Source organism: Oncorhynchus keta, chromosome 27 (assembly GCF_023373465.1).
Source record: "Oncorhynchus keta strain PuntledgeMale-10-30-2019 chromosome 27, Oket_V2, whole genome shotgun sequence".
Taxonomy (NCBI): Eukaryota; Metazoa; Chordata; class Actinopteri; order Salmoniformes; family Salmonidae; genus Oncorhynchus; species Oncorhynchus keta.
In genome coordinates this window covers 43917319-44039214 of record NC_068447.1, presented here as the reverse complement: position 1 = coordinate 44039214, position 121896 = coordinate 43917319, and the positions used below count along the sequence as shown (strand labels likewise).

General features: G+C 43.1%; 1 protein-coding gene and 1 long non-coding RNA gene across 9 annotated transcripts; one reads left to right on the top strand and one right to left on the bottom strand.

The window, feature by feature from the left end:
* Nucleotides 1-929: 929 nt before the first annotated feature.
* On the top strand, nucleotides 930-91820 carry LOC118360150 (sodium channel protein type 8 subunit alpha-like). 8 transcript variants are annotated; one of them, XM_035739353.2, is made up of 26 exons: nucleotides 930-1088; nucleotides 6304-6636; nucleotides 28518-28636; nucleotides 31647-31736; nucleotides 32116-32244; nucleotides 33287-33378; nucleotides 44936-45157; nucleotides 45325-45388; nucleotides 47155-47296; nucleotides 52069-52275; nucleotides 53105-53392; nucleotides 56002-56292; nucleotides 58408-58543; nucleotides 60351-60589; nucleotides 62925-63098; nucleotides 63500-63856; nucleotides 64116-64589; nucleotides 66138-66258; nucleotides 66487-66641; nucleotides 69442-69615; nucleotides 78449-78571; nucleotides 83926-84210; nucleotides 84581-84772; nucleotides 85079-85183; nucleotides 85848-86118; nucleotides 86492-91820. In XM_035739353.2, exons 2-26 carry the CDS (start codon nucleotides 6361-6363, stop codon nucleotides 87640-87642), a joined length of 5877 nt encoding a protein of 1958 aa, XP_035595246.2. In that variant the 5' UTR covers nucleotides 930-1088; nucleotides 6304-6360; the 3' UTR covers nucleotides 87643-91820. The 8 variants fall into 8 exon arrangements, with proteins under 8 accessions (XP_035595246.2, XP_052338481.1, XP_035595247.2 ...); XM_052482521.1 differs by having other exon boundaries at nucleotides 56002-56325; XM_035739354.2 differs by lacking the exon at nucleotides 33287-33378 and adding an exon at nucleotides 32958-33049.
* A 16590-nt stretch (nucleotides 91821-108410) lies between these two features.
* LOC127912592 (uncharacterized) lies at nucleotides 108411-110496 on the bottom strand. Its single transcript, XR_008083335.1, has 3 exons — nucleotides 109143-110496; nucleotides 108811-108941; nucleotides 108411-108544 (listed from the first exon to the last, which is right to left on the bottom strand). It is a non-coding gene; the product is annotated as an uncharacterized LOC127912592 (long non-coding RNA).
* Between the last annotated feature and the right edge of the window lie 11400 nt (nucleotides 110497-121896).

The window sequence follows — 121896 nt, the reverse complement described above, 5'->3', positions numbered from 1 at the left end:
TGATTTATATTAGAAATGTGGAAGATCTCCCATATGTCAGTTAAATAGAATCAGCGTTCGCGTCATCGCCTCGGAATGTATCGGCAACTTTGAGACACATTCAGGCCACGTTCAAGCATCATTTAGCGCCGGCGTCAAGTGCAAACCCTAGCCTACTCGTTGCGAACAAGTCTACGACTTACTTCCCGGTGCTGAAACTTCAGACAACAATACACGTATATACAGGGCACATATAAAGATTCCAAATGCCCTAAAGTCCATTATTTGAGTGAGGAAATGTAGGCCAGATGGACTAAACTGACCGGTGGATCCAATCGGGGGTTCATTCATTGATTCCTTCATTGATTGTTTCAAAGTGTCGACATTGTGACGTAATACCACGTTTGGTCACTCTTCAATTAGTACTACAGGCAGAGGTCACTTGAGTCAATAACCTACAAAGACTTGTAAACAAACGGGGATAATGTTGATACCCTTGAACAATGTTATAGGTTTATCCTACCATAGCCTACAATCTAATTTCTGATTTTGCATATCCTTATTTGCAACGAATTTTAGGCCCAATTTCAAGTTTCTCATGTAATCATTTTAGTAAAATATTCCTGTAGGTCTATACCAACAACTCATTACTTTGCCCACCATGTAACATGTCAGCCGTGTATCATCCACCAGAAATCTTACAAGACTGTAAAAAGTGGTCCACACCATGTTCACCATGTTCAGCTGATATGGCTTGGCTCATTCAGTTGCCGTGCCTATGTTGAACGTCTTATAGGCTAGTCTTTTTTAACGATTTCACATCTCGTGGAGGTATTTGAGCAAATGTTTAACAATTCACCTGTTTATCATAGGCCTATTTTTAAGCGAAGATGAATGGTGGTGGTGGTCACTGATTTCTTCAGTGAAAGGCACTTGGCGACACTCCCTTACATTTCTGCTGAGAGTCATCAATTATGCAGCCAGGGTAGCTGCAAGTACTGAGAGGGAAGATAGCAGCAACAATATGGCGACAACCGCAGTTTCTCCCGAATCTTTTCGACATCTGCAGTCCAACAACGCCTTTCTGGGTTCCTTGTAACGCTTATAAAGTAGGTGAATTCTTAGCTTTTTCTAAAACGGTTGCATGTTTGGACGAATCGGTTGGTTATAGTCTGTCAATAGCCTTGTAAAAATGTCGCAGAGCCGCTCTCTGACCAGCATTTTTTTTGTTGCTTGAATAGGCTGCCTGCCAGAGCCTAAACCAGATTCCCGTTATATTTAAGCGTAATCGATATATTGCTAATTTCCTTCACAGAGCTAACCATAATATTGTTCAGATAAATAGGAAAAATTATGAGGTGACGATGTCCCCGATTTTGACTGCTTAAAAAACTAAACGATTACATTTTTAAAAAAAAATCTAAATGTATGATTATCAAACGAAAATGAATGATTTCGTGCTTAAATTTGTATTTATTTTCGTGATAGTTATGCCACGCAGCAAATATGGGCCAATGTATGGCGATTAGAACCAGTAGCCTAATTCTCTCCTCCACCATGCATTTAAAAAAAATCATCCATCTATTCTAGCCTATTCTAACATGTAGGGGGGGTGTTGGTACCAAAGCCTTTCAAACGGTGCCGCTATCCTTCACACCTCTTTTTCATCCACCTTTCATCTAAAAAAATATATAATCAAAGCAAGAATCTTATTACCATTGTAATTTCGTTGCATACACATACCCTGGTATCGACCTGGTGGTCGACATGGCTTTACGGGTGTGGTAGCCTACATACTGTATCTCCTTCCTTCAGGGAGCCTATTTTAGGACTAGGCAGCGTGTTAAACGCTCCGAATATCCTAGAAACACTGAATTATTGGAGAAAATGATGGAGAACAATGTTTTTTTCTGGAGTCTATGATGTTAATGGCGACAAGGTAGGACTATGTGTTCGAGATGGGACTTTTGCTCCGTGGAAAAACCTGAGCATAACATAGAAACCACCCACTGCAGCATTTCGCAGTGTTTCCTAGGCTCTGATGGGCCGCACTTTTGGGTAGGCTGCTGCTAAACGTGTGCATCGCAATATCTCTGCACGATGCTTATCATGCCTTATTATGTAAAGCCTACAAACCGACTTTGTAATTCGATTGGCAACGATAAAATGATCGATATTAATGTTTATACATCAGAACAAACACACCATTCAGCAATAGCTCGCCTATTGCGCCTGTGAAAATGAGATTAGATAACAACGATACAGTGGCCTAGTGTGCATGTCTTTGCCAGGGAGATTGGTGTCATTGAGTTTATAATATAGTAAACAATAGTATAAACTGAAATTGATAGGGCCATCGACTACCAGGAATAATGGCAGGTGGTGCAACAACCCACAGAGACCTGCCTGCTTCTTTACAGAATATAGATTGCCATCATACCATGACGCCGAATGTGTAGCCTAGGGTATGTTTGGAAAATGAAAGGGGTGGTCATTATGTAAGGGCTTTTTAGGTAGCCTAAGGACATTTGTCCACCGGTTTACCTGTGAGACACGGTCGTTAACGGGAAAAGCTGCATGGTGCTCTCTGCCTGAAATGGTTACTTAAAACATGCTGGGGCACCGCTACTGGATGAAACAAAATGACTGAAAAACGGTTCATTTCGTATGTCCCATTGGGTCCAAGTAAGAATAGAATGAGGGATGGTTGCTATCACATTATGCTGATGCATAGCCTTATTTTACACCAGCCAGTGTGTAACATTTAAGTCGGTAAGTAAACGCTGTAGCCTAAACAACCATCATGTGCTTTTTGGATTATACCACACCTGCAGCCCATATCCTTGTTAGTAAGCCATTACCCTGTAGCCTATGTCTATAGGCTCATGGCCTGCATGCATCCCAAAATCTTGTTGTCTTGTTTGTCCTGTCATCTATATCCCTTTTGAGTGTAAAGCAATAACATAAAAACGAGTGACGAAGTTGATATCGCATTAAAACGGCTATTTTGTAACCTGATATTTCAGCGGCTAGTCCCTTTCCTTGCTCGATCTTGTGGTGCTGAAATGGACAGCGCCCGTGAGAAGCGTGAGATGAGGGATTGGAATGCAGTTTTCCTTCTCTTATCTCCGATTTTCGGCTGCAGTATGAGATTTTAGCATTTTCTAAGTGTTTCACGAGCTGTACGGTTAGTTATGTTGTCAATCCCTGTAGTTAGTTATATTGTGTGAATGCAAACAACACAATTATACAATCTCTACAGTGGACGAGTATTCAGCATGAGAACAAACCCTGACATTTTTGTCGTTTGTTGAATCGAATCTTTCAATTTGAAGTCGTGAGATTTATACAACGTTATTCATTGCAATATGTTAGCAGAAAGTTTCGATATTTACAGGTTTCTAAATGATGAATGATAGGCCCATTTTGGATGTAGGCCTGGGCCTCATCCTCCTTCGACCTTCTGGGTCTGATGAGAGATCTGATTCAGAGGTTAGATATAAACCTATACAGAATGTGTAGGCTATAGACTGTACCATTTGTAAAATGTGCGATTTGTTCTGATATGTGTTTAACATACCTGTAATCTGGACAGCATTATTTTTCTATATGGACAGAAGTACCCCGCTAGAGACACTTTGAAATGGTCTTTTGACAGATGTGATGCCCCGACGTGATTCTGTACTAATGTCATGTACGGTACAGTATCCTATTATGTGAGGTATGATGTGGGAAATACATCTACTGAATTGCAACTGAATTGGGGCTGTTTTGATACTTTCTTAAGGAAATTCAAAGCAAAGGTATAGTTATACTGTTTTGGGAACCCATAAGCAAGCTACTGTAAGACAGTGCCAATGTAAGTGAAAGTTCCGGTATTTTATTAGTGGGATTAAACTGTGTAGTGACAGTGTGTCAGAGTTTTGCTCTGATTAGGCTCTCTCTCTCTCTCTCTGTGTGTGTGTGTGTGTGTGTGTGTGTGTGTGTAGGCTCTCAATGTGTGCTCTCAGGCAAGGGAGGGACTGCTGCTGCTGGCTCATTCATCCCCCTGACCGCTGTCTTAGTATCTTCATCCTTTTCTCTTAAGAGTCACGTGTCCCAAATGGTACCCTATTCTCTGCACTACTTTTGACCAGATTCCTATAAGCATTGGACTACTTTTGACCAGATTCCATTAAGCGCTGGACTACTTTTGACCAGATTCCTATAGGCACTGGACTGCTTTTGACCAGATTCCATTAAGCACTGGACTACTTTTGACTAGATTCCATTAAGCGCTGGACTACTTTTGACCAGATTCCTAAAGGCACTGGACCACTTTTGACCAGATTCCTAAAGGCACTGAACTAATTTTGACCAGATTCCTATAACACTGGATTACCTTTGACCAGATTCCTATAACACTGGACTACTTTTGACCAGATTCTTATAGGCACTGGACTACTTTTGAAAAGAGCCCTATGGGTACTAGTCAAAAAGTAGGGCACTATGTAAAGGGAATAGGGTGAAATTTTGGCTGCAGGCAAAACTACAAATACAGTATAGCCCTAAAAGCATGATGTCATCCCATGATCATGTAGCATCTCATGTAGCCATCTCATGTAGCATCTCATGTAGAATCTCATGCAGCATCTTTAGCTCTGTCAAGTAAGTGTCTATATTGTCAAACTAGGAAACATGACCCTATGAATGCACTTATGAGGCAAAACATTGTAAAACATTTTGAACCTTTAATCAAACCGGGAAAGACCCCAAAGGTAAGAAACCTCTTTTATGAGGGGAAGCCTATGAATGATAGGCTATGCATTGTGCTGCTGTTGTAAAACAGATTGTTGTACTATAGTGTGTCTGTGTATTCTCTGAATCAGCAGGAAATACAGGTCCGTGGAAGGTATTTCCTTACAGTTACACATCCCATTAGTCTGTTGTGGTCTGCTGGGTCTGTTGCCAGACGGGTCTCTTATTTCCTGTATTGGCACAGAGATTCATGACATGACACATTTCTATACTACTACTATACTATTACCATAATATTATTGCGTTTTCTACATTGGGCCAAGCATGGATTGTGACAGTGAGAAACGTAAAAATGTCATAAAATGAAATGGCAAGTATTCTAATTCTATGCTTGCTATATGTAGACAATTGTAGTGTTTTATACTGGGTTGGTAGTCAGGATGAAGCTCCTCCTCCAAGACGCTACCCATCAAATCCTTTCATCATCGTAATAATATCCTTTGAATATTCATAATCCTTTCAGTAAGTTGACACATCTCTGATTTCAACACGCCTGAATCAACCACACCTTTTAAAATTATGTAATTAGTATCTTCAATTGATAATGAGCACAAATAATATATCAATCTGAGTAAAGCGCTATTGAGTAGTTTCTCCCCCCAAAATACTTATCTTTTAATAAATATATATTTTAATAAAACACAGGGTGACACCTACAGCACTTAATGGCTTCCTCACAAATGGCACCCTGCTTCCTGTATAGTGGACATCTTTTGACCAGGGTCCATTGGGCTATGTAAACTATGTAGTGACTAGGGTGCCATTTGAGATGCAACCAATGATCAAGCCTACTTGTCATATCTATCATAGATGAATGCCATTGACTCATATTTGTTCCTTCTTTCTACATCTGTAGTGTGTTTCGAAAATAGCAGCATCATTATTTGATGTTTTCGTTGGTATTTTTAGTTTGATGATCTCACATTAAAACCCTTATCTCTCATTAAGTGTTAGTGTCTGGGGGCCCGTACCAAATAACACCCTATTCCCTACATAGTGCAATACTTTGGACTAAGGCCCATAGAATTCTGGTCAAAAGTAGTGCACTATATAGGTAATAGGGACACATTTAGGACACACATTCCATTCTTTTCTTCTTCTGTCAAGACTAGACTGTACTGGTCCATTTCTGTGATGGCTCTGCTGTGACAGAACTAGAAATACCTTCTCATGCTCTGAGGCTCTTCCTTACTGTAGACAAACAGGGAGAGAGTATCTGCACCCAAAATGGCACTCTATCCCCTATATAGTGCACTACTTTTCACCAGGGCACATAGTGCATGCACAAAAAGAGTTACAATCAGTAATAATAATGATAATACTTCCAGTTCATACAGATACATCTTGCTGTTATGATAAATCATGTATTACATTTACAGAAAATGCCAAAAATTATTCAAACCATTTAATATTTTATTCCTTTTATTTTCAAGATCAATACATCAAAAACTCAAGGGGCTCAACTCCTCTCTTGGCTCAATTGTTCTTCTTTCTCCTCCTCTCTACTCTCTCTCTTTGGCCCCCCAGAGCTGGTTACAGTGGATGGTACAATACTTGACGACCAAGTAGGTGCAGGATGAAAACATGGCTGCACCCCTTATGGCACCACCAGGACCTGACAGCTTCAAGTATTTTACCGCGGAATCATTGGCTAACATCGAGCTCCGGATCAACGAGGAGAAGAACAAACCGCCGCCCAAGCAGGACAGCAGTCACCGTGACGACGACGATGACAACAAACCCAAGCCCAACAGTGACCTGGAGGCTGGGCGGAATCTGCCCTTCATCTATGGCGACATCCCTAGTGGAATGGTGGCGACACCACTGGAGGATTTGGACCCCTTTTACCAGGCTCAGAAAGTAAGTGAGAAACACACCTCCTCCGTATCCCCTTCTCCATATCACACGCACACACACACACATACACACACACATCCCTTCTTGCCCTTGCTTTTTCTCAACACCTTACATCAAAGATACAGTGCCTTCTGAAAGTATTCAGACCCCTTGACTTTTTCCACAGTTTACGTTACGTTACAGCCTTATTCTAAAATTAATTTAAAAAAAAATTCTCTCATCAATCTACACACAACACCCCATAATGAACAAAAAAAGGTTTTTAGAAATTTTAGCAAATGTATAAAAAACATACCTTATTTACATAAGTATTCAGACCTTTTGCTATCAATCAATCACATTTATTTATAAAGCCCTTCTTACATCAGCTGATGTCACAAAGTGCTGTACAGAAATACAGCAATGCAGGTGTAGAAGCACGGTGGTTAGGAAAAACTCCCTAGAAAAGGCCGGAATCTAGTAAGAAACATAGAGAGGAACCAGGCTATGAGGCGTGGCCAGTCCTCTTCTGGCTGTGCCGGGTGGAGATTATAACAGTACATGGCCAAGTATGACCAGCACGGTCAGATAATAATAATCACAGTGGTTGTAGAGGGTGCAACAGGTCAGCACCTCAGGAGTAAATGTCAGTTGGCTTTTCATAGCCGATCATTCAGAATATCTCTACCGTATCTGCTGTCTCTAGAGAGTTTAAAACGGCAAGTCTGGGACAAGGTAGCACGTCCGGTGAACAGGTCAGGGTTCCACAGCCGCAGGCAGAACAGTTGGAACTGGAGCAGCAGCACGACCAGGTGGACTGGAGATAGCAAGGAGTCATCAGGCCAGGTTGTCCTGAGGCATGTTCCTAGGGCTCAGGTCCTCCGAGCGAGAGAGAGCGAGAGAAAGAAAGAGAATTAGAGAGAAAAAGAGAGAGAGAGAATTAGAAAGAGCATACTTAAATTCACACAGGACACCGGATAAGACAGGAGAAATTCTCCAGATATAACAGACTGACCCTAGCCTCCCTACACAAATGTTGTAGTATAAATACAGGAGGCTGAGACAGGAGGGGTCGGGAGACACTATTGCCCAGTCCGATGATACCCCCGGACAGGGCCAAACAGGCAGGATATAACTCCACCCACTTTGCCAAAGCACAGCCTCCAAACCACTAGAGGGATTACTTCAACCACCAACTTACTATCCTGAGACAAGGCAGAGTATAGCCCACGAAGATCTCCCCCACGGCACGAACCACATTATGCCCTGAATCTATTCTACCATGCCCAGAAATCTGCTACTTTTATTCTTTGTCTCCAACGGTCTAGGCGACCAGTTTTGATATTCTTTAGCCGTACCCTCATCCTACTCCTACTCTGTTGCTCGGGTAATGTGGAGGTAAACCCAGGCCCTGCATGTCCCCAGGCACCCTCATTTGTTGACTTCTGTGATCGAAAAAACCTTGGTTTCATGCATGTCAACATCAGAAGCCTCCTCCCTAAATTTGTTTTACTTACTGCTTTAGCACACTCCGCCGTGTCTGAATCCTGGCTTAGGAAGGCCACCAACAATTCTGAGATTTCCATACCCAGCTACAACATTTTCCGTCAAGATAAAACTGCCAAAGGAGGAGGAGTTGTAATCGACTGCAGAGATAGCCAGCAAAGTTCTGTCATACTTTCCAGGTCTATAGAAACAGATTGAACTTCTAACTTTAAAAATGAACCTCTCCAGAAATAAGTCTCTCACTGTTGCCGCCTGCTCCCAGCTGTGCCCTGGACACCATTTGTGAATTGATCGTCCCCCATCTAGCTTCATAGTTCGTTCTGTTAGGTGACCTAAACTGGGATATGCTTAACACCCCGGCAGTCCTACAATCTAAGCTAGATGCCCTCAATCTCACAAAATCATCAAGGAACCCACCAGGTACAACCCTAAATCCGTAAACATAGGCACCCTCATAGACATTATCTGATCAACTTGCCCTCCAAATACACCTGTTTTCAATCAGGATCTCAGCGATCACTGCCTCATTGCCTTTACAAAATGGCTTCCAACCCTACGGTCAAAGTGACCACCCCTCATCACTGTCAAACTCTCCTAAAACACTTATACCACCCAGGCCTTTATGACCTGGCCCGGGTATCCTGGAAGGATATTGCCCTCATCCCGTCAGTCGAGGATGCCTGGTCATTCTTTAAAAGTCCATTTAAAGCTCACCATCTTAGATAAGCATGGTTCAAAAAATGCAGAACCAAGAACAGCTATAGCCCTTGACCAGCACAAAAACATCCCCTTGGTTCACTCCAGATATCTCACTGACCAGCACAAAAACATCCTGTGGTGGACTGCAGTAGCATCTGAATAGTCCCCACGATATGCAACTGTTCAGGAAGTCAGGAACCATTATCGAAGCTAGCTTTTTCAAACAGAAATTCGCATCTTGTAGCTCTAACTCCAAAAAGTTTTGGGACACTGTAAAGTCCATGGAGAACAAGAGCTCCTCCTCCCAGCTGCCCACTGCACTGAGGCTGTTTTTAACATGGTCACCACTGATAAATCCATGATTTCTGAACATTTCAGAAGCATTTCTCAACGGCTGGCCATGCCCTTCCTGATCATTTATCACTCCAACCCCAGCCAACAGCTCCACCTTGCAGCTATTCGCCCAAGCCTCCCATGCTTCTCCTTCACCCAAATCCAGACAGCAGATGTTCTGAAAGAGCTGCAAGACCTGGACCCGTACAAATCAGCTGGGCTTGACAATCTGCACCCTCTATTCTGTTGAAACTATCCTCTGCCATTCTTGGCCAGGTTGCAACCCAAATGAGAACCTGTTTCAACCTAGCTCTACCTGGTTAAATAAAGGTGAAAAAAAAAAAAAAAAACATTATCCTGATCAACTTCAAAATACACTCCAAATACACCTCCACTGTTTTCAATCAGATCTATATCCATCCTGCCCTGCCTCTAAAGTCCGAAAGCCAAGTTAATAAACAGATCACTGACCATTCAAATCCCCTAAAACCTTCTCCGCTGTGCAATCCGGCCCGGGTATCCTGGAAGGTGCCCTCAGCCACGTTCAAGGTACTAAGGATGCCATAACCACCATCAATAAAAGATAGTACTGTCACCATCTTAGATAAGGCTTTCAACTCTGTCAATCACTGTATTCTTAACCAGACTCAATAGCCTTGGTTTTCTAATGACTGCCTCGCCTGATTCACCAAAAACTACTTTGCAGACAGAGTTCAGTGCATCAAATCGGAGGGCATGTTGCAACTGTTCTGGAAGTCTCAGGAACAGGGTTCCATTATCGAAGCTAGCTTTTTCAAGCAGACTCTTTTCATCTGTATCTAACTCAAAAAGTTTTTGGGACACTGTAAAGTCCATGGAGAACAAGAGCACCATTCCTCCCAGCTGGCCCACTGCACTGAGGCTAACTAACCTCACCACTGATAAATGCCATACAACGAACATTTCAAGAAGCCTCAACGGCTGGCCATCTCCTAAACGCTGTAAAACCAAATGCATGCTTTTCAACTGTTCGCTGCCTCCCCCGCAGCCCGCCCGACTAGCATCCCCACCCTCCTTCCACCTAAAATCCATGTGGACAACTATAAATACCTAGGTGTCTGTCTAGACTGTAAACTTTCCTTCAGACTCATTGAAACATCTGCACCCAAAATCAAACTATCCTCTGCCATTTTGCAACAAAGCCTCCTTCACCAGCCTGTTCAATCTTACCCTTGTAAAACTGACTATCCCTAAAGATCTTGACTTTGCCGCATGTCATCTTCAAAGGGGGTGACAACCTCTACTCAGCAAACTGGTTACAGTCTATCATCCATGCCACCCTGCCTTTTGTCTTCAAATCACCTTATACCACCCACCACTGACCATTTAGTCCAGGCCCCGCTACATATTCTCGCCAGACCCACTGGCTCCGGGTTATCTATAAGTCTATGCTAGGTAAAGCTCCGCCTTATCTTAGTTCACTGGTCACGATAACAACACCCACCCGTAGCACACGTTCCAGCAGGTATATCTCACTGATCATCCCCAAAGCCAACACCTTATTTGGCCGCCTTTCCTTCCAGTTCTCTGCTGCCAGTGACTGGAACGAATTGCAAAAATCTCTGAAGTTGGAGACTTTTTATTTCCCACACCAACTTTAAACATCAACTTTCTGAGCAGCTAACCGATCGCTGCAGCTGTACATAGTCCATCTGTAAATAGCCCAACCAATCTACCCACCTCATCCCCATACGGTTTTTGTTTTATTTACTTTTCTGCTCTTTTGCACACCAGTATCTCTACTTGCACATCATCATCTGCTCATTTATCACTCCAGTGTTCATCTGCTAAATTGTAATTATTTGCTCCTGTGGCCTATTTATTGCCTACCTCCTCATGCCTTTTGCACACACTGTATATAGATTTTCTTTTTTCTACTGTGTCATTGACTTGTTTTTGTGTTATTGGCTTGTTTGTTTTTTACTCCATATGTAAATGTGTTGTTGTCTGTGTCACACTGCTTTGCTTGATCTTGGCCAGGTCGCAGTTGCAAATGAGAACTTGTTCTCAACTCGCCTACCTGGTTAAATAAAGGTGAAATATATATATATATATTTTAAACACTCCTGGGCCAGACTACACTCAATCATAGGACCTACTGAAGATATGAGTTTTAAAGGTCGAGACCGAGTCTTCGTCGCTCACATGGATAGGCAGACCATTCCATAAAAATTGAGCTCTATCGGAGAAAGCCCTGCCTCCAGCTGTCTGCTTAGAAATTCTAGGGACAGTAAGGAGGCCTGCGTCTTGTGACCGTAGTGTACGTGTAGGTATGTACGGCAGGACAAAAATCGGAAAGATAGGTAGGAGCAAGCCCATGTAATGCTTTGTAGATTAGCAGTAAAACCTTGAAATCAGCCCTAGCCTTAACAGGAAGCCAGTGTAGAGAGGCTAGCACTGGAGTACATTGGAGTACTGGAGTACACTGGAGCAATATGATCACATTTTTTGGTTCTAGTCAAGATTCTAGCAGCCGTGAGACTCGAAATTGAGCTTAAGTGCATCCTGTTTCCATTGATCATCCCTGTGGTAAATTCAATTGATTGGACATGATTTGGAACACACCTGTCTATATAAGGTCGCACAGTTGACAGTGCATGTCAGAGCAAAAACCAAGCCATGAGGTCGAAGGAATTGTCCGTAGAGCTCCGAGACAGGATTGTGTTGAGGCACAGATCTGGGGAAGGGTACCAAAGCATTTCAGCAGCATTGAAGGTCCCCAAGGACACAGTGGCATCCATCATTCTTAAATGGAAGAAGTTTGGAACCACCAAGACTCTTTCTAGAGCTGGCCGCCCGGCCAAACTGAGCAATCAGGGGAGAAGGGCCTTGGTCAGGAAGGTGACCAAGAACCCGATGGTCACTCTGACAGAGTTCCAAAGTTCCTCTGTGGAGATGGGAGAACCATTTCTGCAACACTCCACCAATCAGGCCTTTATGGTAGAGTGGCCAGACGGAAGCCACTCCTCAGTAAAAGGCACCTGAATGCCCATTTGGAGTTTGCCAAAAGGCACCTAAAGACTCTCAGACCATGAGAAACAAGATTCTCTGATCAGGCAAAACAGTTTAATCTTGGTTTCATCAGAATGCCAAGTGTTTAGTCTGGAGGAAACCTGGTACCATCTCTACAGTGAAGCATGGTGGCGGCAGCATCAGGCTGTGGGAATGTTTCTCAGTGACAGGAAGACTAGTCAGGATTGAGGAAAGTGTGAACGGAGCAAAGTACATAAAGATCCTTGATGAAAACCTGCTCCAGAGTTCTCAGGACCTCAGACTGGGCAAATGTACACCTTCCAACAGGATGATGACCCTAAGCACATAGCCAAGACAACGCAGGAGTGATTTAAGGACAAGTCTCTGAATGTCCTTGAGTGCACCAGCCAGAGCCCGGACTTGAATCTGATCGAACATCTCTGAAGAGACCTGAAAATAGCTGTGCAGCAACGCTCCCCATCCATCCTGACAGAGCTCGACAGGATCTGCAGAGAAGAATGGAAGAAACTCACCAAATACAGATGTGCCAAGATTATAGCATTACACCAAAGACTCAAGTCTGTAATCGCTGCCAAAAGGTGCTTCAACAAAGTACTGAGTAAACGGTCTGAATACTTATGTCTATTTCCATTTTTTTTAGCAAAAATGTCTAATAACCTGTTTTTGCTTTGTCATTATGGGGTATTGTGTGTAGATTGAGGGGGAAATAACTATTGAATAAATTTTAGAATAAGGCTGTAATGTAACAAAATGTGGAAGAAGTCAAGGGGTCTGAATATTTTCCCGAAGGTAAGCAACATAGTAAGCAACAGAACTCAGGTCCTGTCCTGTGTAGAATGAGTCAGCTTCTGTGCAGGTTCGGCATTGTCAATGAGTTTTAATCTTATTCAGTTGGTTTAGAGGACAGGATTCCTGTCATCGATGGCTTTGGTGGTTTTGACAGTTTGATGTCAGTATAGATATTTTAATGCATATTTAAGAAATTATTTTTATATCAAAATACTGACACGTTGTCCTGTTGAGATATTTAATTAAACCACATAAAGGGGTTGTTCAGTCACATGATATACTGTAGCCGACACATTTACTGTAAGGCCCACTTTGTATATATTATTATTCAATTCCAGATATTATAAACCCATGACACAAATGATCATGGCATCGTGTAAACTGGTGGTACAGGAGTTGCTTTTTGGCTCGTGATTGGTCTGTGCACAGTAGCTACTAGGGGTGTAACGGTACACGCATTCGTATCGAACTGTTCGGTACACGGTTCTTGGTTCGGTCCGCACTGAAGCCGAATAAATACAGAAAAACTCAAGGGCCTCAACAATAGGTCAGCCTAGAAAATAATATATACAGTTGAAGTCGGAAGTTTACATACGCTTAGGTTGGAGTCATTAAAACTAGTTTTTTCAACCACTACACTATTTTCTTGTTAACAAACTATACTTTTGGCAAGTGGGTTCGGACATCTACTTTGTGCATGGTAGTACCCAGCAAACAGGTAGTACCCACGAACCAAAGCATAGGTTTTCAATGAATTGGCCAAAGCACCCTGTGCGTACTTAACAGTGACAGCCATTCCCATTACCCCAGAGTGGGAGATGTACCGTTCTACAGACACGATCATGGTGCATTCGAAACCAAGTGAGAAGTGGGAATTTACCATAAATGATTGGTAAAAATCCACTTGAACGGCTCTAAAACTGGTAATTACTAGTGGGAAACTCGTCTATCATCCCGAGCACCCACTTCTCCCACAGTGACCTCTGACGTCACCTACTAAGGAAATGGTTTCTATAACAGCATTTTTGGCAGTTAAATGCAATTATGTATAAAAAGCAATCTATGAATGTGGTTTTTGAACTCTATCATTTGTTTACAAGCATGATAGCTGTGCTTATAGTTTATGGGTGACACAGCTTCTTGGGCGTTAGCCAATTGACGTTTCTCAACGAGTTCAAATCACATGAATGTATCCAACCCGTATTTACAACTTCACAACTGGCATCTCCCACATGGTTATTAACGCAGAATCAGAGTGGCAACTTGAAAGGCCCAACATAACAACCTGGTCACAACAGTAAATGTCATGGAAATTGTGAATGCTGAACATTGTGAATTGCATTTCATTTCCCTGCTGTACCGAAATGGGACCTCAAAACCACATTACCTACTGAATCGTGGGTTTGGTGAACAGGTACACCCCTGAAAGCTACATACAGTATACGTTTTATTATTATTATTCTGTACAATGCCCTGTCCCCCGCTGTCCCCAAGGCATTAAAGTTTTAGTGTGCTTGAGTGCAGATTACTCTAAAATACTCTAGTTGTTGTACCTGCTTGTCTCCCCCATCTCTCCTCTTCCCTCTTCTCTGTGTCCACCTCACTCTCCCTCCCCCCAATGGCTTAGAGGGCTACTGGGAAAAGGTTAATGGCAGTCACTGTTTGTTGAAACACTGACGTTCCGGATGACAGACTTTTCTAATTGTTCAAAAATGTATTCCTGCAGAAGAAATAAGGCAACGCAAACCAGCAGAACTGCATTAGCTAGCTGACTTAAACAAGCAGTGTGGACAGTGTGTTTTTTGTGAAGAGTGATGCATTTTATTTTACCTTTATTTAACTAGGCAAGTCAGTTAAGAATACATTCTTAATTTCAATGGCGGCCTGAACAACTGCCTTGTTCAGGGGCAGAACGACAGATTTTTACCTTGTCAGCTCGGGGATTCGATCTTGCAACCTTCTGGTTACTAGTCCAACACTCTAACCACTAGGCTACCTGCCGCTTCCAAGTGTAAGCGTGGCCTTGAAAATGGTTTTTGTCATCATGCATGTTGATATAGGCTAGATATTTCTAAGAGTGTAGCTGTAAAAGAGACAAGGGGGTCCCATCCTCCTCTCTCATCATAGATATCTTCTACACTACCTAAATGAAAATGGAGAAAAACTGTACGAATCAATGGAGGCGAGGTCACAAGAACGAGAGTCGCACCTTCTGATGTTATGATTTTTGTCTGCACCTCGTCTCATGTTGGTTGAAGTGCTGTCCACTTCCCTCCTTCGTCAGTCTTAACTATGTCGATGTAAATGTAAAATGGCTCCTGACTATTATAGATCATAATGAATGATATTACATTGACGGGGGCCCTGATCTTGGGTCTTTAGCCAAGTAATTGGTAGCGCTGGTGCTCCCAACATAAAAAAAGTTAGGAGCATAACATACAATTTAGGAGCACCAGATAAGCAGAGTTTGTAAATGGACTGAGATAAGGCTTATATTGGGCCTATATGAATTCTGTCAACTTTTAAAGCACATCCTGCACCATACAAAGGAATCACCCTTTAAATGCATGGTTTATTATAAAGAGCTCAAACGTTAATAGAAATACCTGTCATTGAAATTACAAAGTCACTGGTGGAATAGGTTTCTACTATTTTCCTAATGAGGTACATTTTCAATGTCATGCAACACTGTCTCTATAAGAACATCACTGTTGTGAGTGACAACATGCAAGAGATCAGTCATTCATTCTTTAAATACTATGAGTGGGGTAACATCTCACTGCAAGAACTGGCAAATCTGGTGCAGTCATTGATCTCCTGATGAAGCTATCCCTTTTCCTTTCTTTCTGTGCTCCCAAATGATCGGAAACACTAGTGAAGTTACCATGTTATTAGCTTGATAACTGAATAAGATGTTAATAAATGGTTAGCCCGCAAGTAGTTTTAGAACGGTCCGAGACTTGGTTTATGAATGTAAAAGTCGCCAATGCGTTACAGTAATAAAAAAACATAGCGCCGGTAATATGGGTCATATATTTTGAACAGTGTGGGCTAGAAACCATCCGTTTTCTCTCTACTAATTAGGGCTGGGAATTTCCAGGGACATCATGGTACAAATTATTATCTTCATACTTATGTGCCAATATGATATATGTTGCAATTCTCACGATTCTATACATATTGCTAGACGATACTGTCATTTTATTGTGATTCGATGTTCCAAACAAATTGCTCACTAAATTGCTCGAATCGATTATCTGCTGCAGAAGGACAATAGAGAACCATGAGAAAACGCGTTTTGATCAATCATGGTAACAAAAGTGCTGACATGTTGGCTCACCATTTAAAAAAAAGATTATCGCGAAGGAGAAATACCAGATTTTTGGCGCATGGACAGCCGACTAGCGCTAGCTAACGCCAACTACCCAGCAAAACGTTTGTTTAAAGAAAAAGTAATAAATCGTTCTCCCAAATAAATATTCTAGGTCTTACAGCTAAATCTTTAGGAGCGTTTGCGACCAAAATGGTCACACTTTAGAGCCCATCTATAGCTAATCTCTAAAGAAGTTATTGTATTGGATTATGTAAAATTATGTTAAATTATATTCTAAAGAGCCCGCGTGCTCTAGTATATGTGTGTTTCACTTACCTCCCTCTCTCTATCTAGTACTGCTGACAGTTATGTAACAGACAAGTTCAGTGCACAAGACGGAAATTGTGTTCTCCTGATGAAATGTGAAAAACAGACACAGGGCCAGTAGAGGGAAGGCGAGCCAGTTTATAATCCACCGCCCAGCCACTCTGTTCTTGCCTCTGACATGAATGCAGGGAGGAACGAGATCTATGTTTTTTGTCTCTGTTTTAGGTTATGTCTGAAATGCTACCTTTTCCTTACAAAGTGCACTACTTTTGACCAGATCCCTATGGGCCCTGGTCAAACGTAGTGTAATATATACGGGATAGTGTGCTATTTTAGACATAACCTCTGTTTTACAACCACTCTCCCTCCCAGCCTTTTATCAACACCCCTCTCAGCGTTCAGCTAACAGGGGAATCTGATTATGGCCAGCATCAAGTCTTGTGCTACTGCCAAAGGGAATGGATCCTCCTTGGCTAAGATTATAGCATCCCTGTACAGCCATGATGTGAAAACAGTTACTGCTTGAAGGGGCAAAAGCTAATGAAAGGGAAGTCATCCTCCTTGGGCTAAGATTCTTCCATCTCTGTAGCCTACAGTTTCCTCAGCTGGAGAGTCGCGTATGGCTCGCGAGAATACTACAGCCATGATGGGAGAACACCATGTTATTGCTAGTAGTCATGAGAGACCATGTTACTGCTTTGGGGAATAATAAGCAAATTAAGGAAACACACCAACAGCCTGTGTACGGAGGATGGATGGACGGATGTGAGGAGAATATAATGTGGAGAAAGCTGGTCTGTCTCCCCTTCCATGACACAGTACTGGCTCTGTTAGAGTGTGTCAAGACTGAGACTGGGAGAGAGAGGGAAGGGCCCGGCCAACGAACAGTCTGGCTGGCTGATGGTTGATGATGCAGCACTCTAACTCAGCCTCAGTCTGCTGTGTGGGGGGCTGGGGCTGGGCTATACTGGGAAGCTGTTCTGACTCTCTGAGAATACTGATGCATGTGTTCCCACTCCCAAATGGCACCCTATCCCCTTTATAGTGCACTACTTTTACCAGGGCACATATAGGGAATAGGATGCCATTTGGGGCGCAGATGAGAATCTTCATTCAAGGGTATCGCACCCTCTGTGTGTAGGTCAGTTTGTCAGAACAGCAGGTCAGCCAACCTGGATGCGGGCTGGGTTGTGTTGGGCTGGGGCTAGGGCTAGGGCTGGCCCATGCTATACTGTCCTGGGTTGAGATGGGGATTGGCCAGGCTGTGCTAGCTAGATTGTGTTTAGCCTCGATTTCCCCACGTCTGTTCTCAACAGCCGAGTGATGAACGAGACAATGCAGTGTGGTAATGAGAGACAAGCTTGTGCCCGGGTGTGGAATTTTGTCACTACCAGCCCAGTTTAATGGGAGGGAGGCTGGAAAGGAAGGAGGGGGGAAATGGAAGACGTGTGCAAGGATGCGTGAAAGAGTGGCATCACTCTCTCTTAGATGCAGCCAAGCCCATGTTATTGAAATGTATTTCGCTGTGAGGAACCTTTGAGGTACACTTAGACTCAATCCCAATAACTCTCCCCTCACCCCTCCCCCTCATTTTTTTTTGTGTCCATCGAAAACGGAGCAACTAGTGGTAGGGAGAGATAAATAACGCTATGGAATAGGACATCGCTACAATACTCACTCGCGAACAGCCGAAGCGGCTAGGATAGCCTACCACGCAATTCATTGTCGACGTGCCTTGTGTTTTTCACAATGCCTATACTGGCGGCAGTAACAGCTTTCCTTATATTTGTCATGCAAAATGCATACTAACCATATGGGCAACATATACTATATATACAAATGTATGTGGACACCCCTTCAAATTTGTGGATTCGGCTATTTCAGCCACACCCTGTCTGACAGGTGTATAATATCGAGCACACAGCCATGCAATCTCCATAGGAAACATTTGCAGTAAAATGGACTAACTATAGAGCTCAGTGAGTTTCAACTTGGCACCGTCATATAATGCCACCTTTCCAACAAGTAAGTTTATCAAATTTCTGCCCTGCTAGAGCTGATCGAATCAACTGTAAGTGCTCTTATTGTGAAGTGGAAACCTCTAGGACCAACAATGGCAAGGCCACACAAGCTCACAGAACAGGACTGTTGAGTCCTGAAGCGCGTAGCATGTCAAAATCATCTGTTCTCAATTGCAACAATCACTACCGAGTTCCAAACTGCCTCTGGAAGCAACGTCAGTACATTAACTGTTCGTCGGGAGCTTCATGAAATTGGTATCCATGGCCGAACAGCTGCACACAAGATCACTATGCGCAATGCCAAGCGTCGGCTAGAATGGTGTAAAGTTCGCCGCCATTGAACTCTGGAACAGTGGAAACGTGTTCTCTGAAGTGATGAATCACGCTTCACCATCTGGCAGTCCAACGAACGAATCTGGGTTTGGCCGATGCCAGGAGAAAGGTACCTGCCTCAATGCATAGTGCGAACTGTAAAGTTTGATGGTTGGAGGAGGAATAATGGTCTGGGGCTATTTTTCATGGTTCGGGCTAGGTCCTTTAGTTCCAGTGAAGGGAAATCTTAACGCTACAGCATACAATGACATTCTAGAATCTTCTGTGCTTTGAACTTTGTGGCAACAGTTTGGGAAGACCCGTTCCTGTTTCATCATCACAATGGCCCTGTGCACAAAGGTCCATACAGAAATGGTTTGTTGAGATCGGTGTGGAAGAACTTGACTGGCCTGCACAGAGCCCTGACCTCAACTCTATTGAACACCTTTGGGAGGAATTGGAATGTAGACTGCGAGCCAATATCAATCAGTGCCCGACCTCACTAATATTCCAACATTTCATGGAAAGCCTCCCCAGAAGAGTGGAGGCTGCTTGTTCAAAGTAGAGTAGTACTGAATCAGGACATTCCATAATAGCAGTTTGACATGTAACAGTCGCATTCCTTTCACTCATTTTCTGCCATTTCTTGGGAATTAATGATTAACCAGTGGAACCAATAAAAAATCAAAACCACTGTTCTGAACTAATAAACTCATAAAAAAATAAATGTTCCCTCACTGTCAACTGCGTTTATTTTCAGCAAACTTAACATGTGTAAATATTTATATGAACATAACAAGATTCAACAACTGAGACATAAACTGAACAAGTTCCACAGACATGTGACTAACAGAAATGGAATAATGTGTCCGTGAGGGGGGTCAAAATCAAAACAGTCACTATCTGGTGTGGCCATCAGCTGCATTAAGTACTGCAGTGCATCTCCTCCTCATGGACTGCACCAGATTTACCAGTTCTTGCTGTGAGATGTTACCCCACTCTTCCACCAAGGCACCTGCAAGTTCCCGGACATTTCTGGGGGGAATGGCCCTAGAACTCACCCTCCGATCCAACAGGTCCCAGACATGCTCAATGGGATTGAGATCCGGGCTCGTCGCTGGCCATGGCAGAACACTGACATTCCTGTCTTGCAGGAAATCACGCACAGAATGAGCAGTATGGCTGGTGGCATTGTCATGCTGGAGGGTCATGTCAGGATGAGCCTGCAGGAAGGGTACCACATGAGGGAGGAGGATGTCTTCCCTGTAACGCAGAGCATTGAGATTGCCTGCAATGACAACAAGCTGAGTCCGATGATGCTGTGACACACCGCCCCAGACCATAACGGACCCTCCACCTCCAAATTGATCTCGCTCCATTGTACAGGCCTCGGTGTAACGCTCATTCCTTTGAGGATAAACGTGAATCCAACCATCACTCCAGTGAAGACCAATTTTTGTCAGTCCTGTCTGGTCCAGTAACGATGGGTTTGTGCCCATAGGTGACATTGTTGAGGTTGACGTCTGGTGAGGACCTGCATTACAACAGGCCTACACGCCTTCAGTGCAGCCTCTCTCAGCCTATTGTGGACAGTCTGGGCACTCATGGAGGGATTATTCATTCCTGGTGTAACTCGGGCAGTTGTTGTTGCCATCCTGTACCTGTCCCGCAGGTGTGGTGTTCGGATGCACCGATCCTGTGCAAGTGTTACACGTGGTCTGCCACTTTGAGGACGATCAACTGTCCATCCTGTCTCCTTGTAGCGCTGTCTTAGGCATCTCACAATATGGACATTTTAATTTACTGCCCTGGCCACATCTGCAGTCCTCATGCCTCCTTGCAGCATGCCTAAGGCACGTTCACGCAGGTGAGCAGGGACCCTGGGCATCTTTCTTTTGGTGTTTTTCAGAGTCAGTAGAAAGGCCTCTTTAGTGTCCTAAGTTTTCATAACTGTGACCTTAATTGCCTACCATCTGTAAGCTGTTAGTGTCTTAGCGATCGTTCCCACAGGTGCATGTTTTTGGTTCATTGAACAAGCATGGGAAACAGTGTTTAAACCCTTTACAATGAAGATCTGTGTATTTGGATTTTTTTATGAATTATCTTTGAAAGGCAGCGTCCTGAAGTTGCCTCGTTTATTTATACCAAACATTTTAGGGTCTCTACACATATTGGCTACATTGCTATGCATCCATTGGCATATTTTTATCCTCCACTTCACAATAAGCAAAAATAGTTAGCTAGTTGACATTACTTCAGCTGCATTGCTTGACAGATATCTTCAATCTCTAATGTTAGCGATAGAAATTCAGACTTTTTATGAATAGCAAGGCAAGCTTACAAAATTGTTTTATTCAATTTGCAGTAACATTAAATGCTTTAGCTACATTCTTTACATCCACTGTGTTTCACAAGATGGTTTGCTGGTTTGCTCAGGAGTACCTAAAAAATGAATTTCAATTCATACAAATGTCAAACACCCATATAGCAAACTAAATGTATACGTAGCTGGCTAATGTTAGCTGGCAAGATAGCTTGTAAAATAGTGATTTTCGTAAATAAACGTCATGACGAAAAAATATGCAGAATTGTTTGTCTTCTTTAGCTAATATATACAGTGCCTTGCGAAAGTATTCGGCCCCCTTGAACTTTGCGACCTTTTGCCACATTTCAGGCTTCAAACATAAAGATATAAAACTGTATTTTTGTGAAGAATCAACAACAAGTGGGACACAATCATGAAGTGGAACAACATTTATTGGATATTTCAAACCTTTTTAACAAATCAAAAACTGAAAAATTGGGCGTGCAAAATTAATCAGCCCCCTTAAGTTAATACTTTGTAGCGCCACCTTTTGCTGCGATTACAGCTGTAAGTCGCTTGGGGTATGTCTCTATCGGTTTTGCACATCGAGAGACTGACATTTTTCCCATTCCTCCTTGGAAAACAGCTCGAGCTCAGTGAGGTTGGATGGAGAGCATTTGTGAACAGCAGTTTTCAGTTCTTTCCACAGATTCTCGATTGGATTCAGGTCTGGACTTTGACTTGGCCATTCTAACACCTGGATATGTTTATTTTTGAACCATTCCATTGTAGATTTTGCTTTATGTTTTGGATCATTGTCTTGTTGGAAGACAAATCTCCGTCCCAGTCTCAGGTCTTTTGCAGACTCCATCAGGTTTTCTTCCAGAATGGTCCTGTATTTGGCTCCATCCATCTTCCCATCAATTTTAACCATCTTCCCTGTCCCTGCTGAAGAAAAGCAGGCCCAAACCATGATGCGGCCACCACCATGTTTGACAGCGGGGATGGTGTGTTCAGGGTGATGAGCTGTGTTGCTTTTACGCCAAACATAACGTTTTGCATTGTTGCCAAAAAGTTCAATTTTGGTTTCATCTGACCAGAGCACCTTCTTCCACATGTTTGGTGTGTCTCCCAGGTTGCTTGTGGCAAACTTTAAACAACACTTTTATGGATATCTTTAAGAAATTGCTTTCTTCTTGCCACTCTTCCATAAAGGCCAGATTTGTGCAATATACGACTGATTGTTGTCCTATGGACAGAGTCTCCCACCTCAGCTGTAGATCTCTGTAGTTCATCCAGAGTGATCATGGGCCTCTTGGCTGCATCTCTGATCAGTCTTCTCCTTGTATGAGCTGAAAGTTTAGAGGGACGGCCAGGTCTTGGTAGATTTGCAGTGGTCTGATACTCCTTCCATTTCAATATTATCGCTTGCACAGTGCTCCTTGGGATGTTTAAAGCTTGGGAAATCTTTTTGTATCCAAATCCGGCTTTAAACTTCTTCACAACAGTATCTCGGACCTGCCTGGTGTGTTCCTTGTTTTTCATGATGCTCTCTGCTCTTTTAACGGACCTCTGAGACTATCACAGTGCAGGTGCATTTATACGGAGACTTGATTACACACAGGTGGATTGTATTTATCATCATTAGTCATTTAGGTCAACATTGGATCATTCAGAGATCCTCACTGAACTTCTGGAGAGAGTTTGCTGCACTGAAAGTAAAGGGGCTGAATAATTTTGCACGCCCAATTTTTCAGTTTTTGATTTGTTAAAAAAGTTTGAAATATCCAATAAATGTCGTTCCACTTCATGATTGTGTCCCACTTGTTGTTGATTCTTCACAAAAATACAGTTTTATATCTTTATGTTAGAAGCCTGAAATGTGGCAAAAGGTCGCAAACTTCAAGGGGGCCGAATACTTTCGCAAGGCACTGTACCTCTTAACTGTCATTTTTTCATGATTCCTCATGAAGTTATAATGACTTAAAATCATCTATTTTCTGTGACAAATGTTTTTTTTTATAGATTAATAGATTTATTTAAACTATTTTCATAACTCCTTATTCATTGTGATAATGTGTGAGTAACCCTTTTAGAGCGTCCGCGAATCCATGCTAGAATTTGTTTTTATAGCTCAGGTAAAATAGGTCATTCATTTTTAATGGTTTCAGCTAGAGACAAGTGGTTTTCTGCATTGTAAAGGTGCAACCACTGACACAAAGCCATGCTCCGTTTGTTTCTATCGATGGCAGAGGCTGTGGTACAGCTAAGCCTAATCAGACTTGCCTGTGCTAATGGTTCTCATAGGCAAAATACAATTCTACAAATAACTTTGCTTGTTATGCGCTCCCCTCAAATTATACAAATGTAACAACATTTCTGAGCGCATCGGACTTGAAACAACAACGATACAGATGTAACCATGTGCTATTCAATCAGTGTTTCCCCTATGTTCATTTATCAGCGGCGGATGGTAAAACATTTAAGTGTTACTTTATATCTGGTTTTAAGTTATGTAGAAAAGCTATATTTTGTAAAAGAACATCATCTTTGAAAATTAACAATCACCAAAATAGAAACTAGATAGTCAGGGAGAATCTAAAATTATAAAAGATATCATGGCATATCGCCCCCAATTGATTTAGTTATTATGTTTGAGTCACTCAGATAGCATATGAACATGGCATAAGCCATGACAGAATTGCAGGAATTTAGCTTTAAAACTGCACTTTTTCTTTATAGCCCCATGGCAGTTGCTGGAAATTACTGTAGCTTTAAAGTAACTGTCCATTGTTTCCAAATTTCTATGAAATACCACAGCTTTTCTGCGTTTGGATGGTGTGGGCGTATCCCAAAAACAGAATGGTGTGGGTGTATACCAGTCATTTAAAATATGAATGTGTGTAGACTGCTGATTGATGATATCATGATATCATGATATCATATCATTCTCTGAGGCAATAGCATTTTTGAAGCTGTCTGTTTTGGCCACACAGGCAGCCCAATTCAGATTTTTTTCTCACACTAATTGGTCTTTTGACCAATCAGATCAGCTCCGTAAAAGATTTGATGTGATTGGTCAGAAGACCAATTCGTTTTTTTGTCCAATTTATGCTTTGGCCACAAATACGAATATAAGATGAATCAATAAAATGTATTTGGGTATGAGTCAACAAAATATTAAATTTGAAATGGACTGCACCAGATTTACCAGTTCTTGCTGTGAGATGTTACCCCACTCTTCCACCAAGGCACTTGCAAGTTCCCGGACATTTCTGGGGGAATGGCCCTAGAACTCACCCTCCTATCCAACAGGTCCCAGACATGCTCAATGGGATTGAGATCCGGGCTCGTCGCTGGCCATGGCAGAACACTGACATTCCTGTCTTGCAGGAAATCACGCACAGAATGAGCAGTATGGCTGGTGGCATTGTCATGCTGGAGGGTCATGTCAGGATGAGCCTGCAGGAAGGGTACCACATGAGGGAGGAGGATGTCTTCCCTGTAACGCAGAGCATTGAGATTGCCTGCAATGACAACAAGCTGAGTCCGATGATGCTGTGACACACCGCCCCAGACCATAACGGACCCTCCACCTCCAAATTGATCTCGCTCCATTGTACAGGCCTCGGTGTAACGCTCATTCCTTTGAGGATAAACGTGAATCCAACCATCACTCCAGTGAAGACCAATTTTTGTCAGTCCTGTCTGGTCCAGTAACGATGGGTTTGTGCCCATAGGTGACATTGTTGAGTTTGACGTCTGGTGAGGACCTGCATTACAACAGGCCTACAAGCCTTCAGTGCAGCCTCTCTCAGCCAAAATGTTGTCAACGTAAAATTATGTATTTTCTCAACTTGTCTCATATATTCCTTCAACTAGAAATTATTATTTGGGCGTCTTCACTAAAAAAGGCTGCGGAGCTAGTTACACACACAGTGCATCACAAACAACTTTAGCATTTTAGCTAATTATCAACGTTGCAACTTTTTACTACTTTTTAACTACTTTGCAACTACTTAACATATTAATTAACTAACACTTCCCCTAACCCTTTAACCTTAACCCTAACCTTAACCCATAACCCTAACCCCTAGCCTAGCAAACATTTGCCACCTAGCTAATGTTAGCCGCAACAAATTGCCATTTGTAACATATCAGCTGTTCTGCAAATGTGTAACATATTGTAAGAATTTGGAAGTTGTAATATATCATATGAAATGTAATTCGTAACATATCATACGAAATGGATGATGCACATCCACAAATTAATACATACCATATGAAACGTAACATATCATACTAATTAGAGAGTCCCAAATGTATGTTTACTATGTTACGTCTACCTCTGAGTCCATGTTGCATAGAGAGGACCACAATGGAATTAGGTGAATTAAAAAAACAGAGAGAGGATGCTTGACATATGGAAACTGAGAGAGTGAATGACATAGGGGTGTGGTGGCTGGGTAGCGGATGGATGGATTGATTGATTGAAGAAGAGTTGAATTGAGGATGTAAGCACTAAGCAACTAGCCCGGCTAGTTTAAGAGGTTAAATGGCCACTGCTGTCCTTCGGATGCATATCCTGCTGCTGCTGCTACTACTACTCTTCTGCTCTGCCTAGTGCCTGGTGACTGGAGCTACGGTCAATGCTATCAGGAATCCTTGGGACGTCCCAATTCTGACGTTAGCCCATTAAAGTTGACATTTAAAACGATAAGGGTCGAGGATATTAGGGTTAGCTAAGAGTTATGCTTAAGGTTAGGGTAGGGGTTAAGGTTTAGGGTAGGGACATCGCAAAGGATTCCAGATAGCACTAACCCTGGAGCTACATCGTTTGAGCTACTGCTTTCTCTCTCTCTCTCTCTCTCTCTCTCTCTCTCTCTCTCTCTCTCTCTCTCTCTCTCTCTCTCTCTCTCTCTCTCTCTCTCTCTCTCTCTCTCACCTCCCCTCCTCACTCTGACTTTCCTTACCGCTCCTTCACCACTCTCCTTCTTCCCTCTGTCCTGCCACCCCCCACCCCACCCTCTCTACCAAGTCTACTGCTACTACTGCTACTGCAGTTGCTTTTAGCCTGCCCAGAGCCTTTTGGTCTGCCTGTCTCTCTCCCTGTTCCTCTGGATTATAAAATTTTCAGTAGCTTTGCAGCAGTTTAGTCATGCATTACAAAAAGGTCTCTTGCATGCGGGTGTGTCTGTGTGAGACTGTGTGTTGGTGGTGTGATGTCTGTGTGTGTGTTTGTGTGCATATGTGTATTGTGTTTGTTCATAAATGTGTCTCTCCTTACATGTAAGTGCATATGTAGCACAACTTTTGTGTGTGTGTGCCCAAGCAACTGCTTCTTTCCAATGTAATGTCATATTGGTATTCTTGGCATATCTAAATGGCAATTGGTACATGTCCAAGTGTATCACACTACAGCTGGACCTGTGTGGTTGGCCTGTAATGTTCAGAATATATGACAGCATTAATGCCGCTGGCCCGCTATCCTGACCCATATATATATATATATATATATATATATATATATATATATATATATATATATATATATATATATACATACACACACAGTACCAGTCAAAAGTATATATACACAAAAGTTTGGACACACCTCATTCAAGGTTTTCACCCAACCTCAACCCAATTGAGATGGTTTGGGATGAGTTGAACTGCAGAGTGAAGGAAAAGCAGCCAACAAGTGCTCAGCATATGTGGGAACTCCTTCAAGACTGTTGGAAAAGCATTCCAGGTGAAGCTGGTTGAGAGAATGCCAAGAGTGTGCAAAGCTGTCATCAAGGCAAAGTGAGGCTACTTTGAAGAATCTAAAATCTATTTTGATTTAATGAACACTTTTTTGGTTACTACATGATTCCATATGTGTTATTTCATAGTTTTGATGTCTTCACTATTATTCTACAATGTAGAAAAAATAGTAAAAATAAAGAAAAACCCTTGAATGAGTAGGTGTGTCCAAACTTTTGACTGATACTGTACATACAGTACAGCTCCAGGAGTTAGCACTGTACTGTAGTTAGCACTGTACTGTACTTAATGACTTACTCAACATCACTCAACCCTGCCTTACTTACACCAGGCTCTGATTTGAATTGCAATCAAATTAAGGTATGCTAGCCATGTGACTGAAACAAGTCAAGTCTTATGATTTCCATCCTGTGTCTTGTACAGTATTATTCCCCATAGCACTTATCTATACTAACTGTACAATATTTCATACATAACTGTACAGGATGTATACAATATTGCATGTTAGAGCATGTCAGCTGAGGATGATATAGTGTGCTCGCGGTATATGGCCTCTCTCTCTTTCTTTCTCTCCTCTCCTCTCGTCTCCTCTCTGTGAAAGACTAGATGGGGAGCCCAGTTTGAGGTCTCCCAATGGGGCTGGGACACTCTCTCCTCTCATCTCCTCTCTTCTGTCTTTGGGATAAAACACTGGTCCGTGGTCTATGCTCTGCAAGGCGTAATGTAGGGAAGCCTTGTCTTGTTAAAAGCACAAGGGTACATATCACTTTTGCAAATGCACACAGGGTCTCATTAAAGTTTCATGCAAATTGTCATGTTTTATTGAAACAATTATGAGGTTATCTGCTGAAAGAGGTTGGCCAGCCCCTTCCTCCTCCTTCGGTCCCTCTGCTTGCTTCCACTCCTTTCAAAACCACTACAGCCATCAACGGCAGGCAGGGCAGGACACAATGTAGAGGCAGGAGCTGAAACATTACGACAGGACATTTCTCTACACACTGCACATTTCACGTTATGATTGGGTGAGAGGGGCTGATGTGTAAAACTCAGAGATTAGAGGCTGCCTCTGTCCTGCATCGAGTTTGCTTGGTGGCCATTTTCAGGATGTTGCATAGTGCAGTATTTCAAATCTGTAGTTTACCTATGTTGATCTGATGTAGGATAAAATGGAGAATTAGAAAATTATAGATTTATGCTTTTTGTTCGTGAAAGGTGATTTTTTTTTTTTTTTTACACAAAACCAACAGTATATATTCTGGTAGAATAGAATACCGGTATTGGGAATTTTCTGTTGAAATAATAGATGAATGTCTATATTATACATAAAAGTTTGGTATGATGTATGTTGTAGACTTATGTTTTATCTGACATTTTTGTGAGCACATATGGATGGATGAACCACCTCTAGCTATTTTGGGTGTGCATGCCTTAAATGATTACTTCAATATTTCACTTCTCTGTTTCTCTTGATCCCTTTCTCGTTGTTTCTTTCTCTCCACAGACATTCATAGTGCTAAACAGAGGGAAGACAATCTTCCGCTTTAGTGCCAACCCTGCCTTGTACATCATAAGTCCTTTTAATCTTTTCAGGCGAATAGCTATAAAAATTTTGATACATTCATATCCTTTCAAATGGTGTCCTACCAGGAGAGACAACAGTCTTTCCTGTTCGTTTAGAGTATTCACGTTGATGTTGCTCCTTCTGTTTCTGCTGCATGCTGCTATTACTGTTCATATGGCTGCTGCTTCAGTGTTGGTAGTATAGACTGTATCATGTCATGGGTTGATGTTCAAAATGGCACCCGATTCGCTTTATAGTGCACTATATGGAATAAGCCAGGGCGAAGTTTTTGGATGTACAGTCAGCGCTATAGAGTCTGAAAGCTGCAGATATCAGCAAGGGCAAGACTGTTAAACCACAGTGGGGAAAAATACATGGATATGCTCGTTAAATTGAAGATTAAACCACCAATGAGAATGGGTAAATGCCAAAGTAGATGATCCTTAATCTTGGAAAGAGTACATGTATGGTTTTACATTTAATCAATCCTTAACCTGACAACCATAAACCCTCTTACTAAGCCCCCTTGTAGAGGGGCTTCTAAAGTCTTCTAAAAAAGAGGGATTACTTTTTCTTCTTTCCCTTTTTTTGGGAGACTTCTGGTACCTATTAACCCAGGCTAGCACCCAATGATTTCCACAGAAACCTTAGGTAACGTAGACATACCTATGTTTACGCTTACGGAACTGATCAGAGCAGATTGTTAAATTGGGAGAGGGGAGGAGTGGAGGGCTAGTGTAAGAGTGACTTCCATAAGAATGCAGGTATTAATCCAGTATTATTCAGTTATAGTGTATTAAGACTTGTTATGATAAATTACCCCCTTATAATGTATTATTTCCTCAGGATGACTCAGCCATGGAGAAGGGGAGGGAACTCTGACTAATAATGATGTCACATCCCGTCTTTAGATGTTTATAGAAGGGATAGCTATTGTCTACCAATATAAGAGTAGGTCAGATGGCTTAGTCCATACATCCTACATCCATCGATCTATTAAGATGATGAAAATAGCACTGAAACTGATCCTCATTCGTGATCCTGACCTGGACACTGACTTATAGACATTATATATCGCTACAGACTCGACAGGTAGATGTATAGACATATCCAGTTACAAAATGTGTATTTGACCCACAGTCCATCCATGCACCCACAAGAGATTGTGCTCGAATACCACAGACAACCTGTTTTGAAGTATTACTTTGAGATTTGAGAGTGAAATTAATATGGGGGTTGCTGCTATTTTAACAGTCACACAAATCCAGGCCTCAAAGTCATAAAGCTTCTCAGACTAGGAGTGCTGATCTCGAATCAGTTTTAAGTTATAATGAATACAAAATATATGGACAGGGAGGACCTGATCTTAGATCAGCACTCATACTGTGAGACATTTTGAGAATACAGGCCTGATGAGTCTTAGTTATTGAAATCCTTGAAATTGTTGGTACTATAAGGCCTACTACTTCAAGGTTAATCCTGTCTTGAAAAGTTTGATCATGTCAATCACTTCCGAGATTGGACTTCCCACTCAGCACCAATCACAGCCTGCCATGTGGGTCTGCTGACACATCAGGGTTGCATCTCAATAGTCTAAAGATGTGTCCTCTCCTTGTCTCCTACTGGTCGCTTCTCTTCTCTTTGTCATTAAACCACTAGACAGGTGAGATGTAATTCATTGCTAGATAGACTCGGTTTTGATTTTCACATGGTCTGTTTTGAGATCAGTGTAGATAAAGGAAATGAGACGTAGAGGAGAGGAAGTCACTTTAGAATATTGAAATACATCCCTGATTGCTCTACTGCTGACATTGGGAGTTTCCTTCACACTACCGCGTTTTTTTCCTGTGGTGAAGCCTTGTTAGTCTTGAAATGTAGAGTGCAGTATGGTTCATGGTTACATCCCAAATGGCACCATTATAGTGCACTATGTTTGACAAGGGCCCACAGGGGTCTATAAAGGGAATAGGGGGCTGTCCACTCCCACCACCTATACATTAGATCAATATTTAATGGGAAATAATGGTTTTAGGGGGAACCTATATGTGACCTGTGGACACACTTAACCCATTGTACTAGTATTTCAGTTAGTGTTGAGTTAATCTACTATGAAAAGTCCATTAGGATATACTTTTAGCTAGATTTGATGTGTTCATTCTTGCCTTTTGCAGATGTATGAATAGTTCTACAAATGTAGGATCTCAATTTGAGCCAGTTTGATACAGCAGGAACATTATCCTGCAGCAACAGGAAATTATAATTAATGGAGAAAAAAAATTGTAGGGGGCGATACATTTTTCATCAGGAAAAATCAAGTCTGAATTTTCAAAATGGAAATGACAAACGTCAGAAGCCTTTTTAATCGTCACATACACGTTTTAAATATCCTGCATTGCAGGAAAGTTCTCCTGCAACAGGGTGATCAGATTAAGATCCTAAATCTGTATTTATAGTATGCAGTAGCATGGTTCAGTAGTACTACAGTAGTAGGATATGGGTCATTCTACAGAAGGGGTGCAAAAAAGAATACCATTTGGATCCTATTTTTCCCAAACTTTCAGAAATATATAATTTATACTACTCACACACTTTGCTTGTATTGCATATTTGAAATATTTACCCAAATTCCTTACCGCTCCACTAAATTTGTCGCTACCGAAACATAGTGAAGAAGTAATAGAGAGCCATGCACAGCCACCGCTCAATATAAATAGGTGTATAAACAATGACTTTGTTCTATTTTAATTTAACAATATGTTTGTAATAGCCTTTGGTTGAATTAGAACATACAGTACTTGTATCATGATGTAAATAAATGTCCTAAGTTTGGAGACACCTGTTTTTTTTACATGTTTTTTTGGGGGGTTGGGACTGCAATTTGCACCACTTCTGTCGAGTCATCCATATCTCCTATGAGAGAGAGTGAAAAGACTGTACATAATCTGCATGAACTGAATGGAAAAGGACCATCAAACGTAATGTGATAGATAGTAAACTGTTTTGGATGACATTTTGGGGGTTTGTCTCCCACTGTGAATCTCTGGACGTTTCCTTAATTCATTTCCTCACTCTTTTCAGCATGATCATTATGTGTACTATTTTGACCAACTGTATATTCATGACTTTTAGTGATCCTCCTGAGTGGTCCAAACAAGTAGAGTAAGTACATGTTTATTATATTTATCTACACAAGTATATAGTAAAATACTAGAACAAGTTTATTATGCATGTCTCAACCAACATCAGATCCATTTTTATCATTGGTGTATTACTAACCGTGCTCAAAAGTCGTATGTTGTGTCTGAAATCTTTCTCGCCTACTACTTACTAAAACTACATACCGTGTAATAAAATTAAATCCTGCCAATTAGGCCATACTCATTTCCAACATACTATAAAACGGTCTATTTAGAACGCAAGTTTGGGTATTCGGACGACGCCTTAGTGTTTTACCAGTGCATCATTTCAACAAATAAAAACTCTTTGTTGTTCATGGATTTGATAAATTGCTAATTCTGATCATGCTTCTGTCTTCCAGGTACACGTTCACAGGGATTTATACGTTTGAATCTCTTGTAAAAATTGTCGCTCGAGGATTCTGTATAGATGGGTTTACATTCCTAAGGGATCCATGGAACTGGCTGGATTTCATGGTCATTTCTATGGCGTAAGTATCAGACTCATACCTACCTGTTCCTTCTTATAAGAAATACTTAGCATTATTACTGTGTGAGATCATTGAGTAGAGCATAAATACATCTCAAGTTATTTTGACTGTCCAGTCTTTCTCTCTTTCTCTTTACATTGGGAAAGAGTGGTTCAATCAGGTGTTTACAGAAAGGTTCCTGACTGTTCCTGTATACTTCCTTATCTCTCTCTCTCTCTCTCTCTCTCTCTCTCTCTCTCTCTCTCTCTCTCTCTCTCTCTCTCTCTCTCTCTCTCTCTCTCTCTCTCTCTCTCTCTCTCTCTCTCTCTCTCTTCTCTCTTCTCTCTTCTCTCTCTCTCTCTCTCTCTCTCTCTCTCTCTCTCTCTCCTCTCTCTCTCCTCTCTCTCTCTCTCTCTCTCTCTCTCTCTCCTCTCTCTCTCTCTCTCTCTCTCTCTCTCTCTCTCTCTCTCTCTCTCAATTTGCTCTCAACCATGTTGAATTTGACATGATATAGATGTATAGTTACTAATACATGACATTTTTTTACAAACTAACTATAACGCTAACTATTTATAACTATATACTACCATGTTTTTGATGATACGTAGAACTAGTTCAGCGACTTGGGCTTTGAATATCTTAAACATCAAGAAGTGCTTCTGTTGAACCACTACATTTGTGATTGTATCTGTGTGTAAATAACAAGAGTTTGTAACTTTGATTTGATTCTGCAGGTATATAACAGAGTTTGTAAACCTAGGCAATGTCTCAGCTCTGCGCACGTTCAGAGTGTTGAGGGCATTGAAAACTATTTCTGTAATTCCAGGTAAGACAGGATGGGGGAATGGGGGTTTGGTCCATGGGGTCAGTGTTAGGTGTATTGTGGGTTGTGTTTTTTCTTTCCTTTTTCCTTTCCTCCCCTTCAGTGGACAGGCTCTGTGAGTGGCGTCGTGGTTACTTCCTGGTTCGGTGCGTGCGTAGCGTGCGTGGTGGTGTTGTGGTGCTCTTGCGTGTGGTTTTGTCATTGGTGTTTGTTTGTGTGTGATCCTTCCCCTGTTTACAGATATATAACAGAGTTTGTGGACCTGGGCAATGTCTCTGCGCTGAGAACATTCAGAGTTCTCCGAGCATTGAAAACTATCTCTGTCATACCAGGTGAGATTCAGTTTAAACACTAAGGCTGATACTTATATCTCACCCTTTTACTTTTCTTATACTCACTATTATTATAATTTGTAAGCAACAAAAAAAAGATTTGGAAATAATAATCATTTTTATTTATTTTTTTCCAAAATTATCAAAAATGGTACTAATACATTTTTGATAGGCTTTGCAGTCTACTCCAGGGCCCTCCAACGTGTCTGCACTCTCTTCTACTAAAACTCTCATCCTAAATAAGGCTCTAATTTCCAAGGCAGCTGTGGTTCTCCTCAGAAATTGCTGTAGGCCGCTGCAAATGGCTATTATAAAGAAAAGTACACTGACAGTACCAGTCCGATAGCATATCACCAGAATACAACCAGAGACAAAGTCAAATATATATGTTGATTATATATGGGATACATTTTTCTTTAGCTTAACATAAGGAATAGCTTATAGTTAACTAACCTTTACTAATTCGCTGTACTATACACTTTGTCGAAGACAGTTGAGCTCATCAGCTACAGTAAAGCTCATCCATAGTACTTTCACCATTGGATAAAGCCTCCAGGTTTTTTCGGAAGATGAAGATAATTATTCATATAATATAAAAATAACTTGATAATTGGCTTGGAAGAAAATATTCAATTAACAAAAATCCATTTACATGATTTATTACAAAGGATGGAAATTTCCGAATTTTACTCTATGTATCCGACTTGAAGAAGAAAGCTAGAGTATGTTGACGTCAAGTTGAGAGCTGACATAGCTCTTAGCGACAGCCCACAGAATATATCCAGAAACATATATATAGAGAGTTAGACCAGGTTTTAGAACGGCTGCCATGTTAGCATCCATTTAGAACTTTACTCTTGAATTTGTTGGTGTTGATGTAACAATACGAGAGCACCTCCGACAAATGACCTATGAAATGACCCACTGTAAACAAGCAAAACAGAGCAGCGAATTGAACAGACTTTCTTAGTGATTAGCATTCTGGATAACGTGTTGTATCTTCAACAAATTGCATATCTGCTTTCACGCCTTGCTTTCAGCCTCCCATGTGGCGCAGTGGTCTAAGGCGTCACTACACCTGCATTGCTTGCTGTTTGGGGTTTTAGGCTGGGTTTCTGTACAGCACTTTGAGATATCAGCTGATGTACGAAGGGCTATATAAATACATTTGATTTGATTTGATACCAGCTGTAACCGGGAGTCCGGTAGGGCGGCGCACAATTGGCCCAGCGTTGCCCGGGTTAGGGGAGGGCTTTACTTGGCTCATCGCGGTCTAGCGACTCCTTGTGACGGGCAGGGTGCCTGCAGGCTGACTTCGGTCGTCAGTTGAACGGTGTTTCCTCCGACATATTGGTGCGGCTGACTTCCGGGTTGGGCGGGCATTAAGAAGTGCGGTTTGGCAGGTCATGTTTCGGAGGACGCATGACTCGACCTTTGCCTCTCCCCAGCCCGTTTGGGGAGTTGCAAGATAAGATTGCAATTGGATATCACGAAATTGTGAGAAAAAAGGGCAAAACACAAACAAAAAGAAGAGAAATTTAAAAAATAAACAGCACAAATGGAAGCATTAATATTCACTTAATAATCGCTATGGAGGAAAAGGTGGCTTCTCGGAACGTATGGCTGTGAACTCTCTATATATATGGCTGTGAATATATCTATTATTGATGAAGACTGCCAAGCCTAGTTTGTGGACATATTTTATGCTGCATGATGCTTTTTAGTCACTTGCTTTACAGTATTAGCCTACCAAGAAGCTTGGCTGATATCAAAATGGCAGTGAAATCGTTTGTTTTTCCAGTTTTCGGTTGCTGTTTTGTTTATTTTGATGATACCTTTTTAGAAATAATACTTGACAAGAAAGTAGAACACAAGCATATTTTCTGCTGATATTCTAAAGCGTTGTAGAATGCTGATGGGGGGACTGAATGACCCACTAACCTTTAATTGAGTCAACTCATACGGTACCTACAGTACATACAGTACCAGTCAAAAGTTTGGACACACACACTCATTCAAGGGTTTTTCTTTATTTTTACTATTTTCCCGTTTGTAGAATAATAGTGAAGACACCAAAACTATGAAATAGCACAAATGGAATCATGTAGTAACCAAAAAAGTGTTAAACAAATCCAAATATATTTTAGATTTGAGGTTCTTTTAAGTAGCCACCCTTTGCCTTGATGACAGCTTTGCACACTCTTGGCATTCTCTCAACCAGCTTCATGAGGTAGTCACCTGGAATGCATTGCAATTAACAGCTGTGCCTTGTTAAAAGTTAATTTGTGGGATTTCTTTCCTTCTTAAGGAAAAGTTGTGTTGTGACAAGGTAGGGGAGATATACAGAAGATAGCCCTATTTGGTAAAAGACCAAGTCCATATTATGGCAAGAACAGCTCAAATATGCAAAGAGAAATGACATTCCATCATTACTTTAAGACATGAAGGTCAGTCAATCTTGAAAATGTCAAGAACTTTGAAAGTTTGTTCAAGTGCAAAAACCATCAAGCGCTATGATGAATCTGCCTCTCATGAGGACCGACATAGGAAAGGAAGACACAGAGTTACCTCTGCTGCAGAGGATAAGTTCATTAGAGTTAACTGCACCTCAGATTGCAGCCCAAATAAATTATTCACGGAGTTCAAGTAACAGACACATCTCAACAGCAACCGTTTAGGGGAGACTGTGTGAATCAGGCCTTCATGGTTGAATTGCTGCAAAGAAACCACTACTAAAGTACACCAATAATAACAAGAGACTTACTTGGGCCAAGAAACACGAGCAATTAGACTGGTGGAAATCTGTCATTTGGTCTGGAGTTCAAATTTGAGATTTTTGGTTCCAACTGCCGTGTTTTAGTGAGATGCAGAGTAGGTGAACGGATGAGCTCTGCATGTGTGGTTCCCACAGTGAAGCATGGAGGAGGAGGTGTGGGGGTGCTTTGCTGGTGACACTGTCAGTGATTTATTTAGAATTCAAGGCACACTTAACCAGCATGGCTAGCACAGCGTTCTGCACCGATAAGGCATCACATCTGGTTTGCGCTTAGTGGGACTATCATTTGTTTTTCAACAGGACAATGACCCAACACACCTCCAGGCTGTGTAAAGGCTATTTGACAAAGAAGGCGGGTGATGGAGTGCTGCATCAGATGACCTGGCCTCCACAATCACCCGACCTCAACCCAATTGAGATGGTTTGGGATGAGTTGGACCGCAGAGTGAAGGAAAAGCAGCCAACAAGTGCTAAGCATATGTGGGAACTCCTTCAAGACTGTTGGAAAAGCATTCCAGGTGAAGCTGGTTGAGAGAATGCCAAGAGTGTGCAAAGCTGTCATCAAAGCAAAGCGTGGCTACTTTGAAGAATCTAAAATATATTTGGATTTGTTTAACACTTTTTTGGTTACTACATGATTCCAAATGTGTTGTTTCATAGTTGTGATGTCTTCGCTATTATTCTACAATGTAGAAAATAGTAAAAATAAAGAAAAACCCTTGAATGAGTGCGTGTGTCTGAACCTTTGACTGGTAAAGTACATGATATGATATATGAAGGATGGTCAAATGTGGTTCTTTATCCTCAGCACACAAAGCTGGGCAAAACTGGTTGAAATGACCTAATGATAACTTCATGCTGAAATTACATCATGATGACCTGTTTCTAGTTGTAATGATGTCATTTTAACCTGTTTACTCACTGGGTTATTGTTCTTCTCACAGAACAGAGTAACTGCTGTTTTCTCTTATTTTGATGGAACATTTTTGGGGAAATCTGTTGTATTGACAACTCAGGTGATGTCAAAGCAGTGAGGTGACAAAAATAAACAAATACTTATCTCAGATTAATTTAAAGAAAACGCTGATTGGATAATAGTCAATGGCCGTGTCCGAAGTCTCGCCTACCACTTACTAAAAATACTTAATGTGGGCTAATCATACTACATACTTTTTTAGAAAGTACTGTGTAGTAAAAATGTATACAGTAAAAATAAATATCAACATACTATTAAGTATGTGATGATGGGTATGCTTAGGCAAACAAACTGTGAAGGGAAATAAGTGGCCACTCTTTACACATTTTTTGTTGCTTAATAAAATATATATTTTTAGAAAAGCAGTGTTTTCCCCCTCTGTTGAGTTAAAATTAGTGTATTGAATTATATTTTATTTCTATATTTTTTTGTAGTTAACTCTACACTGTAATGGAAAACTGTAAATTATACGGTAATGTTTTGTATTATCAACAGTAAAATACGTTTTATTGCAGCATACTGTAAATTATGGTGAATTGTGGGAAAATGTTGTGGCCTGGGAAATAATTGCTGTATTTTGAATGGTTCTGTAATTTCACCCCACAGAATACAGTGCCGTACCGTATTTTTGCAGTGCCAAAAACCTTTTGACCGCTAGTGAGTGCATGGTATTGTTGTTACTGATGCATTAACATATTTTGTGTCGTGCCTTGTGAGAGGCTATATTTGTTGCACCCTTAAGTTAGAATGCTGTACCAATTTAATTCGTATGTGGTTACAGTGCCCCATCAATTAAACATTTACAGGGGACAGATTGGAGTGGCAGCGTCTTAAACCTTAAATGGTTGAGCATTTTGCCATGTCCTTTTGGTTTGTTTTCCCTGTAGTCGCTGCAAGTTTGGAAGCCTTTGTTAAGGCCTCTAGAAGTGCAGTTGATATAAAACACCAAATATTCATTAATATGCTGTAAAGTTTGTAAACACTTGATTTAGCAGCCAACCTGCTTGCACCAATCCCTTGTAATTACAGTAAAATACTGTCATTACACAGTACTTGCTTTGATACCATGTAATATGAAATACCAATTTACTGCCAAATTCATGGTAACTTCTGTACAGTGTTGGTATCTTATTTTAATCAAAAATTGAAACTAAATGGCATCACACGTTACTTTACAGTGCTTTTGGGAAAGTATTCAGACCTCTTGACTTTTTTCCACATTTTGTTAGGCTACTGCCTTATTCTAAAATGTATTACATATTTTTTTCCTCTCATCAGTCTACACACAATACCCCATAATGACAAAGCAAAAACAGTTTTTTAGACATTTTTGCTCATTTATAAAAAACATGACATTTACATAAGTGTTCAGTCCCTTTACTCAGTACTTTGTTGAAGCACCTTTGGCAGTGACTACAGCCCCAAGTCTTCTTGGGTATGACACGACAAACTTGGCACACCTGTATTTGGGGAGTTTCTCCCATTCTTTGCAGATCCTCTCAAGCTCTGTCTTCTTGGATGGGGAGCGCTGCTGCACAGCTATTTTCAGGTCTCTCCAGAGATCGGGTTCAAGTCTGGGTTCTGACTGGGCCACTCAAGGACATTCAGAGACTTGTCCCGAAGCCACTCCTGCGTTGTCTTGGCTGTGTGCTTCGGGTTGTTGTCCTGTTGGAAGGTGAACCTTCGCCCCAGTCTGAGGTCCTGAGCACTCTGGAGCAGGTATTCATCAAGGATCTCTCTGTACTTACCTCCGTTCAACTTTGCCTCGATCCTGACTAGTCTCCCAGTCCCTGCCGCTGAAAAACATCCCCACAGCTGCCACCACCATGCTTCACCGTACGGATGGTGCCAGGTATCCTCCAGACCTGACGCTTGGCATTCAGGCCAAAGAGTTCAATCTTGATTTCATCAGACCAGAGAATCTTGTTTCTCATTGTCTGAGAGTCTTTAGGTGCCTTTTGGCAAACTCTAAGCAGGCTGTCATGTGCCTTTTGCTGAGGAGTGGCTTTCGTCTGGTCGCTCTACCATAAAGGCACCATAAAGGCCTGATTGATGGAGTGCTGCAGAGATGGTTGTCCTTCTGAAAGGTTCTCCCATCTCCACAACTCTGGAGCTCTGTCAGAGTGACCATCAAGTTCTTGGTCACCTCCCGGACCAATGCCCTTCTCCCCCGTGTGCTCAGTTTGACTGGCCGGACAGCTCTAGAAAGAGTGTTGGTGGTTCCAAACTTCTTCCATTTAAGAATGATGGAGGCCCATGTGTTCTTGGGGATCTTCAATGCTGCAGACATTTTTTGGTACCCTTCCCCAGATTTGTGCCTCGACACAATCCTGTCTCGGCGCTCTACGGACAATTCCTTTGACCTCATGGCTTGGTTTTCGCTCTGGCATGCAATGTCAACTGTATAGATATAGACAGGTGTGTGCCTTTCCAAATCATGTCCAATCAATTTAATTTACCATAGGTGGACAACAATCAAGTTGTAGAAACATCTCAAGGATGATCAATGTTAACAGGAAGCACCTGAGCTCAATTTCGAGTCTCATAGCAAAGGATCTGAATACTTATGTAAATGAAATCAAAATTTTAATTTTTTTTTTCGCTTTGTCATTATGAGGTTTTGTGTGTAGATTGCTGAGGATCTTTTTTTTTCATCCATTTTAGAATAAGGCTGTAACGTAACAAAATGTTGGAAAAGTCAATGGGTCTGAACACTTTCCGAAGGCACTGTATATATTCTCACTATGATGAGGCTTTGGGTGTAGGTGCCTCCTTTCATTTCTGCACCAAATCATCTCCCAAAAAATGTATGTACCATAGACTTGCATTGGATTGCTCCAATCATACTCACCTTAAATTGTACTGCTTTATTAAATCAGTAAATTATGAATGTTTAGGCTCCCCTAATGGTATATACAGTATATAACTTAATTAGATTATACATTACTTTTTCTTAAATTATTAAATATTAAATATATTTACCTCAAAATTGTTTTGCTGGAATGACTTAGTTTTTGTTTCGAGGAAAAATATTAGATTATTAGTTGAGCAAGAGGTTTGGCAGCCAGGGAAAGTGTCCCAAGTAAAATTGGTGACATAAAGTGGTTTCTGTGAGAAATATAGGCAGGGGGTTAGATAGCCCACGTTCGTCCTTAGAATGCATAATCTAATGTTGTTTCCCACCATTCCATAATTTTGGTATAGCGTGTCCTCTTACCTGATTATCAGATGATTATCAGCTGTTGTCAAATACACGTGGGTATGAAAAGACAATTCTCTTCCTCAATAGCATGAAAAGCCGAAAATATTATGACCTGGCATTTAAAGCATAGCATTTTCTTTTAAACTTTATATACTAAAAAACATTATATTAGCATACCCAAAATGCTTACTATTTAGACCGCAAGTATGGGTATTCGGGCAAGTCCATTAAGAATAAATGGATTGGATTATGTATGAAGTAAATTCACGCAGGAGCGTCACTGAGAATATAGCAAAAATGGTTTCTTATTATGTCAACGATATATTGATTAGGTGCATGACGCCTTATTAGTGGTCCATTTTTGCCACTAGTCGGCATCGTAATGGTTTCGTTTTTTGGTGCATTCAAGACAACTGGGGAATCTGGTAAAAACTGAAAAATTGTGTCGTCATTGATCTCTTCATGTCGGAGAGATCGTGACTCTAGGAAGATGCCAGAGTTTCCGATTTGTAATTCCAAGTTGAATGACAGTTTAAAAAAAATCACAGTCTGAGCTCGTTTTTTTCAGAGTTCCCAGTTCTATTGAATGCACTGATGTCAGAGTTCTGCGATTTGCTTGTTCCGAGTTCTGAGTTCCGAGCTGTCTTGAACACACCATAAGATGGGAGCATATTATAGAATGAGAGGCAAAGCCTGTTGTACCACTAGTGCAGGCTTGGTCTAAACCAAAAATGGGCCCTGGGTATGTGAGAGGTGAGTCGCGAGTTATGAGAATACATCTATAATCACACACTATTTTGTTCTTAATTTGGGTTGTTGGATGACAATTTGGGTCACCGATGTTCAATTTCACATTTGCGTCTCGAGCTGAAAAGGTTTAAGTACCCCTAAAGTAAAGAGTCAACAGAAGCCCCTCAGGGGTTTCGGTTCCATGTTTGAGGGGACTTTCTGGTTTCAAGAGTAAGAGACATTCCGTTTCCAGAAATGTTTGGAATCCTCCTGCACTTTATGGACCCATTGCTTCAGCCACTGTGAGTTCTGCCTGAGGATGATGCCTGTCCTGAAGGTAAAATAATATGATTCTGTCTTCAGTAATGCTCTGTAGGTTTGGAGAAAGAGTCTGACTGTAGTAGGGTTGGGCTAAGAAGGGGTAAGAGTCTGGCTGTAGTAGGGTTGGGCTAAGAAGGGGTAAGAGTCTGTGCTTCAACCTAACGACAATAAAATACAAGAAAAGAAGAAAGGAAAGGCCACAGAGTGGCAATGGCATTGAATTGTTTCTGTTCAGCCTTGGAGTTTAAATGACCTGCATGTGGTTGGTTTCGATTCCTGCCTGCTTGTGCCTCTGTCCTCTTATCATGGCCCCCTTGTTGTGCTGCTGTGCTTCCTTTCTTTCTGTTCCTTTCTTTCTTATGGATTTTCACTGTTCTGTTTCGTCCTCCCCCTCTAGTTCAGGTGTAATCCACCATTGGCCCTGCTGGCTAGAAGTGCAAATCTTTTGAAAGGCAAGATACTATAGGTCTCTTCCTGGTTCAATAGTGATATCTCTTCCTGGTTCAATAGTGACATATTATCTCTGTCATATTTTTCTCTGACTAACTGTATAAAGCCATTGAGTGTCTCAATACAGTGTCTCAGAACAGAGGGGGATGGCTCTTTAATATTTCTTGTTCGTTTTGTATTTAAAAATGTGTTGTATGTGTTCAGTTGTTGAAATTTGTCTAAAGTTTGACTGTCTTTAACGAATGAAATGTAAATTTAAGTAACATTTCTGTGATTATGTTAATGAAACTACTTTCAGTATTCTATTTGCCAAGATTTAATCAAATGTCCGTTTTTCAGCCCACCTTCTTAAAGACAATTTTACCTTTCTGATATACACTGAGTATAACAAATATTAGGAACACCTTCCTAATATTGAGTTGACCCCCCCAACAAAACCTTTGTCCCTCAGAACAGCCTAAATTTGTTGGGGGTATAGACTCTACAGAGTGTCAAAAGCATTCCACAGGGATGTTGGCCCATGTTCTCTCCAATGCTTCCTACATTAGTGTCAAGTTGGCTGAATGGTGGAGCATTCTTGATACATAGGGGAAACTTGAGCGTGAAGAACCCAGCAACGTTGCAATTAGTATGGGGTATGGGCCTGGCACCTACTACCATACCCCGTTGAAAAGCACTTATATTTTTTGTCTTGCCCATCCACCCTCTGAATGGCACACATACGCAATGCATGTGTCAGTTGTCTCAGGGCTTAAACATAATTATTTAACCCGTCTCCTCCCCTTCATCTACACTGATTTGAAGTGGGTTAAACAAGTGACATCAATAAGGGATCATAGCTTTCAGCTGGATTCACCTGGTCAGTCTATGACATGGAAAGAACAGGTGTTCTTAATGTTTTGTATAATCAGTTTACAATGTGCATTCGGGAAAGTATTCAGACCCCTTGACTTTTTCCACATTTTACTTTACAGCCTTATTCTAAAATGGATTAAATTGTTTTTTGTTTGTTACCCTCATCAATCTACAAACAATACCCCATAATGATAAAGCAAAAAACTGTTTTTTTAGACATTTTTTCAAATGTAAAATTAAAAACTGAGTGCACATTTACATAAGTATTCTGCTCCTTTACTCACTAATATGTTGAAGCACCTCGAGTCTTCTTGGGTATGACGCTACAGGCTTGACACAGCTGTATTTGGGGAGTTTCTCCCAGTCTTTTCTGCAGATCCTCTCAAGCTCTGTCAGGTTGGATGGGGAATGTCGCTTCACATTTATTTTCAGGTCTCTCCAGAGATGTTCGATCGTGTTCAAGTCCAGGCTCTGGCTGGGCCACTCAAGGACATTCAGAGACTTGTCCCGAAGCCAGTACTGCGTTGTCTTAGCTATGTGCTTAGGGTCGTTGTCCTGTTGGAAAGTGAACCTTCGCCCCAGAGCAGATTTTCATCAAGGATCTCTGTACTTTCCTCCGTTCATCTTTCCCTCGATCCTGACTCCCAGTCCGTGCAGCTGAAAAATAGCAGCATGATGCTGCCACCACCATGCTTCACCGTAAGGATGTGGCCAGGTTTCCTCCAGACGTGACACTTGGCATTAAGGCCAAATAGTTAAATCTTGGTTTCATCAGACCAGAGAATCTTGTTTCTCATGGTCTGAGAGTCTTTTAGGTGCCTTTTGGCAAACTCCAAGCAGGGTGTCGAGACTTTTACTGAGGAGTGGCTTCTGTCTGGTCACTCTACCATAAAGGCCTGATTGATGGAGTGCTGCATAGATGGATGTCCTTCTGGAAGGTTCTCCCATCTCCACAGAGGAACTCTGGAGCTCTGTCAGAGCATTTGTGTGTTGGTCACCTCCCTGACCAATGCCCTTCTCCCCCTGATTGCTCAGTTTGGCCAGGCAGCCAGCTCTAGGATGAGTATTGACGGTTCCAAACTTCTTCCATTTAAGAATGATGGAGGCCACTGTGTTCTTGGGGACCTTCAATGCTGCAGACATTTTTTAGTACCCTTCCCTAGATCTGTGCCTCGACACAATCCTTTCTCGGAGCTCTACAGACAATTCCTTCAACCTCATAGCTTGGTTTTTGCTCTGACATGCACGGTCAACTGTGGGACCTTATATAGACAGGTGTGTGCCTTTCCAAATCATGTCCAATCAACTGAATTTACCACAGGTGGACTCCAATCAAGTTGTAGAAACATCTCAAGGAAGATCAATGGAAACAGGATGTACCTGAGCTCAATTTTGAGTCTCATAACAAAGGGTCTGAATATTTATGTAAATAAGATATTTCTGATTTTTATTTTTAATACATTTGCAAAACTTCCTAAAAACCCTTTTTCGCTTTGTCATTATAGGCTATTGTGTGTAGATTATTTTATTGAATCCATTTTAGAATAAGGCTGTAACGTAACAAAATGTGGAAAAAGGGAAGGGGTCTGAACACTTTCCGAATGCTCTTTACATAACATATAACATGTTTTAAACTGGGTGGTTTGAGCCCTGAATGCTGATTGACAGACATCCGTGGTATATCAGACTGTATACCAGGGGTATGACAAAACATTTTTACTGCTGTAACAACATTGGTAACCCATTTATAAGAGTAATAAGGCACCTCTGGGGTTTGTGATATATGGCCAATGTACCACGGCTAAGGGCTGTGTCCAGGCACTCTGCGTTGCGTCGTGTCTTAGCCATGGTATATTGGCCATATACCACACCCACTCAGGCCTTAATGCTAAAATACAAACTGTGTATTATACTGATAACATTTACATTCGTATTGTATGTGATTAAATACCCAGCTCAGGCATTAGGTTTTAATATGTGTATTATAATGGCTGCTCAGAACAATCCATTCCCTTCAAACAATATACTGTTAGTTGAATACTGTCTGATGAAGGAATGGCCTTAAAACAGACAGGATAGTACAGTACAGTACTGTAGCTATAGCATCGTTAAAAAATCGCAATCACCTTGTTTGGGAACTTCAAGACACTTCAAGTATACACACCTTCTGCATCACCTCTTGGTTTGTGCGTGTGTGCGTACGTTTGTCTGTTCGTTCGTCTGTGTGTGTGTGTTTCTCCCTCTCCAGGCCTGAAGACCATTGTCGGTGCTCTAATCCAATCTGTGAAGAAATTGTCAGACGTTATGATCCTCACGGTCTTCTGTCTCAGTGTCTTCGCTTTGATTGGACTACAGCTCTTCATGGGCAACCTACGGCAAAAATGCGTGATTTGGCCAATCAACTCCACCGAGAACTACTTGGCCAACGGCAGCAAAGGCTTCGACTGGAATGAATACATCAATAACGACAGTAAGTAGCCTAGTCACAGTCAAACACACCAGGGTTGTGTTCTGTAGAGCACAGTGGCACACCATAGCAAAAGGTTTCAATTCTCTGGAAACCTTTGTCCTATATCCCTCTACATAGCTAGAGAGAATGTTTTTTTTATGCTGTTCTGTGTGTGTTTCTTTCACCAGCCAATTTCTACTTCCTGCCTGGACAATTGGATGCCCTTTTATGTGGCAACAGTTCAGATTCTGGGTGAGTACCTACTCTGTCTGTCTGTCTGTCTGTCTGTCTGTCTGTCTGTCTGTCTGTCTGTCTGTCTGTCTGTCTGTCTGTCTGTCTGTCTGTCTGTCTGTCTGTCTGTCTGTCTGTCCTCTTCAGACCCACTCTTCTCTTATCCTTTTATTAAACCAGACAACTGTACGATACGGCAACCATGATGTTTTTGTTTGTACAGTGCATTTTGAAAGTATTCAGACCCCTTCACATTTTCCACGTTTGTTACGTTACTGCCTTATTCTAAAATGGATTAAATAAAATTAAAATCCTGATCAATCTACACACAATACCCCATAAGCGTAAACTGTATTTTTTTTGCAAATTTATTACAAATAAAAAACAGAAATACTTTATTTACATAAGTATTTAGACCCTTTGCTATGAGACTTAAAATTGATCTCAGGTGCATTCTGTTTCCATTGATCATCCTTGAGATGTTTCTGCAACTTGACTGGAGTCCACCTGTGGTAAATTCAGTTGCTTGGGTCCAACAGTTGACCGTGCATGTAAGAGCAAAAACCAAGCTATGAGGTCAAGGGAATTGTCCGTAGAGCTCCGAGACAGGTTTGTGTCGAGGCACAGATCTGGGGAAGGGTACCAAAAAATGTCTGCAGCATTGAAGGTCCCCAAGAACACAATGGCCTCCATCATTCTTAAATGGAAGAAGTTTGGAACCGTCAATACTCGTCCTAGAGCTGGCTGCCTGGCCAAACTGAGCAATCAGGGGGAGAAGGGCATTGGTCAGGGAGGTGACCAAGACACAAATGCTCTGACAGAGCTCCAGAGTTCCTCTGTGGAGATGGGAGAACCTTCCAGAAGGACATCCATCTATGCAGCACTCCATCAATCAGGCCTTTATGGTAGAGTGACCAGACAGTAGCCACTCCTCAGTAAAAGGCACTTGACAGCCCACTTGGCCCACTAAAGACTCTGACCATGAGGGACAAGATTATCTGGTCTGATTTAACCAAGATTAAACTCTTTGGCCTAAATGCTAAATGTCACATTTAGAGGAAACCAGCACCATCCCTACAGTGAAGCATGGTGGTTGCAGCATCATGCTGTGAGGATATTTTCAGCGGCAGGGACTGGGAGACTAGTCAGGATTGAGGCAAAGATGAACGGCGCAAAATACAGAGAGATCTTGATGAAAACCTGCTCCAGAGTGCTCAGGACCTGAGACTGGGGCGAATGTTCACCTTCCAACAGGACAAAAACCCTAAGCACACAGCCAAGACAACGCAGGAGTGGCTTCGGGACAAGTCTCTGAATGTCCTCCCAGCGAGAGTCCGGACTTGAACCCGATCGAACATCTCTGGAGAGTCCTGAAAATAGCTGTGCAACAACACTCCCCATCCAACCTGACAGAGCTTGAGAGGATCTGCAGGGAAGAATGGGAGAAACTCTCCAAATCCAGTTGTGCCACGCTTGTAGCGTCATACCCACTAAGACTCAAGTCTCCAACAACATACTGAGTAAAGGGTCTGAATACTTATGTAAATGTCATATTTCAGTTTCTTATTTTTAATACATTTGCAAAAATACAAATACAGTTTTAGATTTTTAATGATGGGACATTGTTTGGAGATTGATGAGGGGGGGGGGTTGAATCAATTTTAAAATAAGGCTGGGACATAACAAAATGTGGAAAAAGTGAAGGGGTATGATTACTTTCCAAATGCACTGTATACAGTTGAATGAGTCATTGAATGGCTGTGTGGCCCTCTCTCCTCTCCCCCCAGCCGCTGCCCCGAGGGCTACACATGCATGAAAGCTGGGAGGAATCCAAACTACGGTTACACCAGCTTCGATAGCTTTGGATGGGCTTTCCTGGCTCTCTTCAGACTCATGACACAGGACTTCTGGGAGAACCTCTACATGCTGGTGAGTATGATATACATTATGATAAACAGTATGGTATACATTATTATAAACATTATGCAGTATGATATACAGTAGGACATACAGTATGATATAGGGTAAACAGTATGATATACAGTATTATATACAGTATACACTACCGTTGAAAAGTTTGGGGTCACTTAGAAATGTCCTTGTTTTTTAAAGAAAAGCTATTTTTTTGCCCATTAAAATAACATCAAATTGACCAGAAATACAGTGTAGACATTGTTAATGTTGTAAATGACTACTGTAGCTGGAAACGGCTGATTTTTTAATGGAATATCTACATAGGCGTACAGAGGCCCATTATCAGCAACCATCACTCCTGTGTTCCAATGGCACGTTGTGTTAGCTAATCCAAGTTTATAATTTTAAAAGGCTAATTGATCATTAGGAAACTCTTTTGCAATTATGTTAGCACAGCTGAAAACTGTTGTTCTGATTACAGAAGCAATACAACTGGGCTTTTTTAGACTAGTTGAGTATCTGGAGCATCAGTATTTGTGGGTTCGATTACAGGCTTAAAATGGTCAGAAACAAAGATTTTTCTTCTGAAACTCATCAGTCTATTCTTGTTCTGATAAATGAAGGCTATTCCATGCGAGAAACGGAAGATCTCGTACAACGCTATGAACTACTCCCTTCACAGAACAGCGCAAACTGTCTCTAACCAGAATAGAAAGAGGAGTGGGAGGCCCCGGTGCACAACTGAGCAAAAGGACAAATACATTAGTGTCTAGTTTGAGAAACAGACGCCTCAGAAGTCCTCAACTGGCAGCTTCATTAAATAGTACCCGCAAAACACCAACATCTCAACGTCAACAGTGAAAAGGCGACTCCGGGATGCTGGCCTTCTAGGCAGAGTTGCAAAGAAAAAGCCATATCTCAGACAAGCCAATAAAATATTAAAATTTGCAAAAGAAAACAGACACTGGACAGAGGAAGATTGGAAAAAAGTGTTATGGACAGACAAATCTAAGTTTGAGGTGTTCGCATCACAATGAAGAATATTTGTGAGATGCAGAAAAACTGAAATTATGCTGGAGGAGTGCTTGATGCCATCTGTCAAGCATGGTGGAGGCAATGTGATGGTCTGGTGGTGCTTTGGTGGTGGTAAAGTTGTAGATTTGTACATGGTAAAAGGGATCTTGAAGAAGGCAGGCTATCACTCCATTTTGCAACGCCATGCCATACCCTGTGGACGCCGCTTAATTGGAGCCAATTTCCTCCTACAACAGGACAATGACCCAAAGCACAGCTCCAAACGATGCAAGAACTATTTAGGGGAAAAGCAGTCAGCTGGTATTCTGTCTATAATGGAGTGGCCAGTGCAGTCACTGGATCTCAACCCTATTGAGCTGTTGTGGGAGAAGCTTGACCGTACAGAGGCCCATGGTACGTAAGAAGTGCCCATCAAGCCAATCCAACTTGTGGGAGGTGCTTCAAGAAGCATGGGGTGAAATCTCTTCAGATTACCTCAACAAATTGACAACTAGAATGCTCAAGGTCTGCAAGCCTGTAATTGCTGCAAATGGAGGATTCTTTGACGAAAGCAAAGTTTGAAGGACACAATTATTATTTCCATTAAACATCATTATTTATAACCTTGTCATCGTCTTGACTATATTTCCTATTCGTTTTACAATTAATTTCAAGTATGTTTTCATGGAAAACAAGGAGTTTTATAAGTGACCCCAAACTTTTGAACGGTAGTGTATATCTATGATATTGTATCTCTATGCTGGTGAGACAGGCTTGTTGTTTCACATGGTCATCCTTTACCAAATTATATATTGGTTTGGTTTTCACTTTTGAGTCAAATGCAAAATGTGTTGTCCACATATTCAGCTGTCCGATTTGCTTAACTTTGGGTGATATTATACATTACATCTTTACACCCCCATTACAGTATAGATTACAGCACAGTATAGCAATAATGCCTGGGGGAAGGGAGGATAGTATTTTCTTATACCTGAGATACAGGGAAAATGGCACCCTATTCCCTATATAGTGCACTACTTTTGGCCATATATTTTCTTGGGATTTTTGTGTCTGATGGTGTCTCAAGGAGAGTGGAATATGCAACTGGCCAATAGTAGTGCACTACATATAGGTATCGAATGCCATTTCAGACACATGCAAGGACAACCGCTAGTAGAGAACACTGGATTCCTGTCAAGAGAAAGATATCCCTCCCACCTTCCACCTGCTACTGTATGACCCAAAGACTCCCCATCCTCCAGTCCAATATAAATACTGTGTTCTCCGGGCTCAACTCGCACAGGCTTTCAGCCTAGCAGCTTCACCTCCATATGCTGGCTCTTGGATCGACTCATGCTGTCTTGCAGCTCAGCGTTCTCATATTCATACTATGGCTCTTTGCTCAATTTATCCTTTTTTACAGTTCAGCAATTTAATCTACATACTGTGGCTCCTGGCTCGACTCATGCTGCCTGTTTTACAGCCTAATCTCCACACTGTGTCTCCTGGCTCGACTCATACTGCCTTCTTTACAGCCTAATCTCCATACTGTGGCCCCTGGCTCGACTCATGCTGCCTGTTTTACAGCCTAATTTCCACACTGTTGGCTCCTTATTCCATAGTGCACTACATATTTAGGGTGCCATATGGGATGCAGCTCCTCAGCCAGACAGGCTCTCTAGAATGGTGGAAAGAGACGCTTAGGCTTTGTCATACGGAGCAGAGAGGGCAGGAGTGGTCAGAGGGAGGAGAGGGAAAGGATGAGGACCTGGGGATTACAGTATGGGAAATCAAGGAGACTACGTCTGCCTCCCAAATGGCACCTTGTTCCCTATATAGCGAGACACTTTTGACCCGGGCCCATAGGGCTATGGTTAAAGTAGTGCACTATATAGGGAATTGGGTGCAGTTTGGGATGCAGGTTACATGGCTTCTTCTCTCTTAGCTCAGAAGAGACCCGTTTTTTGATCAGATCTCCAAATCTACTGTTGTGCACGTGCCAGTGTTCGCTCATCTGAGCTTTGTAATATGGAGACTCAAGTCACCGTTTGCATTCATCTGTATTCCAGAAGGATATTTGTGCTCTCCTGTTTTAAATCAAGATACTACAGTACAATATGTGCTGGTTTTCTAAGGAGGAAAATCTGAAATGATCTGAAATGATTTCCCAGTGTATTGTATCAGATTGTCCGACCATTATGGTTCATCCTAGCATTTAGATTATGCATGCATTAACTACCCGCTCAAAAATGACCAGGTTTTAAGATTGCAGCTCTGTATCCAGAGTATGCTCAGGTGTGTGTGTGTGTAGAATATTTGGTCTGCAGTACATTTACATTGTGGTCATTTAGCAGACGCACTTATCCAGAGCGACTTACAGTGAGTGCAGTCATCTTAAGGTAAAACATTTCAAAATGTTTTTAAAATGTTAAGATAGCTTTGAGAGACAACCGCATATCACGGTCTTGGTGAGACAGTTATTTTATGGACTCTGCTGTCCTAATGTCAGGGGGAAGTCTATGTGTGGAATAGGAGGACAGTAGAATTCCTGTCCTTTTGGCAGTTTGTGCTCTTACCCTGTCTTGCTGGGGAGTGTCGCAGTGTGTTGTGTTGAATATTCTTACCAGCACTACATGTAAACCGCATCCATAATTGATGGGGTAGGGAATTGCTTCTGCCAGAACCCAGGAAGTCCTCTCTCTCTGCCTCAACTCTGCTCCCTACAGACCATACACCCTCTTTTGAAGGGCCCTAGTGCAGACCATACTTTACTCCCTCTTTTGAAAGGGGAACTAAATGTGCATCCAAAATGGCAACCTATTCCCTAAGTGGACTACTTTTTTCCCTAGTAGACTGAAATATTTCCTCTGCATTTATATAGTAGAAAACTAGTACATGACATGGATAATGTAATATATACATGGAATTATGAATAGTACTATGAACCATTTAAGCGACGGGCTATTTTGAAAGGCTGCTTTTAAAGGTATGCTGGAGTCTTCTTTGTCTGCTGCTCTGTGCTTCTGCTCGAGCCTCTTAATCCTCTCTCCGCTGGGGATAGCATCCCAATTCACTGAAATCATTGGGCTTCAGTTAGCTAGCTCGCTAGCTCGCTGGTGGAGTGTGCTTCTACTGCACTGCTTGGAAATCTAGGTCAAAATGCAGATATTGGGGAGTTGTGCCCATGCTGGGAAACTAATACACACACACACACACTGGGAACCTAGCGAAATGCAGTCAGTGCATGGAAGTGCTTCTGGCGCTGGCACACCCAAGAATAATTCCTACTTCCTAGTTTCAAATCAGTTATAAATCATTGATTATCAGCGTACATAATGTACATGACAGTGAATTTGAATCAGCATCACGCTCTAGTATGCAGAAGGGGATCTAAATATAATTGATTGTGTTTAAAGTGAGGAAGTGTTACAGTAGATTCTACATTTCCACACAGCCTGGATATCTTCACGACTACTCAGTAACTGATACATAACCTCTGACCTCTACCCTCTAACTCTACCTCAATATGAACCACACAGCCCTGTCATATGTTAGCAGTGGAATGAACCAGATCTGAGTACGGGGGGGACAAAGTGACAGCCTATTCTGGAGGACTGGATAAGTGACAAGTGTCTGATGCTCTGCTGTACTCTCTGTTCTCTTCCAGACCCTGAGGATGGCAGGGAAGGGATGTTGTTTGGTTTAGAGGTCAGTGGTTATAGGTCGAATATCAGTGTATCCGACCCTCTGTTGTCTTCTCTCTCCCCTCCCAGACCCTGCGGGCAGCAGGGAAGACCTACATGATCTTCTTTGTGCTGGTGATCTTCGTGGGTTCCTTCTACCTGGTCAATCTGATCCTGGCTGTGGTGGCCATGGCCTATGAGGAGCAGAACCAGGCCACCATGGAGGAGGCCGAGCAAAAAGAGGCTGAGTTCAAAGCCATGCTGGAGCAGATCAAGAACCAGCAAGAGGCTGCACAGGTCAGTATCCCAGTGTCTTTGTGTCTCAGCACGTCTATGAGGTTGCGAAATGGCACCCTTTTCCGGATATAGTGCATATGTGTTTGGTCATTTGTGTTTGTTTCTCTGTCTCTGTTGTCACTGGCTCTGCAGGAGGCCACACAGGTCAGTGTCTGTCTGTCTGTTCTGTTCTGTCTGTCTGTTCTGTCTGTCAGTTCTGTCTGACCGTCTGTCTGTCTCTCAGCAGCTTTCTGTGTATACTGTATGTGCTTGTCTTTCTATTGCCACTGTCTCTGCTTACTTTACTCCTATCCTTGACTGTCTCTTTGGTTTAAATCTGTTGTGCCTAATATAAGCAGTGGAGCCGTGTTCGTTACCGTGCTCCTATACCTCACTGTGTTTGTGACGGAGGTGAGTAACCTTGCCTGAGACCTGAAGATCTGCATGGGCTTTCTGAGCCAATGCCTAGGCTTTGGCTTAGCGGGCTAATGCACTCTTCTGGCTCACAGCAAACCGGGGTTCGAACCCTGTCTGTCACATATGCTTAGTTTAAGTCTGTTTAGCCTGATATAAGCTGTACAGCCATGTCTCTGAAGCCTAGCTACGCAAAATGGCCGTTCTGCGTACTTGCTTAGCAAAAAATGCACACTTCCACAGCCCCAAGTGAAGTAAGTCAAGTGCAGCTGCAGCCCCGCAATTTGTATCTTGATGGAACTATGCAGGATTGCCATTTTGAGTAGCTAGCTAAATGCATTGCGTATTTGCACAGTGTATAAATTAGGCTTCAGGAGGGCTGGACACACAGGTGTTTTTTTCACTCTCTCTGTCCTGGTGTTGCGGTCTGCGATAGGCCAACGCCATGGCGACGTCGGCAGGCACGGTGTCGGAGGACGTAGCGGAGGACGACGGTGGGGGGAACCTGTCCTGTAGCTCGTCAGAGATGTCCAAGCTCAGTTCCAAGAGCGCCAAGGAGCGGCGCAACCGCAAGAAGAAGTGGCGCCAGAAAGAGCAGTCACAAAGGGAGGAGAAGGGGGACTGCGAGAAGTTCGTCAAATCCGAGTCAGACGACGGCAGCAAGAGGAGCCGCTTCCGTTTCCCTGACAACCGGTTGGGTCGAAAGTCTTCCATCATGAACCAGGTGAGATGACGAAGGTTGAAGGTCACGGTGCAATGTATTCTGGGGCATAGATCATTTAGCCTTGAGCGATAAACTCAGATAAACACTATTTAGAGCTTTGTAATGTATCTGTTTAAGGCTCCTACTACAGTGTGAAGTATATTGGTTGTAGCTAAAGGTTATAACCAGTTTATAGCATCATAACAGATACAGTACTGTGCGTATATTTGTTGTAGCTAAAGATACAGTAGCATGCATTCAAGGCTTGAATTATTAACAGTGAGTACATGAATGTTTCAGTGAGAGAAGAGCAGTCACACAGTGTTGTTTTGCTCTGGCATCTTTCATAGGGTACTGTTACTGTATCTGTTCAACAACACAGGGCAGTATTCGTTCATGTGTTCATGTGAATTCTATGGGTGTTAGAACTATGTTTTGTCTGAGATCTTGGTCATCGTCATCATCAGTATTAGAGAATAGACCCGCTAACCAGATGAGTACTCAAGCAGGCTTACGGATACAGTACAGGTCCAGGTTCACAGTGAGAACAGTGGTATGCGTTACAGCTCATACTTCCATAGAATAACTAGAATGGAGAATCTCATTCAAATCAATGTTCCGACTTCGCGTGGACTGGCAGCAATATTGAGTGTACCCATAGAAGAAAAACACAAAGTAGAAGCAGGAAGTGAATCTTTCCCATGCAGCGTTGGGCTCAGCTGTGTGTTTCTCCTGTCTGACTGTCCTGTGTTTGACCTTGCTGGGGTAGGATGTCAGTCACCTAATTATTTGATTATACGACAGGGTCTGGGTATGAGGGCACTGCGCTTTACTGGCTACAATCATACCTTACCAACCGGACCCACTACACCTCCCTCAATGGTCATACCTCTGACTCAGCTGCTGACACACCAGGGCTTTGTGCTGGGTTCCCTACTTTCCATCATCTACATCCTCCTCCTTGGTCAGATCCTCCGCTACTTCAATCTCGACTTCCACTGCTACGCCGAAGGCACCCAGATCTACCTGAGCACCAAATCCCTCCTCAAACGCACCTCTGACCCGCATTGAATCCTGCCACATTAAAAACCTGGATGCAACACAACTTCCTCAAGCTAAACAGTGGCAAAATCAAACTCCTTCTCATAGGCACCAAAACCACACTCTGCAAAGTTGGCAACCTCACTCTCACCATTGATGACACCATTGGTCCCCCTGCGTGCACGCAACCTTGGCGTCCTCCTGGACTCCACCCTCTCCTTCGACCACTACATCCAACAAACTGTCAAATCCTCATTCTTCAAAGCTTCCGTCCTTCCATCCAGCTGAAACTCTCCTTCACACATTCATCACCTCCTGTCTCAACTACTGCAACTCACTACTCTCCAGCATCAACTCAAGCTCCCTCCGTAAGATCCAAATGGTTCAGAACTCTGCAGCCCAACTCCTCACGCACACTAAGTCCTGGCAGCACATCACCCCCATCCTCAGTGAACTCCACTGGCTCCCTGTCTCCCAACGCATTAACTACAATATCCTCCCTCTGACCTACAAAGCCCTTCATCACCTTGCCCCCCGCCCCCTACCTCTCTGACCTTCTTCTCCCCTAGCACCCTACTCGCTCACTCCGTTCCACCACAGCAGGCCACCTTGCCGTTCCCAAGTGCGACACATCAGTCTTTTCCCTTCTTTAAGCCCCTCCCCCTTCTCTTTTTGACCTTTTCTGTTTCTTCCTGTTGTTAGTCTGCCGTTGTCTTGTTTGGATCTCTGTTCTTTGTTTAGTTTTGACAATTGCAAAGCAGCATTGGATCATTGAAAATATAAGTCCAATATATTATTTTTATTATGATGCATTTCCCTGTGTTTAGTAGGTTACTTGATCACTCTCCATCAGCATTTCCCTAAGTGACACACACACACACACACACACACACACACACACACACACACACACACACACACACACACACACACACACACACACACACACACACACACACACACACACACACACACACACACACACACACACACACACACACACACACACACACACACACACAGATGTTGCCTTTCATTTTGACCCCAGAATTGATGACAACGAGGATTGTCCCAAGTAATGGCACAATCAATGACCCAAAACAACCCCCTTCGTCTCTTTTCTTCTCTCAAGGAGATTGGACTTCTCATAGGGATCCTATAATTCCATATGTAGTTCAATAGGAATTCCACCTTCCTTTCATGTTTTTGAAGCTACATTTAGACCAAGGCTCTCCAACCCTCTCCAACCCTGTTCCTGGACAACTACTTCCTGTAGGTTTTCACTCCAACCCCAGTTGTAACTAACCTGATTCAACTTATCAACCAGCTAATTATTACAATCAGGTGCACTGGATTAGGGCTGGAGAGAGAACCTACGGGACGGAGATCCCTGATGTAGACAGTACTAAAACAGATAAAGACGTAAGGCAGGAGGACAGATAGTAGGAAAGGTGGTTGTGGGGATTCAACCCACGCCCTTCAGTGCTCTTTTGTATGCTTTGTGTCAGGAGTTTTACACAGCTACATCAATCTCTCTCCTCTCGTTTCCTCTTCTCTCCTCATCTCATTGTCTTCTTGTCCTCTTGCAGTCCCTCCTCAGTATCCCAGGCTCGCCGTTCCTGTCGAGGCACAACAGCAAGAGCAGCATCTTCAGCTTCAAGGGCCGCGGCAAGGACGTGGGCTCGGAGAACGAGTTCGCCGATGACGAGCATAGCACTGTGGAGGAGTGCGAGGAGAGGCGGGACTCCCTGTTCAGCCCGTACCGACGGAGCAGCTACACGGGCTACCACCATGGCGGCGGGAAGAGGAACTCAACGGTGGACTGCAACGGCGTGGTGTCGCTGATCAGTCCGGGGACCGGCGGACGCCTTCTGCCTGAGGTGAAAATAGATAAGGCATCTGCTGACGACAGTGTAAGGAAGTCAATGAGTAACTCAGACCCGTCTCGTCTAGGCATGGCCCCCTCTTTCTCAACTTTCTCTCTTCCCTCACTTTCTTATTCTCTCTGTCTCTCTTCTCAACTTTTTTCTTTGCAAGCCCGTATGTCTGCGCTATCTGCGCTCGCCCTCCTCCCCTGCTCCTAGTGTCTCGTGTATGATATGCTGCCCCCCCAACCCAAAGAAGCAAAATAGAGAAACTTTAGTTTACTTTATCAGAAAAAACATGTTCTTATTGTTACTTTATAACTGGGGTTTTCAGTGACTTCCAGCATACTGTTGTTTTATATCTCAGCGTTTTCATTTTCTCGCTCCAAACGGTGTTACATTGCATTGACATTAAAGGGATAGTTTGAGATTTTGGCAACAAGGCCCTTGCTCCTGTATACTTCCAGTCATTGCACTCATGCTAGTTAATAATGGCTCCAGAAACTTACCTTCAACTTCATTCAGACTGCACACAGAGACATAATGGTATCCATGAGTTCATCTGACACTGTGTAAGTAGAAAAAAGGGCTTAATTGCCAAAATCTTTAACTATCCCTTTAACATTTTAGTCATTTAGCAAACTGTCTTATCTTAGAGCGACGTACAGTCAGTGCATTCAACTAAGATGGGTATAAACAACCACATATAACAGTCATTGTAAGTAAAAACCCTCTTCAAAATAGAGGAAATATTTCCTTCCTTTTCAAACAATCAACAGTGAGCAAACCAAAACAAACAAAACGGAAAAAAAACAAACCAATCTTTCTCTCTTGCTAGTAAGCAGCATGGTAGTTTGACCTGCCCTTCTACCAGGTCTTGTACAATGTTTTGAACTAGCCAGCATGATAACAACCAAACTAGTGGCTATGATGTCTATCCTATCCTCTCCTACTCTTTGACTTGGTGCATGCTCAATGCATGACGACTGGAACGACCGCAATCCGAATAGTGTTGCCCCTGTGTTCTCCTAGTGTTCTCCTACAGTAACCAGACTACTCTTCCCTCTATGTTCTCCTCAAATGCTACAGGATTTGTTACAGGACTTGAAGGTGATATTTCAGGGTCAAATAGAACATGGATTACTATCAGATAGTGTGGAGTTCTGAGTGTGGATGGGGTTAGGGACAGGATAATGCTTGGCAAGTAGAAAAAAGGCTGTGTCTGAAATCTTTCTTGCCTACTACTTAATAAAACAGCATACTGTGCACTAATCATACTACATACTATTTAGAACGTACTGTCTAGTATAAATGTATGCAGTAAGCAACCAATATCAACATACTAGGCTCACCCCATACTGAGAAGGCCGTCGTCTAATGCGCAATTGCGTCGTTTCCCGCCACTCCTTCATTTTGCTATAGCGCGTCCTCTTATCTGATTATCAGCTGTTGTCAAACACACGTGGGTCTGAAAAGGCGCTTTTCTCCCTCAATAGTGTTGCAGCGAATTCTACTAGATATAAAAGGCGAAATTAGTATGACATCCTGGCATTTAAACCATATGACCTTTTCAAAATGTCACATACTTTAAAACGTTCAATTTTCTTATACTCAATCAGCCTACTATTGAGAACGCAAGTACGGGTATTCGGACACGGTCAAAGGGGCAGCATTGAAACATTTAGGCAGGGGGACATTTAGTTAGAATGGGTGTGATGTAATGGTGGTTGGAACCTATTTGACACGTTTCAGAGAATAGGTAAGTCACAACGTTAATACCGACACACACAAATACAAAACACTTCCCTGCTCAATATCAGAATGTTACATTCTTATTCAAGTATTATGTAACTGTCAAATATCCCCATACCACTGCTCCCACACTGGCTGCGTATGACCTGCATGTTTCTAGACACAACATATTCTCAACATCTAGCAACAACAAGACAAATACAGTACTATCCGCTGTGCCAACCAAAGAATGACCAACCTCCAATATGGGCCTAACCCCTCCTTCCAATCCAGTCTTGTTACAAGAGCACATCCCTCCCTGGCCAGCGATGGCGCTGTGGGATGGTGTTCATGGTTTGACTACCATCAGTGCTTGATTCTTCTTCTTCCTCCTGGCAGCCCACTACTGAGGTTGAGGTGAAGAAGAAGCTGTCTGGTTCCCTGATGGTGTCTGTGGACCAGCTCAATACCTCCTTCGGAAGGAAAGAGCGGGCCAACAGTGTCATGAGCGTCATCACCAACACACTAGTGGAGGGTACTGTCCCTATACTATTCATACTATTAATTTCCCGACACTAACTAACTAGCTATTTCCATGCTCTATTGTTTTCAGCTGACAGTGTAAACCAAAAAGTTTCAAATCTGATGTCGAAGAAAGGCAGATCTTACTTCCCATATACATATTCTAAACCTTAGATGCCCTTTTTTTTGGACAAACAGTTCTTTCTATTTCGCTATTTCTTTTTCTAACTGATTTAAGATAAGATTTTTACGCTAAAGACTTTATTAATCCCCAAACGGGATTCAACTGAGGTGCCCTTCTCTCTCGTTGGACGAACAGTTCAACATCTATATCTATATACACTACCGGTCAAACATTTTAGAACACCTACTCACTGAAGGGTTTGTCTTTATTTGTACTATTTTCTACATTGTAGAATATTGGTGAAGACATCAAATCTATGAAATAACATATATGGAATCACGTAGAAACCAAAAAAGTATTAAACAAATCCAAATAAATGTGAGATTCTTCAAATTAGCCACCCTTTGCCTTGATGACAGCTTTGCACACTCTTGACATTCTCTCAACCAGCTTCACCTGGAATGCTTTTCCAACAGTCTTGAAGGAGTTCCCACATATGCTGAGCACTTGTTGGCTGCTTTTCCTTCACTCTGCGGTTCGACTCATCCCAAACCATCTCAGTTAGGTTGAGGTTGGGTGATTGTGGAGGCCAGGTCATCTGATGCAGCACTCCATCACTCTCCTTCTTGGTCAAATGTCCCTTACACAGCCTGGAGGTGTGTTGGGTCTTTGTCCTGTTGAAAAGCAAATGAAAGTCCTACCAGATGATAGTCCTGCAGAATGCTGTTGTATCCATGCTGGTTAAGTGTGCCTTGAATTCTAAATAAATCACAGACAGTGTCACCAGTAAAGCACCCCCACACCATTACACCTCCTCCTCCATGCTTTGCGGTGGGAACTGCACATGCGAACATCATCCGCTCACCCACACCGCGTCTCACAAAGACACTGCTGTTGGAACCAAAAATCTCCAACTTGGACTCCCGACCAAATGACAAATTTCCACCGGTCTAATGTCCAGATTTTCCATATTGACTTACCTTCATGTCTTAAAGTAATGATGGACTGTCATTTCTCTTTGTTTATTTGAGCTGTTCTTGCCATAATATGTACTTGGTCTTTTACCAAATAGGGCTATCTTCTGTATACACCCCTACCTTGTCACAACACAACTGATTGGCTCAAACACATTAAGAAGGAAAGAAATTCCACAAATGAACTTTTAACAAGGCACACCTGTTTATAGAAATGCATTCCAGATGACTACCTCATGAAACTGGTTGAGAGAATGCCAAGAGTTTCAAATGCTGTCATCAATGCAAAGGGTGGCTATTTGAATAATCTCAAAATATTACATTTATTTTGATTTTTTTAAAACACTTTTTTGGTTAATACATGATTCCATATTTCTTATTTCATAGTTCTGATGTCTTCACGGTTATTCCACAATGTAGAAAATAGTACAAATGAAGAAAAACCCTTGTATGAGTAGGTGTTCTAAAACTATTGCTTGTCATTCTTGTACTTACAGACACACTGCATGACATACATATTATTACTACTACATAAACAGAACATATTATCATTATTTTATAACATGTATCTCTGTGTTCTTTCAAATACTTTGAGTGTTTCCTTAAGCCTGGCTGTAGCACCAGGTGGGCAGGGACAGGATACGCACTGTTGGAGACTATTCTATTATTTGGAGTTTTGATATATTCCTTTCCTGGCGTGGTCTCTTAATCAATTTTCTCAGAACTGGAGGAGTCTCAGCGTAGTTGTCCACCTTGCTGGTATAAGTTCTCCAACATCTTCCTCATCTGGGAGTGTTGTCCCATCTGGCTGAAGATCAAGGAGATTGTCAACCTGATCGTCATGGACCCTTTCGTGGACCTGGCCATCACCATCTGTATCGTCCTCAACACCCTCTTCATGGCCATGGAGCACTACCCCATGACCCCGCACTTTGAGGAGGTGCTGTCTGTGGGAAATCTGGTGAGGATCTCTTTTTATTTGTGTGTGTGTGGTATTTTACAGCCGTTATAAGCTGGTACTTAACGGGGCATTTTTTTTAACCTCATATTCACATGTAGATACTGGTATGGCGCTGTAGATAATGAATATGAGGTTAAAAAAGTGGTGAAGTGCCACTTTAAAAAGTACTTTAAGCTGGTACTTCAAGTTAGTACTTTATATGGTATTAACTTAGAAAGTATATGGTAACATTAGACACTTTCTAGTATTTAGCTCAAATAATTCAACCCCCTTGATAGGACAGTCAGTAGAGGGGACGGGAAAGACAGGAGGAGAGTGTGTGTGTCAGACAGATTCATACGTGTGCACCTGGGGGCGGCCACACTAACTGCGAGCTAGACCACGATGTGACCACCGCAGGCCTCTCTCTCTCTCTCTCTCTCTCTCTCAACTCTCTGTCTTGTTTCCATTGTATATCCCATCATTGATAGTGTGTTCATTAAAAAAATGAACAGAATCTGGCATGTGATCATTATCTCGTCCTTGTCGTGGTGCGTTGACAATGACATCTCCTCCTATAAGATCTATTCGCTTGTCGTCTGCTGAGAGAGCTGTGTTATTTTGGTACACATAATTGGCAGTTCTTTCATTGGCTATTCAAAGCTAAATGAAAACGTTCCCGGACCCCCTACCTACAGTGTCCCTGAATCTATACACATCATCCTTGTGTCTTTCTCTTCTCTGCTCCTCTCCTCTCTCCTTCTCTCCCCCCTCCTCTCTCCCCATTTCTTACATGGGGCTGGTCTGTATACTGTAGGAGTCTTTCTCTCTCTCTGTCCTTTTTCCTTTCTCTCATCCACCCCCCTTATCATATGATTCTTCTGTGCTGCTATTTCCTTGTCCCATGCAGCAATCTGCTTCTCGCTGCCTGCTCTGTCTCTGTGCTGCATGCCAGGCTGGTGGGTGGCCCACATTAATATTTTATGCTGCCTGATCGATGAGCTCCCCTAAAATGGTGCCTGAAGAACGGCTCTTTCTTTCTGAAATCCCAACCTGGCCCTTTTTACAATTAGCATTTCTACAGGAACTGAGTCAAATTCCTGAGCTGCACATACGGTTTCAGCATATTGCTTAGGGCCTTAAGCCTACTAGCTAATGCAAGCTAAAGCTATAGCAACTAGCTGATGCTGTTATCATGGATGCTATTAGAATTTCCACAGAAACACAGTAAAAGTAGAGCTAATGCACGTAGGATTTTACTGACTAGTTAGCATGTTAGCTAAAGCTACTAGTTCATGTTGTTAGCATGGATAGCATATTAGTAGAACACAGTCTCTCTTTCTGTAGTATGGTTAGGATATTGAAATTAGCGGTTTGATCAATTTACAGCAGCTGGAAAATGTATCACTTTCAGTAAATTGTGAGATCAGTCTTTTACATATAATACCAGTGTGTGTTTGTTGTGAAATAATTTGTGATATTCAGCATCGGCAGTGTGTGTGTTCTGTTAGAGGTATTTTCAGTCATGGGTTGGGTATAACCTTGTAGCATGAGTCATCTTCACGCACACAAATGCTCTCATGCACACACACACACACACACACACACACACACACACACACACACACACACACACACACACACACACACACACACACACACACACACACACACACACACACACACACACACACACACACACACACACACACACACACACACACACACACACACACACACACACGTGCACGCACACACAAACACTGCCCGGCCACGCCTTGATCTATGGACACCCAGGGTGTTACATCAGCTGACTCCATGATTAACTGTGACCTTTAGCCATTCATTAGACTCATTAGCAGAACACAGAGGTGTCACAGTGGCCTTACTGACTTCAGAGCAGCTGTAAGGAATGGAAAGTAAGGATTTTAAGCACTGACTAGCCGGGCTAGTAAACCACAATAGCTACTAGCTTAGGTGACATTCTGCTAGCCAAATGTCTGCCCTGTGATGAAAATGTCACTGTCCTAAGGGAGCTAGTTTTGCACATTATGAATGTGAAGGCAGACTACACAAGGGTCTTCTTCAGACAGAGAAACACACGCCATGGAGACATTGGAAATGCATTCAAAGAGACTCCAGAAAGCGTTCTTGAATATTAATTGAAGTAAGTGCTAGCCTCTTGCTAGTGGGCTAATCTTAATTTCCATCTAAGGTAGTGCTCACCGCTAACTTTTTGAAAGAATTATGGTACCAGTTCCTACAGTACGTCTGACCTCTGTTTGTCACTTTGGAAGGTAAGTGTTTCCATAGCAGCTACTCTAACTGACCTCTGACCTCTATTTGTCCCTGCCAGGTGTTCACAGGGATCTTTGCTGTGGAGATGTTTGCCAAGCTGGTTGCCATGGATCCTTACTACTACTTCCAGGAAGGGTGGAACTGCTTTGATGGCTTCATTGTGACCCTATCGTTAGTGGAGCTGGCATTGGCTGACGTGGAGGGCCTGTCCGTGCTCAGATCATTCCGATTGGTAATCTCTCTTTTAGCCCCGTCCTCCCCCCAAATGTACGCGTCTGTCAGTTGTGTACACAAATCATATCAATTCCACAGTGTGCATTGATTCACGGGCTGAATGATTACATGGTGTTGCTCAACTACAGCACTGTCTGTTGTAGTGATACATTTACTTGTATGCAATACAACTTACTCTATATACTGTTTTCATAATGACTACTTCTGCTCTATCAATTATCATACCAATACCCCAAGAGCCATTTCCGCAACCAGAACTATTGATCACTCAAACCCCAGCTGCTAATGAGTATTTTCCTCTCTCCCTTCTTCCATCATTCTCACATCCTCTCTTCCCCCCCTCTCTCTCTCTTCCTCCCTCCCATCTCCATCACTCTCTTCCATGCCCCTCTCCCTCAGCTAAGAGTGTTTAAACTGGCCAAGTCATGGCCCACACTCAACATGCTGATCAAGATCATCGGTAACTCTGTTGGCGCCCTGGGAAACCTGACCCTCGTCTTAGCGCTCATCGTCTTCATCTTTGCCGTGGTCGGCATGCAGCTGTTCGGCAAGAACTACAAAGACTGTGTGTGTAAGATCGCCCTGGACTGTAAGCTGCCCCGCTGGCACATGCACGACTTCTTCCACTCGTTCCTGATGGTGTTCCGGGTGCTGTGCGGGGAGTGGATCGAGACCATGTGGGACTGTATGGAGGTGGCCGGACAGGGCATGTGTCTCATCGTCTTCATGATGGTCATGGTCATCGGGAACTTGGTGGTAAGTGTCCCCAGAGTGTATCTTTGTATACAATACTAGCCTTCCTGATGGTCCTCAAACCCCAGTCGCCATAACCAAGGGCGGTGACCGTAATCGCCGGCCCAAGAAACGTAACTCCCTGGGAGCAGTTTGCCGTCTTATGAACGGCAGGTTCGCTGCACTACACATACCAGGTCCCATGTGTACACACATCTCCGTTGGCCATACCAGTTCCACCCTCACGTCTGACCCAGTGTGTGCCTGATTCTCCTCCCTACAGGTGTTGAACCTTTTCCTTGCCTTGCTGCTGTCCTCGTTCAGCGCAGACAACTTAGCCGCAACAGATGACGACGGAGAGATGAACAACCTTCAGATCTCCGTCATCCGCATCAAGAAGGGCATCGCCTGGTTCAAGATCAAGCTGGCAGAGTTGGTGCTCAGCTTGACCAAGAAGCCGCCGGTGGAGGATGAACAGAAACCTTTAGACGACATGTACAACAAGAAACTGAACTGTATCGCCAACCACAGTGGTGTGGATATCAACCGCGACCTGGACTACACCAAGAATGGTAACGGCACCACTAGTGGTATAGGGAGCAGCGTCGGGAAGTACATGATCGACGAGGACCACATGTCCTTCATCCACAACCCGAACCTGACCGTGTGCGTTCCCATCGCGGTCGGAGAGTCCGACTTCGAGAACCTCAACACCGAGGACTTCAGTAGCGAGTCGGAGAACGAGAACAGCAAAGAGGTGAGTGAACAGAGAGTTAGTTAGCCACATGTTTAATGCACATGTCGCCATGAGAACCTGGTACCTCAATATGGCTCTGATGAAAAGTAGCACATGGCCAGGAATAGGGTGCCATTTTAGACAAACCCATAGTTTGTCTCTTGATAATGATGTTGTAATGTTGTGGTAATGTTGTGGTAATGACGCAGGAGGTCATTTGAGGATTATGTTGTAGTAACGTTGTGGTGTTTTTGCAGGGGGTAAGTAACGTTGTGGTTATGTTGTAATGTTGCAGCGATGCAGTAATGTTGCATGGGGGGAGGGGGGGTAATGTTGTGGTCGCCAAATGGTGTGGTTATGTTGTGGTAATGTTGCATTAATGTTGTGGTAATGTTGTGGTACTGCTCTGGTAATGTTGCGGCAGTCTTATTGTAGTGTTGCGGTAATGTTGTATCAATGCTTTGGTAATGTTGAGGTAATCTTATTGTAATGTTGTGGTGATGTTGTAGTAATGTTGTAGTAATGCATTGCTCCATTGTTGCTGTTCTGTGGTCTCCTGGCGGTAAAAGCACGGGTGTGGTCACCAGTTTAACATTAGTTTCCGCTGCCCAAGGCTCTAATGTAACTCCATTACTCATATATACACACACTCATATAGTAATGGCTACACCCGTGGATGAAATGGATATCTGCTGACCTGTTTTTTTCCTTTTCTTCTTAAAACGTCGCCAATACATTTAGCAGTATGGCTAGAGTGGAGGGTTATTTGATATTCCACCCCTGTAGGCCACAGTACGTCTTAAATCTGTGGCATATCACAATGTTAGGAATTGCAGTCGGCTGCTGTGGCTTTGATATTTACAGTTAAGCCTCATCGTCTGTAGTTTCGCATTTTAAGGCAACTTGAATCGCTCATTGGAGGCTCTCGTTTAAAATCTAGGGCTCGCTAATGTAATGTAAAGTCCAGGTGAATTACAACCAGGTCATTGGTACTCTGCTAGTCATGGCATGTGTTTTCTCAAGGTCATTTAGAACACGTCGAGCATGACAGATCACACACTCAGCATGTGGACATGGGTAGACGCAACTCATTGTGTGTACGACCAGAATGTATCTTAGCCCCAGGACCATGTCTACATCATCTTCTTCATCATCCTTTAATCTCTGTATCGTCATCTGTCTGTCTACCTATATGAAGCCTTTAGGGAGGTAGCTATTTATACATCGAGACAGGAAGTGAGACGCGCTGTAATGCACGCAGCAGTATGTATGAATGGCTGTGAGAGAGGCTTCGCCGTTTGTCATGTCTCTCTCTCTCTCTCGTCTGTCTCTCTCTGTGTACCAAGAACCCAGGATCCATTGCTGCAGACAGGGCTATTGATCAGTCAACCTGCTGCTGATGATGTGTTGTCTCTCTGTCCCTTGTCCTGTCATTCTCTCTCTGTGTGTTTTTGTGTCTGTGTGTCTCTCTGTCGCTCGCTCTCTGTCCCTCTCTCGCTCCGCGTCTGTCTGTATCTCTGTGCATGTGCGTGTGTGTGTGTGTGTGTGCATCTCTGTCTGTGTGTGTAGCTGGACGACACCAGCTCATCGGAGGGCAGCACCATAGACATCAAGCCTGATGTGGAGGTGGAGGCGGTGGTGGTGGAGGCTGTGGAAGAGTACCTAGACCCAGAAAACTGTTGGACACCTGGTAGGACTGCACCTTGCTCTTCCTTGTCCCGCCCCTCTGTGCCCTGCCCCGCCCCTCCCTGCTCTGCCACTCTGAACCACTCCTTGCCCTCCCTGCCCTAAACCATACCCTGACACTCCCTTGTGCCCCTCCCTGCCCTGCTCCTCCCAGTTTGTCATTCATACATTATTTTCAATGTTTTAGTAACGGTATGATGTTGTGTGTTTGCTCCTGTCCCCTTCCGTACAGAGTGTATTATCAAGTATCCATGCTGCGACGTGCCCATCACTCACGGGTGGGGAAAATATTGGTGGTTCCTGAGAAAGACATGCTATCTAATTGTGGAGCATAACTGGTTCGAAACCGTCATTATCTTTATGATCCTACTCAGTAGTGGGGCCCTGGTAAGTCACAGTGTGGAAAGTTAACACACACACAAAAATATGCATGTTCACACACACACACACACACACACAAAAAATGCATGTTCACACACACACACACACAGTGAGACAGAGAGGCTTTGGTCAAAAGGTGTGCACTAGACAATAGTGTAGGGTGCCATTTCGGACGCAGAAAGGAGGTTGAGTGTGAGTGGAGAAGGTTGGCTATTTAAGGGCTGTGTTTCTCCCTGACTGGCTTTGAGGACATAGGACACAACATGGAGTGGTGCGGTCAGCAGGCCCAGTCACTGAAAAGGGTGGGAGGGAGGGGCCAGGCAGGAGCATCCCAGCCAGTCACTGTACTAAGGAGGGTGGGAGGGAGGGGCCAGGCAGGAGCATCCCAGCCAGTCACTGTACTAAGGAGGGTGGGAGGGAGGGGCCAAGCTGAAGCATCCCAGCCAGTCACTGTACTAAGGAGGGTGGGAGGGAGGGGCCAAGCTGAAGCATCCCAGCCAGTCACTGTACTAAGGAGGGTGGGAGGGAGGGGCCAAGCTGAAGCATCCCAGCCAGTCACTGTACTAAGGAGGGTGGGAGGGAGGGGCCAAGCTGAAGCATCCCAGCCAGTCACTGTACTAAGGAGGGTGGGAGGGAGGGGCCAAGCTGAAGCATCCCAGCCAGTCACTGTACTAAGAAGGGTGGGGGGGATGGGCTAAGCTGAAGCATCCCAGCCAGTCACTGTACTAAGAAGGGTGGGGGGGATGGGCTAAGCTGAAGCATCCCAGCCAGTCACTGTACTAAGAAGGGTGGGGGGATGGGCCAAGCTGAAGCATCCCAGCCAGTCACTGTACTAAGAAGGGTGGGGGGGATGGGCCGGGCAGGAGCATCTCAGTCAGTCACTGTACTAAGAAGGGTGGGGGGATGGGCCAAGCTGAAGCATCCCAGCCAGTCACTGTACTAAGAAGGGTGGGGGGATGGGCCGGGCAGGAGCATCTCAGTCAGTCACTGTACTAAGAAGGGTGGGGGGATGGGCCAAGCTGAAGCATCTCAGTCAGTCACTGTACTAAGAAGGGTGGGGGGATGGGCCGGGCAGGAGCATCTCAGCCAGTCACTGTACTAAGAAGGGTGGGGGGGATGGGCCGGGCAGGAGCATCTCAGCCAGTCACTGTACTAAGAAGGGTGGGGGGATGGGCCGGGCAGGAGCATCTCAGTCAGTCACTGTACTAAGAAGGGTGGGGGGGATGGGCCAGGCAGGAGCATCTCAGCCAGTCACTGTACTAAGGAGGGTGGGGGTAGGGGCCAGGCAGGAGCATCTCAGCCAGTCACTGTACTAAGAAGGGTGGGGGGATGGGCCAGGCAGGAGCATCTCAGCCAGTCACTGTACTAAGGAGGGTGGGGGTAGGGGCCAGGCAGGAGCATCTCAGTCAGTCACTGTACTAAGAAGGGTGGGGGGATGGGCCGGGCAGGAGCATCTCAGCCAGTCACTGTACTAAGGAGGGTGGGGGTAGGGGCCAGGCAGGAGCATCTCAGCCAGTCACTGTACTAAGAAGGGTGGGGGGATGGGCCGGGCAGGAGCATCTCAGCCAGTCACTGTACTAAGAAGGGTGGGGGGATGGGCCGGGCAGGAGCATCTCAGCCAGTCACTGTACTAAGAAGGGTGGGAGGGATGGGCCGGGCAGGAGCATCTCAGCCAGTCACTGTACTAAGGAGGGTGGGGGTAGGGGCCGGGCAGGAGCATCTCAGCCAGTCACTGTACTAAGGAGGGTGGGGGTAGGGGCCGGGCAGGAGCATCTCAGCCAGTCACTGTACTGTGTGGTCCTTCTGTGGCTCAGTTGGTAGAGTATGGCGCTTGTAACGCCAGGGTAGTGGGTTCGATTCCCGGGACCACCCATACGTAGAATGTATGCACACATGACTGTAAGTCGCTTTGGATAAAAGCGTCAGCTAAATGGCATATATTATTATTATTATTATATTAAGAAGGGTGAGGGGGATGGGCCGGGCAGGAGCATCTCAGCCAGTCACTGTACTAAGAAGGGTGGGGGGATGGGCCGGGCAGGAGCATCTCAGCCAGTCACTGTACTAAGGAGGGTGGGGGTAGTGGCCAGGCAGGAGCATCTCAGCCAGTCACTGTACTAAGGAGGGTGGGAGGATGGGCCAGGCAGGAGCATCTCAGCCAGTCACTGTACTAAGAAGGGTGGGAGGATGGGCCAGGCAGGAGCATTTCAGCCAGTCACTGTACTAAGAAGGGTGGGGGGGATGGGCCAGGCAGGAGCATCTCAGCCAGTCACTGTCCTAAGAAGGGGGGATGGGCCAGGCAGGAGCATCTCAGCCAGTCACTGTTCTAAGAAGGGGGGTGACTGCCATCTGAGACATATATGGACTCTCTCTGTGATTAATGGACTGTACCATTTATCCGAGAGGGGATCTAATGGACTGTGTGATTTATCAGATAGGATAGGCGGGGGGAATCTATTTCTGGGGCCAAGGGAGCTATGTCCTCAGGCATGACGTCAAATCAGCAGGAATGGAATAGTGCAATCAATACTACATTTTCCTGGGAATTTTAAATATTATTTTTTTGTCATGATTGAGCAACAGAACCGTTGCTGTGTACACTTTCATCACTTTTAATGTAAATAGTCTGTTGACTTTATTGTGTCTCTAATCCTCCATGATTTGTTTTATATTCGTTGTTGTACTTATATGGCTGAGGCAAATGATAGGCTATGTATTTAAAATCTTTCAATAAATTAATCAATCCCAGAGCATGTTCGTTTTACCCACCAATTCAGCTGAAGATAACCGTGTATTTGCCCCCCAGGCTTTTGAGGATGTGTACATCCAGCAGAGGAAGACCATCAGGACCATCTTGGAATACGCCGACAGTGTGTTCACATACATCTTTATCCTAGAGATGTTGCTCAAGTGGGTCGCCTACGGATTCCACAAGTACTTCACCAACGCCTGGTGCTGGCTCGACTTCTTTATTGTCGATGTAAGTAACATTTTCTGGTTCTTTATGGTAGATTTGGTAGCCATTTTGTATAGGCAGGATAGGAGGCTAGGACCTTAGAAATAGAATTGACTTGAATGGGGAGGCCCATTCTAGGAATTCTATTTCTATGGCAACCGCACTCTGTTGAAGCAACATACTATACTGTGTACATTCTAAAACACTGCCTGTCATGTAGAGTTACAGTGAAAAACACACATTGTTATGTAAAAATAGATATATTTCATATATTATATATAGGGCCTACGGCGTGCTTTCAGCCACACAGTACACTGTTAAAGTAGCTGTCCAGTGTTTCCAGATTTCTATGAAATATGATCTATAATTAATTACAATATGAGTGAAATAGTTTTCCTTCCAAATATTTTTTTATTAAGTATGTTTGAAAAGCAGCTTTTTTTTGTGTTTGAATGGTGTGGGCGTACACAAACAACAGAAATATTTTTTTATGACACGTAAAACAGCTGATTGGCCAGTTCAGCCAATGAGACGTCTCAGACAAAAACATTATGTCATACTCTATGAGAAAATAGAAGAACAAAATTAAACGGTCTGTTTGTGACACAAGTTTGAGTTTTTTTCCTCTAATTTATGCTTTGGCAACAAATATGACTATAGGACGAGTTAACATCTCGATTTGAGTATGAGTTGACAGATGACGTGTTTTTAAAAGTGAGATTTTCACTGGACAGTTACTTTAAGTTATCCCTTATAGAGGTATTCGGTACTGTGACTCCTAACATAGGCTTCTGTCTAACAGGGTGTGGTGTGGTATGGTAGGGTTGAGAGGACAGATAGAGTAGTAAAAACGAACAGCAACTTCATGTTATGCAATGGGTGAGAAGACATGATGATATTCACATTAACAGAAAGTGTAGGATTCATCAATCTTACAATATCCAATATCCATATCCCAAGAGAACATGGAAGTGTTTACTATACCATGAGTTAGTCCATCAATTTGAAGTGAATCTATGTCTCTTCACCACTTGCATCTCCATGAAGTCATTTCTCTCTCTCTCTGTTTATTTGGTTTCTTGTCAATCTGCAATGCTTGAATATGAACGGCAATTCTCTGTTTGTGAGTTTGGCTATTATGTGCCTTCGTGTGCGATGAAGCAAGGAATTGTGCGCTCTCTGTTTCCCCATCATGTGCAAATAGAAACCAATTCTATTGTTTTATGACATAACAGCGGTAAGAAAAATGATTCGAATTTGATGACAATGATATTGGAATGTGAATGCTGGTAGCTAAGCAGCAGTACAAATTGGAATCAATCAGCCAATCAATAACCAAGATTATTGATCAACATATTCAAGCAATGCTCAGCAACAACAGGGTATGCGTCCTCTACTGTCCTCTACCGTGTCTCTACTGTGTCCTCTGCTGTGTCTCTGACCTGTCTAGAGTGCAATCTACTGTATGTCTAATGTACTGGATGTCTTTTATATCTCTGTGTTATTGGTCATTCTCTGCCCCTTCTGTGACACAACTCTTGACAGTCTTTGGAACAGTGGAATTTCTTTAATTCCGTTATTAAATTCTAAGTTGATTAATTCATTCTAAATGAATCCAGGACCATTGAATTGATTAGTTATGGGAATGATAATTCACGGTTGGTTGCTTTAACAGTAATATATATATATATATATATATATATATATATATATATATATATATATATATATATATATATATATATATAAAACAGGCAGAGAAATTCCTTCAGACTTGAAAGTTGACGCCTCAGCAAGGGGCATTGAGTAATGTCATGGTGCCAAGATATGATCCAATCCCCTGACTGAACTGTGTCTGTGGTGTGGAAATCCTGCTTCGGTGGTCAGATTTGGCCAATGACCTTGGTTATTACCTTGTCATTGGAAAGATGAAGAAGCTCTCTTCTGTGTGTTGTTGAACTCTTACCTCTGTCCTTGAACTAACCACCTCTCAACAGTCGCCGACACACTGTTTGTGTGGTCCAGACCAAGCCATCTCTGTCTGACAGGAGTTCTATCTGACCCCTAATGGTTGGAGGTTAGATATGATCAGTGGAGGCTGGTGAGGGAAGGACGGCTCATAGTAATAGCTGGAATGGAATGGTGTCAAACACATTGATGGAATTACGTGTTTGATACCATTCCGTTGCAGCCATTACCGTGAGCCCGTCCTCCAAATTAAAGTGCCACCAGCCTCCACTGGAGATGATACAGTATGAGAATGTGACTGTTGACCCCATAGAGATCCTGTGATTCTCTATGTATTTCCGTGGTTGACCCATCTATTCTTAAACACACCGAACAAACACTGCTGAGACGCACCGAAAAGACAAAACGGCGAAAAGCAGCGGGTGGCCGTGCTCTGTTAGCGAACACCTGTTGGGTGTCAACGAACGGTGGTGATACAACATGTAGACTCGAAATGAACAGAAAATGACACCCGCCCGCTGTTTTTAGCCGTTGGTAGTCATGGTGTGTTTTGGCCTTTACGGTCACAGTATGCTTGACTTTACAATAGGCTGTATTGATTGGCATCAGCCATTGTCAGAGTTAAAGGCATGATATACCGATCTCATTTGAGTACAGTTACTTCCTTTTCATGCCTTTTTAAAATGACATTGTTACTCAGTAAATCCCTAAGGAATAATCAACTTGAATTAATTACAGTCTTTTTGCTAACTATTTTCAGTCGTTGTTAATGTCAAACATGTTCCAGATATGGTGCTGTTTTATGTACAGTAGTAACTGAGGTAGAATATAGTTAACACTAACCTAAAACGTACCGTAGTTTACAAAACAATCATGTAAAACACAAGACACAAGTTCTACCTAAATCTAATTGAAGTCCTATATGTACACCACAGAGTTAGTGACCCCTCTATGGACTGACTGACTCCAATGTAACCCACGACCCAGAGCCATTGATATACACTACAATAGAGTTAGGTGGTGAGTTTGGTGCCACTATGGGGTTCTATCAGAACACTTCACCAAACTCTGTATATTGATGGCTCTACCACGCCCCTCCCCAACCCCTTCTTTACCCACAACCCTCGGCTTCAGCCCGAGCCAACAGGGTTGTGATGCACAGAGCTGCAGTGTGTTCATTGTTGCGGTGTGAACCAACACTTGGGAGGATGGCAGTACTGTACTACGGCCGTACAGTGGCCTACATTTCCCAAGATGCACTTGGGATGGTCGTATGGTATGGGGGCCGACAATTCCCTCCCAAGCTGTCAATGTTTTACAACAAAGTGTGACATACCCCCACCCCCTATCCCCCTCCCTCCCTCCTTCCCTCGACCCAACCCCCACCACCCTCCCGTCCTCCTTAAAGTCTTAGGCTTCCTCTTACCCCAGGAATGTTGTGAGTGACCTTTGACCTTGTGCTGAGGTGATGATGTAATGATGGTGGCAGCCAGTTGGTAAGTTTGGTCCTCCAGACTGGCAAACAAGCAGTCAGTCCCTCTTAAAATGCTGCTGTGCCTCACCGAGTCTAGGACGTCCTGGGTAGTCCGTCTGTTTGTGGCCTGTCTGTGACTCTATTGTCTGTCATTGTGATGTCTGTGGTTTGGTTTGGAGTTAACCATGTCTCTCTGTGGGCACCATCAGAAGGGGGACACCATCATTGCTTAAGTTTATACGAGCATGAATTACTCTCTGTGTGTGTGTGTGCGTGTTTATCTGTTCCACATACCTTTTGTGTTTTGATATATTTCTGTTGAGTTATATTTTCATTGGCCTCTCTGGTTCTTGATTTGTATTTTAGAAATGTGAATAGCAAATGTGATACAGTAGAATTACAATGAGAAGACAGAATAACTTACTGGGCCCTTGCTTTGTTTAGCCATACATTACTTACCTCTAGACTATTTGGTCCAAAAGTTGAGGAATAGATTTCTGATCAAATCAGATGCTTTACATTGTTGAGAAAACAGTCAGTTACAGTACACCGCTATCTTAATGACACTATCTTAATAATACAGTACAGTATTTCTTTGGATACCAACGTTTTTATGCAGGACTCAGTACTCTTCAATTATATAACCACAGTGCTGTAAGGTAGAATCTAGATCAAAACAAATCCTTCTAGTAAAGCTAGTAGCCAGTCGAGTTTGGGGATGGAGTCGTTACGTAATAGCGGAATGAGGCTGGATCCATCCATCCATCCTTTTATTTTATAAGACATTTAGCCATTTTCATCATTGTTGTTTTTGTTCTGTTTGATTTTAGTTTCCGTTGTCTTTCTGTTTTTCTTTCTGTTTCTGTTCCACTGTTCCTCATTGGATCACAGCCCAGAGATGTGATTGGCCTTGCCTTGCAGAGCTCGACGCTGATTCGCTGAGGGCTGCCACACCCACACAGCAGGCCCCTTGATCTCTAAAGGGGAGGGGCACTCCAAGGGGTCAGGCTGAGGCTGAAGGTGACAAATACCCCAAATACTGTGACGGTAGAATAAAGGCAAAATCTTTATTTTATTTTTGTGTATCTGTTTAAAAGAAGCACAATGGAAATAAGTCAGTGACTTATCCTTGAAGTGTGTTTTTTTTCTCTAAATGATTAATAAATTCAATCAATTTATCATCGCCATGATCATACAGCTTGCTGGGTTATTATACAGCTATACTGATTATTAACAAATGGGAGGTCCTCAACTAAAATAATTGAGCCACCTAGAATCTGATGGAATCGTGTGTAATATACAGGTCAAACGGAGTCCTGGAGACTCAGGAGCCCTTGAACCACATAACCCAGAGATGACTCATCATGAGTCACGAGTCCAGTGGTGAGTTCCATGCCGATAGCTTCATCGCCGTCAACTGGAATGACCAGAGTTCCATTGCACGTAGTATATCAGTTTTCATTGACTGTAGTACTGCCAATGGCCTTAAAATCTAAATAAAGATTTTGCCTTTGTTAGAATCCCCCCTCTATCTGTGACTGGTCTGGTCAGCTTTGGATGTTGTGTTCTTTGCAGTGAGTTTGACCAGTATGGTCTGGTTGGCTGGTTGGAGGTGCCTTCACATGTTTTTACTGTGCACCACTGTTTTCCCTTTGTTAAGGAACTGGTGCTCTCTCTCTTCCCAGTCTCACCACCTGAACAATGGCAGCGTGAGGAGATCGGGCCAAACTTTTTGTGTTTGCCGTTCTCAGAACTATTAGATGGACATCTGTAATGTTGAATCAATGAGATACTGAAGTACCATTTAGTTACGTCGGGGTGGGGGGTCAATTCTATTTCAATTCAGGAAGTAAACGGAAATGACTAATGATGAAAATTGACATTGGAATTTCAGTTGACTTCCTAAATTGACGGAAAAAGCCATTGCCACAACTGGCCTTGCTCTCCTCTCTTCACTATATGCCTACTGGTTCTGCTTTCCAGACTCATGGTACTCCGACCCCAATTATGTCTGCGATACAACAGGAAGTGGCTACTGTACAGGCCTGCTGGTCACAGCAGCTCCCCTTCATCTTCTAATGACAGACATTGCCTCCTTGAGGTGACCTCATCATTCCTTAACACCCTTCCCTCGCTTCTATACAGTGCATACAGTATGTGCTGCTGCCTATTTATCACCAGACTCTCCTGTTAATGATGACTCTGCAAAAGCTCCCTTTCCACTGAGTGTCTAATCTGATGCTTGAACTTAGTACCAAAGTTCCTAGTCCATTTCCAGAGGCTAAAACAGAGCTTAGAGAGTCTGAGGCCCAGCTCTGGGCTAAGCACTTACTGAGCGGTCCAATGCATTATTATCTAGCTATATTACAAAACCTCTGAGATGGAAGCAATTAATTTGTTGACTGTCGGTATGTTGCCTTTCTATGAATGATAAATGTGAAGAATGATGACTAATCAATATTTAAAGTGTCAAGCTTAGGGGAATTGTTTGTGTTGATTACAGAAAAGTGGGTGGGTAGTGTCATCCCCCAAAATCATATTTGCAAGTACAAATAAAACCTGATTAACGCTCATGAATTAAAAAAATATATATATTTAAAAATAAAAGAACTTGGGCCTCCTGGGTGGCGCAGTGGTTAAGGGCGCTGTACTGCAGCGCCAGCTGTGTCACCAGAGACTCTGGGTTCGCGCCCCGCTCTGTCGTAACCGGCCGCGACCGGGAGGTCCGTGGGGCGACGTACAATTGGCCTAGCGTCCTCCGGGTTAGGGAGGGCTTGGCCGGTAGGGATATCCTTGTCTCATCGTGCACCAGCGACTCCTGTGGCGGGCCAGGCGTAGTGCGTGCTAACCAAGGTTGCCAGGTGCACGGTGTTTCCTCCGACACATTGGTGCGGCTGGATTCCGGGTAGGATGCGCGCTGTGTTAAGAAGCAGTGCGTCTTGGTTGGGTTGTGTATCGGAGGACGCATGACTTTCAACCTTCGTCTCTCCCGAGCCCGTACTGGAGTTGTAGCGATGAGACAAAATAGGAGCTACTAAACAACTGGATGCCACGAAATTGGGGAGAAAAAGGGGTAAAATTAAAAAATATATTACATTTTTTAAAGAACTCGGGCCCCATGACTGAGTGGCAGGTGCGATACTGTGTGTGAGAGTGGGGGAGCAAGGTGAAGCTATTTATTTATTTTTACTTCACCTTTATTTAACCAGGTAGGCTAGTTGAGAACAAGTTCTCATTTGCAACTGCGACCTGGCCAAGATGAAGCGTAGCAATTCGACACATACAACAACACAGAGTTACACATGGAATAAACAAAAAGTACAGTCAATAATACAGTAGAACAAAAGAAAACAAAAAGTATATATACAGTGAGTGCAAATGAGGTAAGTTAAGGAAATAAATAGGCCATGGTGGCGAAGTTATTACAATATAGCAATTAAAACACTGAAATGGTAGATCGGCAGAAGATGAATGTGCAAGTAGAGATACTGGGGTGCAAAGGAGCAAGATAAATAAATAAAATAAATAAATACAGTATGGGGATGAGGTAGGTAGATAGATGGGCTGTTTACAGATGGGCTATGTACAGGTGCAGTGATCTGTGAGCTGCTCTGACAGCTGGTGCTTAAAGTTAGTGAGGGAGATGGGAGTCTCCAGCTTCAGAGATTTTTGCAGTTCTTTCCAGTCATTGGCAGCAGAGAACTAGAAGGAAAGACAACCAAAGGAGGAATTGGCTTTGGGGGTGACCAGTGAGATATACCTGCTGGAGTGCGTGCTACGAGTGGGTGCTGCTATGGTGACCAGTGAGCTGAGATAAGGCGGGGCTTTACCTAGTAGAGACTTGTAGATAACCTGCAGCCAGTGGGTTTGGCGACGAGTATGAAGCAAGGGTCAACCAACAGGTCACAATGGTGGGTAGTGTTTGGTGACAAAACAGATGGCACTGTGATAGACTGCATCCAGTTTGTTGAGTAGAGTGTTGGAGGTTATTTTATAGATGACATCATCAAAGTCGAGGATCGGTATGATGGTCAGTTTTACGAGGGTATGTTTGGCAGCATGAGTGAAGGACGCTTTGTTGTGAAATAGGAAGCCATTTCTAGATTTAATTTTGGATTGGAGATGCTTAATGTGAGTCTGGAAGGAGAATTTACAGTCTAACCAGACACCTAGGTATTTGTAGTTGTCCACATATTCTAAGTCACAACCGCCCAGAGTAGTGATGTTGGGCGGGAGGGCAGGTGTGGGCAGCGATCGGTTGAAGAGCATGCATTTGGTTTTACTTGCATTTAAGAGCAGTTGGAGGCCACGGAAGGAGAGTTGTATGGCATTGAAGCTCACTTAGCCCTGACAAATCCTTTCAGTACTTCACAAGTGCATAGCTTAGGGGTTGATTTGGTGTTGGGCCATTGTGTGTGAGAGTGGGGGAGAAGCACCCGTTTCTTTGAGGTTGTGTGTTGTTACCTGTTCCTGTGTGTAACTCTACTGTACTCAGTGTCTCTCCAGTGGTCCTTTAAGTGCCATCCAGTGCCAAATAACTAATGTGTCCAATCTCCCCTTAACCCTCTATCCCAACCCTTTACTACTGTCAGTGTGTGGTTAACTGTATGAATTGTATGTGGCTCCTATTTGATTCTAATGCTGTGTGAATATGATAAGGAGATTTTTGGCAAATCAAAATGACGTACATGTACATATTTACCTGTATTCTTTCTCTTAGGTTCCGTTAAGTTTGTCTGTCTTAAATTATATGGGATATTATGCCTCAGCCGAGCGCGACAGACATGGAGACACAATGTTAGAGGGGCCAGGGTAAGGTTCCACAAGTCTGTTGGGTTTTTATATTAACTTCTACAGGTTGTAACCTCTCTCCTTTCCTCCCTCCCCTCTTTCACCTCCTCCTCCTCCTCCTCCTCCTCCTCCCCAGTCCCCTTCGTTCGCCTGTCTGTATCTGTACTGAATCAGTCGTGTGCTGTGGCAAAACATTTTGGCCTATTTTTCCCTTCCTTTGAGTCTTATGTATTTCTCTTTCTCCTCTTTTTCTCTCTCTCTCTCTCAACCACAAGTTTCTTTGCAGGTACAAAGGAGTTTGTCAAGTCTCGTCCAACTGCCCTAAAATTACAGAAACAAACCCCTCCTCCTGCGGCCTACCTACTACTGCTACTAAAACACTACGCACATAAAACCTATACTAAACATTGACCTTCTCTCTCAATGTATATACATATATAAATGCAATATTATACATGTATATACATACATATAGATTTATGTGTGTATGTCAAGCAACTCTCTCCACCCAATGCCAGCCCTATTGCTCCAAGGGCTCTCGTCTGAGTCTCTCTTCTACTTTTAGAGAATATTCTCACTACTTCTAACAGTTTGGAACTCTTTTGCTTCTCTGTTTGTGTGTAGGTGTCTATAATCAGTCTGGTAGCTAATGCACTGGGCTACTCGGATCTAGGTCCTATTAAATCACTAAGGACACTAAGGGCCTTGAGACCCCTCAGAGCCTTGTCACGTTTTGAAGGGATGAGGGTAAGATCCAGAAGCTAAGCAGCTGATCCTTACGCATGCCCATTCAACAGTTCATTAAAGCATGCTAGGAACTGAAATATTTTCCAAAAAGTAACCAAACTCGATTTTTTTTTAATGACAAAAAAATGATACATTTATTTCTTGGGGGATTTTTTTTAATAGTAACTTGAAGAAAATAGTCAAGACAAGAAGTCACCTTTTCATGCACACAAATCCTGTACCATACTTTACACATACAATGTATATATAGATATATATATATATACGCACACGTCATGATGCAGCTGGAAGTGTAAAGTAATGTTAAATAGTAATGCTACAAAGTTATACAGTATTACCAGCAGGAACTATTTCCCTGGTTTCAATTGAATAAAAAAATATAAATACTAATTCATATTTTCAGTATTACTGCTATGAACAGAAAGAAAAGAACAAAAACGAGTGAACTAGAGGGACGTCACAAAGCTGCCTCATCACATAAAAACGAGTAAAATTAACTTGTTTTTTTAATTTTTTGTTTTTTGTTTTAATGATTGGCTCGAGGGATAAGATAAAAATTAATGTTAGTCAACACTACATGTCAACAAAGCCAAACTACATTTCATGGAACATTTGAATCAACAATTGGCTGTTCATTTGGCCTGATTATCAATCTCTGCTTTTAATCGAGAAGCCCCCCCCCCCCGCCCCCCTACCACCACCTGTCCCCAGTTCCCCTAACCCACCCTGACTCTCACCCCAACCACTATACTCACCCTATCATTTAACACATCTATCTGGCACAGAGAACAACCAGTAGGAACCAGGTACCTGGTGGTAAAGACAGGTTACAACTGGTTGTTGTCACCCGTAGTCCCTCTTTCTCTCTATCACATGTAGTCCCTTTCTATCTCCCTATCTTGGATTGGTTGCGTTGTCGTCTAGTTTGAGCTTACCACCCTCTCCACCCTCACCCTCTCCTGAAGCCTCGTATGTAAGTGCAGCACTGTGCAGCACCCCCTTACCTCTGCCCCTACCTCTCCTCCTAACCTTCCACTGCTCACTCCATCTTTGCCAAGTAGATCTGCTGGGCCTGCAGCAGGTCTCAGTCTGTCTTCTCCTCTCTGTTTCCTGCTTGTCCAGGATCTATCTGCATCATCAGGGACTGAGAAAGAACCACACATACACTCCACACTCCACATTGTTGTGGGTCTGAGAAGAGAATATTTTCTAATCTTCTGCCTGTGTCATTGTGATTATCACTTTGTGTGATGTTAAACGGCTGAATCGCAGAGGTCAGTTAAGTCATGTCAGTTAGTTCAATGTAGACCAGGGGCTTGAATGTGTAGACCGTTGGCCAGATGTGGCCCGAGAGCCGATTTAATGTAAATGCAGACCAGATTCAGTATCTTAACTTTTTGGTCTCCTTCTTGATCCTAAGGCAGAAGGTTAGGAAATATGCTGATAGGCTACCATCTCACCTAAGGCATTACTATCCCCATGTCATGACACAAAACATTACATAGCAACTATACTGCAGGTCTTATAGAGCTTCCTGCTTCCTGTTGCCTTCCACTCCCACAGGAAGTAAAACTGGGAGGCAACATTGTTTAGCACACTGGAGCTTTCTCTTATATGTTATATTTTCTCATATAAGAGGAGTGGGTTGGGTTGGGTGGCAGGCAGGCAGGCAGGGCCGATATTATATTAAACTACAAGGACCGCATTAGGACAGCACTCGTCTTTCTTAACCCCTAGACAGTCACATAGCATTTCCCCCATTCCTCTTCATAATGTCCCAAAAATGACAGACCAGGTGTAGTGGCCTAGACGTGTTCTATGCACTACTGTTACTACGGTACAGGAGAGGTTAGATAGCTAATCATCAATTTGACTGACATTTCTGTTCACACTGAAGTGCCCATTCATATTAAATATCCAGTGGCTAAATATGAGGATGACATTGCAAATACGAGCTGATGACATCACAAAACATTTAGGCCCCGGATAGGCTTTATGGATGTAGGCTACTATACGTATGAGTCCACCTCACAAAAATGTACATGGTAGTCATGTTTGTTTAGTTTGCTCAGGTATGAGACTAGCATTGAATTAGAAGAGTTGTATTTCTGTGGCGGCTAGACTGGTCAAAATTCCAATGTCATTTTTGGGTGAAAAACCATGGTACATTTTTTAAGGAATGTTGTAGTCAAACATTGCATTGCCCCTATGAATGATCTGATTCATTGGGTGTGTGTGGTAGGAGGTGAGGGTGACCCAGTAGGCCAATACAGTGATAAAAAAAAATCGAAAATTACGTACTCGCCTATTCAAGACCATGTCTATGTTCATCAATTGAGTTGCTATTTTGTTTTGAAAACTTGAAATTCAACTGGACAAGTCAAAGTAGTAAATAAATTGATCGGGAAGTACGAGAATGGAGAGATGACACCGACAACCATAGTAATGAGAAGAGATTCTGGAGAGTTAGAATGTTGAGAACTCTTGCTGACTTGAATTTCCTGGCTGTTGCAATGGAAGGTTGTGATTGGAGGAGGCCAATGCAAGTCAACAGCTCTGAGCGAGCAGCATAACACAGCTTTACATTAGAATATATTGCACTGCTTAACATGCAATGACGCAATGGGCTGTTCCTACCTACCTGACTGCCTATGGTCACTTGTGAAATGCTATATCTTTAATTATGCTGCTTTGTAGCCTCGTTTGTATTTATTTTTTTGGAGCAATGCAATGTACTGTACAAGCATGACACAGTCGCCAAGTACAACCCTTACACCTGTCTAACTATATATTTTCTAATGAGCTTGCTCTCTAGTCTTTAGTCCTAAAAAATATTTTTCGATGATTAACTTTAAATGTAAACAAGTCAATAAAAATACCTTCCAGCTGCATCATGTAAAAAATGTGCAGCAGACACATTAGCAGGAAACATCATGAGTTACAGACCAATCACGCGGAGACCTTAGAACCACGGGACCTTTAGAATTGAGTTCTGAGAATCGTAAAACGGATGTCTGAGTTCTTAGAACAGAGGGACTGAATTCTAACTCTGCACCATCTACTGGTCTTGATTTGTGTCAAGAAGGTACACAAGTGTCAAATCCACTTGTCAGATAGATATGCGACATAAAGACAAGCAACATTTTTGGGGCGGTTATCTCTTTATCTCTCTATCCAAAACATTTCTCTCTCTGTTTATTTATCGATTCGAACGGTTCTTGAGATTGCACAACAATGCCATCCATGTAACAACACGCATGTACTCTAATTGCCGATGCACTTTATGCACTTTTGAAAGCCATTTTCCCTCTGCTTTGAGAATAGATTTATAATATATGATATATACAGGTGTATATATATTATATATGATATAAGGCATGGCCAATTTGATTATATAAGGCATGGCTAATATTACCTTGAATCTTTGAAAACAAGTTCAATTATACTACCTCAGTAGGAGCAAGTAGTTCATTCTCTCAGCATGTGCAGTGATATGTGTTCTCTTATGGGAAAGGTGGGAGGTGTGATGTTAGTGAGATGATGCGACATACTGCTAACTCTTTACGCATCGTGATCGTTCCTCTCAAAAGGTAGCTTTTCCTTCACAGCTATTTCATTTTTCACAATAGATTCTTTTGAACAAGCCTTCAGCTAAATTCAGCTATTTCAGTAAGCTATTTTTATAATATTTTTTGGGATGCTCACACAGAAAGAAGTTGGCACCCAACTACCTGAAGCGTCCATTCTGGCCATATGGTGTTTATCCAACCCCAGTGCCATAGCAGCCAGTTAGCAGCCAGTATCTCCATATGCCATAATCATTCAAGAGGAACAGTCAAAAGCCTGTAGTTAACACTTCCAATAACATGTAGAAAGAGAGTACCTATGATGTCATAATTTACATGTTAACCTTTCATAGAAGAGTTAACCTATATTTTTGGTTAAAATAAAGACATCCACTTCCGCTAAGCACTAAAAGCATTTGTAAGTAATATTTCTCCAAGAACCAATGGGTAAATCAATAAATATCCATCATTGACATGACCGTTGAACAGCTCCCAAAATCCCCGACTGTAGCTTTAAATAATCGTTGCAATGTCCTGCACGTTGCTGAGAGAATGCTGATCGGGAAGCTCTCGTTCTGCTCTCTGTCTGCCTGACTGTATGCAAGGAGGGAATATGGCTCCACAAAACAAGTCTGTCTGCTAAAAACAGATGACATGCATGCTTAGCTCAGCTGTGTGCCTGAGAGCTGCTGGTCTGGTCGGCCTGCCTAACACTGTTAGTGAGCTAGTGGTAAACCCCACTATGCACTACCCTCTTAGAAAAAAGGGTTCCTGAAGGGTTCTACTTGGAACCAAAAGGGTTCTACCTCAAACCAACAAGGGTTCTTCAAAGAGTTATTCTTTGGGGACAGCCAAATGACCCTTTTAGGTTCGAGAGAGTGTAGAATGCTGAGCTTAGTGCACATCAGTGTATGGAAGGCCGGTCTGGGGGGTGTTGTGGAAGTGGGACGTAGTCTATGTGTTGTGCCTCAAATTGCACCCTATTCCCTATATAGTGAACTACTTTTAACCAGAAAGTGCACTACTTTTGTAATATAGTAATGCGCTATACAGTATAGGGAATATGGTGCTATTTAGGATGCACCCTATGGATCAGAATGCTTTCCATTGCATTGAAATGATAATGTTAGTCTGGGTGGAGGGTGTGTAGAGTCTGTTTTATGAAAAGGGACAGATGGAGGGTGGTGAATGTTTGGAAAGAGATGAGGCCGCATACTGGTGTGGCAAAACACTTGTAGTTCAATTTGTTTGACAGTTATATGCTCACTCTAAAGGAAGGTGTGGCATTTGTGCGCAGACTCCTTAGGCAACCCTAGCGGTGTGCTCGAACAGATCCTAGACTATTCGTTCTAATTAGAACAGAGCTGATACTGCTCTTTTGCTGTTATACTATATTATATATGATTTTACTAAACTATACTATATTATACTGTAATATACTATATGATACTGTACTACACTATACTATACTGCTGTATTATATTATACGATACTCTACTATACTACAATATACACAAACATACTCGAAATTGTACTCTAACTATATTCTTAACCGTAGTGTAAACTATACTATACTTGATACTAATACCATAATAATGTTGAAACACAATTTTTGTTATGTGACTCCAATAATAAAACATGTCAAATTCAATTCCGCTACCACTTTCTGCTATAAGATGCCATGACAGTATGCTGCTGCTCTGATGGGGGTTGATAGGTATCATGGAGTATGTTTTGTCTCTCACACACTGTTCTATCCTCCTGTCTCCTCCGTCGGGTCGGGTCTAGGTGGTAGTCAACGCCCTGGTGGGAGCCATCCCCTCCATTATGAATGTGTTGCTGGTTTGCCTCATCTTTTGGCTGATTTTCAGCATCATGGGAGTCAACTTGTTTGCGGGCAAGTACTACTACTGTTTCAACCAGACCTCAGAGGATAACTTTCTTGCCACCGAAGTCAACAACAAGACACAGTGCCTGGCCCTTATTCATCAGAACTTCACTGAGGTCAGGTGGAAGAATGTCAAGATCAACTTTGACAACGTTGGTGCTGGATACCTGGCTCTGCTTCAAGTGGTGAGATTGTCACTTCATCCCCTCTCTCTCTCTCTTACACCCCCCCACACACACACACACGTCTATTCACTGTTTTTAACCTATTTTGTCATGTTGTGTCTACTCTTCTCTCTTCCTTCCATCCTCTTTCACAGCGCTCTGAGGCTCTTCTCTCTCCCTCTATTCCTCTCCTTTATGCATTTGTCCATTTCTTGGTTCTTTATACTGTTTTCCACATGCCCTCATTTCTTACCATGTACAAGCTCTTCTCCAGGACACACGTCAAATTTGGGTTTGACATTTTTTATTTTCCTTCATATGAAAACGACACTTAACTTTTTTTTGTGTGTTTTGAATATTCTAAGTTAATCGGATCTCTTTGCCTCCAAAGGCAACATTCAAAGGCTGGATGGATATCATGTACGCAGCCATAGACTCCAGAAGAGTGGAGGACCAGCCCATCTATGAAGACAACCTCTACATGTACATCTACTTCGTCATCTTCATCATCTTCGGATCCTTCTTCACCCTCAACCTCTTCATTGGTGTCATCATTGACAACTTCAACCAACAGAAGAAAAAGATAAGACCTATTTTCTCTCTTCCTCTTCCTCCTCCTTGTCCTCCTCTTTTTGCTAAAACCCTATAGCATATTATATACTGCTTTGTTGTAAAAAAAAACATGCTTATAACATGTTATAAAGCATTATACCTGGTCATATGAAAGTATCACAGTTTAATGTAGTTATTTACACTGTTTGCATACGGCTCTGAATGTGTAATGCGGCTAATGGTATTGTTATCAACGTTTGGCTAATGGCTTAGTGCTGTATTATTGGTTAGGGTTAGGTTTGGGTTGTAACCAAATGTTTGTGTGCCCCTCCTATACTTTGGAGGTCAGGACATCTTCATGACAGAGGAACAGAAGAAGTACTACAATGCCATGAAGAAACTGGGTTCAAAGAAGCCCCAGAAACCCATTCCCAGACCACAGGTTGGCTGTTGCTCTCTGCCTTTATTAGCCGGGCTTTATGGAGTGACATTAGTACCAACGGTTTGTTGGCAGTAATATCACTCCATATTTGTTTAGCCAGCTCAACACACATTATTGGACAAGGCTAGGCCTTTGTGGTGTACAACACTGCCACAAAAGAATGAAATCAGTATTGTCAGTATTTCATTGTTGACGGAACCCTGAATAGTGATATGGAAAGATGACAGAGACTATCGCCTTGTTGCTAGCGCCTACTCAACTTTGCAGTTTTCGGCTGTTTTTAGTGGGGGTTTCTTTTTGTTGCATTATTTGAACTATTCTCATGTGTCCTTTTTTATTCTTGTATGTATTATATTTTAGATGACTTAGTATGCATAACTGCATTGTTGAGGAAGAGCTTGCAAGGAAGCATTTCACTGTACTTTTTACACCTGCTGTATCCTGTGCATGTGACAAATAAACTCTGATTTGATGCTAACACTGAAATATTGATTTCAATCGATTGTGACAAGTGTTTCCCTGCGATTAACAAAATGTGTGTGTGTGTGTCGTCGTTGTTGTTGTTGTTGTTGTTGTTGTTGTCTGTGTGTGTGTTTTCTCTGCATGCGTACGTTTCTGTGTGTGTGTGTGTGTGTGTCTTGCTGTTGTCTCCTTGTCTCTACAGAACTATATCCAAGGGTTGGTGTTTGACTTTGTGACCCAGCAAGTCTTCGACATCTCCATTATGATGTTGATCTGCCTCAACATGGTCACCATGATGGTGGAGACAGACGACCAATCGGACGAGACGGAGAACATCCTCTATTGGGTCAACTTCATTTTCATCGTGGCTTTCACCATCGAGTTCGTCCTGAAACTCTTCGCCCTGCGCCACTACTACTTCACCAATGGCTGGAACGTGTTTGACACGGTCGTGGTCATCCTGTCCATCGCGGGTAAGTAGAGTGAGGCTGTGTAAGAAGTGTGAGGCTCTGTCTAGAATGGCACTCACTTCCTTATGTAGTGCACTACTTACTGGCCAGGACGCAGCGAAAAAGTACATTCTGTTTGCACTACATCAAAATGCACTGATTTTTCTCCGCAACAAGTCCTTTTTGTGGAAACAATCCGCTGGTGGGGAAATGGCATATTTTCTTTATGCGGATTGCAGAATATAATCGCATGAAATTCTGGAACCAATTGGATGGAAACGTAACTATAATTCCAAAAATCGTAGCTGGGAAGAGACATTTTGAAGGTAGACACTGGGTTGAGTCATTTCTGCTGACTGTGTGCTCTCTGTCTTGTCTCTACCTTCTCCCTCCACAGGCATGTTCCTGGCTGACATCATTGAGAAGTACTTCGTTTCACCAACCCTTTTCAGGGTTATCCGATTGGCTCGAATCGGCCGCATCCTGCGTCTGATCAAAGGAGCCAAGGGTATACGGACTTTACTCTTCGCCTTGATGATGTCACTTCCAGCCCTGTTCAACATTGGCCTCCTGCTCTTCCTGGTCATGTTCATCTTCAGCATCTTCGGAATGTCCAACTTCGGCTACGTCAAACACGGGGCCGGGATAGACGACATGTATAACTTTGAGACCTTCGGGAACAGCATGATCTGCTTATTCATGATCACTACTTCTGCAGGCTGGGATGGTCTCTTGCTCCCAATCCTCAACTACCCTCCTGACTGTGACCCAACCATGGAGAACCCAGGTGCACCGTCTACAGGCAACTGCGGCAACCCCTCAGTCGGCATATTTTTCTTTGTCATGTATATCATTATTTCCTTCCTTGTCGTAGTCAATATGTACATCGCCATCATCTTAGAGAATTTCAGTGTAGCGACAGAAGAGAGCGCCGACCCGCTCAGTGAAGACGACTTCGAGACCTTCTATGAAATCTGGGAGAAATTCGACCCCTCCGCTTCCCAGTTCATCACCTTCCAAAAACTGGGTGACTTTGCCGACACCCTGGAGCACCCTTTCCGCGTTCCCAAACCCAACACGATCGAGCTGATCGCCATGGACATGCCCATGGTCAGCGGCGACCGCATCCACTGCCTGGACATCCTGTTTGCCTTCACCAAGCGTGTGCTGGGCGACAGTGGCGAGCTGGACATGCTACGCACGCAGATGGAGGAGCGCTTCGTGGCGGCTAACCCGTCCAAGGTCTCATACGAGCCCATCACTTCTACACTGCGCCGGCGCCAGGAGGACGTATCCGCACGGTGCATCCAGAAAGCCTACCGCGCTCACCTGCTTAAACGGGGCTTCATCTGCAAGCGCAGGCCCAAGACCAAGCTGGAGAATGGTGGGACCAACAACGAGGAGAAGAAAGAGAGCACACCCTCCACCGCCTCTCTTCCCTCGTACGACAGCGTGACCAAACCTGACAAGGAGAAACAGGAGGAGAACGAGGGAGAGAGGAAAGAGAAGGACAGAAACCAAAAAGATGAACGGGAATCGAAGTGTTAGTTAGGGTTCAGTGACTGTCATTTGCAAATTAAGACACACAACGAGAACAGACTCTGAGCCCAACAAACAGACAACTGTATAAAAAGATAATTTGCAAGTTTAAAAAAAATGTACGAAAACTATATATATAAAAAAAAAAATGTTTACGGACTTAAATACAATACAAAATGAAGGATCGAGATTCGTCGTTGGATACTTAGGGTCGGCTGAAGAAAACCACCGATGGCGATGTACATGTTGCCCACGATAAGGATTTAGTTAGGACACCATCATTATCACAAAAGGATTTTACTGCCTAATGATGAATTTCTTCTTTATATCTTGGAAATAATGTGAGGAAGAACCATGATAATATAAATCATTATCAATAATAACTCAATAATAATAAAAGTGTGCCCGCCATTGACATATTACATATATGTTGGGTATTGTCGGGGAAAAAAGGGACAGAAACCCTTGCAAACAAAATGGAGGTAGATTTATTGGAGCAAATAGTCTCTGACTGCCACCACTCTGTGTGAACGAGCCCCTGCAGCGAAAGGTCCACCACTATGGGAGCACCCCAGGAGTGGAACGGAACGGAACACTACAGAACCCTCTAGAACTGTTCTACTACGCAGTCTGACTGGGCCTCTGGAACATCCAGTTCCTGTACCGTCCTTCTTATCAAGGAAACACATACAATAATCAACATCTAAGCAAGTTTTAAATACAAAAGAATGAGAGATTAGAGAAAGAAGGGAAAAAACCCCCCAGAACAGTAGACAAAGGGTTTTTACTTTTCGTTTGTTTGTGCTGAATATACTTGCGTCTTTACATTATTTGAGCAGCAAAAAAAAGACAGAACAAATAACGTTTAGCCCCATGTCACACTTGCCTCTTCTCATCTTCTCTCTCTTTGTTATACCGACATAATGGAAAATACATTTTCTACATGGGCTTTCACACTGTCACACTGGGTAGGGGGCATTAGTCAGCGTTTTGACTTGGGCTGAAGAAGGGCGGGGACTCGCTCTGACCGACCGAGTCTCAGATAACTAATAATTATTGTGCTCGTTCAATGCATAGAAATGACTTGCATGAAGGCATGTTTTGATCAGGAATCATGCATGACATAATCATAGTCCACAAGACACGAATTCTCTGACCACTACAATGGCTTGACCATACGTTTGAGGCCGTCCACTGGAAAAATGTATATGAGAAATATAACTGGAAAATGATTTATATATATATATATATATATATATATATATACATCCATATATACAATATTGAAGGAATAAAGTGGTATGACCTACCCTTTACTATAATGTTGCTTTTCAACTGCCAGACCAATCTTTTTATGAAGCCCGTTGGGATTTTAACAGGGGATGTAGTGAGGCACTCAGAGGCAAAGCTTTATTCAGGCACATTTATGAAAAATAGAAACTCGAAGGGTTTTCTGCTGCTCTGTTTGTGCTGAGAGGGATAGGGAAAGTTGCTGCTGAGTTGTACCAAGAGTATATCTTCAGGATGAGGATGCACAGATTTAGAAACAAAAAACCTTTCAGACCATTCTAAGGAAACCAAATCTGGGGCATAGCAACATACCTTGATTTACCTTTTGACATCCAACGGTTACCAGTCTTAGCTGTGTTTACTACGGCTACTCCCCTTACCTGTGGTCTCCAACCAACTCCGTCTTGTTGTTGTTGCTGTGGCAGTACGAACAGGCAATGTTTGATGCCATATCCTGTATAGCCATATCCTTTACAGATTTGTGTGTAGCGAGCTCAAGTGTCCGTTGACATGTTTAACTCCTCCAATGCTTTGTCTATCTGTGGACAGAGAAGAGAGAGTGTCATCTGTAGGGGGAGATGTAACCGATTTTGAAACAGCTGTTTGAAATGTACTAAAGATATAGCGATGCTTCCATAGATTCGTTCTTCTTTTCCTATCTGTTTCGTCCACTTCTGTCCTCTGTCACTCAGTTTAGTTCCCTAATAGAATATTGTTCACTGTGACCCAGTGGTACATCGATGGCCTTTTCCAGACACTTTGAGTTGCCAGCTCTGAAGTAAATAGATGTACCTTCTCTGAATCCGATGTCTTTCTTGCAGTGCAATCATTCTCAGAAGAAAGCTCAAATTTTCGAGCAGTGAGAATGTATGTGGCGTAGCCTTCTATAAAGCAGCACAGATGCATACTGTAGAAGTAACATAGAGGACAGATAGAGGATACATAGAGCAGATGCAGCAAGACATGCTCAGTCACTCCTGGCATGATGCGCTGTAGGACTAAAAGACGGTCGGCCATGGAAGGTTTGTAAGAGAATAAAAACGGATCTGATTTGATAGGCTTAATTAGGGAGGTGGAGGATGGTATAACAATGGACCAATGGAGAGACTCGACAGATCCTCTCCCGGACCCTCCACAGTTTCTAGACTGACTGCCATGAATGAAAATGATCAGAGAAAGTCAAGACGGCGAGCCAGAGCAGCAGGGAGAATAGTGATTTTGTCTTCTTAGGAGTGAGTGCTGAAAGTCCCATGTTTGTCAGTGTATCATTGCGCTTTGTGGGACCGCTTCAACACTGTTTGTAGTGTATGGATGTTGGACCCAGGCTTGCATCACCATGTCATATGCTAGCAGGCTGTTATTTTATTGGTCACCTGCTGTATGTTTGATAAATGAAAAATCTGCCTGGGGGTAAGCTCAAAGTGGCGTGAACCGTCCAACCGTAGTTTCTCGCAGATAGTCTGTGAGACTTCTATCAGATAGGCCTTGTATGATCAACTCGTATCAACTCATGGTAAGTTGATTCATGGTTCACAGTAGAATCGTGCCTTTAAGAACACGTGAGGCGTTTTCAAAGGCAGTTTGAAGCTACTACGACTCAGATGAAACGAGATGAGAGCGCGAGCGCTAGGCCAGGCCAGGCCAGCGTAGGCCCGGACCAACGATAACGAGTCAGATCTCCGTGAGTGACAGGCAGGTTAGACAAGATGAGACATAATATGAACACTTCCTCTTTAAGGTGTATGCTGTTTTTTTTTTTACACAGGCGTGATGGTCGGTCCTCTATACAAACAAACAAACAAACAAACGGATGCCTGGTCGAACAACGACCCGGTATCTACAGACACACCACTAAAGCCATTGTGGTGTGTTGATTGAACACTGCCTGTACCCGTACCTGATATCCCCATATGTCCTGTCTATTATAATACTATCTAGAGGACTGTTTACAATATGAAGATATGTCTCCAGATATAACGTCCGTCTGTTTGGCTGCTGCACACTTAAAACCAAATACATTCCCGATGGATCGTTCACTGACGATACAACCATAAGAGCAAACAATGCCGTCCAATTTTGACCCGTGTTCATTTTGGATGTGATGTTTTAGATGAGTGATGCATTGATCATTGAACTTGCTTCGAGAGAGAGAAGAAAAAAAATGAACAAAAACAAGAAATATATGTACAGTGCAGGCTATGGTGGCACAATCACTGAAAAGGAAGGAACTTTTTGAGAGAAACTATAAATAATGTACTATATTCTTTTATTTTATCGGCATGCTTTGTTGTGTTTTTTTGTAAATACGGAGTTTTAAAAAGTTACCACTAATAATGTCAAATGAAACAATAACAGTATAGAACGGCTTCCAGCTATGCCCTTTGTCACATTTGTTACTTTTTGGATTTTTTGAGACACTTTTCACTTTGTTGACGGAAATTGAATGAAATATAGATATTATATAATACAAAAATATATATACATGTATACATATATATGTCTATATGTATATACATATTACAAAAGAACACTGTTTGTTTGTCACATTTGATTTATGTGCAACATGTTCAGTGGCTGTCTAAAACTGGTTGGTTTCCAGCACCCTACTGTATGTGTTGGGGAATAGCTCATACAATGTCACTGGAGCTGCTGCCATGGATTGTAGCCTGATATGATTAGAGGTTTATGCTACCAGCACATTTCTCCTGCAAACGTTTCATACTTTTTCACCTTCACTTAACAAACACAAACACAGAATACACACACACACACACACACACACACACACACACACACACACACACACACACACACACACACACACACACACACACACACACACACACACACACACACACACACACACACACACACACACACACGCGGACACACACACATCCAAATAGACACACAACTATTCACTCACCAACCTAACTAATCAGTAATTTGTCCCAACAAGATGAAGTAGGTTGGATGTGACTGCCTCTTGCAGTGAAGATGGAGTATGTCTATCCCAACCGAGGCGTAGTAGATCTATCTGTAGATACGTCCAACGCTCTAGTATCTATCTATCTACACATAAGGTCTAGCAGGCCAATCTATCGTTACATGTCAATGTAAATGTATCTATCCCACACCTACAGCCACAAAGCCTAATAGGAGTAACTACCCACACATAAATACAGCCGCACAACATCAGTACTGTTACAGTTCAACACTTCAATGTCTGATCGTTTGTGCTTCAATCGTCTCCTGCTTTTACTTTGGATGGTTTGTTTCTAATCACATTGGCATGTGCCTTTTTCTGCTTTTTTCTGTGATTTTTGGGAAGATGATAATACCACACTTAAATGTTCAAAACTGTGTAAAGAGGGAACAGGTGAGGGTGGGGTGGTCGTTGAGTTGAAACGTATGGAGCACAACATATATCGGGGACTCGAGGCTACAGCACGACACCGTCTGTCCGTACCATACGGCGCAAGGAGTCAGAAATTATACTGCCGAGGATCAGATCATCCTAACAACTATTACAGGCGAGAAAACAAACTAACACTTCTTCTCTTCTAAGATAGGCTTCAACAATGTGATGTTACCTAACAAAACAGCTCAAACTCAAAATGTTATGTTTCTTGTGCTTATGTGTGTCACCCACTTCTATCGCTTGTGAAAAAGCAGCTTGCCTTCTATATTTCTGTTCTTTCCATCTGAAATTTATTTTTGTATCAATATTGAATTAATTAAATTACGGGACTCTGTTTTCTTTTTTTCTTTCTTTTTTTTTGGCATGGATTTATTACAGGCTTTTTTCTTTTTTTGCTGAAAAATAATTAAAAAGTGCTTTTCAAACTGTTGTTTATCATTTGAACACCGTGATATAAAACAGGATATATACAGTATGATGGTAGTGATGCACAACCACTTGGACTCTTAGTAAGAACTTATGAAAGATTGTCTTCATTTGAGCACGAACCTTTTTATTACCAATAAAGCAGCCTTCCAGTTACAAACTGTATTGTCCGTGGGTTATTTTTAACTATAGATCAAGATTCAGAATATCAGTATTCTACAGTACAGAAGACAATATTGTGATTTATTAAAGCAATTGGTTGAGATTTCAAAATATTTCCACATGCAGTGCCTTCGGAAAGTATTCAGACCCCTTGACTTTTTCCACATTTTGTTACGTTACAGCCTTATACCAAAATTGATTACATTGTTTTATTGCCTCATCAATATACACACAATACCCCATAATGAGACAGCAAAAACAGGGTTTTAGATTTTTTTGCTAATTTATATATAACATTTAAAAAAACTGAAGTATAACATTTACATAAGTATTCAGACCCTTTACTCAGTACTTTGTTGAAGCATCTATGGCAGTGACTACAGCTTCAAGTCTTCTTGGGTATGACGCTACACACTTGGCACAGCTGTATTTGGGGAGTTTTTCCCATTCTTCTCTGCAGATCCTCTCAAACTCTGTCAGGTTGGATGGGGAGCATTGCTGCACAGCTATTTTCAGGTCTCTCCAGAGATGTTTGATTGGGTTCAAGTCTGGGCTCTGGCTGGGCCACTCCAGGACATTCAGAGACTTGTCCCGAAGCCTCTCCTACGTTGTCTTGGCTGTGTGCTTAGGGTCGTTGTCCTGTTGGAAGGTGAACCTTTCACCCAGTCTTAGGTGCTGAGCACTCTGGAGCAGGTTTTCATCAAGGATCTCTCTGTAGTTTGCTCCATTCATCTTTGCCTCGATCCTGACTAGTCTCCCTGCCTCTGAAAAACATCCCCACAGCATGATGCTGACACCACCATGCTTCACCACAAGGATGGTGCCAGGATTCCTCGAGATGTGACGTTTGGTATTCAGGCAAAATAGTTCAATTTTGCTTTCATCAGACCAGAGAATCTTGTTTTTCATGGTCTGAGAGTCTTTAGGTGCCTTTTGGCAAACTCCAAGTGGGCTGTCATGTGCCTTTTACTGAGGAGTTGCTTCCGTCTGGCCACTCTACCATAAAGGCCTGATTGATAGAGTGCTGTAGAGATGGTTGTCCTACTGCAAGGTTCTCCCATCTCCACAGTGGAATTTGAGAGCTCTGTCAGAGTGACCATTGGGTTCTTTGTCACCTGCCTGACCAAGGCCCTTCTCCCCCAATTGCTCAGTTTGGCCAGGCTGCCAGCTCTAGGAAGAGTCATGGTGGTTCCAAAGTTCTTCCATTTAAGAATGATGGAGGCCACTGTGTTTTTGGGGACCCTCAATGCTGCAGAAATTTGTTGGTACCCTTCTCCAGATCTGTGCCTCGACACAATCCTGTCTCTGAGCTCTATGGACAATTCCTTCGACCTCATGGCTTTGCTTTTTCTCTGACAGGATGATCAATGGAAACAGGAAGTACCTGAGCTCAATTTCGAGTCTCATAGCAAAGTGTATGAATACTTCTGTACATTTAAAAAAAACTTATTTCATCCATTTTAGAATAACATTTGGAAAAAGTCAAGGGGTCTGAATACTTTCCAAAGGCACTGTAACTACAGTATAGACTTATACAATATTGTGATTCTTCACTCATTTTAGTGACAGTAGGCAACACTTTTGATGCAAATTCGAATATGGAAGTCTTTTATAGTTCTTTTTTTACTGACTCTTAGTCATCATTTACCATGTGTTGTTACTAGCCTAGCACTTAGAATCCCTTGCCCTGCACTCTTTCGCCATTCTGTGTGTATTAGCTCGTTTTGTTTGGTTCCTACAGTACTGTGGATGTCATTAGTGCATCACAACACACTCCAGGAAATAGAGTCAAGTGTGATATGGCATAGCAGCTAACAGTCCTTCCTGGCCATTGAAAGCCATCCTTTGAAATGTAAGGGCTGTATTGAATTTGTTTAAAGCCCCATGTTAATGACATCCACCCCACAGCCATAAGACAGACCAAAGACCATTATGTTGGTGAGTCCATCTGTATAGCAACACGGCTGCTCCTCTTTGTGGTTCATTGTAAAGAACCAGAGAGTAGATAGCCCAATGGTCCAGTATCACTATCACCCCCCTCCCCTAACCTTAAGACCCTGTTTGCGTCCCAAATGGCACCCTATTCCCTTTATAGTGCACTACTTTTGATCAGGCGTCCCAAATGACACCCTATTCCATTTATGGTGCAGCAATATTGACCAAATGGCTCCCATTTGGGATGCAGCATATGTGTGAATTTCTGTCATCGCCTGTAATAAGAGCAGGAAGAGGGGAAATACATTTAGGAGGAGATGGAGTTGTATGTATCTGATGTGGTAGAGTTGTATTGCTGACGTCCACACAGACAGTGTATGGTACTGACTCTCTTTATGTGTATATTGCACTGTACACGTTCACATTTCCTTCCTCTCCTTTCTCTCTCCTTCTCCCTGTCCCATCCCTCCCTCTTTCTCTCCTTCTCATCGCTCCGTCTTCTTGTCCCCTCCCTCCCTCTCCCTTTTTTCACTGTCACAAAATGTTCAAACCTGCCTGGTTCTCTCTTCTAGTCACATGGTCTCCCCTGCTCTGCTCAGCTCTCTCCCAGCGTTTCTCTCTCTTCTTCTTCCCCCGCTCCTCCTCCTCCTCTCTCTCTCGTTTGGTCTCACAGTTTTTTTCTACATTAAATGTTTTTCTCTATCTTATCCATTCATCTAGACAATTATGCGCGTCGGACCCAGTCCTTTTTTCTATTGACCGTCTCTTCTCTTCCTTTGCCTCTCCCTCGCTCTGCCGGGGATGGCAGTGTGAGTGCAGTGAGGTGGAGAGAGAGAGGGAAGGGGAGGGGGAGGGAGTGGTGGAGTGGAGCACTGCAGTGCAGATAAATTAATGCAGCAGAGCAGGCTGACTCAGCAGCCCACTCCCAGTATGCCCCCCCCACCCCCCCCCCCACACACACACATGGCCCAGTCACTGGGAGACAACAACCAGAGCACTGGGACATCACCATGGCACTGGGATATGCTGTGCTAGCTTACTAGCCTCCCTGCCTCCACCTTGCTCACGCAACACACGCCATAAACACATATCACATTCATAGAGCTTAATAACCATTATAACGGCCAGCCCTTTACCTCTCTTCATCTCAGGACAGACATGTACTGAGGGTGTAGTCAGGGATGTTATTTAATGTTTTTATTTTGTGGAGGCGGTGTGATGGGATGTGAGCTGGTAGGTAGGTGTTCAGCGAGTGCTCTGCTAGCTAGCTACAGTACAGTTAGCGCTGGTCCAGGGCGTTAGTGCAGCTTGCTAACGCTGAGCCTTCCTGAAGGACCAGAGCTACAGAACAAAGTCCTCTTGTCCCATGTGTTGGTGGGAGGGGAAGTTTGCTTGTAGGCATAGGCTGAGCCCCGGAATGGTCATGTGTTTAGTGTGAGCAGGCAGGCTTACAGTCCGACCTACTTCATAGACAGCCACACCTACCGCTCTCTCTCCTGTCTCTTTCTCTGTTTCTCACTTTCCCACTCACTCTCTCTCTCTCTCTCTCTCTCTCTTTCTCTCTCCCTCTCGCTCTCTCTCCACACCCCTCCCCTCTCACTGGGGTGTATTTGGTCATGTAGCTGCAGTACTTAGCATGTGATTCCTCTCTTTATGACACGAATTGGGGGCCATTATTCTGGTTAACAATTTACGTCTATAATAATCAACCATTATTGTTTATTTGTATAGCTTTGTTATGATCTTTCAATTCCTGTATCACACAGGAATAGCATGTGTATAATATATGACAGGTGTATTGTGCTAGCTATTAACCATTTGAGACGTTTAACACAGAATTTAATCAATATGGAATTAGCCTTTTTCAATACACTCAGGTGGTGAAAGCCAAAATCAGCAGTGAGAACAGTATGTGTGACTTCTCTCAGCATTTTCTAGCAACTCCTGTTCCTCTCTGCCTTCTCATCTACCCCTCTCTCTTTTCTGTCTCTCCCTGCCTTCTCATCTACCCCTCTATCCCTGCCTTCTCATCTACCCATCTCTCTCCCCGCCTTCTCATCTACCCCTCTCTCTTTTCTGTCTCTCCCTGCCTTCTCAGCTACCCCTCTCTCCCTGCCTTCTCATCTACCCCCTCTATCTCCCTGCCTTCTCAGCTACCCCTCTCTCCCTGCCTTCTCATCTACCCCCTCTATCTCCCCGCCTTCTCGTCTACCCGTCTCTTTTCTGTCTCTCCCTGCCTTCTCATCTACCCCCTCTCTTTTCTGTCTCTCCCTGCCTTCTCATCTACCCCCTCTATCTCCCTGCCTTCTCATCTACCCGTCTCTCTTTTCTGTCTCTCCCTGCCTTCTCATCTACCCCTCTCTCTCCCTGCCTTCTCATCTACCCCTCTCTCTCCCTGCCTTCTCATCTACCCCTCTCTCTTTTCTGTCTCTCCCTGCCTCCGCTATCCTCCCCTAGTCCTACTGCCTCCTCTCTCTCCTTCTCTTTCTCCCCCCCCTCTTTCCCGGTCCTCCCTGCATCCTCTGTCTCTCTCCAGGGAGCTGTGTAGGGGAACCCGGGTAGAGGAGGGGGGTAGCCGGGAGGGGGCTCTCTCCGCGTCAGTAGGGAGCGGGCTCTCTCCATTTCAGTAGTGGCCAGCAGCCTCTCCCTCCAATGAGAGGCGGACAGACTGCGCTGTACCCCTCCCTCCCTCATGCATCTACATCCCCTCCCTCCCACCTGCTCCCTCCTTCCATCTCGCCCTCCTTCCATCAGTGCAATTATATTACCAGTAGTCATTCCTCATAGATATCTATCACATGATACAGCCAGCACACATGAGTAACATGGATGATAGCCTGCAATAATTACTGTGGTGGGAAGACACTGTTGATGTTTGCAGTGTATTTACTGTGATTGCTAAACATATGCTGTTCCTCACTCCCACGCATAGCGTTTCTAGGCTACATTCCCAAGTCAACATACATGTCTGTGGTGGGAAGCTGTGGTTCTGTTGTTGGTGACTGGTGTGTCATCTGAAGAGCAAGGGTGCCCACTACTGGTTAGGCAATGTAAGTGTACTGAAACTAGTAGGCTGGCATCATTGGCTAGTCTACCAACAGTCCCTCTCAGTGGGTCTCATTTCAGATGTATTATCTCAATTCTTCTTTCCATGATTCCTTGCGTTCATGATCTCCTTGCCCCTCATCTCCTTCTCAACCGTATTGGAGGAGAAAGTCTAATGTTCCTCCCCTTATCTCCTCCAACGCAGTTTAATAAAATAAAATAAATTGGGGGCTGTCCAATCTGTAGCACTGAACAGTTGCAGGCGTGTTCCTGTGGTCGCAGAGACTGCATTCACAGTAAATGCTGCATATGCCAGAAATTAACTTGAAATTTTAACACAGGTCTTTGGCGATATGGATTAAGTCCAGCTTGTTTTTACAAGTTAGTATCACAACTTTCCCTGACATTGTTAATGGCGACCCTGGAGCATTTAGGGTTAAATAGCATGCTCAAGGGGACAATGACAGATTTTTCACCATGTCAGTTCAGGGATTTGAACTACCGACCTATCTGTTATTGGCCCAACATTCTATCCACTAGGCTGTCGGCCTCTGAGTAAAAGCCAAAGAGAGACGATAGGAGTAATTGAGGAAAGATGAATTGCGAAATCCCCATCTCTGTCACAGCCCTGTGTCTCGAGCGTGACTATGCACTAACAAGGGCAGCGCGTGGCGCCTTCCCGGTAACCAAATAGTTGCTAGTTCGAATCCCCAAGGTGAAAATCTGTTGATGTGCCCTTGAGCAAGGCACTTAATCCTAATTGTTCCAGGGTCAATGTTGATAATGGCTGGGACAAATATAAGCACCATTAAAATATCAAACATAATATACAACCTCTAATATAGAGTGTATCTGTCTGTTGAAATGAATCAGCTTTTTTCCATAAATGCACATTTTCAGTTCACAATTTCATGCTCAAAATGAAATACTTCACAGTAAAGGTAAATGTCATTATGCAGAACACGTTTTTTGTCATCCCTTATTATCATCCAATAAAAACCCTTAAAATAATAATAGTACATGCCATTTATCCAAAGCAACTTACAGTTATGCAATTTATTTTTTACATATGGGTGGCCCCAGCGGGAATCAAACCCACAACCCTTGGCACTGCAAGCGACATCCTCTACCTACTGACATTGTATAGTGTGCTATCTCTGACCGAACTGTCCTTTGATTTTGGTTGATGTGGATTTTTACGGTCCTATTTGAAAACCAAAATGGCCACTTTTACTAAAAATACATTGTAAGCTGTTTTGATCAGAAGGTTGACATTCTGTTGCATACCAAACTGAATTTGTATGTTATCACCTGGACTTTTGTTGTAGAAAATCAAAACAGCCGCTAACCATACATGACATAGTGTAAGGGGTGCGTACTTGCGGCAGAGAAGTCAGACGCACACCAGACATCACGTGCACAAGCACTCACAATAAACAATACCGGACAAGGACATGGGAGGAACAGAGGGTTAAATACGCAACATGTAATTGAAACCAGGTGTGTGGGAAGACAAGACAAAACAAATGGAAAATGAAAGGTGGATCGGCGATGGCTAGAAGACCGGTGACGTCGACCACCGAACGTCGCCAGAACAAGCGCTGCCCACTCCCCTGGCCGGTCCTGGCAATAGGACCTCAGAAACCTGCCCACATCCTGGTTTAGTCTCTAAACCTGCCCATTACTCTCGGGTGAAACCCTGAAGTAAGGCTGATCGAGACCCCAGACGCCTTCCAGTCCCTAGACGTGAATTGGGGACCTCGATCAGACACTATATCCTCAGGCACCCCGTAGTGCCGGAAGACGTGCGTAAACAAGGCCTCTGCAGTCTGTAGGGCCGTAGGGAGACCGGGCAGGACTGCGAGAACCAATCCACAATGACCAGGACCGCGGTGTTACCCTGTGAGGGGGAGATCAGTTAGAAAATCCACCGACTGGTGCGACTAAGGCCGTTGTGTAACGGGTAAGAGGTGTAGCTTCCCTCTGGGCAAGTGCCTAGGAGCCTTACACTGGGCGCACACCGAGCAGGAGGGAACATAAACCCTCACGTCCTTAGCCAAGGTAGGCCACCAGTACCTCCCGCTCAAACAGCGCACTGTCCGACCGATCCCAGGATGACCAGAGGAGGGTGATGTGTGAGCCCAATAGATCAACCGGTCACGAACAGCAGAAAGGACGTACAGACGCCCAGCAGGACACTGGACGGGAGCGGGCTCTGCACGCAACGCCTGCTCAATGTCCGCTCCACCAGGCAGGAGGCGGGGAGTGGGATCCATGGGCCGCTCCTCTGTGTCATACAGCTGGGACCATGCGTCTGCCTTCACATTCTGGGAGCCTGGTCTGTAGGAAAGGGTAAACACAAAATGGGTGAAAAACATGGCCCACCTTGCCTGGCGAGGGTTCAATCTCCTCGCTGCCCGGATGTACTCCAGATTGCGGTGGTCAGTCCAGATGAGGAAAGGGTATTTAGCCCCCTCAAGCCAATTTCTCCACGCCTTCAAAGCCTTGATGATAGCCAAAAGCTGCCAGTCCCCCACATCATAGTTTCGCTCCGCCGGGCTGAGCTTCTTCGAGAAGAAGGCACAAGGGCTGAGCTTCAGTGGCGTACCCGAGCGCTGAGAGAGCACAGCTCCTATCCCAGCCTTGGACTCGTCCACCTCCACTATGAACGCCAAAGAGGGATCCGGATGGGCCAGCACGGGATTCAAGGTAAACAGAGCCCTCAGGTGACCAAAAGCCCTGTCCGCCTCAGCCGACCACTGCAAACGCACCGAGCCCCCCGTTCAGCAGTGAGGTAATGGGTAATGGGAGCCGCTACCTGACCAAAACCCCCAGATAAACCTCCGGTAGTAGTTGGCAAACCCTAAGAACCGCTGCACCTCCTTTACCGTGGTGGGAGTCGGCCAATTACGCACGGCTGAAACGCGGTCACTCTCCATCTTCACCCGAGGTGGAAATGCGGTACCCTAGGAAGGAGACTGACGGCTGGAAAACAGGCACTTCTCAGCCTTGACGTACAGGTCATGCTCCAACAGGCGACCAAGCACCCTGTGCACCATGGACACATGCTCGGCGCGTGTAGTGGAGTATATCAGAATGTCATCAATATACACCACTACACCCTGCCCGTGCAGGTCCCTGAAAATATCATCTACAAAGGCCTGGAAGACGGATGCCGCATTCATCAACCCGTACGGAATGACAAGTTACTCATAGTGCCCTGAGGTGGTACTGAAAGCCACCTTTCACTCGTCTCCCTCCCGGATACGCACCAGGTTGTAAGCGCTCCTGAGATCTAGTTTGGTGAAGAAGCGCACCCCCGTGCATTGACTCAATCACTGTGGCTATGATTGGTAGCGGGTAACTATACCTCACGGTGATCTGGTTCAGACCCGAGAGTCAATACACGGGCGCAGACCTCCCTCCTTCTTCTTCACAAAAAAAGAAACTCGAGGAGGCGGGTGAAGTGGATGACCGAATGTACCCCTGACGCAGGGATTTGGAGACATATGATTCCATAGCCTCCATCTCCGCCTGTGAGAGGGCATACACTTGACTCCTGGGATGTGCAGCATCTACCAGGAGATTTATTGCACAATCGCCCCGTCAATGGGGTGGTAATTGAGTCACCTTCTTTTTGGAGAAGGCGTGAGCCAAATCGGCATATTCAGGGGGAATGCGCATGGTGGAGTAGTAGCACCAACAGAAACCCCTAAAAACCTCCCCGAGCACTCTCGCAACCACCCCGTGAGAGACTCCTGTGGCCAAGAAACAGTGGGGTCATGACAAACTAACCAGGGTAGGCCAAGCACCACGGGAAACGCAGGAGAGTTAATAAGGAAGAGACTAATTCTCTCCTTGTGACCCCCATTCCCAGAGGAGCGGTGGCCCCCCTGATCAATGGTTGACTAACTAAGGCGTGAACGGGGAAAGGCACAACCACGGGAACAATGGGGATCCCTAAACTATGGGCGAACGATCTATCTATGAAATTCCCAGCCGCACCTGATTTGAGGAGCGCCTTATGCTGGGAATGCGGGGAAAACTCAGAATAAGTGACATACACAAACATATGTGCGACAGAGGGCTCTGGGTGAGAATGGTGCCGGCTCACCTGGGGTGACGCCAGAGCGCCCTGCCTGCTGCCTCGATACCCAGGGCCACAGATGGTGCACGAGCTGGAACCCCCTCCGGTCTCCCTGCGCACCGCCCCTCCCAGCTCTATGGGTATCAGAGAGGGGGTGCGGGGGGATGGAACCAACAGACCCCGATCTGACAGGTCCACCAGCTGGTTGAACGTGAGGGTAGTGTCTCTGCAGGCCATCTCCTCGCGCAGACTGCTGCGATAATGGTCAATCAGGGCCCTGTCGTTCCATCCTGCACTGGTAGCCAGAGTCCGAAACTCCAGGGCGAACTCCTGGGCGCTCCTCGTCCCCTACCTCAGATGGAATAGGCGTTCACCCGCCGCTCTAACCTCGGGCGGGTGGTCGAAAACTGCACGGAAAGCTGTGGGTGAACTCCTCAAACTGGTCCAACGCCGCATCTCCCTCTCTACACACGGCGTTGGCCCACTGCAGGGCTTTCCCGGTGAGGCACGAGACGAAGGTGGACACCCTCTCACGGCCCGAATGAGCCGGGTGGACGGTTGCCAGGTATAAGTCCAGCTGCAAGAGGAACCCCTGGCAGTTCGCAGTCGTCCAATTGTATTCCTGGGGAAGGGAGAGACGAATCCCACTGGGACCAGGAGAAGGTGGGGCGCGTAGTGGAGACCCCGGCTGTGCTGGTAGAGGCGCTGGGAGAACTCCCTGTCTCTCCCAGTGGTCCATTATCTGGACAACGCGGTCCATGGTGGTGCCAAGATGGTGGAGCATTGCTGCGTGCTCCCGGACGCACTCCTCCACCCCTATACCTGGGGTATACCTCCTGCTGACTCCATAAGTTTGGTCCGGTATTCTGTAAGGGGTCTCGCGGCAGAGAAGTCAGACGCAGGAGAGAAAAAACTGTGTTTCCAACGGCGCAGTTTAATAATAAAAACCACCGGAAAACAGAACAATCAATAAATAGGTACACAACCCGACGCACACCAGACATCACGTGCACAAGCACTTACAATACCGGACAAGGACATGGGGGGAACAGAGGGTTAAATACACAACATGGAATTGACACCAGGTGTGTGGGAAGACCAGACAAAACCAATGGAAAATGAAAGGTGGATCGGCGATGGCTAGAAGACCGGTGACGTCGACCAACGAATGTCGCCAGAATAAGGAGAGTGACCGACTTCAGAGGAAGTCGTGACACATAGCCTGTAATACAGTTGAGAAATAACGTCCAGGTTTCTATGTAATTTACCACAGCATAAACCAATGACAGGACACTGCCTTTTCTTTTTTTGGTGGTAGAGTTCTGTTTGATGTTGCTGTATATGGTAATAAGGAGCTAGGAAATGTCCTTGTGGTACTTCTGGTGATGTCTGGGTCATCTAGGTTAAGGAGGGGAAGGTCCTCACATTTGTTTCAATAACAATGTAATAACCAACAATTCTAACAACAACAAAAATGTTGATATTTTCTAACAATTTTGACAAACAAGTATTTCAGCATTTGGATTGATGATAAAGCTGTCCTTTAAAGGTTCAATGCAGTCATTTTTATCTCAATATCAAATCATTTCTGGGTAACAATTAAATAACTTACTGTGATTGTTTTCAGTTAAAATGGTCAAAAAGAAACTAAATAGCTTCTTAGCAAAGAGCAATTTCTCAAGCAAGAATGTTGCTAGGACTCTCTTGGAATGGTCTGAGTGGGAAGTGGAAAATGAAAACTAGCTGTTATTGGCAAAGAGGTTTGGAACTCTTAAGCAACGTTTTCATTTTGAAGTCAACCCAGGTTGCGCTGGCCTTGGTGGGCTAGCTCAAATTGCATTTCCACTGCATCCATAAATTATAAACGATGTCATGTTGCTAGGTAGCCAAAATGTGACTGCAGCTGGCTTCGCTAATGTTGTAAGCTAGCTAGCTAGCTAGCAAGATGTTGAATAATTTAATGTAACCAACGTTACCCCATACTCCTGCCAGTGCCAGCCAGACTCATAGCTATGTACAGTGTTTAGCTTGCTGACATTAGCTAGCTAAACGGTTAGCGTCATTGGTAGCATTACAGGCTAGCTAGCTTAATTCTTACCTTAATTCCTACCTTGCTTGCCATGGCATTGGCTAGCTAACCAAGCAAACCAGATGATAGGTTAGCTAGATTTAAACACGACCTGGCCAGCTAAAATTACTGCTACCTCACATTAGCTAGCTAGCTTGTTCAACTCTGATTTGATAGCTAACGTCAGGTGGCTAGCAATTGAGGGCTAACTGTTCTCATGACATTAGCTAGGTAGCTAAACGGTTCGCGTCATTGTTAGCAAAACAGGCTAGCTAGCTTAAGTCCTGCCTTGCTTGCCATGGAATTAGCTATTAGCTAGCTAACCAAGCAAACCAGGTGACAGGTTTGATATGAGGTAGCTAGCTAGATAACTAGCTTTCAACACGATGTGGCCAGCTAAAATGACTGCTAACTCATATTAGCTAGCTAGCTTGTTCAACTCTGATTTGATAGCTAACGTCAGGTGGCTAGCATTTGAGGGCTGACTGTTCTCATAAAAGTTTCTTTGAACTCAAGACTGGCGGGTTTAGAGGTTTTGTGGGTCTCCTCTGAGTTGGGGAAGACTGCATTTAGTTACTTGGCCCCTACAGTAGCTCCTGGAATGACCTCCTGCTCACTTTTAACTTAATTGTCTCGTCTCAAAAGCTCAGTTTGAAGAACCTGACTAAATGAGGACTGATATGGAGGACTGATTTTGACTGATATAATTTATATCTATTGCTCCCTTTTGAAGTTAACCGTAATTTATTTTGTAGTATTGTATTGATATGATTAATAGTTGTTCACAGGGCACCATCGGAAATTAGACCCTCCTCTCAATGGGTTTCCCTGATTAAACAAAGGTTAAATAAAACATTTAATACTCACACAAATCAAGAGCTTGAAAGGTTATATCTGCATTTATGTACAAATTGAGTTATTAACATAGTATTGTTCTGTACAATGTTCTCTACCAATAAAAATTTCAGATGTAGCCACTATTGTCTCACAAGGAAGGGATGGGTTTGTTTTGTAAGTTGTTGCTCATATTTGGCAATGTAACTAAACAGACCATATTCATTATTGTAAAGATCTGTTCGATAGCTGTAATTTGAAATGTAACATTCAACTGTATTATCAATTATCTCAGAATCATATTTTTGCATAGAGATCCTTGTAATTCTAAGGTCACAAATGTTCATATATATTGTAACAAAATTCATTTTAACCCTGGAATGAACATTGTTCTGTTCACACGGGTATTTTCAAAGCGGAGCAAGACTTTTATTCTAATTTAAAGCAGGGTAAAAATATGAAAACATTGGTGTTGACCATGACACTGTTTAATATGATTCAATTACTTTGATACCTCCTCTCCTGTGTTGGGAAAACTCAGGTTGTTCAAGTTGAATCTGTCGCCTCTGTACACCGGTAGATATCGATACAACACACATTTAACAGTTTTCCTATGGCTGTAGAAGCCTCACCTTTGTCTTACCCTTCCCGGTGACTCTTCATTTTAAAGGGTCATTATTACAGTGTAATTACATGTGTAATTACACTAACAAGTATAATAGTTAATTGTAGTTCCATAATTTCATAGTTTCACTGTAATAACAACATGTGCCTGGTGGTAATTGCAGTCTGTAATTACAGAGGTGTAACAACAAATTCTTGTTACCATGTGTGTTACAAAAAAAATCACCAATTTAGTGTTTATTTTCTTCTCAACAAATAACTGTCACAAAGTGGTAATCTGTTGTGGACAGATGTGCTGGGTGTCCAAGATTACAAAGGTTGGAGGCTCAATAGGCTCTAATTACCTACCCGAGAATGTGGACTCTTCAAAATCTCCATTCACTATAGTTGCTAGTACCAAAAGTGTACCACCTGGGTGAAGTTGAGTGTACAGAAACAGAGCAGAAATAGGTCAACCTCACTGACTTGGGTCTACCATACACTCTGAAAAGAAAAGGTTCCTGGAGTATCCTTAGTGGGTTCTTCAAATTGAAACTGTGAGGGAACCCCAATAAGTTAATCAAATAACCCTTTAAAATGGTTCTTTAAAGAACCCCTTTTAATGGATCCTCGTATAAACTTTTGGGGTAAATATTTGAACTACCCCCCTCCCCTATTATTTTTCGCATAACAATAACAACAATAACACACTATTTCAGTTCTCAGTGTTTATTACGATTTTAGTGTAAAGCAGCCCCAAGTCCAATGGGTATATCCTCTGGCCTGCAAAATCATTTTGGCATGGATAAGGAGAACAGAGGATATACCTTATCCAGTGATGTTAATGTGTTGATGTTCTCCGTATCCATGCCTAAATGATTTTGCAGTGCATGGTGAATCGAACAGGTTTCCTGATCACCAGGTGTAGGAAGGGAGAAGTCTGTGAATCCCAAAAACAGTAATTACAGATGATTAACAAAACATTCACACAACAGAATTCATACCATGGTTTTGATACTGGTTTCCATACACATACACATACCTTGTCCATAATGTAGAGGCATATGGTAAAACCATTGAAGAGGTAAAGGAGGAGGATGGTAAATGGGATCTGCATAACATACAGGTAGTCTAGTGGTTAGAGCGTTGCGCCGGTAACCGCAAAGAATCTGGATTGAATCCAGGAGCTGACAAGATAAAAATAAAAGTTAACCCACTTTTGCCCGGTGCCGAAGATGTTGATGTTGATTATGGCAGCCCCCCACACCTTGTACAACTGACTAGGTATCCCCAATAGCAATTGACATACCTTTGTATGCCTCCTTGTCTGTATACCTGCAGACACAAAAGTGAGCAGTTCAGTCATCTGCACACAATACAGCTAGCCTTCAACATATTCTTATAGCCTACAAATTCTTACCTCTTTGTTGATTGATATCCATTGAATTGTATCCATTTTCTGTTGCACAAATATGAAAAGATAGATGGTATCATCATAAAACAATATCTATTTAGATCATAGACAAACCTTACCTTAAATTGAGGAGATCTTTACATTTTTTACATCTTTACATTTTTTCAGCTAAGTGCCTGCACCTGCTGTCCTTTCAAATCCAAATGTTTCAGTTGGGCAGTTAGGTTCCTGCAGGAACCCCCACCAACTAAGCAGGTTCCTCGATGAACCCCACCTCCTATGGGGTTCTTGGAAGAACCTTTTGGGGGCCATTTTCAGTGCCAAGAACCCTAAGGTTCTTCTAAGAACTTTGAGGGACTTAGAAGAACTCTTGTTGAACCCCTAGTTTTTTTTTTTGAGCGCATGGGGGTCATACCGGATTATAATAATAAAATAACATTTAATGAATGTGTACATTACCCATTATGACAACCTAAACCTCCTTACCATCCAAGTGAGAGGATAAACCCATAATGCAGTGCTTAATTTGAGCCGGATCCTGCCGGAACAAGATCCGGCACCTCTCCGTTTTGGACTACTTTGTTCCGGAACCTATATGTCTGGATCCGGTAACTTTCATGGCATAAACATTTATTTTGCAAAGTACATTTTTTAATAAAAACGATCAAAGTTCATTCGAGTTGCCTCTTGCTTAATTCTCCTCTTCCCACAAAAAACATAATGTGAAAAAGTAGATTTTATGGTTTATGGTTTGGGCAACATTGTAACTGACTGTATGTGAGACCAAGGGTGGCTGTGTGAGGAGCGTGTCTGTATCGCTCACATAACTTTAATGAGATTCAGTTCCTATGTTCTCTATCCCTCTCGGCTCTGATAGACATGAGCCTGCTACTCATCTGTCCAATGTGTCTAAAAAAAATGTAATTGAAGGTTAAAGTAATTGACCCATTGTCAAATACACCATTAAATGATTTAACAATTTAAAGTATTTTTAATGCAAACCATTTGTGTACCCATTTTTGCCATTGGGCCTGGGCAATCAGACTCCAGGGCCGTTTATTGCAGAGTTGTGCCATTGAGGTGGTGGGTTTTCAATTGGCTAACACTTATCACGTGGTTTGTGCAGGCTGAAACATGGTGCAATGGGATGCTAATGGAAGCTTTAACAATTGTTACAGGCATGGTAACAAGGATTCGTTGTTACACCCCTGTATTTACAGACTGCAATGACAACATGTTATTACAGTGTAACTATGAATTATTACAATTAGTAATAGAGACTCGTTACAGTGTAATTACATATGTAATAAGGACCCCTTAAAATGAAGTGACTTGGCTCGGGTTCTGCTTGTCTCAGGGGTGTCAAAGTGTATAAGGTCAGTCACATCATCAATGGCCTGCCTGCTTTACAATACCCTGATCCTGACTGGAATGTCTGTGGCGTGTTACTAGACAAAATGTCAGTGCCATTACCTCTCTCGTTTGGTGCTGGCCAGCCACTGTACAAATTCTTTAGCCTTGATCTTATCCAGGGAGTGGGTGTAGTCATTGGTGAACGTTCCGTCGGAATGCCTTTTGAAGCTGTTGATGCCATTCTGTCCTCTCTCCAGCTCATATGTACGGCACCTTGGAGAGACAAGGAATGATGAGGGGCCACAATTGATTCTCCTTATGATTTCCATGTTAATAACTACTTGAATAGAGTTAATTTTGTAGATTTTGAAACGGAATACTTTTACAATGAGGATATTTCAATATTGGAATTTCAATTTACACCTTGGACTGACTGGATAAACCTTGAAGAATGTATTATTCAATCATTTCAACTTCATGGCTCAACAAAGATAACTAACTACCGGTAGATAAGCATTGAGAGTAGCCTAAAGTGTTACCTTGACTGGCTGGCTAAGGCCTTGTCCTCCAGCACCATTTCATCAGTACCATGATAGAACAACAGGAGCAGGAGACACCACACTGCACCACACATAGCTGAGTCTGGGTCTGGTCAGGTCAGGTCCCCACACTGGAGAAACAGGGAGACAAGCATGAGTAAAGCTCATGTACCTTGCCTGAGTCCTGAAGACTTGTGTTGGCTCCCCAAGCTAATGCGTGTAGGATTTATCTCAGCGGGCTAACACAGTGGTCTTGTGGCTCGCAGACGACCCAAATTCAAACCCAGTTGGTCAAACAAACATGCGGTCAATGGAAGAGTTTTAAAACGGACCTTTAGAATGTGCAGCAGCAGAGTTTTGACGCTGGTCCTTGGAAGTCTTCCTCCAGCCTTACGTTGCTTGTGGCATGCAAGAGGAACCGCTGGGAGCTGAAGTCTATTGTAGCCAACGATCTACCTAAAACAATATCTGAGAGAGAGGGGTACACTACACACACTACTGTAGATCGAAGACACTTTGAGTAAGAGGGATTCTTCTCACAAACCACTGGAGAGCTGTCATCATCCCTGTCACTTTATAAGGATACCTTTCTGTGACAGCTAGGTCACCTCCTCCCATACTGGCGGGTCCACAAGGGGGTCTTAACACTCTCTGAACACTCTCTCTCTCTTTCTCTCGCATTCTCTCTCATTATGATGGCCCACATGGTGCGAAGACTCTCCCTCTCTCTCTGTCTCTCTATGTCTGTCTCTTCCTATCCCCCCCTCTCAATATGGTGGAAGTGATTAAGTTATTAGAACCTGTTTGAGGTGACCTCTCCATACAGGTCCAGGGTTCAGAGTCTTCCGTCAATCACGACTTATGACTGTCTCTCATACAGCAGGTGTGAACAGGGCAGGAAGTGTCTGATGGCTGACATACATAGAGAAGGATAGAGGACACACTTGCCACAAAGCCTGTTTTAAAAAGGGCATGAGGACTTTGTTCAACGTCAACTGTGTGGGACTTGCTATGGGTTAAGGAAGGATCAAATAATCCCATCCAGTTCAGCAGGAGGTGTCAGCCAACTAATTATACTCCTGACCAAGCATTCCATTACTGTAGGTGGCAGTAAATCACCAACCTTGGCTATTATACCTGTCCAGATTATACACACTCCTGGACAGTAGTTGTATTCAGTGTGTCTACTAACTACTGATAACCCCCCTAGAGTTGATTGGCACACCGGTGTGTCAATACATTTAAGTAGCATAATACAAAAATCCCTGTCAACATCCATCAGTTCAAGCTGGAGAAATCTTTTTTTTTTTATGCATTGGGTGCATCCCAAACCACCGCATCCACTGATGTCAGACCATGAGACATCTTCTCCAAAAAACGTGTGTAGCGTCCCAACAGTGTGTTCCCACCGTGCAAAGGGGAGATTCTCACGAAAATTATGGTGTTCTTGCTCTATGACCCCTACAAGTGTCATGGGACTCATCTGAAGATAACCAGTACAAAACAAATTCTAATGGAAGTAGTTCGGAAGTTTACATTCACCTTAGCCAAATAGATTTAAACTCAGTTTTTCACAATTCCTGACATTTAATCTTAGTAAAAATTCCCTGTCTTAAGTCAGCTAGGATCACCACTTTATTTAAAAAATGTGAAATGTCAAAATAATAGAGAGGATGATTTATTTCAGCTTTTGTTTCTTTCATCACATTCCCAGTGGTTCAGAAGTTAACATACAATCAATTAGTATTTGGTAGCATTGCCTAAAAATTGTTTAACTTGGGTCAAACGTTTCGGGTAGCCTCCCAACAAGTTTCCCACAGTTGGGTGAATTTTAGCCCATTCCTCCTGACAGAGCTGGTGAAACCGGGTCAGGTTTGTAGGCCTCCTTGCTCGCACACGCCTTTTCAGTTCTGCCCACAAATTTTCTATAGGATTGAGGTGAGGGCTTTGTGATGGCCACTCCAATACCTTGACAATGTTGTCCTTAAGCCATTTTGCCACAACTTTGAAAGTATGTTTGGGGTCATTGTCCATTTGGAAGACCCATTTGCGACCAAGCTTTAACTTCCTGACTGATGTCTTGAGATGTTGCTTCAATATATCCACATAATTTTCCTTCTCATGAAGCCATCTATTTTGTGAAGTGCACCAGTCCCTCCTGCAGCAAAGCACCCCCACAACATGATGCTGTCACCTTCATGCTTCACGTTGGGATGGTGTTCTTCGGCTTGCAACATAACGATGGACATTATGGCCAAATAGTTATATTTTTGTTTCATCAGACCAGAGGACTTTTCTCCAAAAATTGCGATCTTTGTCCCCATGTGCAGTTGTAAAACGTAGTCTGGCTTTTTTATGGCTTTTTTTGAGCAGTGGCTTCTTTCTTTGCTGAGCGGCCTTTCAGGTTATGATATAGATATTTTTGTACCCTTTCCTCCAGCATTTTCACAAGGTCCTTTGCTGTTGTTCTGGGATTGATTTGCACTTTTCCACCAAAGTATGTTCATCTCTAGGAGACAGAACGCATCTCCTTCCTGAGCGGTATGACGGATGCGTGGTCCCATGGTGTTTATACTTGCATACTTTTGTGAACGTGGTACCTTCAGGCATTTGGAAAGGATGAACCTGACTTGTGGAGGTCTAGAATTGTTTTTCTGAGGTCTTAGCTGATTTCTTTAGATTTTCCCATGACGTCAAGCAAAGAGGCACTGAGTTTGAAGGTAGGCCTTGAAATACATCCACAGGTACACCTCCAAATGATGCCAATTAGCCTATCAGAAGCTTCTAAAGCCATGATGCCATTTTTTATTTATTTTACAAGTTGTTTAAATGCACAGTCAACTTGGTGTATGTAAACTTCTGACCCACTGGAATTGTGATACAGTGAATTACAAGTGAAATGATCTGTCTGTAAACAATTGTTGTAAAAATTACTTGTGTCATGCACAAAGGAGATGTCCTAACCGACTTGCCAAAACTATTGAAAAATGAGTTTTAATGACTCCAACCTAAGAGGATGTAAACATCCGACTTCAACTGTATATATTTTTCCTGAGCATTCTTATATCTCCTAGATATAGGAGAAACACTTAAAAACCTTGTTTCTTGTGATTTTCATTTATGAATGTTATTCAATGAGTTTCTCTGGGCTAAAGTAGTAAAGACAAAATTCTATATTTTATGAAGAAGAAAAAATTATATCTAAAGGTGTCCTAAAATTATACATCAAATATCTAAATGGTCCATCGTACCACCATATTGAAACAATCCCACATGTCATCCTAGACCCCCCAACTGCTTAGACTTTTAAGAAATAAACTCATAGAAGAGATAGCCAGCCCACAATTACGTTACCTATGCTGTCACAGAAGCCATTATGGAAAAGATGGGAAGTGTTCTTTCTTTGCATTTCAATGCTGACATATTCCATCAGTGTCAGGGAGTGTGAAGGAGCATGGGCCTCATTAATCAAAGGTGCGTGCGCACAAAAAAAGACTAAACCTTGAGTGCGCCAGTTTCCCCGCAAAGGTAGGTATTTATCCCTTCCGAAATTGACGGGAAAGTGTATTTATCTCCATGCAAATCTCGCAAATCTAAGGAGATAGCTTAGCAGCAGGCCGTTATTTATTTGACTTTTATTAATGCAGGCCTAAATCCTAATCATATTGCAGCGCATGTCTCTCCTTTTCTGACTGGTTTATTCCCGCCGCACAACAAATATTAGGGTACCAATTATATCCATCGTTCATTCAATAGCCAATCATGATCGAAAGTAAATAGACCATTTTATTTATTTATCTATTTTAAATATTTGACGGTACGGGTAGGCAACAGTAGACTTATTTCTGTGAGATAGGAATGTGACGTCATAGCCTATTCAATCTCTGAGCCTATACTAAGGCAGTAAATGTATTGATAAACAAAATGCCGCACAACAATTTGTCTTTTGTATAGAAGTGTGGGCCGTAGGCAATATTTACTTTTAAATTGTAGTATGGCTCTGATGTATCAATGAAAACATTAGGGTCAATCCTAATGATTTGTTGGTCACGCAAATCCTAGAATCTCAATTTCTGCCAGAAATGAGTCAGAAATGGAACCTTGTTAAATAAGGCACCCCGGAGAGCACCCAACACTGCGGTTTAGAATGATCCTAGTTTAAACATTTAAATGTAATTTCAGTTTCTCTTGGCAGACATTAACATTTAATAAAAGTCCAATTGAATAGATGGCCAGCATTCACCTCCAGCATGTGCGCCTTAGACTATGTACTAGCCTACAACTCACTTGAATAAATTGCTAAAAACTCCAATTACAGTTTACATGTACATTTATCTTTGCTAGGGGCATTACATGTGGCAGTATTCTTCAAACATTATTTTGCACAGGTGATGTTCAACAGTTGTTGGCTCAGTAGTTAGAATTCCTTTGAAATAATCCATAGCATACTAATAGAGAAGCCAGAGATGTGTGGCCACCCTGTGGTCTGTCAGCTGCTTTGGGACAATCTTTTATGTCTGTCATTCATTAGACTCCTCTCTGTGACCCCAGGATTGGGCCTGTGATGATGTCAGAGGTCAAGGGTTAGGGGTTGTATGAGGTCAGGCCTGGTCCCTGTCACATACCGCAGGACTGCAGAAGGCCACACACTCCTCAGCTGTAATTGGGATATGAGTCAAGCCAGATGGCTGTGGTTCACCCACCTCTCTCACGGTGTGTGTGCTGTATAGCCTACAGCATGAGAAATACTACAAACAGACAAAGACTCCAGGTTCCTATTTATTAGGCACCAAATGGAAGAAAACAGGAGAGACTACTTGGACTTAATCAATAAGATTTCTGTTGCATGCCGTAATGAACACGACCTCATCCTCCCCTTCTTCCTCCTCCCTTCCTCTCCCACTGTTTGGAGCCCCTTGCGCCTGGGTCTCATCCACTCCAGCACCAGCAGCTGAGACTATACTGATTTTGTTTGTGAGTTTGTGAGTGTGTTGAACATCATTATAGTGCAACCATGCTTGCTTTCCTCTGCTCTACTCCCTGTGCATGTAGTTATAAGTATTCACCAACAGATGGCAGTATTACTCTCCGAGGCTTATACTGTACCTCTACAGGCTCCAATGTTATGGTCTGAATGTACTTACAGTGCCTTCAGAAACTATTCACACCCCTTGACTTTTTCCCATAATGTTTGTGTTACAGCCTGGATTTTAAATGGATTAAATTGAGATTTTGTGTCACTAGCCTACACACAATACTCCATAATGTAAAAGTGGAATTATATTTTTAGATATTTTTACAAATTAATCTAAATATAAAGCTGAAATGTCTGGAGTCAATAAGTTTTCAACTCCATTGTAGTAATAATGTGCTTAACAAGTCACGTAATAAGTTGCATGGACTCACTCGGTATGCAATAAAAGTGTTTACCATGTTTTTTGAATGACTACCTCATCTTTGTACCCCATACTTACAATTTATATGTAAGGTCCCTCAATCGAGCAGTGAATTTCAAACACAGATTCAATCACAGAGACCAGGGAGGTTTCCAATGCATCGGAAAGAAGGGCACCTATTGGTAGATGGGTAAAAAGGTCAAAAGCAGACATTGAATATCACATTGAGCATGGTGAAGTTATTAATTACACTGGATGGTGTATCAATGCACCCTGTCACTACAAAGATACAGGTGCCCTTCCAAACTCAGTTCCGGAGAAGAAGGAAACCGCTCAGGGATTTTACCATGAGGCCAACGGTGACTTTAAAACAGTTATAGAGTTTAATGGCTGTGATAAGAGAGAAATAAGGATGGATCAACAACATTGTAGTTACTCCACAATACTAGCCTAAACACCAGAGTGAAAAGAAGGAAGCCTGTACAGAATACAAATATTCTAAAATATGCATCCTGTTTGCGATAAGGCACTAACGTAAAACTGCAAAAAATGTGGCAAAGAAAGTCACTTTATGTCCTGAATACAAAGTGTTATGTTTGGGGCAAATCCAACACAACACATCACTGAATACCACTCTTCGTATTTTCAAGCATGGTGGTGGCTGCATCATATTATGGGTATGCTTGTCATCAGCAAGGACGAGGGAGTTTTCTTTTAGATAAAAAGACATGGCATAGAGGTAAGCACAGGCAAAATCCAAGAGGAAACCTGGTTCAGTCTGCTTTCCAACAGACACTGGGAGACATATTCCCCTTTCAGCCAGTGCTTGACTTAGGCAGGAGCTCACTAGAGCTGAGAAACTGGCAAATCAAAATTTCTACTGCTTGAGCTCCTGTTATTAGCGCAAAAGTATTGCTTGAATTAATTTTTTTAATTTTTTAAAGAATAATGCCCAAATATTGTACAATCCAGGTGTGCAAAGCTCCTAAAGACTTACCCAGAAAGACTTCACACCTGTAACCACTGCCAAAGTTTATTCTAACATATATTGACTCGGGTGTGAATGCTTACTATATGTAAATTTGATATTTCTGTATTTTATTTTCAATAAATTTGCCAAAATGTCTAAAAACATGTTGTCACTTTGTAATCATGGGGTATTGTGTAGATGGGTGAGAACAAACATATTTAACCCTTTAACTGGCACAGCAAGAAATAAATATCAGAACAAAAATCCCAGAAAGATGTATTTAGCCTTAATATAGGCAATACATATTTTTTATTTGAATGACTTAATATTTGATAGCTAACTCATTGCAAATAACTCAACCAGCTGGTTAAGTTGCCCAATTAGGATAAACTAATGTTGTATTGGAATTTGCATAGACTTTATGAATCATAAAAAATATATATATTAATTAACATTGTCTGTTTCAGTTACTTAATAGAGGACAGACCTAGTTAAATGAGGACTGATATCAAATAGGAATAAAATATGATACATTTGTGTCAAAGTATTTATAGTCAGCCTCCCGAGTGGCGCAGCCGTCTAAGGCTCTGCATCGCAGTGCTCGAGATGTCACTACAGACCCGGGGTTGATCCCTGGCTGTACCACAATTGGCCATGATCGGGAGTCCCATAGGGCGGTGCACAATTGGCCAAGCGTCGCCCAGGTTAGGGGAGGGTTTGGCCGGGGGAGCTTTACTTGACTCATCATACTCTAGCGACTCCTTGTGGTGGGCGGACAGGGTGCTTGCAGGCTGACCTCAGTTGGCTGGCTTCCGGGTTAAGCGGGCATGTCTTAAGAAGTGCCGTTTGGCAGGTCAAACCGGAGGACGCATGACCTGACCTTCGCCTCTCGAGCCCGTTGGGGAGTGACAGTGATGAGATCGTAATTGGGGTGAAAAAAAATAATATTGAAATATATGTAAATGAATGTGTTAACTGTTAATATGCTCACAATAACTCTAAAATGACATAAATAATATTGTGAAACATATTGAAGATAACAGGCAGACGGTAAATACTGATATGAAAATGAAAATATTTGTCTATTTGCACAGACTATAAAATCCCATAATATATTTTCCCATTGTCCATAATAGCTAGCTTTGACTAAATTGCATTCCTTTAATGGGCAACTCAACTGCCTAGTAGAGAATATTTTTCAAGAGTTCTTAAAATGATAAAACAACATTTGAATAATTTCATAATTCCAAAAGGATGTTTTAGAGATGAACAACATTTTACAGGCTTGTAATTCCCCATTTTCTACACAATTAGGTTTGAAAATGTGTGATTAATGAGGTTTGGTTTTTCTTCACTTCCTGGTTTTCAACCATATTTGAATGTGTGTTAAACAAAAATGCAGGAGTCCGATAATGAATGATATGATAAATAATTGTAATAAATTGCAATGGTTGAGATGATAAAATATGCCAAACAAAATTCATGTTTGATTTCATTTAAAATGAAATTAAACAGGCAGTTCAACCACCCGGTTGAGCTGCCTGTGAAGGTTCATCCATTTTGAATTCAGGCTGTAACACAACAAAATGTGGAACAAGTCAAGAGGTATGAATACTTTCTGAAGACACTGTTGGCCTTCTCTGGTCGAGGTAAAAGTTGGGTTAGTAGCTGATCTCTTAAATAGTGGCCTTATTTTCATAAATATTACTACAATTTGTCTGTAAATAAACAAAACAACAATAGTACTGTTCCAAAATATGATATCAACTGACTTTTACTTCCTGTCAAAAGATTCCATCAGAGTCTACCAAGAGCAGCCTCCGCCATGGTTGTCATTCAGGTTTCAGTCTTTCAGTTCAGTGGTCCTTCTGTAGCTCAGTTGGTAGAGCATGGCGCTTGTAACGCCAGGGTAGTGGGTTCACTTTCCCGGGACCACCCATACGTAGAATGTATGCACACATGACTGTAAGTCGCTTTGGATAAAAGCGTCCGCTAAATGGCATATATATATATAACAGTCTGACGACAAACACACCCCCAACCAACATGCCAATACAAATAGGATAACTTACGTTGAGGCAGCAGGTAGCCTGGTGGTTAGAGCGTTGGGCCAGGAACCGAAAGGTTGGATCCAATCCCTGAGCTAACAAGGTCAAAAAATATATGAATCTGTCGTTCTGAACGAGGCACTAACTTGCCTAGTTAAATAAATGTTACAAGGGCATTACAAGTTCTGGTTATATTTTCTGGGTGAAATAGGATGAAAATATTGCTGCTGATCTATCAAGGACAAGATGGCTATAAAATATGAGAATATGACATTTGTTTGAGGCAATCCTATTAATTAAATTTTGAATTCAATAGTATTTTGAAATAGACTCTCCTATGGTTCAGCCCCATTCTTTCTGTCAGATAGTTGATGTGCATGGTAGTAGGGGTAGGGTAAAGCATTGGCTAGGGTAGAGCATTGGCTAGGGTAGAGCATTGGCTAGGGTAGAGCATTGGCTAGGGTAGAGCATTGATGCTTGCAGGGATTTCTTTCTCCTCCCCGCTACCAGTTAGTCTGTAATCATTTTGGGTGCTCCTAGGTAAATGCCCTTCACTGCTGTTATTGCTGGACTGGTCTGGGCTGCACATCTGGAACCAATACAGCTGTGCAGGGTAGTAGGAGTAGGGTAGAGTATCTCATGGGGTGGGGGGCTCTGGGTTTGTGGGCCAGCCAGAGCGGGGCACAGGGTAAGTGGGGGCTACAATAGGTGGGGGCCGGGGTAGAGTGAGGGCCAGAGAGTGGGGGCTGTCAGTGTGGATGCTACAATGCGGGCCATAGGGGTGGTGAGGGCCATGATAGTGGTGGAGGCTATAGTGTGGGCTCAAGGGGGGTAGGATGGTGGGGGCAAGGATTGTGGAGGCTACGGTGGGACTTGTAGGGAAAGGGGTAGTGTGGGGGCTGTAGGGGTTGGGCTGGCTGCTGCTTTGGCCCTGGGGGTCCCTGCATCCCTGACTTCAAAATAGACTTGATTGCTAGCAGCTGGCAGCTCTAACTCACCCCGTGTCAGGTCTCTCCTCTGATGTCAACCTTGTCAGTATCAAGGCTGTTGTGCTGCATGGCCTGGACAATGGAGTGGCAAGAAGAAGCGCTGAGCTGGAGAAACGTACTGAGGGAGAAAGGGGGGGGCTGGACAATGGAGAGGCAGGAGGCAAGGTGGAGAGAGAGAAACAGAGAGAGAGAGAGATAGAGAGAAAGAGAGCGATAGGGAAAGGTTGGAGAGAGAGAAGGGGGAGGGGGGCAGACTTCACATTGTGTCCATGTGCAATGTGATTTAAGTTTTTGTAAGCTTGTTGTGAGGCCTTATTGTGACTCTCCTCTCCCCCTTGTCCTCCCTTCTTCTCCTTCTCCCCCCTTCCCCTCCCCTCCCTTCTCCACTCCTCTCCTCCCTTCTCCTCTCCTCTCTTCTCCTCTCCTCTGTCAGTATTATGAGTAAATATGATGGTGGATCATTAGCATCTTTTATTATCTCATTATAAACTCTATTCGCCTAATTACTTCCAATTAACAACACTGACAGGAAGATGATTGACTTCCTGCTTCTTGTTGGCAGAGAACCAATCAGAAGACAACAACAACACTTCATTAGCAGAGTATGGGAGTATAGCTATTTAAGAGTATCTTTGCAAATTAGCTAGTAGTTATCACTATAACGCTTTGCACCAAGGTATAGAGTATTTGAAATTATTTAATAAAAGTTTAGAATTAGTTTAGCAACTGTACAGTTGAAGTCGGAAGTTTTACATACCACGCCACAATTTGTTTTGTTAACAAATTATAGTTTTGGCAAGTCGGTTAGGGCATCTACTTTGTACGTGACACAATACATTTTTCCAACAATTGTTTACAGACAGAGTATTTAAATTATAATTCACTGTATCACAATTCCAGTGGGTCAGAAGTTTACATACACTAAGTTGACTGTACCTTTAAACAGCTTGGAAAATTCCAGAAATGATGTCATGGCTTTAGAAGCTTCTGATAGGCTAATTGACATAATTTGAGTCAATTGGAGGTGTACCTGTGGATGTATTTCAAGGCCTACCTTCAGTGCATCTTTGCTTGACATAATGGGAAAATGAAAAGAAATCAGCCAATACCTCAAAATATTTTTTTTGTAGACCTCCACAAGTCTGGTTCATCCTTGGGAGCAATTTCCAAACGCCTGAAGGTACCACCTTCATCTGTACAAACAATAGTACCCAAGTATAAACACCATGGGACTATGCAGCCGTCATACCGCTCAGGAAGGAGACGCGTTCGTTCTGTCTCCTAGAGATGAACGTACTTTGTTGCGAAAAGTGCAAATCGATCCCAGAACAACAGCAAAGGACCTTGTGAAGATGCTGGAGGAAACAGGTACAAAAGTGTCTATATCCACAGTAAAATGAGTCCTATATCGACATAACCTGAAAGGCCGCTCAGCAAGGAAGAAGCCACTGCTCCAAAAAAAAGCCAGACTATGGTTTGCAACTGCACATGGGGACAAAGAAAGAGAAATGGAGAAATGTCCTCTGGTCTGATTTAACAAAAATTGAACTGTTTGGTCATAATGTTTGGAGGAAAATAATGTTTGGTCATTATGTTTGGAGGAAAATAATGTTTGGTCATTATGTTTGGAGGAAAAAGGGGGAGGCTTGCAAGCCAAAGAACACCATCCCAACCATGAAGCACGGGGTGGCAGCATCATGTTGTGGGGGTGCTTTGCTGCAGAAGGGACTGGTGCACTTCACAAAATAGATGGAATCATGAGGGAGGAAAATTATGTGGAAATAAATGAAGCAACATCTTAAGACATCAGTCAGGAAGTTAAAGCTTGGTCGCAAATGGGTCTTCCAAATGGACAATGACCCCAAGCATACTTTCAAAGTTGTGACAAAATGGCTTAAGGACAACAAAGTCAAGGTGTTGGAGTGGCCATCACAAAGCCCTGACCTCAAACCTATAGAAGATTTGTGGGCAAAACTGAAAAAGCGTGTGCAAGCAAGGATGCCTACAAACCTGACTCAGTTACACCAGCTCTGTCAGGAGGAATGGGCCAAAATTCACCCAATTTATTGTGGGATGCTTGTGGAAGGCTACTCGAAACATTTGACCCAAGTTAAACCATTGACTTCAATGCTACCAAATACTAATTGAGTGTATGTAAACTTCTGACCAACTGGGAATGTGATGAAAGAAATAAAAGCTGGAAGAAATAATTATCTCCATTATTATTCTGACATTTCACATTCTTAAAATAAAGTGGTGATCCTAAATGACCTAAGAGGGAATTTTTACTTGGATTAAATGTCAGGAATTGTGAAAAACTGAGTTCAAATCTACTTGGCTAAGGTGTATGTACTCCTCAGACTTCAACTGTATATTAACACCGTCACCGTGGCCAGATTGCAGGGACAACAGACAGTGTTTCTGGGCGTTGTCTGTTGTGCCCATCAGACCTCCACCAACACAACAGATCTCCTCTGATCCTCGAACATATCCTATTATACATCACCAGACATAGGCCTGTTGCCTCCATGGACTAATAGTAATAAGTGGATAAAGGGTAGATTAGTAAGTGATGTCTTATGCATTCTTGGTATGCTTTGGTATTCCTTGATCGGATGAAGAAAACCACATGTTAAAGCAAGGATCAACTAGGCCTATAGGCTCTATGGTACAATTAGATAAAGGGGTAGATTAGCTTGAGCTGGTTTCTACATTCTTGGTATTCTTTGGTGTTTGTTAGTACTCCTTTCTGATGTATTCACTCCAGTCTTCTACAGGAAAAGGAACACTGTCGGTCGCTGCCTCGCTCTCCACCCAAGGTGCTATTGCTGCCTTGCTCGCTGGGGTGGCAGGGTAGCGTAGTGGTTAGAGCGTTGGACTAGTAACCGGGAAGGTTGCAAGTTCAAACCCCCGAGCTGACAAGGTACAAATCTGTCGTTCTGCCCCTGAACAGGCAGTTAACCCATTGTTCCTAGGCCTTCATTGAAAATAAGAATTTGTTCTTAACTGACTTGCCTGGTTAAATAAAGGTAAAAAAATAAAATAAAATGAAAAACAAGGTGCCATTGCTGCCTCGCTCTCCAACCAAGGTGCTATTGTTGCTTCACTCTCCAACCAAGGTGCCATTGCTGCCTCGCTCTCCAACCAAGGTGCTATTGTTGCTTCACTCTCCAACCCAGGTGACATTGCTGCCTCGCTCTCCAACCAAGGTGCCATTGTTGCTTCACTCTCCAACCAAGGTGCCATTGCTGCCTCGCTCTCCAACCAAGGTGCTATTGTTGCTTCACTCTCCAACCCAGGTGCTATTGCTGCCTCGCTCTCCAACCAAGGTGCCATTGTTGCTTCACTCTCCAACCCAGGTGACATTGCTGCCTCGCTCTCCAACCAAGGTGCCATTGTTGCTTCACTCTCCAACCAAGGTGCCATTGCTGCCTCGTTCTCCAACCAAGGTGCTATTGTTGCTTCACTCTCCAACCCAGGTGCCGTTGCTGCCTCGCTCTCCAACCAAGGTGCTATTGTTGCTTCACTCTCCAACCCAGGTGCCGTTGCTGCCTCGCTCTCCAACCAGGGTGCTATTGTTGCTTCACTCTCCAACCAAGGTGCCGTTGCTGCCTCGCTCTCCAACCAAGGTGCCATTGCTGCCTCGCTCTCCAACCAAGGTGCCATTGCTGCCTCGCTCTCCA

What these genes read in the sequence shown, in the direction of transcription:
- LOC118360150 (XM_052482521.1), top strand. Translation starts at nt 6,361, where the DNA reads ATGGCTGCACCCCTTATGGCACCACCAGGACCTGACAGCTTCAAGTAT. An exon ending in CCTTTTACCAGGCTCAGAAA is followed by an intron (nt 6,637 to 28,517) that starts GTAAGTGAGAAA and finishes TTCTCTCCACAG; the next exon opens with ACATTCATAGTGCTAAACAG. An exon ending in TGGTCATCGGGAACTTGGTG is followed by an intron (nt 63,857 to 64,115) that starts GTAAGTGTCCCC and finishes TCCTCCCTACAG; the next exon opens with GTGTTGAACCTTTTCCTTGC.